At 37.5% G+C, this 144179-nt stretch overlaps 3 protein-coding genes across 3 annotated transcripts; 1 reads left to right on the top strand and 2 right to left on the bottom strand.

Annotated features, from left to right (window-relative positions):
* Nucleotides 1-15267: 15267 nt before the first annotated feature.
* On the bottom strand, nucleotides 15268-22005 carry THAP1 (THAP domain containing 1; the record flags this gene model as incomplete). The annotated part of the gene is made up of 3 exons (XM_084231615.1): nucleotides 15268-15642; nucleotides 16175-16370; nucleotides 21935-22005. 3 exons carry the CDS (start codon nucleotides 22003-22005, stop codon nucleotides 15268-15270), a joined length of 642 nt encoding a protein of 213 aa, XP_084087741.1.
* A 7389-nt stretch (nucleotides 22006-29394) lies between these two features.
* Nucleotides 29395-54791, bottom strand: RNF170 (ring finger protein 170; the record flags this gene model as incomplete). Its single annotated transcript, XM_084232452.1, has 6 exons — nucleotides 54561-54791; nucleotides 44965-45040; nucleotides 42238-42346; nucleotides 37602-37675; nucleotides 34913-35023; nucleotides 29395-29664 (listed from the first exon to the last, which is right to left on the bottom strand). The coding sequence occupies exons 1-6, from the start codon at nucleotides 54695-54697 to the stop codon at nucleotides 29395-29397; spliced, it is 777 nt and encodes a 258-aa protein (XP_084088578.1). The 5' UTR covers nucleotides 54698-54791.
* Nucleotides 54792-61839: 7048 nt separating this feature from the next.
* Nucleotides 61840-142862, top strand: HOOK3 (hook microtubule tethering protein 3; the record flags this gene model as incomplete). The annotated part of the gene is made up of 22 exons (XM_084232451.1): nucleotides 61840-61896; nucleotides 70871-70956; nucleotides 82992-83064; nucleotides 86261-86311; nucleotides 88281-88413; nucleotides 93352-93419; nucleotides 101514-101576; nucleotides 102695-102778; nucleotides 109236-109399; nucleotides 111828-111968; nucleotides 113432-113633; nucleotides 118331-118441; nucleotides 119178-119265; nucleotides 121588-121657; nucleotides 124427-124567; nucleotides 130969-131056; nucleotides 134715-134749; nucleotides 138899-138981; nucleotides 139886-139986; nucleotides 141093-141197; nucleotides 141347-141418; nucleotides 142722-142862. 22 exons carry the CDS (start codon nucleotides 61840-61842, stop codon nucleotides 142860-142862), a joined length of 2157 nt encoding a protein of 718 aa, XP_084088577.1.
* Between the last annotated feature and the right edge of the window lie 1317 nt (nucleotides 142863-144179).

Raw genomic sequence — 144179 nt, 5'->3', positions numbered from 1 at the left:
TATTCTCCAAAAAGGTTAATCAGGAAGCTAACACTGCTGCTCTTCAAGATGTGATCATGCATTAAGAAATCAATAAGAGGAAAATTGCAGGGTATTTATATTTCTAGCAGTACCACACAGTAGGAGTACTGGAAAGCTTTTAGGGATAGAACAGTTAAAGTGGGTAAAACACAAAATAATCTTTTTAATGCATGGATGAATTTGCATGGATGAATTTGCAGGAAAGGAAGAAAGAAAGGAAGAAAGAAAGAAGGAAGGAAGGAAGGAAGGAAGGAAGGAAGGAAGGAAGGAAGGAAGGAAGGAAGGAAGGAAGGAAGGAAAGAAAGAAAGAAAGAGAAAGGAAGAAAAATCAGTTGGTGAGAATGTAAATTTTTCCATCCACTGTGAAAAACAATATGGAGTTTCCTTAAAAAAATAAATATAGATCTACTATATGATCTAAAGTCACCTTCTGGGTATACCCAAAAAATATGAAGATAGGATTTCAAACAAATATATGCACTCCTATGGCTACAAAAGGATTATTCTCAATAGTTAAGTTATGGGAAATGCCTTAATACTCATCAATGATTAAAGGGATTTAAAAAGAGTAGCATATATACACAATGGAATATTATTCAGTCAGGAAAAAGGAGGATAGACCACTATTTGCAACAAAACAGATGGAGCTTGAGCACGTTATATCTGAGATAAGTCAGACAGAAAGACAAGCACTGCATGACATCCACAGACATACATTTATTTACATCAACAACAGAAGTGAGAAGGTGCTGGAATAGTATCTTCACAGTGCTGAGGGAAAACTAGTCAACCTAGAATTGTGAACCCAATGAAACAATTTTTCAAAAACACTGAAATGAAGACATTTATAATAAAGAGAAAACAAAACTTAAAGAGTAATAAAAAGAAGACTAAATAAGGATGTGGTCTCTTCTAAAGGGTGTACTTAAGAAAAAAGGAAAGGGGCCTCCCCAGCGGCGCAGGGGTTGAGCGCTGGGCTGCGAAGCTGCCCGCAGCCTCTGCAGCACTGGTTTGATCCCCGGTCACCAGGCGAGGGTCCCACATGTCGCGCAGACCTCTCCTGCCGCCCGCTGCTCCCCTCAGCAGTGTGCTTCGTCACTCTGCCTGTTCTGCTCCCCGCTCTGGCTCTGGTGAAGTCTCTCACCCTCCCATGCTTCTGACTGTACCCAGTGCTTGTATAAATAAATTTAAAAATTAAAAAAAAAAAAGAAAGAAGGTAAGTGGTTACATAAGAGGAGAGATGAAAGAAAAAATAGTGAGCAGAGAAAATCATTAATATGTGGACTGACGTAAGCAAATGTTATTTACCTTGGTTACTTCTTTATTCCTTTAAATTTTGTGCCTCACTCTCTTTACAACACACATTGTTCACATGAAGAATTTCACTTTCTCTCTCTATTTTCAACAGTCCCCATCCTTAGTCGAGCCAGAGACCTTTTATTCAATATCTCAAGAAGAAAAGTAGACCTGGGATCTAGTGTTTATTCAGAAATCTTCCTTTTCTTTTAAATAATCATACACACCCCTCATTTTATAAGTACCCAATACCTCTAATTCCTGGCTTTTTCAGGCTTCTGCAGTGTATATTAGCTTGGGGTTTTCTCCATTGCCAGCCTAAGCTTCAGCTTTCTGGGGCTCATTATGTCAATAATCACTCACTTATCTCTAATTTCCAAAATTTTGGGTTTTTTCCTATCATCTTAAGAACTTACACTGTCTTAAGAACTTACACTGTTTTAAACTCTCTTTCTAGCAGTTTAATAGAATTACAGTTGGATGAGAGGCATTTTTTTCAATCTAACACAGTTAATTAGAAGACTGTCTCCTATGACTCTTAGGGGAAAAAAAAAAAACTTTCCCAGGGATCCCCAGCAGATTTCCCCCTTCATCTCAACTATCAGAAATGTGTCACACCCAACCCCTGCCCATCGCAAGCAAGCATAATGGGACTGTGGTGCCTAGCCCTGGGGTGAAGTGAATGTTTGAGATCAACAGCAACATTCACCTCAGGAACCTTAGTTAGGATTTTTAAGTGCAAACTAAACCACCTACCCAAATCAGAACACAAGGCAGTGGTCATATTGGCTGACTCTATATACCCTTAACAGTGCACATGGGTGTTCATTTCACTGGGGGAATTATCTACTACATAAATACAATGTACATGTATTATGTATTAAACAGTGAGATAATAAAAGCAAGATGATAATGAAAGTTGAACAGCTCAAAGAGCCCCAGAATCATGGGGAGATGAGGCTTCAGAGCCTTTAGTTACACTGCCTGAATCCTTCTGGGCTAACCAGCAACAGTGACCCTTCCTTTTGCGTAAAGAGGCATTTTAAATGTCAAGGAGCTGATAGACAGGATATGGAAGCTCTCTAGTTAAACACAAAATCAAATTACTTCAAAGCTTCTAGTTCTTAAGGTCATATTTATATAACAATGGCAAATTAAACTGGACCAGAAAGTTTGTCCTCTTTTGTTTACTGTACCATATATACACGTATGTATATATAGACTAGATAGATGATAGCTAGGTAGGTAGGTAGGTAGGTAGATGATCTGATTTAGAAATTCCAGTTCCATTCTGCAAGGAATTAAGAGAGCTTCCAATAATTAATCAAGTGTTCTACGAAGTTAAAATTTGTCATAATTGTAAGGCTGGGGTATAATATGAAATATTAAGAGGAAGTAATTTTATTGAACAATAAAAAGCATTGTCATATTGGAAGCCTAAAAATAAAGAAGAAAACCCCCCCAAAACAAAAATTAGAAGGGCATGTTTTTCATAGTTCTGAGCTATTTGCTATAAAAACATGGTAGCCTTGAGGGTGGGGGGGCCGGGCCTTCCCCCGTGGCACAGCGGTTGAGCGCTAGGTTGCAAGGCTGCCCGCAGCCTCTGCAGCGCCGGTTTGATTCCCGGCCGAGGGGACCACCCTGTTACAGTGAGGGTCCCACATGGCGCGCAGACCTCTCCCGCCGCCCGTGGCTCCCCTCAGCAGTGTACCTGGGTCCCTGTGCCTGCTCTGGCTCTGGTGAGCTCTCTCACCCTCCCGCGCCTCCGGTGCTTATATAAATAAATAAATCTTTTAAAAAAAAAAACAACAAAAAACATTGTAGCCTAGGAAAGAAACTTAAAGGGTTAAAGTGATTCCATTTTTCTCTTTTTCCTAAATGGCTGGGTTTTTGCTTGTTTGTTTGTTTTTAAAGATTTATTTATTTATGCACACAAGAGCTGGGGTACAGGCTAGAGATGCGGAGCGTGGTGGGAGGTGGTGAGAGGATTCACCAGAGATAGAGTGGGGAACAGAACAGGCAGTTTAACTGAAATACACTGCTGAGGGGAGCAGCGGGTGAGACAGGAGAGGTCTGCTGCGCCATGTGGGCAGCTCCCTGGCCAGCTGGGGATCGAACTACTGCTGCAGAGGCTGCAGATTGCATCACAGTGCGGTGCTTAACCCCTTGCACCACCAGGGAGACCCCTAAATGTCTGTTTTAAAAGTGATGATGTTTGCAAATAGATTGAATGCAAAACTGAAAAAGAAACTGTGTACCTTGGAGAACAATATTTATCTAAAACTGTTAGTTGAACATTTTGCTAAAGAAGTAGCCTAAACATCTTTTGGCCACTTCCAACTTTCAAAGCTGCTGAGCCATAATTTTTTGAAAAATGAAGTTACACAAAAACTATAGGCTGCTGTTAAAGAAAAGTGTATACTGGTTTACATTAAAATTACATACACATAAGTGTGCAAAAACTTCAGTACTTCATTCTATAAATGTCCCTTATATTGATGATAAAATTTACTTTCCTAGAATATCCCAATTTTTATGTGCAGTGCATGTATAAAATACATTTTTTAAAAGATTTATTTATACATACAAGAGCTGGGGTACAGGCCAGAGGCGCAGGGTGGGGGTGGTGGTGAGAGGATTCACCAGAGACAGAGTGGGGAACAGAACAGGCAGTTCGACTAAAGTACACTGCTGAGGGGAGCAGTGGGTGAGTCAGGAGAGGTCTGCTGTGCCATGTGGGTTGCTCCCTGGCTAGCCAGGGGAAACAAACTCTTTCTGCAGTGGCTGAGAATAGCTTCATAGTTTGAGTCTTAACCCTTGAGCCACCAGGGAGGCCCCGAAAAATGTAATACATTTCTAAATGTAATGCCCCTTTCCAACAAACTCAAGCTTATCACATCCCACATCCCCATCACAAATTTACTCAATGTGTCAAAGAAGAAAAGAATAGAGAAAATCTTTTAAGCTTTTGAAGTTAATGGGTGCTCTATCTGAGAAAAGAAGAAAATGAAATTATGTTGTCTCTGATGTTTTGTTTTTAGAAAATAATGTGATAAATACAGTTCCTTTTTTTTAAGGCAGCAAAACTGTTAATGGTTGAAAAAATTGATCTCTACTCTGAAAATGTCCCTATGGTTGATAATAGAGATGGGGAGATACATCACAGCCTATATAGAACCCAGCCTCTGTTCCAGAAGGTGCATGGGGAATAAAAATATTTACTATCTTAAAAAGCAAACTGCAATTTAGATCTGTTCCTCAAGCCCTGTTTCTTGAGTTTGCCAGTTCAAACCCTTTACAGCCAAACAAGTAACAGCTGAGAGTGGTCAGGATGTGGGACTGACCTGATTGCACACCTTTCCAGATGCAGCCCTTCTCTGCTCTACCCATAGGGCTGCGTGGAATGGTGGTGTCAGAATTTGAGTTTTCAGAGAAATATAAAAATTTCAGTTGTAAGGGATCTGTCTTGATTTTTCCATTTTAAATAGCTTGTGGTCCCACAAAATATATCTGCCAGCCAATTTCAGGCCTGTGCCCTCAATTTTCTGACCCTGTTTTAGGAGAAAAGCAGTCAGGTAGAGGGTACTGTTTTGCTTAGGAAAGCATGCCACTGGATCCTTTGGCTGAGCTAGCCTACACTACTTAACTGCTCTCTATAACAAAATAAGATAAAAGTTTAATTTTTGTGGTATTTGGGAACCAAAAGCCAGAAAAGAAAGATAAGGAGTGTGTAGGAGTGAGTGTGAAAGCAGACTGGTTGAAGGTCTACCCCTGGGAAGTGGAGGTTGGTAAAAAATGCACAGTTGTGTGTGTGTGTGTGTATGAGAGAGAGAGAGAGAGAGAGAGAGAGAGAGAGAGAGAGAGAGAGATGCTGCAATAACCCATGGTTACCATGTCTCTTCAGTCAAAGCCCATTTCACGAAAGCGTTTCAAGTAAGTGGCAGGAGGGGAATGAATAAAAGCTTGTGATGTTCAATATGTTTTGAAGGAAAGATCACAGTGTTGTTAATAAAAAAAAGAATACCAGAATGCAAAAATGTCTGAAAAAAGAAAATAATGGTCTTCATTAGATTTATTTTAGTTTGGAGAATGACTTGGCCACAGGGACTTTAAAGGAGACATTGTTTTTATGTAATTGAGGGAAAAGCCTGTTTTCTTCTCTCAGACACTGCAAATGCCAAGTGTTCCCTGCCACCTACTGGTTATTGGCTGCAATTTTTTAAAAAAATATCTTCTGATTAAGACAAAAGTATAAACACCAGAAGTATCAATGTGCCAACTTAGGAAATAAAGTCTTATCAATAAAGTTTGAAATCCCCTGTATTCTTCTCCCTGAAATTATCTTTTTCCTCTTCAAAGGTATCTATTGATATCATCTTGAGTTATGTTATCAAGCCAACACATTTCTTTATAATTTTTCTACAGATGTATGTATCTCTAAGCAATGCTATTATTGTTTTCATGTTTTTAAAATTAATGTAAATGATATAATTCTGTATGGAATATTCTGCAGTTTTCTTTTTTTTTAAAGTTTATTTATTTATGCAAGAACTGGGGTACAGGCCAGATGCACGGGAGAGTGAGAGGATTCACCAGAGACAGAGCAGGAAACAGAACAGGCAGACTGACTGAAATACACTCTGCAGTTTACTTTTTAAACCCACACTGTGTTTATGAGATTCATTCATGTCAATCAGGAACGTCATTTTCACTGCTGCAGAGAATTCTATTTAACGGACATGTGGTAATCTATTTGCATACTCTTTTTTTATGGACCTTTAGATAGTTTTCAATTTTTTTAAATATTATAAACATTGCTTTGCAGAACATTCTAGAATATGTCCCCATGTGTCTATATTAACTTTCTTAGCATGATAACAATAATGTAAGTGTTTTGTCAAAATCTTCACACATCTTTAATCTTTCTTTTCATAGCCAAACTATTCCTCAAAATGGATGTATTTATTTTTGCTCTGACCACCAGTGTATTAGGGTTTACATTGCTCCACATCCTCATTGCCAATTAATAGTGTCAGATTTCTGAAATTTTGCAGTTCTGAGGGTTTTGCAATAATATCTTTGTGGTTTCAGTTTCATGTCCCTGATGGACTTTTGAACAGGAGTGATATCAAGTTGTGGAGAACCATTAATACTGAGTCTTTCTGTTCACAGTTGTGTTTTATTTAGGTCATCTTGAATAAAAGTTTGTAATCTTCTCCATAAATATCTTACATTTCTTTTTTTTTTTTAACTTTTTTGCACTTTTTTTTTTTTTAAGATTTATTTATTTATTTATACAAGCACTGGGTACAGTCAGAAGCGCGGGAGGGTGAGAGAATTCACCAGAGCCAGAGCGGGGAGCACAGCAGGCAGAAGGACCGAAGCACACTGCTGAGGGGAGCAGCGGGCGGCAGGAGAGGTCTGCGCCGTGTGGGACCCTCCTCCGGTGGCTGGGGAGCAGCTGGGGATCGAACCGGCGCTGCAGAGGCTGCGGGCAGCTTCGCAACCCAGCGCTCAACTGCTGCACCACCGGGGAGGCCCAATATCTTACATTTCTTTTACTACTTCTTAGATAGTTCATATTTATATATTACTGTAAATGTAATGTTTTAAAATGTCATTTCCTAACTAATTTTTTGGTAATAAGATATATTAATGCAACTGATTTTATGTTGATTTTTGTGTCCAATAACATTTTCTTCATTAACCCCTAAGATTTTATTGATAAAATCTTTAGGATTTTCTATGAAGTTATATTCTTTTTTTTTTTTAAAGATTTATTTTTTATACAAGAACTGGGGCACAGGCCAGAGGCACGGGAGGGTGAGAGGATTCACTAGAGACAGAGGGGGAGCAGACCAGGCAGACGGACCAAAGACACTGCTGAGGGGAGCATCGGGCGAGACAGGAGAGGTCTGCCACACCATGTGGGTATCTCCTTGGCTGGCCAGGAATTAAACTGGCGCTGCAGAGGCTGTGGACATCTTCACAGCATGGTGTTCAACCTGCTGCGCCACTGAGGAGGCCCTGAAGCTATATTCTATGAAATACGCTTTCTATGAAATTTGATGATCTTTTTCTTTTTAAATTCTTATTTCTGTTATCTTATTATACTGTATATCAGAACATACTTATGTATTCTGTTACACTTATTATACTAGGCCCTTTCTATTGCTCCTTATATTACTAGAAACTACTTTTTAGTTCTACTTTCCTAAGAGCCTTTTTATGTATCATAAATGTATGTTAAAATTTATATTGTAGCCCTGTATATACTGACAATTCTATTTGATTTATCACTTTATTCTCTTTATCAAATGAATGAGATTAGTAGGTTTTTGCCAGTCTTGCATTTTGGGAATAAACATAACTTGAGCTTATCTCAGAGTGAGTGAGCTCAGTCTGTAATTTTATTTTTCAACACTGATTTGTCTGGTCATGGTGTATCGAGCCCATGAAATTAATTGGGGGTATATTCTCTCATTATCTGTTCTCTGCAATGAAAATTAAAAGACTTTGCAGAAATATTTGTTTCTGAATTCTGAGGGGTGAGTGGGAACAGTTAAAGACTGTTTGATTTCATTTAACAAATGTAAAGTCTACTAAATCACATGGTAGAAAATCTATATAAAAAGAAAAAGAAAGGAGTTCCTTGTGTGTTGTAGTGCCAGGATGGCACAGAGCAGGATATCTATGATCCGAGCAGACCAGTTGGGTAAAGGAGAGTCTTGGAGCCTTCGGTGGCTTACTCAGGCTTTTATTGAGCTTTCACATGTAGTGCAGCAACCAGGTACAGAGCAGGCAGGGGTTCCAGGGGGCCAGGAGGCCAGTAGGCCTCCAAGGCCCCAGCAAGTCTTCACTCTGGGCTTATTTCTCCCCTTCTCTCTCTCCTGCCTCTTTTGCTTTTGCTTCTCTATCTCTAGTTACGGTGACTATCTCAATCCTGAGCCATGGCCCACAGAGGTAAACAATACAGCTTACAGCAATGTAACAACTTCAGGTGCCCCATCAAGTAGGGCAATCCTCCTAATGGTGGGAGGGCAGAAAAGCCTGAAAACCATTTACCCTACCTACATATGTCCATGAGAAAATAGGGATTTGTTTTTTTTTTTGAAACTAAAGTATTTTTAAACCCGTCTGATTTGTGCAAACATTCACATTAACTAAGTAAACTTGTTTTTTTTTTTTTTAATAGAAAATTGATTCTGAGCTAGCAGTTTCTGTGAAAAGGGTTTTTCTTAAAAGCATATTATATTTATTTGGGGGCCTTTCTGGTGGCACAAGGGATTAAGACGCAACCTATGAAGCTAAACACAGCCACCACAGCACGAGTTCGATCCCTGGCCAGGGAGCTACCCACATGGCACAGCAGACCTCCCCTGTCTCGCCTGCTGCTCCCTCAGCAGTGTGTTTTGGTCAATCAGGCTGTTCTGCTCTTCACTCTGTCTCTGGTGGATCCTCTCAACACCCCACCCCGCACCTCTGGCCTGTACCCTAGTTCTTGAATGCATAAATAAATAAATCTTTTTTTAAAAAAGCATATTATATTTAACATAGTGGAAGTTCTGATTCTTTGCTTTCTGGGGATTCTGGGAGCACTACACTTAGGAACGTCTCTATAAACCAATCAGAACAGAAGTCCTATTTTTAAGAGACTGTCATCTATGAACACTTTCCAAGGGTAAGAAAATACTTCATACACATAAAGAAAAACAAAGACGTTCCTTAATCACAGCCACACAAGCACCCTGTGAACCTAGAGTCTTAATTTTATAGTGTCAGTCATTGGTCAAAATTGAACAAAGAAAACCAAACTCATCAGTCCAGATGACAGTGTTATCTTTCTAATTATTTTTTTCCTAATTAATGAGTATGTGCCAATAGACAAATACAGGCTGTCATTCCCCACCCAACAGAGAATAATTCTCATCCTCTCAACAGAGATCACCATATGGTTAGACCATAAACAGATTCTCAAATAATGCTTACACCAGTGGAGAGTAACTTATTGACCAGGTATAACCCCCTGTCACATATAGAGAGGGTGTGTCCGGTAACTCACAGAGGCTGACTTAGTGGCTCATTACACATCAGTCCCTGAATCCCGCTTTGGAAAGGTCAGAGGCCAAATCATGAAGAGACTTACAGATTTGACCAGGAGGCAGAAACAACATTTAAAAACACAAAATTGAAGAAAAATGGGAGAGAAAGGATCAGTCAATGCAAGTAAAGTCATATTTCCACTTGTGATTCTTTCTGAGAGCCAAGGAAACATGTGCCTCAGGACAAAGAATCCATGGAGGGTGTTTCTTCGGCAGTACAGATGAGTCCACATGGACATCCTGGTTGGGCCTCCAAAACCATCAAAGTACAATTTTCTAAATTTAAAGCATGACTCGACACACAAATATAAAGTGAGCATATGTCACGAGGAAACCAGCAGGTTGATAAGGCTGACTCAGAATATGTGACAGATTGCAAGTCTGGAATACAATGGCTAGGTTAGCTAAAAAACAGATTAATGTCTATACAGGGCAATAAAACTGCAACCTTTGAGGTTCTTTCTTCTACCAAATAGAAATCTCATACATCCCTGCTGGGGAAAAGTCTACAGGTTAGCATGTGATTTCCGAGTCTTGTCCTTATAAACAGAGAATGGTAAGTGAAACAAAGGTACACTTTCCTAGGAATTACATGCAGTCTTGTACGGCTTAACCACAGGGAAACAGTGCAAGAAATGCACCCATAGGCAAATTCTGAACAATTCTGTCAAAGAGTGCACCTACACAACCCCAGGCGGTTCAGCCTAGTAACACCTGGGCTGTATGGGTCAAGCTATAGTACCATGGCCCTATGTGTGGTTCATCCTTGACTGAAATGTCGTTTCGCATTGCAGGACTGCTGTCTTTGGTGGGCCTGATAGATAATGCTGTGTTAAGACTCCAAAGAGATTCCCTTGTCTTATTTTCATATTTTGGATTTTCCTTCTTAACAATTCATCTAAGTATTGAATGTCTGTCATTTTTGAATGCCTTACTAGGCAACCAAAGTAAATAATGATCCTTGCTTTTAAGTACCTTATAATCTAATAGGGAAAGACAGCCAAGTAAACAACCAGGGACGTTACTCTATTATAGATATCATGATAAGTCTCCACCGACCACAGGGAAGACACTAAGGAGGAGGAAGGCAGTTTTATTTTATTTTATTTTTTAAAAGATTTATTTATTTATTTATACAAGCATTGGGTATAGTCAGAAGCGAGGGAGGGTGAGAGAATTCACCAGAGTCAGAGCGGAGAACAGAGCAGGCAGACTAACGGAAGTACACTGCTGAGAGAAGCAGCGGTCACGACAGGAGAGGTCTGCCACGCCATGTGGGTCCCTCGCCGGTGGCCAGGGATTGAACCGGCACTGCAGAGGCTGAGGGCAGCTTCCCCACCCAGCGCTTAACCACTGCACCAGCGGGGAGGCCCCGGAAGGCAGTTTTAATAGGAAACCAAAATGGCCAGAGGCATTTCCCAGGTGCCAAAGAAGGAAAGCTGTTCCAGGTAGGGAGAACAATCAGTCAAAGGCAAGTAGACATCTAAAGCCTATAATTTTACTTGTCACAACCACTGATTATGGCATTTAATTACATACTGTCCTGAACTATCACTTAGCTGCAACATTTCAGCAATATTATATGCTTGGAGTGGGGAAATACTAGGCAGGGATGGTCTTACACTTTTTTTGAAATAAGTGAAATGCAGTGGGCAATTGATGTGATTTCTAAAAATTAGGAAAACTGACATTTGGAAGCAATTCAAATCCCAGCACAACTATTTGCTAGCGGTGAGAGCTTGGGTAAGTCAATAAATCTCTCTCTGTGATTCCTTTATGCGAGAGTCCCAAATCTACCCTAACACCACAAGGTATAAATAAGGAATAAATAAGTTTCTTTGGAAATTCACAGGCAGAAAGGCAGCAGAGTCCAAAGCCCTCTATACTTTTGCCATTCTGGAGGTCAGCACACTGGGTTGGGCAGAGATGGCTGGGCACACCAGGAGAATGGAGGTGCCTGTTGAGAAACTCCCTCCGTAACACTCTAGCTAATATTGTGGAGGAAAAGGCCAGAGGGAATATTTAGGTAAATCCATCCACCCCAGCTTTTGTTGAGACTGCTTGCTTTTTTTATTCAATTATTTGTCTGAACTATTGAGTGAAATTTATTTCCTCTTTAGTGTGAAGTCTGATTTTATTCCTCAGAAGACTCAGCGTTAGGCATGCACATTAGTAACCTGAAGTGATAAGTTTTAACAGACCTTTCTTTGACTCTCTATTTCCTTGTCAAGCCATCTGCTTTTGTTAATATTGCACTCAGATGTTACCCCTCAATTGCCAGTTGATTTCTGTTATTTTTTTTAAGATTTATTTATTTATGCATAAAAGAACTGGGGTACAGTCCAGAGGTGGTGGTGGTGGTGAGAGGACTCAGCAGAGACAGAGTGGGGAACAGAGCAGGCAGACTGACCGAAGTACACTGCTGAGGAGCGCAGCAGGCGAGTCAGGAGAGGTCTGCTGCGCCATGTGGGTTGCTCCCTGCCTGGGGATAGAACTCGTGCTGTAGTGGCTGCAGGTAGCTTCATAGGTTGCGTCTTAGCCCCTTGCACCACCAGGGAGGTTCCTCTCTGTTGTTTTAGATGATGTCCTTGGGACAGACATTTCTCTGCAGTCTCATTCAATTAGAACTGGGTCTTTTTGCAAAGGTAGTTTTTGAGGCTAGAATATGAAGTTTGTAATGACCACGGTAAGGTTCTTCTTACCAATCTCTTTACCTAGTTCTCTCTGGTAAACTAAGTTTACAATTTAGCTTATTGCTTCCATGGGCTAAAACCTTCTCTTAATTATTTGCCACTAAATTCTTTTCTGTTTTTGAAAGTATACTTAGGTTGAACTTCTTACTCTTCCAAACAAAATCAGTTCAATTGGGGAGTTTCAGAGTTCTCTATAATGGCCTGCCTCCCCCAGGAAAAATCCTTTTTTTTAAAAAAAAGATTTATTTATGCATACAAGAGCTGGGGTACAGGCCAGAGGTGCAGGGGTGAGAGGATTCACCAGAGACAGAGTGGGGAGAACAGGCAGATTGACTGAAATACACTGCTGAGGGGAGCAGTGGGAGTCAGGAGAGGTCTGCTGCGCCATGTGGGTTGCTCCTTGGCAGGCCCGGGATCGAATTTGTGCTGCAGAGGCTGCGGACAGCTTCATAGGTTGCGTCTTAACCCCTTGGGCCACCAGGGAGGCCCGCATGTATGATTTTTTAACAACTAAAGATCATCAAAAGAATTATTAATTTAACCTAAAAAATTCCATATCCAGTAACATTTTGATTTGCCTTCACTGTTAATGATATACCTCTAAGAAAGGGACTGCACAATTATAGCTAAAAAGTAAAATAATCTCATGTACTTGGATTTCCAAGTGAAAAATGTAATTTTAACCATTTTTTTTTACTACAATGACAGAATTCTTTTTCATACACTTAACAGATAGACAACTAGTAAACTCTTAAATTGTCTTACAAAATTTTAAAACTTCTTTAATTTGGAGTTTGATAGTTTCAAACTGTGTAGCAGTTCAAAGAGAAGTCCCTATCTGCATTATAAACAAGTATAAAGAGAGCAAAAACCAATTCTATTCCAATCCAGTGCCATTTTAAAGAATCCAAGGAGAATAATTGCTTAAATGTAAACGGCAAACAGAACAGATGACCATTTCATCAGGGATATCTTACATGGGGATTTCTCCAAGGTTCAGAGGTTAGGCTAGTGTTCAAAGATTCTAATACATTCCTCCTAATTCTAAAACTCTGTGGTACTAAAGTTTTCCTAACAGCTCTATAAAATTATTTCTTCTATTATTGTCATATTACAGATAGATGGAAGTTTTAGTTTGTTACTATGTGTTTAAAATAATGTCTTTGCGTATTTCAGACTGAGTTTTAATGTGCTTGAACAGAATCTATTTTAGCCCAAATGTTCTATTATATTTTCTTGGCAACATCATAAAATACAATAGGCACAATGAATTTTTAAAATATCCAACAAATGTTACATTGCAAATTCAAGAAATAAGGATATGATAAACTATGGCAAATTCCCTATCTTAAACTATGATAAATTATTTAAATGCAAACCGCTGGTACACATGCTGCTTGTTTAGTTCCCTCTAAATAGGATTACGTGTGTATTAAGAAAAGAAAGTAGCTTCAAGTTAAATCATAATGCTAATTATGATTACCACTTTTACAGTTCAATGTTGAAATCTTGGTTCTGGGGATACACACACACATTTTATGATTTTATGTAGATGACAACTTAGAAGATAATTTTGAAAATATTTTACTTTGTAAAAGGAAATTTGAGAAATGACGTACAAAAACAAACTACTTGGAGACTTGTGGTTTCCAAAAACATGGTTGACATCTATGAATAACTAGAAAAAGTCTTCTGATTCTTTAGTTTTAAATGCTATTAGACTATGTAATTTCAAGTAATCTTCTAATCATAATTTTCTACTTTTGAAATACTGGTTCATAAAAAATGAAATCTCCATGAATCAAAAACACTATCCACCGACAGCATGGCAGAGAATGACACTGAAAATCAGGGTTACAAAAGACACTTCTGAAAATCATTGTTTCATATCTTTAATACTGCCTTCAAAGGTCTGGCACTATTCAACTATCTCAGTGTACTTAGAAATATAAAATAATTATAGTCGGAACAGTTACTCTAATCTAAGCAGGTAATTCCTATGGCAGTATTTGTTTACTCAGAACATATTTTCATTTCAAATATATGTAAAATTTCTCACAAAGTCAGAACATAACTCACAGTTGAACAGAAACCTCAGTGTTTAAATGTCAACATTCAGTAAAATAGATACTACATATTAGTCGACTTTGAATACAAATAATTCACTCAACTAAACGGGATATAACTTCTAGCTTCTGTTAAAAGTGAAAAAGTCATTTTTCATTTGAAGTCTGACCAAAATAAACTGGTCAAGTGCAAGATTACTATATCATGGTACAAATTACACTAGACTAACATATCTGTTAGAGATTTGGTTGCAGATGTAACTATATTTGGGGAACCAGATGACCCTTAACTAGGGGGTAATGAGAGAGAAACAGCATACCATGGATCAAGCCCCCATTTTTATTACTTCATTGATAACAATGCCTATTTTATTTACTGAAGAATGTTTTATCCATTGGAGATATACTTCTTATTTTATGATGCTAGTCACTGGTGAAAAAAAGAGGGGCAAACTAACACAAATCCATTTTTGTAAGGTTATTTAACCATTGATTGGGAATGGAATGACTTCATTTTCTGCTCTGAAAACAACCTATCTATTTTTAAGTATTGCCTTGCCAATTTATCTTTGACAAGTGATTAAGATAAATGATCTCCTGAATTTATAAATAAAAATATGTAAATAAGAATATATATATACATAAATATATATATTCTGAGAAGTTATGTCCCATGATCTTACCCATATTTTTGATTCAAAACATAACTAAATTCTCAATAAAATGGCATTAATTTTAAATTTTAAACTTAAATTATCCTTACTGTACTCATTCTTCTTATTTTTACATTTATTTCCATAAATACTCAAATTAAAAAACAAAAATTCCCAATCTTGAAACCAACTTACAATGAAGCTCTGAGGTTAATTTATAACTTTTAAAATATTTTGTTAAAATGTAAAAACCCTTAAATTACAAACAAAAAATGTATAATTTTATACTATATATCTAATTTATTTTTTTAAAAAAATATTCTGAATTGTTTTTATACAAGTAATCAAGTGTAATTTTTTCAAATGAAACTTCTTTATAGGCTAGAAGAGAGTATGTGGTATTGCCCTATTAAAAATCAATACAAATTTAATTTTCTTATGCTGGTACTTCAACTATTTCAAAGTAGTCATTTGGTAGGATCACGTAACTTCTCTCTGATACGTCATCTTTCTCTTTCTGGAAGTGTACAACCTCCTTTAACTTTTCAAGTTGCCGTTCTTGTCTTCTGCACCTCTGCTGTGCAGTCTTGAGCTTTTTTCTGAGTTTTTCCACTTGTTGTTCTAGCTGATGAATTCTTTTTCTCTGGTGCATTGTATCTTCCACAGTATAGTTATGATCACAGAAAACTGAAAGATTATCTGGGGTCTGAAGAGGAGGCATCAGTATTCCAATAGCAGCATCAACCTGGGAAATGGGAGGTGTCAAAGGAGTCGGGGGAAGTTGTTCCTGTGGCTCCAGAAGGTCTTCCTTCTAAACAATAATGCAGAGCAGGTTTGAATTTAGTAACTAGAAAGAACAGTTTAAAAGAATGCATCCATGAAATTTAAGAATACTAGATACTTTCTGTGCCTCCTTGGGAGATATACACCAAAATGAGAAAACAGATTAAGTATACTTTTCCATTTGAACTATATGGGAGGCAAGAAAGAGACAGAGTGACTAGTAAGATTTAATTAAATACTAAGAACTTAAAACCAAGAGGGAAAATACTTTGAAACTGAACTGTGACTGATAAAGAAAAATCAAAACTTATCAACATACAGTAAGGGGTACTGTACAGTCTGATCTTAAAGTAAATTACAATGTGATACTGAGTTTCTCAGTGTGAGGCTTAGTTTATGAAACTGCAGTTTATATTTTTCAAAAGTCTATAGTATGATGTGGTTTTTTACTATCATTTACTTTTTTGATACTAGAATTGGATACTGAATTTTCCAAATTTTCTACAGTGAACACATTAATTACATAAATAGAAACAGCCCCATATTTTAAGACACATTACCTTGTCATGTGGTTCAGTACAGAGAAATATTGTGGGCACAGCATTCTCCTTCAGCAACTTGTTGTTGCACTCCCTCTTAAAGCAGTCTGGAGTAAAGTGTTCTGAACAAATACTACTGTACTTGGTGGGCTTAAAGTTTTTTCTTCTGACAGCTGCCTCCCATTTTTTACAAAGACTGGGTCGAGTGAGAGGAAACCTAAGAATAAGACATGCTTCAGTTCTTTAACCTTATTATTATTATCATCATTTTAAAGCATTCAAACTTTCCCTTTTAGGAAAGAACTATCTTACACTAATATTAACACACTAAGTAAGGTGTAGCTGATTAAAACACTACCACTACTCTCTATCTCATTTATTAATGTTTAACTTTTCATAATGAAGACACTAAAAAGTTTCAAGGGAAATCCAACTTAGAGGATGAATCAATATATTTTCTCAGTGATTTTCTGTGTATTGTAAAACAAAACTGCTGAGAAATTTCTACCTGTGTACTGAGAAATAGAAGCTTGTAGATATTTTAGAATAAGTCTGACAATTATGAGTTAATCAAACTATAGTCAAATCATGATAAATAAAATTATTTTATTTACCCCTTAATTATGTCCACAAGGCTCAGAAAATGGGGGTTAGGAAGCATTTAAATTTACTGTGATTTTACATTCCAGGTCAAGGACTGAATAAGCCAGAGGAATGGGAAGAAGTCAAAGAAGGATGTTTCAAATCTATGTTGTAGAGTTTTTCTACCATATAAAGTGTGCTAAAGCTTAACTACTGGAATCATCAGTATCTAACTGATATTTATGACAGTCTCTTTTCTTTGCCCAGCAAAGCTCTTCCCATTGCCACCACAGAGAAAGCAGGGAAAGAGGTACACCTGTAGCATCCCTGCTACATATAGAAGAAATGGCCTCTAGAAAGAAGTACCATCTATGGTAGCAATCACTGGTAAAATTCAATGTCCAGGGCCTGTTGGCTCAAGGATTTCAAATGTCCAGGTTGTTTGTGGGGTTCTATCAAGATCTTTCTCACTGCTCCCAAAAACAGGGTTTTTTAAAAATTAAACTTTTTATTTTTTTACATCGTTGTTCATTTTGTACAATATTTCATTTATTTCCTCAGGTGTCCCCATAAATCTCCCACCACATTACTGGTGAACCATCACCATAGTCCCTCGTGCTCTTCCCTTCCCTGTTATGGCCCCTCTCCCTCTTCCTTCTCTGCTGGATGCTTTAGATCTACCTTAAAAAACAAAGAAACAGGGCCTCCCCGGTGGCGCAGCGGTTGAACGCTGGGTTGTGAAGCTGCCTGCAGCCTCTGCAGCGCTGGCTCGATCCCGGGCTGCTCCCCGGAGGAGGGTCCCACATGGCGCGCAGACCTCTCCCGCCGCCCGCTGCTCCCCTCAGCAGTGTACTTTGGTCCTTCTGCCTGCTCTGCTCCCCGCTCTGGCTCTGGTGAATTCTCTCACCCTCCCGCGCTTCTGACTGTACCCAGTGCATGTATAAACAAAAAACAATCAAATAAACAAACAAATAAATAAAACATGCCTCTATTAAAAACAAACAAACAAACAAACAAAACCCCCCTCGGTTCTTTAATATAAAGGATGAATTGCAGGCTAGCCCTTCTTTCCATTTACTCCACTGTTTAACATCCAGCAGAAACACGGTATTTGTTGTGTGAATGTCATTCTTAACTTGTTTCCAGTGCCAGGGGAGGGTTTTTCATATTTTCAGATTCTCTGCCAAGTCATTAGAAATAGGGGAAGAAGGAAGTAAAGAGATGAGTGTGATTGTGTAACCATTCTGTGCCTATTCCTAGACTTTGAGAGAACTGAATCCTGGAAGTGTTAAGTGTTCTTTCCACTGGGGGGGGGGGGAGAGGAATGGCATCAATTATCTCAAGATCTCTCCACCTGACATTTACTAAGGTTTCTTTAACATATACTGGAAATTTTTTTATGCATTCTGTCCTGGATCCACAAAGTTTTTGTTTTGTTTTGTTTTGTTTTGAGTAACCAGAATCTGCAGAAAGGTTGCAATTTTTTTTCCAGCAAAGCTAACTTGTCACATTTTCTCTCCCCTTGATACCAACACAGCATACAAATAGTGGTAGTAATTTTTGCTACTTATTTCAGAGTCTGTTTTTGCATAACTTCCATAGGGATTTTGTCTGTTTTTTTTTTTTTATTTTTTTTATTTTTTTTTTTTATAAATTTTATTGTTATATTCCCCATACAATTGCAGCCCCCCATTCTGACCCCAATCCCTCCCCTCCCGCCCCCGCCCCCCTAAAAGTGTCTCTGGTTCATAGTTTTTTGTTGATTTTGATTTTCACTTTCTTATAGTTATTCATTTTCCTGGTCCCTTATTTAAGTTTTCTAGATTCCTGCTATGAGTGAGACCATCCGGTATTTTTCTTTTTCTTTTTGGCTTATTTCGCTGAGCATGATCCCTTCCAGCGCCATCCATGTTGCTGCAAATTGCATGTGTTTATCTTTTTTGAATGCTGAGTAATATTCCATGGTATATATGTACCACATCTTCTTGATCCAGTCATCTATTTTTGGGCATTTGGGTTGTTTCCAAAGCTTAGCTATTGTAAACAGTGCTGCTATAAACATAGGGGTGCAGGTGTTCTTTGGAATTGATGTTTCTGTGTCCTTTGGGTAAATACCTAGGAGTGGAATTGCTGGGTCATATGGAAGCTCTATGTTTAGTAGGTCCAGAAATCTCCACACAGCTTTCCACAGTGGTTGGACCAGTTTGCACTCCCACCAACAGTGCAGAAGAGTTCCTTTTTCTCCACACCCTCGCCAACATTTGTTGTTGCTAGTTTTTTTAATATGTGCCATTCTCACAAAAATCTGCAAAGAGCTGATGAGTCTCAACAACAACAAAGAAAATAATCCAGTCAAAAAATGGGCAGAAGAGCTTAAAAGAAACTTCTCTGAAGAGGAAATGCAAATGGCCAACAGGCATATGAAAAAATGTTCAACATCACTTGCCATCAGGGAAATGCAAATCAAAACTACCATGAGATACCATCTTACACCAGTGAGAATGGGATTTTGTCTGTTTTAACAAAAAAATTGGACGTGAGTTTGATTGTGTGGCTTTGTGTGGAGTTCTTCCAGAAAGTTGAAAAAGAGCTGAACCAAGAAGAGGAGAACCTGTATGCCTTGTTTGTAGGGTTCCAGAGACCTCCAAAGAAGGTGAGGAAGCTTGCCTCCATTGGCAGGACTGGACAACCCGGCCAACGAAATGCCCTGGTACCCTCGAGAAGAGGAAAGCCCAGGTGGAGTCTGATGAGACCAACCTTATACCTGAAGCATACATCGACTGGATGCCACCGGTTCGCTCTGATCCTGTATGGAATATTTCAACAAAGCCAGCTAAAAACTGCCGTTAGTTATTTCTGCCCTGTGATTTTATGCAAAAAAAAAAAAAAATAGGAAAAATGGTTTAAAAGTAGATTTAGTTTGCAAACTTTTGCTTTGCTGTTAAAAGTTTGGGATCAAGGTTGAGAAAATTTGTGTTTTTACATCAGTTGAACCATTTTAAGATTTTTTTTTTCCTGTAATTTTTACATATCTGCTGTCTTGTTTTGGCTAATGCCTCCAGATTTTTTTTTGGCTTAAACTGATGAACTATTTTTCCTGGAGTGGAGGACTTTTGCTTTCCACAATGGACAAATACCTGGAGAGACTGGTTTTCTTTCACACTGTAACCTGACAAAATGTTCATCTGAGACTGCATCCCAACCTCCATATATTCGATCTTCATCACCATGGAAATGGTGGCAAAAAGTGAAAGGGGGGAATTGTTAGGGGGGAAAAGGATGTCCCAAAGCTAATTCCATATAGGTTTTGTGGACTCCACCCCCACCCTAGGTCAAAGTCAAAGACACTGGGAACTCCAAATCCCATCACCACCAAAGGAAAGGTGGCTGGGACCTGAGGGTGGGGTTAAGCAGCCAGGTGGATACAAAAGGCAGACACGTGGGCTTTGGAGGATCCCCCATTTTTGGCTCTCCGCCAGCTCGCAGGGCAGACCAGCTCTGAGAGTGACTTTGGGTAGGACGCATTAAAGACTTTATTTCCCTATTTTCTCCCTGAGTTGTACATTTTCCTTATTTCTTTTTCTCTTGTAAATAAACCTTTTATTAACCCTTTTGTGTGTGTCTGTAGTAGAGTATTCATAAGTCCCTTTAAAGCGCGAGGGTGAGGACCCACAGCCAGGAACCCGTTTAATATCGGGGTTGCTCTATAACATAGGCACTCTCATTTCATATTACATCAAGCATATAAAAATGCATCCACTTCCCGTTACTCATAAACAGTGTCCCACAAAAATAAATAAATAAATTGAAGGATTATTTAAAAGTTTACTTTTCTAAGTATTGGACTTTCAGTAATCCATTTATTGTGCCACTTATTGGCTCGAATTTCTTAAGTTATCGGACATTTATAGTCGGGAATTCTTGCAAAAAAAAAAAGCTAATATAAATGCAGTCAAATTTGTAAGTACTGAACGTGGCTGCATGAAAATGCCATCGTGTCCTATTTTGTAGCTAGCTGCTTATCATTAAAGCATTTCCACTTCGCAGGGATCCCCACCCCCCACCCCCGGTTTTCAAGAGAACTTTTTCCAGGACTCTAACTGCAGCACCTTGTGGATAAAACAGCTTTGAAAGCTGTGGGTCAGCTTCTTCTTTAAGGGCGTTCTCTAGGCGCCCCAAATAGCTCACACTGTCCTTTATTATGGCACTTGACAATGGTCCTGATCATTATTCCCCATGTTATTAATACCGTCTACTGAAAAGTAACTACTCATCTTGGCAGTACCAACGCTTTCTCAAAAACTGAGCGGTCCTTAAAACTTGGTTCCTAGAAATTGGGTCAAAAACATGCTTCCCGCAATCCTGGCCCCAAATCAATCCTTGACCGCATTGCCGCTGACTTCTGCACAGCAAGAACGAAAACGGGGCGAACCCCACTTTTCTTTTTTTCTTTCTTTAAAATATTTATTTATTTCTGCATACAAGAACTGTGGTACAGGCCAGAGATGCGGGGGTAGGGGAGTGAGAGGATTCATCAGAGACAGAGTGGGGAGCAGAACAGGCTGACTGACTGAAACACACTGCTGGGGGAGCAGCAGGTGAGACAGGAGAGGTCTGCCGCGCCATGTGGGTTGCTCCCAGGCTGGCTGGGGGATCGAACTCGCGCGGCAGAGGCTGCGGGTTGCTTCATAGAGCGGTGCTTAACCCCTTGTGCCACCAGGGAGGCCCGAACCCCACTTTTCAAAGGTCTTTGTTTCTATTTCAAATCTACTACGGAGTAATCCCCACCTAGAGCCTCCGTGACCCAGGTGGCGAAACCAGGCGCCTCCTGGCCCGGACACCCGACGACCCTCGGGGCCTCCAGCACCGCGCGCGGGCCGGGAACGCGCCGCCCAGGGCAGCCAGGGACTGCCGCGCCGGGGACCGGATTCCCTGCGCGAGAAATGGTCGCCACGGCAACGCGCACGGAGCACTCGCGCCGCCGGCCGCCGAGAGCCCGCTCCCTCCCCCCCCCCAGGCGGGCACGCCCCCCGCGCCGGCCCGCCGAGACCCCGGGGAGCGTCCGGCCGCGCCCCGCCCCCGGCCCCGCCCCCGCTGGGTCTCGCGCGGACACACGCCTGGCTCCGCCCCCGAGCCGAAACGGCCGCGCGCCCCCAGCCCCTGCAGGGGCCGGCCCCGCGAGGCGCGCGGGCCACTTACTTGTGGAACGAGACGGGCTTATCCTTATCGTATCGGTTCTTGCAGCCGTAGGCGGAACAGGACTGCACCATCCTTCCGGTTCTCAGTCACTTCACCCCTGCCGCCCCTGCAGGCAGGGGAAGCTGCTCTCTCTGTCGCTGGGCTCGGCTTGGACACCCTGGCTTCTTCTGTAGCTTTGGTCAACAGTTCCAGGGATGATAGCTTCACTGGGGGGTAGGGGGCGACTAATGTGCCCGTTTTTTTGTTTGCATTAGCAGAAAGACCACAGCCTTCGCCCGTCTCCCATCTCCAAGATGGCGGAGGCAGCTTCAACCTCACCTCTCGCGAGGGGTTCGTCCCACTGTCTCTGATTAGCCCTGAGGTCAGAGGTAACGTTCCTTGGAAAGCAGGCTATTGGCTGGCGCGCCGGCTTGTCGCGCGGAGGACTCGACGTTGCGGAAGTGGGCGGGGCCTCCTAGTTTGCCTCCGGAAGAGAGAGAGAGGAACTGCTTGGGGGAAGTGGCGGAGGGCGATGTGAGTCCCGCGCTAGCCTCGCGCCGCCGGTGGTGTTTCTTTGGATTAATTCATCGGAGGTGGTTTAGGGTGGGGATTAGTACGGTGTGTTGGGTCATCTGTTAGGTCGAGTGGACTAAGGTCTGTTGTAAAGCGGAGGCCATTGAGCGTTAACGCCCATTTCTTTAAAAGGACAGCCACGGATGACGTCTGTTTTGTGAAACTTCGTGGACTTCTTCCCCAGACTTACTCTTCACCCCATTAGCCGTCTCTTCGGGGGTACCGCGTCCCTGTGAGGTCAGGCGCGCGCACACACAGGCACTCACTGGCAGAACCTTTGGCTCCTATTTGGGCTGTTAACTGCCGTGGTGCTCTCCAGGTGCTGGCTTGGCAATCGTGAACTGCCGCAGCGATTTTCACACCAGTTTTGCTCGTCCCGTTTTCCTCTCCGTTAATCAGAACCGGGAATGCTGGATAGAGGACCGCTGAGTAAAGTCATGACTGAAGTTTTCCCTGTCTCTCCTCCCCCCTTCCCACCTTATGTTGGCGTTTCCCCAGAGTTCCATTCTCTGCCCTCCTCGTTGAAGTCAGTCCATGCCACGATTTCCTGAATCTCGTTTCTTGCATAAATCGCTTTTGTTTTCGATATTATCTGTGAGTTATCTATTCAGTTGCTTAAACCAGTAACCTTTGAGTCATCTTAGATTTCACTCTCCGCATCAGCTTAATTTATAGATTAAATAAATTCTCCGAAAATCCCTCCGTTTCCATTTCTCCGGTCGCTGTTTTTATTCAGACCCTCATGGTCTCTTAGCCTTGCCGCAACCCCTGTCTAAATATCCATTTCTACCCTTCTCCATTTTATCCTCGACAGAAACTGATTTCTCTCCCGTGCTTACATGTTTCAGAGGCTACCGCCTCTACCGGGGCAGAAATCCAGACTTCTTTTGGTGAGCCATAAAGTCGTTTGGAACCAGGTACCTGTCATGCACTGTCATCTGCTTCCACTTGTCCTTAACTCTTCTCCAGTATTTTATGCAGAGAGTGGATTCTCTTATGGCTACCTTAAACAGGATTTTCCTCTTGGCCTGAAATGCCCTTCCCTGACCTGGCCACCTGTAAAACGAGGCTTAAATGTTATGTTCTCCAGCATGCTTTTCTTACCCTCTTTCCCTAACCTTCCCAGTTTAGGCACCTCTCTTGTTCCAGTGAAAACGTGCACTTACCTCTATATACAGTTGTGAACCATATTGCAGTGTCTGTATACTGTTTGTCTTCCTCATCAAAACTGAGGTCTTGTTGAGGAAAATGTCTTAGTACTGTAACCCCAGCAGCTTGCAGTGTCTGCCTTAAATTAAGCATCCAGAAATTGTTGTTTGAATCAACCGGCCCCAGAAACCATGTGTCTAAAATATTTTCAGAGTCATATCCCTGTTCCAAAATAATAGTTCATTAGCATTTTCCCAGGTCCTGAAATGTTGTAATTACTGCTTTGTGATTTGCTGTACAATAAATATCAGAATATTGATAAATGCTTTGAACTGAAAAAAGTATATTTATTTATTTTTTAAAGTGAAACTTTTTTTTTAAAGATTTATTTTATTTATTTATTTATACAAGCACTGGGTACAGTCAGAAGTGCGGGAGGGTGAGAGAATTCACCAGAGCCAGAGCGGGGAGCAGAGCAGGCAGAAGGACCGAAGTACACTGCTGAGGGGAGCAGCGGGCGGCAGGGGAGGTCTGCGCGCCATGCAGGACCCTCCTCCGTTGGCTGGGGAGCAGCCGGGGATCGAACCGGTGCTGCAGAGGCCCCGGGCAGCCCCGCAACCCAGCACTCAACCGCTGCGCCACCGGGGAGGCCTGAAAAAAGTATATTTTAACCTGGAGTTTACTCAAATTCTTTACTCATCAATTGAGTCAACAAATACTGAAAATCTTCTGTGTTCTGTGCATGGTTCTAGGGGCGTGGGATACATAGACAAAAATTGCTGCCCTCATGGAGCAAATATTCTGCTGGAGATTGGAGGAAACTCAAACATATGTGACCACAGAGCATGTTATAAGGTGAAAGGTGCTATGTAGGAGTGAGGGGGTTGTTTTTGAAATACAGTGGCCATGATAGGCCTAATAGAGGGAGTGACCACTGGGCAACAATTTGGAGTTGGTGAGAGTTAGCTGTGAGGATATTTGGGGGAAAAAACTTGCAGGGAGAGCAAATGGTTAAGGCAAGGCTCCTGAGGCCCGGTGTCCCTGGCCTGTTCAAAGAACAGCAGCGAGGCCTGTGTGGCTGGAGCAGAGTGAGCTAGCAAGGCCAAATAGGAGATGAGGCCAGAGAAAGAAACGGACAAGGTTGTTTAGGGCTAATGTAAAGGACTTTGACTTTCACTGCAACACAGCGCTGGCTGCTTAACACAGGTGACACAATATTTTTAAATGACTGCTCTGCTGTGTTGTGTATAGAGAACACGTTAACTTAGAGGCAGAGAGACAAGACTGGTCGGACACTTTTGTGAGCATGTGAGAATGATGGTGGCTCATGCCTGCGTAATAACAGTGAAGGAGTATGAAGTGATCTCTTGTTCTCTCTCCTTTTAGCACTTAATAACCTTAGGTCTGGGAATATATTAGCAAGACTAGCATAGTCTTCGTAGAATTTATATTTTAATGAGGGGGATGATGGTGAAGGACTGAGTGCCTTCACTGGTGGGTGAGGTATGGTGACAATACAGCTGAAGAGGTGTGGTCCTATACCTCTGAATCACAGTGTTATAAACCAGTGTTACCTCATTAAAAAAAAAAGCCTCCCTATTTTTATTGCTCTGTAATAAACAAGATTGTTGTCCATACTCAGCTGTTTTTTTTGGGGGGGGGGTTGGAATGCTGTAAAGGGATGAGTGAAAGGAGAGAGGGTCACTATCTACTTTTAGTGAGGGTAGTTAGGTTGCTGTCTGAGGAGGGAACAAATCTACTAATGTGAAGAAAAAGGGTGCAGGGAGGCGGGGGAGAGCATTCCTGGAGTATGTGCTAAGTACCTGAGGCAGTAAAGAGTTTAATATTTCTAGGACTGGATGGCGCCTGTGGCTGTAGAATCCAGTGAACTGTAGGAGGAGGACATGATGTGAGGGTGAAGAAACAAGTTAAGTCCTGGGTTTCAATTTTAAGTGGAGCAGGCAGCCACAGGCTGATTTTAGGTAGGGGAGACATGATCTAATGCCCCTGGTCTGGGGACCTTTCTAAAAGGTTACCCTGGCTATTACGTAAAGTTTATCAGAGGGGGCAACAGTGCAAGTAAGCAGACCAGTTAAGAGCAGGCAAGTAAGAGGTGTTGGTAACTTGAGCTGAGGTGGCGGCAGCAAAGGTAGAACGGTTGAGTCTAGACATATGCCAGCCGTAGACATCCCAGGGCTTGCTGATGAGAAGGGGGAAGAATCCGGATATCAAGGGTGACTTCAGCTTGAGTTTTTATCTTGAGCATTTACATGGATGGATGGATGGTAATGCCTTTTACTGAATTGCAGATGACTTTTAGATCCCCAACAAAATAGGGATTGGAGTGATATGGGTGCTTTAGGAAGTGGGGGGAGGGGGCAACAGGCAGAGGGGTTGTAGGACTGGGGAATGTCAAAAGAAAATATAAGATAGTTCCCACAGGTGGGGAATGCAAACTGCTGAGGACACGTTGGAGGATCACCAGCCAGGGTGGCATACTCTTGAGGTTTATTTCAAGTGAAACCAGCCACCTAGTGATTGTTTAGTTGGATTTCCCCCAGCCAAATTCTTTCCTTTGCTCCCCTTTCTTCTGGTTAGCTTTCCTTACACTGGAAATGAAATACACATTCTTACTCCTTGTGAAATATAATCCTGTTTCCTTCCTTCAAAATTTATGGGTAAATGGGTGAACGCCACATAATTTTTTAAAGATTATTTATGCATAAAAGAACTGGGGTATAAGCCAGAGGTGCAGGGGGTGGGGATGGTGAGAGGATTCACCAGAGGCAGAGTAGGGAGCAGAATAGGCAGACCTACTGAAATACACTGCTGAGGGGAGCAGCTGGCGAGACAGGAGAGGTCTGCTTCGCCACGTGGGTCAGCTCCCTGTCCAGAGATCACACTCATGCCACAGTGGCTGGCGATAGCTTGATAGCACTTAGACTTTTAACACCTCTGCCACCAGGGAGGCCTGACCTGCACATATTTTTTAAAAAATACTTAACTGAATGGTGAATTCTTTGTAAAACATCCCCTCAACCCAAACTAAATGTTCAACCCTAACCTCTAATTTCAATTCCACTCTTACTATTCAGAACATAGATTGTCCAACTTAAAATTTTCTTCAAAAAACAAAAACATTTCCACCTAATTAAAAAATACCTAAGTAAGGTTAATTAGAAATATGATGAGACCCTGGATGTCCATGAGTGAAAAAGCCATTGTAACCATTACATTGAATGCGATTTCAGGAATTCTGAATTTTAAAGAACAATTATCAAAGAAAAAGGAACATAACACCAATTTTAAATTTTAGATATGTTGGCTTTTATTCAAAATAACTGCTTGACAAACTCTTAAATCACAAAGTTTGAACCAAATGGTCAATCCTTTGCAACAACTCTGTGAGGTAGGTATCTGCACAGCCACAGGGACCAATGCAGTTCATTCTTCCTAGAAAAGTTCCTCTTAAACAGAAAATTGCACTCGCTGAAACCACTGCTCCAGTGGACATTTAGAACAGATGTTTCCTCCATCTTGTTCCCCACAGAGCTGCCCAAATCATCATCTGCTCCTGGGGTTGGACCGTCTGTTTATTTGAAATTTACAGTATTGTTGTTTACAAAAATCCATAATGTTGCTTTGACTTACATACTCTTTAACTATGAATCAGAAGTGTTATTATGACGTTTAAAACACTGATTGCTTTATTCTCTCAGATCCCATCTCTATTGTCTATCAGTGATCAGTAAAGATGGCATCATAAGCAGATCTAAAATTCTGAAATGTATACATGTTCCCTTTTCAATTTAAAGAGACTTTATATCATACAGTGTTGTTGTATGTTACAAAATTTGGTACTATACACGTCTACCAGGAAAGTCTTGGAAGGAAAACTAAACATAATGAAGTTATTTTAACTAGAAATGCAACATTTGAAGCGGAACACATGCATGGAAAATTAAATAAATTCTTTCCAAAAATGATACTCCAATAGCCCCACACCAAATTTGTAACTGGTAGGAAATGTGTTTCTTGTCTGGTACATTTCAAGTTGGTGACTGATAAAATATTTTTCTGTGACGGGTACTACCCTATTAGACATTTGATTTGGAAGTGTAGAATTAGGATTCGTTAAGTCTTGGTACATTATCTTTCCAGACCTTTCTTCTTAGGAGTACCCAAGCTATCCTGCTCTTGTGTTGGGAAAGTCTTCCAAAAGATCCCCTTTTCATAATAGCTTTCAGTCTCTCTGAACCCATGTGTGAGTTACTGGTCTAATATTTCAGTTATTTGTATAAGTATCTTCAGACAAAAATTTTTTTTATCTATAACAGATGCCATCTATGAAAAGGAAGGTGATATTCTGTCTCATTGACATAATTATCCTAAGAATAAAATGAAAAGTATGCAAGAATTCGCCTTAATTATAATGTGCTATTTTTAAACATTGTTTTTTTCTAAGACAAGCAACAGTTTTGTTGAGGCCCACATTAAAAAACACTGTTACTGATATTTCATTCATCTCATTAGTTGATGCCTAATCTAACTTGCGAGAATGAGAGATTTTTCTTTTCCTCCCTATCTGTATATGGCGAGTTTCACTAATACATGAATGGACAGTATGAATATCAGTCATTGAGCTAACACTGACCCCAGGCATCAAAGAGTACCTTGCTGTTCACTAGTGAGCAGTGCCAGCTGAGGGAGTTAGCATTTCATAATACTTGTGGTTTTGATTTTTTCCCAGAAAACTGCAGAAGAAAGCCTTAGAGCCTTATGTTGGAGCTATCAGTAAACCAAGGTAAGTTTCCAGTTGCGTTACCTGGGATAACATTTGATCATTTGCATCAGACATGATAAACTGGGGCGCTACACTGCCATCTAGGGACAGTATTACAAAAGTGTCTGACTAGAGAAAACACATTTGCCCATTTATGGCTGCAGTTTGTCAGTAATTTCTCGTCAAATTTAATGTTCTAGTACCCTCCGAATATCTTTCATGCATACAGCCAGCCATGAATTTCTTGCCTCACAAATGCATGTTTGCAGTATAACCCAGGTTCCTAAAAAATAAGTTACTTTCCTATACTATTCCTATAGAAGGATCAAACTTGTTTAAATGTCGTAACTGAGACTATCAAGTGTGCTGACTAGAGATAAATATCGTACATCTATTAAGAACTTTTCTGTAAATCAGAATATGAAATCAGATAATAAAGTTCAAGTTTCTTTCACTTTCAGCTGATAACAAAGAATTATATCAGAATGGAAATAGTGAACTGCTCCAAATACATAAAGCCTAGGTATTACTAAAAGAAATACTGGCTTTTCCTCAATATTGTACAATAGTTTATTTTAACAAAAGTATTTAGATGAGTTTCAGCGATATATAGGGACTCACTGAAGGAACAATTAGATAAAATGTACATTTAACAATATATATCCTTACTATGATACTACTATACATCCAATTAATCTGAGTAATTTGGGGGAGAGAAGATATAAAAGCATCCCTTTTTATATAATTCCACATTTTTCCCAGAAGCTTTATAGACAACACAGAATCAAGATACAGTTGTAAATTACTGTTAGAAACTGTGACATAAAAATTCCAGTCATATATTGTTAGGCATTTGCCGGATGATGAATGTTTGTCATACAGTGGTTTTTAAGCTTGTAATATTCAAATACTTTATACTGTCATGGGTCCTTTTATCTGATTTTACACATTAGCTCATATTTTTGTAAACTTTTTTTCACCTGTTTAATCTCTGTGTTATCACTTCTCGATACATAATAGAGATATAGATAAGCAACAAAAAGATGACAAAGAAATCATCTAGAAATCCTAGAATTCCAAACAAGGCTTCAGGTACAAAATCTAGAGGTGAGATAAGATAGAAAAAAGCTCCCATTAAACAAAGTATTATCCTGATACGGAACATCCAGAAAAGGCCCCCGACTGAAAACATTTCCCTGAATGCATGCCTCAGTAACGTGGGTAGATCCATAATTCTTTCCACAATCTGGTGGGGAAGAAACAAATATTATGATTTGGCACTATGTCAGACTTCAAAATACAATTTTCTTACAACATGCAGACAAATGCAGTTAACATGACAAGAAGTTTCACATATTGAACACCATATTCCTAGATATGCATTTTATTTAAAAATAGTTCTTTGATTATTAGGTTTTATAAAATAGGTCTTACTGCGGATAACTGAAAAGCAATGTCAACAAACTTAAAATATATAGTAATACATATTTAATGAATAATGAGTAATACACAACTCAAGTATCTGTAATTTGAGTTAATAAACCAAACACAGAATCTCATGTATTAGATTAGAATCTCAAGTCTCAGCTCTAAAGTCAGACTGATATGGGTTTGAAGTCTAAGTCAATCACACATTAGACTGGTGACCCTGGGAAAGTTATTTAACCTACTAGAAGAACTACAAGAGATACTGTGTATAAAATACCTTAATACGTTGCCAGATAGCCTATGAAAATATACATTAAAGACATCAACTTTGGTGGTTTTTACCATCTGCTATTAGCAGTGACCCTCCTTCTTGGCTTTAAGCAAATGTCTAATTACCACAAAAGTTTTGGGAATGCCAGGCCCTGACTAAAATGTGCAGAAACACATCAACCATTAGGCTTTCACATAATAAGCATAATTTTTCACAGCTGAAATTTAACAGATTACATTAATTTTTAAAATTGAAGGATGTAGAGAAACTGGAACCCTCAATATACTGTTGGTGGAAATGTACAGCTCCCTTGGAGCCAGTTTGGCAGTCCCTCAAACTGTTAAAAAGATTTATCAGAGCATCTACCAATTCCACAATTAGGCATATACCCAAAAGGAATGAAAATATGTTCACACAAAAACCGGTATACAAATGTCAATGGCAGCATTATTCATAATAGCCAAATAGTGGAGGCAATTCACATGCCCATAATGAATGGATAAACAAAATGTGGTATATTTGGTTATAAAAAGCAATGATGAAAATATCAAAATCAACAAACAACTATGAACCAGAGACACTCTATGGGGGGGGGGGGTGAAGGAGGGAATGGGGTCAAAATAAGGGGGTTGTAATTGTATGAGGAATATAAAAATAAAATTTAAATAAAAAAAAATATAAGTTGGAATAAAGGAAAAATAAATTAATCAGAAAAAAAAAAACAATGATGTACTGAGATACATTACAGCATGGATGGACTCTGAAAATATATAAATTGAAATAAGCCAAACACAAAAGGCCATACATTGTATGATCATACTTATATGAAATGACAAAAAACCTGGAACTGCCAAATTTATAGAGAAAGTGAATTATTGGTTGCCAAGGACTGGGGAAAGGAAAAGAGAACCCGAAGGGACTGCTAAAGCTTTGTGGATGATGAAAATATTCTAAAATTAAATAATGGTGATAATTATTTTTAGTCTATACTAAAAACTATTGAATGGTACACTTTAAACACTGCACTTTGATATGTAAGTTATAGCTAAATAAAGCTGTTTTTAAAAAAGGATTACCAATATCTGTTTGTATGACCTTGAAAGTCATTGTGTTCTTTGCAAATTACACATTTGTCCTGAATAGCTGTCATTTGATTATGTGATCCCTAAGCTCCCATGTAGTAATGAACGATCAAGTCTCCTCAACATCAGCTCTTTTACCACTTTTCTCAGGGGTTGGCACATGCATGAAAAACTTACCAAAGGAAGTAAATCACTTCCTGTAGTCATTTTACTGCCTACAGTTCCGTTATTTTTAACAAAATGTAGAACTACAAAGCCAACTCTAGGTATGTATTTTATTTGTTTAAAAAGTGCCAAATAAGGGCCTCCCCTGGTGGCACAGCGGTTAAGCGCTGGGCTGCAAAGCTGCCCGCAGCCTATACAGCGCCGGTTCGATCCCTGGCCACCAGAGAGGGTCCCACATGGCAGGCAGACCTATCCTGCCGTGCCCGCTGCTCCCATCAGCAGTGTATTTCGTCAGTCTGCCTATTCTGTTCCCTGCTCTGGCTCTGGTGAATTCTCTCACCCTCCCGCACTTCTGACTGTACCCAGTGCTTGTAGAAATAAATAAATCTTTAAAAAAAAAAAGTGCCAAATAAGTTGAGAGAGAGATGGAAACAACAATGGGAAGAATTAAGCCAGCGAGGGGAAAACAGTTTTAAAACAATGAAGGAAATCTTAACTCCCTTTGGAAAATGTGTTGCAAGAAAAATGATCTTTTTAGAATTACTTCCTATGTTATTTTCTACGGAGAAACATATTTAAAACAAAGCAGGTAAACAGGTTTCACAGTGGATGATAGATTAAATATTCTAACCACTAGTCTTTTAAATATTTTTCTATCTTTTATCAGAGATACTTTGTTCACTTCTCATATGGCATCATTTATACAAAACTATGATAATTAGAAAAGAAATATGAAATTGGTTAATAAGATGTTTGCATATTAATCTTACTTGCAATGAGGAGGAATTCATTAACATCACAAACTAAGCTTTCTTACTCATTAAATAACTGACAGTTACAAAAAAAATGAGCAATGGTACATTTCCTCTTAAAAATATGAATTACAGTGATTTTTTTTTAATTGTACTCGTAGTTCTTGAGTTTGAAACATGTAGTCCCTTAGCTACCACTGGGATATGTGGGGGGTGAGGGGGAAGCTGCTGGGTGAAGAACAGCAAGAGAGGCTTCCAAATAACTGGAGGACAAGAGTGATTGGATTAAATTTTTCTTGTTTATAGACATCAAAAATACTTGCCTGCTGTCATCCACAACAGTTAAAACTTATGTCCTTAAATTAGATGAAATCCGAGAACAAGGAATACATGCAAGGTAGCTCAAACGCATAGTTGTATAATACTGAAACATTAATAATTAACATTCTTGGCAGGGGTGGTTATAATCAGTTATTTTAAGGTAAACTCATTAATTTATTCAATAATCATTAGGGCCTTTATCCCAGGTACAGGATTTGGCACGATGAACATAGTAATAAGCTTTGTCCTCATGAAACTTTAGACTACTGAAAAATAGTAACAGGATTGGTGGTTTTGCTATTTGCTGTGAAGGGCATATACACAGGGTAATAGAAAATACCTCTGCTGATCCGGGAAAGGCTATCTGAGGAAGGTCTACTTAAGAACAACCTAGAAGTCAGCCATGGGAAGAGCAGAAGGCAGCATTCCAAAGAGGAAGGGTAAGAGTGGAAAGCATGACTGGAAAGGTAAGGAGTATATTCCCAGAGCTGTAGTAGTTAGGGAGAAGGCCATGGGGGAGAAGGCCAAGGGAGAACGGCACACGACCTTAGGGAGGGACTGACCAGCTCTTGCAGGGCCTTGTAAGCCACACCAAGGAGTTGAAAAATTGTACATTTTAAAACACAAGACCAGTGGCCTTATGTTTTTAAAATACCACTCTGGCTGCTGTGCAGTGGGAAAGAGTCTTAAGAGGCTCTTGTAATAGTTCTAAGTAAGGGATGATGGTGGCTTGGACTAATATGATGGATTCAGACACAGGATATTTTCATGAGGTAAAAATGACAGGATTACCCCCTTTCCCCCCAGCAATGAGCAAGAAATCAAAATGAAGCTGAGTAAGAAAGAAGAGTTAACTCAGGTAAGGAGGGAAGCAGTTCATTATACATGTTTGTTAGGCATGTAAGTTTGAGATGCCTGTGGAACATCTAAGTGGAGCTATAAATGAAGCAGCTGAATATACAAAGTCTAGTTTGCTGTCCGGGCATTGGTACTTAGTATATTTTGGTTTTTGAAGTACATGTTCAACATATACCTGGCTTCTAGAATTGTTAACAGTTTGAGAAAACTGGAACCAGTCAGCAAAATGTGATAGTTTTTAATCTGAGATGCCTTTTTTGGGGAGGAGGGTGATCAACTATAGAGTGCTCTTTAAAAATAGAATGTTTTCAAATATATAGCTGGACTAAAAGTACATGAAAAAGTGTTCAACATCACTAATCAGAGAACTGCAAATCTAAACCACAATGAGATAGCACCTCATACCTGTTAGAATGGCTATTATCAACAAAACAAGGGATAAGTGAGGTCAGGATGTGGAGAAAATGGAACCCTTGTGTACTGTTGGTAGAAATTTAAATTGTAGCCACTCTGGAAAACAGTACAGAGGTTCCTCCAAAAATTTAGAAAATAGAAATACCATATGATCTAGCAATTTCATTTTGGGTATTTATCTTAACAAAAACACTTAAATTAAAAGACAAATGCACCCCCATGTTAACTGCAGCACTATTCACAATAGCCAAGATATGGAAGCAACTCAAGTGTCTGTTGATGGAGAAATAATTATGTACATACATACCCACACACACAAACACACATGAAGGAATATTATTCAGCCATAAAAAGAAATCTTGCCGTTTGCAACCACATGGATGAACCTTGAGGATACTGTGCTAAGTGAAGTAAGAAAGAGAGAGAAAAAGACAAAACCATATCTTATATGTGGCATCTAAAAAGAAAGAAAACTGAACTCAAGACAGATTGGTGGTTGCCAAAGGTGGTGGGGTGTTGGTGAAGTGTGGTCAAAAGTACCACCTAGGGATGCTGTACATCCTAGGGATGTATAGCATGGTGACCATAGTTAGTAATGTTATATATACAAAGGAAAAGACAGTAGACTTAAAAGAAAGTATGCAAGTGTGTGATAATTGATGTTAACATTGTGTTGATCATTTCACAATATATATAAATATTGAATCATATACTACACCTCAAACTATTATAATGTTATATGTTTATTATATTTCAATTTAAAAAACAGAATGCTTTTGAAGAGCTAAGATAATGTACCAAAACCTGGGTTACTAAAAGGACCATTTCAAACCAAGGGCAGGGTAAATAAAACAGAATAAAATACAACTATGGAATACTCTCTAGAAGTTGTAGTTTTAAAATGCTTCATAAGATAACCTTATGTCAGAATTAAGGAATCTGTAATTTTATATTTCTCTTCAATTTTTCCTGTTGCTTTTATGCTGGAATCTCTTTCTGAAAGACTTTTCCCTAAGTATCTTTTTTAAAACAGAAATCTGTAGTCTTTGGGAATGCTATAATTCAGTGTTTGAAACAGTTTCTTCAACACATATATGCAATGAGATTTTTCAGTCAGAGAATATTTTTCATAAATCTTTCTTTACAATCGAGAAGTATCATTACATCATCACATTTGGCACTGCTAGCTGTAACATTACTTACAGATCTGGGTTGCCCTGAGAATCTCCGGTTGTAATCGTTAATATCTTGATGCAATGACACAACATCCTGAGACTGTTCATTTTCACCAAATACTGGTAGCAGTAATGTTACCTGTATGTTACAGAAAAAAACTGTCATACCTTTCTGCAGCATTGTTTTCATTTTGTATTATTCAATAGAATGAGAAAAGCTTCTGGATATGTATTTCACTCCTTTCTTTTAATAAAGGCAATACCGGGAAAAGTTATTATTGCCTTATAATAAAATCCAATGCAAGATATAATCTGAATGCCTATAAAATAAAATGGACACCTTATCCAAACAATGGTTCTATTAATTTCCAGTCCACACCAGGAATAAAGTCACTAGTTTTCTGAACTAACAGTTTTTTTAAGATATAAAAATGATGAGAAAACACTCAGGATCAAAGTGACATAAAAACATACACCCATGTGAGAGAGAAAAACAAGGGATTTCTCTTTTGGCATTAAAATCATGTTTCCTTATCCGCACTGGCATTTTATTTTTTGAATGTTACCAAACATAACTCTGAGGAAGTGTTAAGTTATTGCAAGAGCCAGCATTCTGCAACACAACACGTTTAACTATTTCCTCCACTGTAAAGGTAATGAGGACACAACGTCCAGGACTACTCCGCGGTAATGTGAAGATGTCGGCACCTTGAAAAACAAGTACCTTTTAAAATATAACAACCCTTGTAGAAATGGTCATGATGACTGTAAAATGAGATAAAAATAGGAAAGAATGATGAGAAATTTAGGTTTAAATCATCTAGCTATTCTTTTTATCCTTCCTCAGCTCAACTGTAAAACCAAGGCTTCCTGCTGCTCAGAAGTTTTCTAAACAGCTAAACAAAGGAGTGACTAAGAGCAGCAGGTGGTGAAATGGTAGGTATAGCCTGCCAATATTTATTACTCTTGTAATATTGAGCACCTATTGGAGGTTAGGCATTGAGCTAGGTGCAAGACATACCAAAAAAAATGAAGATATGACCTTGCCCCTGGGTGAACAAAGTACCCCAGAAGAAGGGGAGACCTGTTCAACAGCTTGTCATAAGGCACTGTGGTAGGTGTTACAGTAGGTGCTTGAGAGTATGTACTTCTGTCTGGGGTGTCCAGAAAGCTTGAAACTTAAGCTTGCTCTGGAAATTCAGATAGGACAGCTAATGTGTTTGCATGTGCATTGAGGAAGAGAGTAGTGAGCATGTCCCAGTCAGAGGCAGCAGATAGGGATTATTTCCAGTGAAATAGGAAGTGGAGCAGGTACCTGTCACTTGTTCTGCCTCCAGGATGAATTACTCTAGTTAGAGAAGGAAAAGTTGTTATAATAAAACTTTATCTCCACCTTTCTAACCTCTAGTCAATTTATAGGTAGTTCAAAGATACCACCTGCATAGGACCTCTTCTACAAAAAGCCACAGATAGAGCCAAAAAGAAAGCAAGACCAATGGCCTGGGCTCAGTGTTGCTGGAAAGTACTCAGAGATAATGAAAAGTGGCATTGGCAAATACCTTTCAGTGTTGACTATCTTGTGTCGTACATCAGATCCTCAAAAAAGGAGTACAAAAAAACTTCACTTTCTCCTGACCATGTGATAAAAAATTAAACGTTAAAGAGACCTAGTTTGGGAATGTAGAAGCAAGAAGAAAAGAAATGAACCTCCCTCTCTACACCACAGACAAATGATGAGGGAAGTGGACAGCCAGAACAAGGTACATATATATATGTGTATATACACAGACATGTTTATCATATGTGTATATGTACCTATTTAACAATACATGCTATATAGTTTCATTTATATAAAGTCCCCAAATTGGGCAAAATTAAACAATCTTAGAGAGGCATGCTAAGGTAATAAACTATATAAAAAATCAAGGAAATGCTTATCACAAAAGTCAGACAGCAGTTACCTCTAGGAAAGGAAGGTGGGGCAAAGATTTGGAAGGGGTCCTGAGGAGAATTCTGATGTTGGCCAGTTTCTATTTCTTCATCTAAGTGGTGATTATTTGAGTATTACTTTGTAATAATGAGTTGGAGTTCTTTGTTTTGTGCTTTTGAAAAACTGTCACCTAGCATTTTAGTTTTTGTCTCTGTGTGCTTATGTCTTTAAAATGTCCTTTACTGTTTAGTGGGGTTGCAAGAGGGATCAAATGTAAATACATGCATTCAGTTTGGCATCTTTACTTAGAAACTCTTTATCCTTTTTTTGCATACTGGGAGACTTCCTAAGAAATTTTATCTTTTTATGTATATACTTTTATGTATATCTTTTTAGGTATATACGTTTTTACAATTTACTTTAAAGGAAATTATGAAAAACTGTGTAATTGCTTTACTTACTAATTTAAAAACCAAAAACTTAAATTTCTCAGATTGCTTGGTATTTTGTTTTTCCAGTCTGTCAAAGAAATTGAGAAAATTCGGCACGTCTCATCGGTTCACACTTCTATTAAATGTATGCTGATAAAAACTTACTGCCTCCTCCTGAGGTAACTCCTATACTACCTCTTAATAGAAGATAATTTTTTAAATAATGGAGTAATATAGAAGCTTTAGATAGATGAAATTCTGCTAAAAATTTCAAAATAATTCAAGCAAGATACAGAAACTATAAAAATTTACAAAATGAGCTAGCGTAAATGATCCTTTCCGGATACAAATATTACCGTTTGTCTACAGATTGGACAACTGATTGCCCCAAGCCATGAACCATATCGCCAGTATGCAATAATGCAGGTACCTAATGGGGAAAAAAAAATTAATACTGACTTTTAGGTTTCACACATCCTGCAAAAATATCAACAAATGTTTGAAATATTGTAACAGCACTGCCTATTCTATAATAGTTTAAAATTCATCCAATCAACTCTTCAGACAGTAATTCCCAGACGATGAAGTGTAATTCCCAGATGATGAAAAATATTTTTATTTAAACAACCAGTCAAGATATATTTTTAACAATCAAAAGCAAGCATGCATTAATTGTCTCTATGATATGAGGCTACAAAGAACATACTGACTTCCCCATGTAAAATAAATAAAACAGTCATGAAACCACTAAAATTTGACAACCAATAAAGCATAAAATTTACATTCCAAATTTGATACGTATATTACAAAACAAAATCTATTTTTTATAGATTTAGAAAAGCCAAATCACTGGAGTGTCAATTAATAGTATTTAGGTAGTATGCACAAGGAACCAAAGAATATAGAAAAGACTGTATACTCTGTGCCTGAATAAAGATTATAACCCAGTTCAATAATTGAATCAATTTTTGTACTGGACAGATTTGATTTTTCTACATGAAGGTATTCAAGAGAGGCAAGACAGCTAAAGGCGGGAAGGAAGGGTTTATAGACCTCATAAAGTGGTAGGTGAAATAAGTGTATAAAAACTTAAGGTTCAGGGGCCTCCCCTGGTGGCACAGCGGTTGAGCGCTGGGCTGCTGCCCGCAGCCTCTGCAGCGCCGGTTCGTTCCCTGGCCACCAGCGAGGGTCCCACAAAAAAAAAAAAAAAAAAAAAAAAAAAAAAAAAAACCACTTAAGGCTCAGGCCAGTAATAAAGTAAGAACTATCTTAAAATACTGTGATGTTTAAGGGATCAACTAATTTCCTTCTCTAGGGGCAACTTGTCTCTTGGGCCATCCAGGTGCCATTGTCAATCTGACCTAATTGCTTCCTGTCTGCAGGCTCTAGCACCAGGATCTTCTCTGTACTCTTACTCCATTTAGCTTAGCCCTCCAATATATCCTATTCCGATTCTTCCAGATCAAATCAATTTCTAAAATTCAGAACGACTGATGACAAGTTGAGACCAAGGTGACATAAATTAATCAGGAAGTAGTTAGATTTTGAACTGTATAACATGGGAGAACTCAGTGGGATGCACTAGAGAAAAGCTTGTAGAGGAGAAAGGATTACAACTGAACTTTGCAGGATATAGGAAGGATGATGCTCCAGGTTTTGTGAATAGCAAGAGCTAACACCAGAGGCAGAAATAAATGTTATATGAGGGGTCTAGTGAACAAACCAATGGGCTGAGCAAAGGCTATCAAAGTTAGACATTAATTACAGTGACAGTAGAGGGAAAATCTATTCATTGCTTTAAAGATGAATCTAAAAGCTAAACAACCTTTATCTGATATCTCTTCCTGCTCTCGGAGTACTGTGTTAATTTGATAATATTGACTAAGGGCTTTGAGCAATCTAATTTCACATTGAAAATACATGAAAGCAAAACTTACTATAAACCTGTTAGTATTATTGCCATCTGTAACTGCGCCTTAGATTTATCTACTTTTTCCCAAAAGCTCAATGTGTTTGGCATATATTAGCTTTTAACAGTTCTTTTCCACAAACCGGGATACAGGTGTCCTTGTTTTGCAAATTATGTAACAGCTACTTGCCTGCACTGAAAACAATGGTCCAACAAATCAAACATTTGCATTCATATATATATCAGCTGTGATACCCTTGATAACAACTTATCCTTTTCTTCAACTTTCTTGCTCAATAAAAAAGGATGGTGGGACAGATGATTCAATGACTTTAATCTGGGTCACAATCTTATTTATAAAATGGGAATAAAATCTCAAAAATTAAATAAAATAATGTGAACTACAAATGCAAGTAAGGTAAATTTGTTGCTATTATTACTCTTGTTTAAAGATTTATTTTATTTTATTTTATTTTATTTTATTTTATTTTATTATACAAGCACTGGGTATAGTCAGAAGCCCGGGAGGCTGAGAGAATTCACCAGAGCCAGAGCGGGGAGCAGAGTAGGCAGAAGGACGGAAGGACACTGCAGAGGGGAGCAGGGGGCAGCAGGAGAGGTCTGCGCGCCATGTGGGACCCTCCTCCGGTGGCTGGGGAGCAGCTGGGGAGCAGCTGGGGATTGAACCAGCGCTGCAGTGGCTGCGGGCAGCTTCGCAACCCAGCACTCAACTGCTACACCACGGGGGAGGCCCTATTATTACTCTTAAATCACTGCAAAGGAGGGCCTCCGCGGTGGCGCAGCGGTTGAGCGCTGGGTTGTGAAGCTGCCCGCAGCCTCTGCAGCGCTGGTTTGATCCCCAGCTGCTCCCCAGCCACCGGAGGAGGGTCCCACATGGCGCAGACCTCTCCTGCCGCCCGCTGCTCCCCTCAGCAGTGTACTTCAGTCCTTCTGCCTGCTCTGCTCCCCGCTCTGGCTCTGGCGAATTCTCTCACCCTCCCGCGCTTCTGACTGTACCCAGTACTTGTATGTACAAACAAACAAATAAATAAATCTTAAAAAAATAAATAAATAAATCACTGCAAAGGAACAGAACTAGTTCAAAATATAGGAACTAAGCTAAAGTGCTCTTGATATACATGGTATCAAGTTACTTGAACCACTATTCAAAGAAACACATTTCTGATTATTGAGAAGTTGAATGACTAGGTTTTTTTTTTAAGCCTCTGAACCTAAAGACAGTAAATAAAAGTGACTAACAAGTAGAGCAGGGTATCAGAAACAATCTATCTTATTACCTCAGACCCAGAGGTAAAACCAAGAACACAATACAGCCATCTTTGAAGTGACTGGGTTATCCACTCAGTGAATTATCTAAGCCTGAATTGGCAAACAGTTCATCTTGCCTGCCCAATCTCACTGATTCCTAATACCTGCCTGGAGTACTTTGTTAAAGGACAGTTGAGGCCACAATTAGATTCAGAACGAGAATGTCCAATTAATTAGGAATATGTATCAGATTTGAGAGAGGGAAAGTATCTGCTTTCTCTGATGGCCATTTAATTCTTCCCATATGATCTTTTATTACTATGCTCTTCCTTAGCACTTCCAACAGATAATTAAAAACAGACACTGAAATAGTGTTTTATAATTTGTTAGCTACTTAGGCAAAAACTTTAGGGAAGATGTTGAAATTAATGAGATTGATCAGTATTTAGAGAGTGAGCACATGGTATAGGGAGCCCTAAATTGCATGATATAGATTTTAAATGTTTATGTCATCTCCAACAGTATAAACAATACACTATACACCTAAGAATTCTACATCCTGGATCTTAAGATACAAAGGGGAAAAAATCAATTTATAGGATCACTGTATACTACATTTTAAATTAGTCTTTCTATGGAAATTGAATACATTTTGGGTAACATCTTGATTATAGCTGTTCAAAAGGAAATATATCCTATCAATTAAAAAATAGTCTCAGTGACTGGGTAAATCTTAGAGTAATTGTATAACTAATTGTATAAGCCACCAATTACATAGTAGAACTGAGCACAGGGTGTGAATTGAGACCTAGGTCTAAAACCTGGATCTGTCCTTAGGAGCTAGTTATACTTTGTAAGATTTCTTAACATCTCAGAGCTTCACTTTCTTCATCTATGGAGATGAAATGATGTATATAAATATCTAGCACATAGCAGCATGGAATAACTGACCTTCCCCAATATTGTATGACCATAATAAGCAATGAATATAGGATATCTCATTATTTCCTATTAATCTTTCTATAGAAACTCAGGAAAAATGCCCAGGGATAGAAAGAACCCCTTACTGATAACAAGTAAGTGTGAAATCAGTGTTCCCTTCTCCTACGTGCTCTAGGTTTCTCATTCTCCTTCACCAACACTTTTAAGATGACACAGAAAGAGAAACTAAGAACTTTTCTACTGACTCATAATAAAAGAGAGGTTGCAGAACTAAGGAAAGGTCTTTTAAATCTACCTTGGGCAGGATAAATAATAAATGAAACTATCAAAAAGTGCTGAACAGGGCCTCCCTGGTGGTACAGGGGTTATGATGCAGCCTGTGGAGCTGTCCGCAGCCACTGCAGCACGAGTCCAATCTCCAGCCAGGGAGCTACCCACATGGCACAGCAAACCTCTTCTGACTCACCCACTGCTCCCTTCAGCAGTGTATTTCATTCAATCTGCCTGTTCTATTCCCCACTCTGTCTCTGGTGGATCCTCTCACCCGCACACCTCTTGTATGCATAAATAATAAATCTTTTTTTTTAAAAAAAAGTGCTAAACAATGAGGGATACACTGAATCTTCAATTACTGAATTACTACTCAAAAAACCACATTTTTGTTTATTGAGTAGATGAATAACTAGCTTATAAATCTTTGAACCACAGATACTAAATCAAAGTGGCTGATAAAAACAGCAGGATAGCAGAAGCAATGTACCCTACTCACAAAATATAAAATTGAAAAAGGGAAAGTTAGAAACCAACCCGTATACACATATGGGTCTTGGCCTAAACAGTCACTTACACCAAGAACAGCACTGTTTGCTTACCACAAAACAGATGTCCACAGTTTGTCTCAACAGGAAAGGAGGCTTGATGTAAACAGATTGGACAATACATGTCAGTGTAGAACTGCTGTCGGGCAGCAGCAGGTGCATCCTGGTGAGAAAATGTTAAGTTATTTATACATGACACACTTGGGATTTTCAAACTTATCTCTGTGCTTAGTATACTTAGGAAAACAGTCAAATGTGTTATTCTCAACAAATTTTAGGTGTTTAACAGTTTAAGGTCCTGTAAGTTTAGGAAAGTCATGAGGCTGTATCACTGATTGCATGGTATCTGCCTTCTTTTCTGAACAAAATTTTAGGATTAAAATCAAGATTAACTAGGAGTTGCTCTTTTACTCTGTTAGAATGGGTAAGTTATTTTTAGTAACACAAAGTTGAGCTAATGCAAATGCTGAAGAGTAAGAATTGTCAAACTGTTCCCCAAGTTATTAGCTTTTTTCACACTTTTAATATCTTTTACATTCATAAATTCCACACAATTGTTGCACGCATGCTGTATGTCACAGGAGACCGGAATTAAACTTTCAGAGAATATTTGGTCATTTTGGAAAGAACAGAATTTAAGACTCCTGGAAATTTAACTTAAATCCTTCATAGTCAGATTAGTAAATTTTAATGTTTCTCAGTTACAACTCTGTTGTGACTTTAATGGGAATGTTGAATAGAATCACCAGTATAAGAAGCATCTAGATATTAATCAACTCACTAGACACTAACCCAGATATGAACCCACTAGAATGTAAGTTCTATAAGGACAAGGACTTCATCTATAGGACTCACTGTAGTACTGCAGAAACTAGAAAAGTATCTAGCACTAGTACCTAATATTTACCTTTTAAAATATTATCAAAATATAGCACCCAGCACACATCTTATAAATGAAACTGGCATTAAAACATCACATTTCAAAAAAAGCATCAAATTCATTAAATATGAACTCTTCTACAATATAAACTGTACCAAAGTTTTTGTCAGCAGAAATTAATACGCCAGAGCCCAAATCTCTTCCCTAAAACAGACCTAAAATATCAGCCAAGGTCAAACCTTGATGTCCTGTTCTTCTATGTCATTTTTACTAGTGCAAAAAAGAAAACCCACACAGCAATTAATATCCCCCTATCCTTTTTCTTCAGAAACTGACCAAAAAAAAAAAAAAAAATTACCAATGCTATACAACACAACTGTATGAAATAATTGAAACCTTTATCTGTGCTGTCCAAAGCAACTAGCCACACATGGCTGCCAAGTACTTGAAACGTGGCTTGAGTGACTAAAGTACTGAATTGTTCATTTTAGTTAATTTAAAATTAAATAGCACATGCAGCTAGTGGCTACCGCACAGGACAGCACAGAATAGGTTAAGTCATTTACTTTCTTCTAACTGGAGCTGTATGCCATGCCTCAGGCTGTAAAGCAGATGGGACAGTACTACATAGAAATCTGGAAAAGTCACTTCAATCTGGGACTCCTGTATAGCTGGATCAACTCATGTTATCCTAATGTAAATTTAAACAAATCTTAGGGCTCTAATATGTTAAATAAAAATAAGAATAAAAATAAGAATAATTGCCTTATTTATCATGTTTAAAGATTAAATAAGAAAGCACATTATTATAAAACACTATCCTAGCATGAATTACTGATAATAGCTCTTTTACAGACTACTACTAATATGCTTAAATTATTTTCACATCAATTCATTTGAGTTCTATGAAGGCAGAAACTCTTGTCTTGTTCATACTGAATTCTCAATGCACAGAACTGTCTGGCACATGGTAGATGTTCAATAAATATTTGGTGGGATAAATTATAAAACCCTCTTTAGAATTAAAGTTTGGTTGGTGAGTAGGAAATAAATTTTTAATTTTTGTTTTTTGATGCCAGCTACTTTTTTTCTTATTAATTTTTTTTCTTACATCATTGTAGTCCCTATATTTCTCCCACCAACACCCATGGACTTTCATCACCATATTCCCTGTATTCTTCCCCGTTTTGACCAACTTCCCTTCCTCCCCTTTCATTGCTACATGCCTCAGGTCTATGATCAGCTTGCTAGTTTTGACTTTTTATTGATCTTTTGTTTGGTTTCTCTGTATTCTACAAATAAGTTAGACCATCTGATATTTGTGTTTTTCCTTCTGACTTATTTCGGCTAGATGCTAGCTATCTTGACATGAAGGCATATACTATCCAAATTATTCCAGCCTTCTTAAAAATGTATTACATTATTGGTTCTTAGAGAGTCCATTAATTAAAAGTAAAGTGGCAGAGGAGAAAAGTTTTTCTTTGTCTAGCTAGTTTTGCTAACTTTGACCACTAAAGAAGAAAAAAAAAAAGCCACCCATTATAGCCATTTCTTTGTAGGTCTTATGGGAATATGTTAGAAAATAGTTTTTCCACTCCATCTCACTAAAGTCAACTTAGACAGTGATTATTTTCTCTCAAGTAAATAATAGAAAAACTTCTGTCTTTTAAAGCAAGTTAAATATACATACCTACATACATGAAAACACCTGAATAGATTAAGACTAGTCATTTGCCTAACCTGAAATTATGCAATTAACAGGATAATATAGGGAAACAAAGCAGGAAAGAAGTCCATGTTTCTGAAAAGTAGTTAATGTTTCATTAAAATTTCATATGCATGGAGAATAAAAGGTCTACTCTTTATATAAATGCACATATTTATATAACAAATATAAATACCTGTTCTGTTTGAAGTTGTTCCCGAAGTACCCTTACTAGTTCTTGGTTTTCTGGGTGAATGTTTTGATGTGCATTTCTGTTGAATAAAATATAATAAACTTTGAATATAAAATATTTTCGGATGAATCTTCTCTTTATGGGTCTAATATTCAACCTAGAACTACTGGTAACTTAATAAATGTAAATGATTACAAACAACTGTACTCCAATTCTAGTAAGAACAATCCAGAGTATTCTGGCATGAATTTTTCTAAAATCACCAGTTATTGGTTCATTTCAGGTTTAACTAGCAAATCAGAGGCCCAGTGCCTTGGGAACTTAATGTAATTATAGGCTTATAAATAATAAAATCAATTAATACATTTTCTTTGTGAATTTTTTTTTTTAAGATTTATTTACTTTATTTATACAAGAACCGGGGTATAGGCCAGATGTGCGGGAGTGTGAGAGGATTCATCAGAGACAGAGTGGGGAACAGAACAGGCAGAAGGACCGAAATGCACTGCTGAGGGGAGCAGCGGGCGAGACAGGAGAGGTCTGCAGCGCCATGTGGGACCCTCGCCTGCCGGCCAGGATCAAACTGCTGCTGCAGAGGCTGCGGACAACTTCACAGGGCGTCACTCAATCGCCTGTGCCACCAGGGGAGGCCCACCTTTGTGAAATTCTTTAAAAATAAATAGCTATATAATTCTATACATTGATATGGATTTGAGCACTTTTCCCTATCTAATTATATCTTTCTCCCAATAATTCACCTTTGAGCAACAGGAGATAGAGAAAAACAGAACCTAAAATTTTGCTATATTTAGGAGACAAAACCTAACATATTTTAACATTAACAAAGTGGAGATTAAGGGCAATAAGTTAATAACTGATTTATAAAAGGATGGGATAAGTCATGGAAGTACTGAAAATTAGAAAAGGTGGTTAGGTTAGCAGGGCGGGGGGCTAAAGATGTAAAGCTGAATCACAGCTTAATTTTTTTTGGCTGTAAAAATTTTTCTAAACTTAAATATCTTTATCAATAATATTTAACACACAATCCCAGTGTTATTCTATATAAAAGCCTTTAGTCGTTGGACGAACCAATGTTGATTCAACAGCAATAAGTACTCTAAATCAGTATTGTAATGGGGTGGGGGAAAACTGAAGAAATCCATCCTAAGATTCCTCAATTTTTAGTACAAAATTCAAATTTTAAAAAATACAACCATTAGTTCAGAGCAGACATAAAAAACAATTTAAAGTCAAATCTCTAATCAAAAGCTCCACATAGGGCCTCCCTGGTGGCGCAAGGGGTTAAGCACAGCACTGTGAAGCTATCCGCAGCCATTGCAGCACAAGTTCTATCCCAGGCCAGGGAGATACCCACATGGCGCAGCAGACCTCTCCTGACTCGCCCGCTGTTCCCCTCAACAGCATATTTCAGTCAATCTGCCTGTTTTGTTCCCCACTCTGTCTCTGGGGAATTTTCTCACCCCCCCCCACACCTCTGGCCTGTACCCCAGTTCTTGTATGCATAAATAAATAAATCTTTAAAAAAAAAAAAGCTCAACATAAATGTCATGAAACTACTTGAAGTATTTAAACACATTAAATTTTGGTGGATGATTTATTTTAAAATATTAGATTCTTGTGAGTGAATAAATGATCTATAAAAGAAAGCCACTTTATACTGAAAATTATCAAGTAATAGCACTGGCAGTAAATGCTAGCAAACAGTATTTCTCTATTTTTTGACAGTGAAAAACTATCCCCTTTTCATTGGAAAAAGATAGTTGTGACTTTTTAAGGTATAGATTTAAATCATATGACTGGAAGATTTCTCTTTTGGTTTTTTCCATACAAGAGAAGATACAAATTTGTAAACTTGGTAGATTACCTAAAAAGTCTAGTTATAGCCAAAGAATAAGCTATCTTGAGATGCTGACCTTGCAGTTCAGGTAATTAAAGGTGTTTGCCAACTGAGAGTACTAACAAACTTCTAGAAAACAACGGGATAATTATGATAAGCTGAAAACTAGATTAGAAAATCTGGAACATATAATCACCTTAGCTATGAGAAAATGATAGAGCATTTAACACTCAGTAGGTCTAAAGTAAGACGCCTTGGGAAATGGTGGCTCCAACATGGAATGGAAGTAGTTGTTTTTGCATTTACCAAAAACATTGTCTTTCCTTGTTATTGGAAAAAAGCCAGGAACCTCTGATAAAAGGAAAGAAATAATACCCAAACTTTCTTCAGAAAGTTTGAATAAGTTTACAAATATACAAGTTACGTGGATTATAGGTTAAGCCACGTACCAGATTCTTTTGACTGGTATCTCAAAAAATGGTAGCTATTATTCACAGCTTAAGAAGAACAAGAAAGGGCCTCCCCAGTGGCGCAGTGGTTGAGCACTGGGTTGCGAAACTGCCCGCGGCCTCTGTGGCGCCGGTTCAATCCCCGGCTGCTCCCTCGCCACCGGAGGAGGGTCCCACATGGCTCACAGACCTCTCCTGCCGCCCACTGCTCCCCTTAGCAGTGTACTTCGGTCCTTCTGCCTGCTCTGCTCCCTGCTCTGGCTCTGGTGAATTCTCTCACCCTCCCGCGCTTCTGACTGTGCCCAGTGCTTGTATAAATAAATAAATAAATCTTTAAAAAAAAAAAAGAACAAGAAAGGCTTAAAATGAAAGCAATTATAACTAAAAACATTGCTAAAAGAAATTAAATATAAATATGGAAAAACATCCCATGTTTGCAGGTTGGAAAGCTTAATATTTTTGAAATGTCAAAACCACCCAAAGTGACCGATCCACAGAGTCGATAAAACTCTCTATCAAAATCCCAACAATCTCAGCAGAAATAGAAAAACCCAACTTAAATTTATATGGTGTTTCAGGGGACCTAAAATAGCCAAGACAATCTTGAAGTAAAAGAACAAACTTAACAGGACACACACTTCCTGATTTCAAAACTTACTCTAAAGTCAGAGTGATGAAAAGGACACAGGCATAAGGACAGATGTATAAACTAACAGAACATAGAATCCAGAAATAAATTCTTACTTATATGTGATCAACTGACTAATTTTGACAAGGATACCAAGCTCCTTCAATGTGTATAATTTATTCATAAAATGGTGCCAGGCAATATCCACATGCCAGAGAGTAAAGCTAGACCCTTAACTCACACCATATACAAAAATTAACTCAAATGGAATCAAATGGAATCAAACCTAAGAGATAACACCATAAAAATCTTAGAAGAAAACAGGAGAAAATCTTTTAGACATTGGATTTGGCAATGATTTCTTAAACATGACATCAAAACCATAGGTAACAAAAAATAGAAAAACTGGACTTCAACAAAAATTTTAAAACTTTAGTACATCAAAGGACACTATCAAGAGTAAAAAGACAACCCATAGAATGGAGGAAAATACTTGTAAACCATATATTTGGTAACTGACTAAATCAGAATATATATAGAACCCATACCTATGGCTAGTAAGCATGAAATAATGCTCAACATCATTATCAATAATGCATATCAAAACCACAATGAGATGCCACTTTATACCTTCTAGGATGAAGAGTATAAAAACAAAAACCAGAAAGTAAGGTGTTGGCAAGGATGTACAGGAATTGGAACTCTCATGTATTGTTAGTGGAAATGTAAAAATGGGGTGGCCACTATGAAAAAAGTTTGGAGGTCAAAAAGTTAAAAACTGCTAAGTGATCTAGCAATTCTAGTTGAAAGCAAGAACTCAAACAGTCACTGTCCACCAATGTTTATAGCAGCATCATTCACAACAGCCAATATAAATATCCAATCATAGATGAATAGACAAACAAATGTGGTATATCCATATAATAGAATATTATTTAGCCATAAGAAGGAATGAAATCCTGATACCTGCTAAACACAGGTAGAGTTATTCTAAGTGAAGAAGCTAGACACAAATAGACAAACATTGTGAGACTCCATTGTAGTAGGTACCTAGAACAGGCTAATTATTGCGACAAATGGTAGGATAAAGGTTTCTGGGGTGAGTGGAGGAACAATGGGGAGTTCTTGTTTAATTGGTACATTTTCTGTTTGGGATGATGAGAAAACCCTGGAAACAGAATAACTTAATGCCACAACTTAATGCCACTGAGTTGTATACTTAAAATGATAAATTTGATGTTACATATATTTTTCCATATACAAGGAAAGAGCTATAGTGACTAAAAATATCAAAGAAGTTACAGAAAAGAGACAAAAGTTTCCTTTGTTTGAATTTTAAACTGCAGATGCTACCCCTTCCCCCAAACTCAACACTAATTGATTACTTCTGTTGAAGTAACAGGAATACAATTGTCAATTGATTTTAAATTCAAAGAGCTAAACAGTAACCTAAATGACCTCCCACCCAATCATATGATATATCCAAGACAATGACCAAGTAATGAACCAAAATCTCATTATTTATCTCCACCTAATGGCCCTGGTTCTGCCCATGAAGCTGAAATCTGATCCCCAAAATGCAAGCCTCTGGGCAAAATTGGATCCCCCCCTCCCAACAGCAGAGGAGCCCTCAGGCTTTGGTGGTGTCTGAGGGGGCATTCCACCAACTGCTGTACCCAACGAGCTGCCAGCTGAGGCCCAGGCTGCCTGCGGCTGCGGGTACAGAAAGCAGGCAGCAGTAGTTCCCCAATCACACCGTCCCAGGGCATGCGGTCCCACTGAGGCTGCAGTAGCAAGGCTGCTCTCCACCAGAACAAGCCCTAGCTACAGAAGTAAACCCTAAGCCCCATGGCTCCTGGGCAGGGGCTCCTAGGAGGAGATTTGGGCTGCATTGGGGCAGCTCCAGAGCTCTGGGTCCTTAGAGCCTCAGGCAGTAGAGGCCTGCAGAGTGTTGGGCCAACATGGAGGCTCCTAGTGGAGCCCACCCTGCAGCAGCTGCATGGCCAAGTGCTACACTGCTGGTTCCCCCTCACCCCCTATGCATTGTTACATTTGGCCTCTCTGGAGAGGCATGAGATGCAGTGTGCCTCCAGCCCCACTGAGGGTGGGTCCAGTCATGGCTCTTCAGAGTCCACCAATAAATGAAAGTGCCCTGACCTCAGGGATAGTCCAGTCTGTGCAGGCCCCAGCATTTTCCCTTTTGTATTTGGCCCCTGGATAATAAATGGACCAATCATATTTGAGCTCAATGGACCAATCAGGTTCAAGCTGTTTCATTCATGGTAATAAATTATTGAGATTGAAAAATGGAAGTGAACTGATTGGTGCTAATTTTCACCAATCAGACGCTTAGGATTGAAAACGTTCCAATCAGGCTTGTAGGGTGGGGGACAGTGAAAGAATATAAGGCAGAGTAAGAGCCAGCTTGATTCATTCTGTTCCCAGTCTCCAGAGAAGGACTCAGCAGACAACCTTCGCGGAACATCAGAGACCTCCACAAACTCAGAGACCTTCATAGATTCAGCCAATTGCCATAAAACCCCAGACCTCCATGGACTCTGTAGACCTCCAGAGCCTTTGACTTTTGCAGAGACCTCGCTGCTGCATCTGCCTTTGTCCCTGCCTGACATTTCATGCAAGGAATTATCACTGGCCTTGGCCCATGTCTCAAAGAGCTGTTGTGCTCTTGGTTCATATCAATAGTTCATACAAAGAGCTGTAACACCGGTGTCTCTTGTGGATTCCTCAGCCCCCCCTTGTTCTCAGGATATTATCGTGGCACCCAGAGTTCCTGCTCGTCAAGCTAAAATGTAGAGTCAGGCAGGGGACCTCTCACTAGAATGAAAGTTTTGGTATGAGGAACATATTGGAAAATCAGTTATCTGCTGAAAACAGCAGGCAGACATTATGGCCAGATTAGCATAACTAGCTAGACTGCCTTGACAGAAAGTTAAGTGTAAACAGGAACTAGAGATAGGATGTTTTGATCAGCAGGAACAATGGGGCCCCCCAGGCAACAGCCCTTATTCACCACCCACCAGCTTGTGCCAGACAATACACATCCCCGCCACATACAGACTATTATGCAACCCCAACGCACATCCCCACCACACACATTCCTCCATAAACTTGCCCATTTTTCCTGAACCTCATTTCCAATAAATGTGAGACTGCCCTGGAAAAAGGTACTGCACTCCCTGAGGTGTAGGACCCTCTAGGTCTGTCTGTCTGGCACACACTCTCTCTCTCTCTCTCACTACTTAGACTTTGAGTTGTCTTTCCTCTGTGCCATGCTGCTCCCAACACAGCCACCACTCAAGGTGACAGTCTCTGACACAGCCTCTTGGTGACCAGTGCTAACCAGCACTGCTGAGAGGAGACTGGCTGAGAGCTGTCCAACACTTCTGATCACCTGGTACCACCTCCCGGTCCAGTTGTGTCCATTACTGTCCAATCCAGTATCTCGTGCTGTCCAGCCCAGTCTTCACACTGTTGCTGTGGGTTGCAGTGGTGTCACCTCAGTGGCCCCACCTTTGAGCACCTCCAGTTGCCACCATGAGTTGCGCCCTGGTGCACTGCTGAACAATGTGCCACCAGCTCCAGGCCCTGAATGACAGGATAGCACCATCTTTCACGAACAGCCTTTGTTTGGGACTACTGGACACTGAGACAGCCAGCCTCTTGTGGCCTTAGAAACCCTTTGTTTCCCCAATCTCCTGTTTGTTAAATAAACCCCATTGTTATTATTTCCTGAGCCTGAGTGGTCTTGCAATTGTTAGCACATGGGTGAGAACCCAGACAGCGACCTCTCCTCAATCTTGAAACTTTAGCACTGTTTTGTGCACTATTTTAAGCGAAACAGAATAAATCCGATTCCTCTTCAAGAAAACAAGTCTTCATCATATTGAAAGACAGCTTTTATGTCTAAAAGTCATCTTCTTAAAGCTAGTTATTTTTCAAGCATTTTTCTATTTGTCTCTGTAACTTTATCCATTATGATAACCTCCCCTAAACGTTTTCCAGTTTAAAATTCTTGACCCAAACTGAATATAATCCAAGCATGACCTTTATCTGGTTATTTTGATTAATACCATCCCAAACTGCTAAGTTTTGGGCATCTACAATACACAATTTCCTTACTAAATAATTTTTAGCTTGGGTTTCACATCATTCCAGTCTGTGGGGGAAAACTTTTTATTGTACAAGTAATAGATATCCATAGTAAGGAAATGAGAAAAACAAGCTAAGGGCAAAGAACATTTTTTTAAGTTAAAATTAATCTTATAAAAATTATTTTTAAAGAAAATGGTCTATACCAAATTTGCCTTTCACCCAACATTTCTCAACAATTTATCATAAGTTCTAGAACATGACAATAAATTTCTATCTGCATCTCATTCAAAATAGGTAAAGAGCAGATATTTTCAAATTTGCATAGTGATGATCCATTTTTTAAACAGCTTTATTGAGATATAGTCCACATACCACACTATTTAAAGTATAAAATTCAATAGTTTTTAGCATAGTCAGATCTGTGCAATCATCACCACAGCTGATTTTTACATTTTCATCATTTCAAAAGAAACCGTAAGCTTTAGCTATCACCCTCAGTCCCTCATCTTAGGACTCCAATCCTAAACAACCACTAATATACTTTTCTCTCTCTATAGATTTTCCTATGTGGACATTTGTATGAACAGACTCATACATGTGTCTGGCATATTTCACTTAGCATAATGTTTTCAGGTTTCATTGTGATTGGTAGATATCACTATATAATTTCTTTTCAGAGCTAAATAATATTCTATTGTATGAATATACCACATTTTGTTTATCCATTCATCTGTTCATGGGTATCTGGGGTGTTCTACCTTTTGGCTATTATGAATAATGCTTCTTTGAACATTCCGGTACCTGTTTTGATATAGAAATATGTTTTCATTTCTCATGGGTACATATATCTATGAGTGAATCACTAGGCAATATGGAAACTGTATGTTTAATTATTTGAGAACCTGACAGTTTTCCAAAGTGGCTGCAGCAGTTTTACATTCCCACCAGCAGTGTATGAGGGTTCCGACTTTTCTACTTCCTTATCAATAATTATTATTATCTAACATTTTATTTTAGTCATTCCAATAGGTGGGAGGTTGTAGCTCCATGTAGTTTTGATTTGCATTTCCCTGATGACGAATGATGTCAAGCATCTGTTCATATGCTTACTGGCCATTTGCATATCTTTCTTGGAGAATATCTATTGAGATTCTTTGCCCATGTATTAATTGGGCTACTTTTATAACTGAATTTTGAGTTCTTCATATATTCCAGATATGGTACCTTATTAGGTATAATATTTGAAATATCTTCTCTCATTCTAGGGTTGTCTTCTCATTTTTTAGATGACGTTCTTTGAAACAAAGAAGCTATTAATTTTGATGAAGTCCAATTTATTTTTTCTTTTGTTGCTCATGCTTTTGGTGCCGTATATTAGAATCTTGATTTACTCCTATATTTTCTTATAAGAGATTTATAGTTTTTGTTTATGTATTTAGACCTTTGATCCATTTTGAATTTTTATATTTGATGTAACATGGGTCCAATTTCCTTCTTTTGCATGTGGCTATATAATTGTCCCAATTCATTTGTTGAAATTTTCCCCCATTGAATGGGCTGTTTTCAAAAAACAGTTGACCATAAGTATATGGGATGGCCCACTTTTGAATCTAGATTCTACTGTACCAATACATTAGAATAAGATATTATTCTCATAAGATTTATCAATTGATAGTTTAATGAATATTTGTATATCTTCAAGATGCTAACAGAAACAAGTAGAAAAGGGTCCAAGGGCAGAGTCCTACCACCATTCATTCTCCTCCATTTTTTGGTTTATTTAAAACATTAGTCAGTACTCCTTTGAACAAACTATCAACTAGTTATGAATTCACTTAAATCTACTATCACCTAGTAATCATTTCCCCATTACATCATAAATGTATGACCAGGTACTGTGTAAAATACACTACTGAAATGATGCTATTACTCTAATAAGAAACTAACAATTCAAAAGTAAAAGAGTTAATTGCCATTTTTTCCTTCTTAAGTATTTACATGCTATTTAATAATATTTCCGATAATTTTAAAGATTTGTAATTTTGGAAATTCATCTTTTTTTATTTGATACTTTTTGTACATATCTATTTTCAATGATATATATTAGATTTTAACACTAACATTTCTAGTTTATTACCTAGTCCCTTGTATTGGTATATAGACCCTCTATACTGTACAAGGTTGTTGTTGTTTTGCCTCAGTTTCTCCCCGTAAAGACAGAAAATATTTTGCACTTATTTATGACCTACAAGTTAACAGATATAGTAATGAAAATTACATTTTAAACTATAATACTCCCATAGAAAATATTAATATCGTCTTCAAAATATCTATGCTAAATTTAAATTTTATCTGATAAGACAGCTGATGACAAGAAAAATATATGGTGACATTGAAAGCCTAATAAAAAATAAGGTACATTAGTAAATATATATAATCATTGAGAGCTGTTATTTACTTTTCATATTAAGTACTAAATAATACTAAAAGCAAGGAGATAGTGGCCCTTGGAAATATATACTGTTTCAATTCTTTTATCCTTTAGTCTCACCTGAAAAGTGCATATACCAAGGTAGCAATCAAAGCGAAACTGACCACAACTGCCACAAGTACTTGGTCACTTACTCCTTCTATAACTGAATCATCATCCAGTTTTAAACTTTGAACTTCACCTTGATATTTGGCCATTCCAGGTCTAAAAGATAAAGAAACAAGGCAAAAGTTATAAATGACACAGAGAAAATGAAATACACTAATCAAAGCAATATAAAGTGACAAAAAAAAAACAAAAACAAATGGAGACTAGCCTTCAAAATTCCCTAAGCAGATAAAACCAGTTTAATAAAACTGGTTTCATAAAAGCAAATTTAATTTAGCTTACTTTGCAAGACTAACTTGACCTCGGTCAGTTCTTGTTTACAACTCTAGAAATAAACAAACTGTGCCCCCAGTTGATATGAAGTAACCACTGATCAATTCCCTATCATTTAAGAAAATTCTAATATAATAACTAATTATTGTTAAGAATAAACAGTTGCTGTCACCTCAGTATATCCACTGCTTTATAACAACATACCCCGAGCCTCATTCCAAGTATTGGTTTGAGCATTCTTGGTTTGCAAAGTTTTTTTTTGTGTGTGCACAATAAAATTTTACTTATTACAGCTTAGGATTGGCTTTACTTCAGCTATTTATGGACTTTTGATGTTTCTAGTGTATTAAATTTTTTGTAGTGTCCACTTAAGGTAGGTTGCATCAAGTACAACTCCAATAGAGAGTTCCCCTTTTAATAAGTTCTTTCAAGTTTGCCAGAGGCTATAATTTATCATTCATTTACAACTTAAAGAATTAAAATAACCTTTTCAAGTTTAGCTCCTTTAAAGAAAAAAAATACATCCCTCATGTCCAACTACTCTTCTTATTCCTGAATACCAATTAAGTTCTTCAAGTAGATCAAATCCCTCTTCCCCTCATAGACTACATGTATCATGGAATTTTTCATGAGTAGACAGGAAAAGAAACATTGCTTCTTCTGTATTCTTATATTACCTAACATAGTGCTGTTTACAGCAGCACCTAGTAAGTATATGTTTAAATAAGTGACTTAACTTACTAAAAGTATTACTGATCAGAAAAGTAAAAGACATTTAGGCTATAAGACATTTATATCTATACTGAAACTGCTTGCATTAATGAAAATTCTGATGCTTGAAAAACTATTAGCCTCACCTGGGACTAAGCTCAGCTTATGGTTCAGAATTCTTTGAACTGCCTGGAATATGGAATCACTCTGAGGCTGCATTTCCTTATGAAGAGAAAAAGGGGTACATGAAACTCTCTTTCCCATACACTAAACTAGAGATATAGGATGACATCCAATTTTTATAGGTATGAGGATAGCCCAACCACATTGGAGTCCAAATATTGGTAAGCAATTCCTATTTTTTTTTTAGTTAGCAAAACAATAAAATTTAAAGTTTTATAAGATACCTAAAGGAGAAAAAAAGTTTCAATTAAGTACATGACCTTTCATAATTAAAATAAAATATGTACTCATGTAATTTACTGCACTGAAAGTTTTAGTCAATATCATCATTAACCAGGTTTCTCAGTTAAGAGGAAACTTTGAGAGTAAAAGTCTAACATCATTGAAAATAATCTGAACTGCCTGCTAGTAAAAAAATTACCCCTCATGGAAGAAACTCAAGCAAACAAATAGATCAAAGGTGGCTGTCTTTGGCTTCATATATAGTAATAGACTGGTATATCAGGAGCTTTCTAATGACAGGTTTCAAATGCTCATTGTGAAGGAGCACACCAGGAAGCCCAGAGAAAAGTACTCTAATGTCAGTATTTTCACTCAAAAGAACAGTCAAAAGAACTGCCAGCTGAAACTGAAGAAAGGTTCCTAATCTAAGTTAGGCCATGTAGTCAATTTACATTTTCATTTTATCAGATTTCCCCCTTACTGAGATGTTTATGATATGTCAACAGGCCTAAGAGCTGTGAGAACTATTTGCATATGTGCAAACACAACCAGAAGAGTACCCCTTCTGTCAGTCTCTACCTACTAAGTCTGATTACTTCACAGAGTTGTGAGGATTTTCTCCTATGCAATACATTTAGACAGTTCACTTGGCCCTTTGTAAAAAACAGGTTACATCTGTTTCTATGTCCTTTCAGATAGAGTCAGTTGCCATGTGATTAAATTCTACTAATCTAAAAATATATATGTATGTTATTATTATACTAAATATACTGTACAAACATACACATTCTAATGGGCAACTAAATATATATACACTGAGTCCTCACTTAATGTCTTGGAAACTATCAACATTTGACCACAAGCTAACTGACATAAACAAAAGTTAAGTTCCTATGACATATTTCTGGTCACAAAAACATAACCACACTTAAAGTCCCCAAACTTTTAATACAAATAATAATTTGCATTTACTCATTTATTCATTTTTCCAACCCAATTATTCCAGTTCAGGCTCTCAGATGGTAGGAATCTACCTGGCAGCTCTGGGTTAAGGCAACACCCAACCCTTCCATCACAGGTCACACTCACACACTCACTCTCACCCTGAGTGGGACAATGGAGACACACCAATTGGGAAAAAAAAATTGTGCACATTTGGGATTTGGGAGGAAAAGGGAAAACTAGGAGAAAACTACGCAGTTATGGAAGGGTGAGTCAACTCCACATAGACTGTGGCCTGAGCCAGGAATAAACTTTTTTCTCATCAGTGTTACAACAGGCCATTGAATGAAATGCTGTTATATGGGACCTGCTGTACATACACTGGACTTCTACAAAATTGTACTCTTAATATATTGATTCATACATACTTCCAAGAGCTCAGAGATCCAATATACTTTAATACTGTATAATACTGTTATTTACATCATTTTATAGCACAAGTTCCCAATGTAGTTTAAAAGAAGTTACTTTTTATTTCCACAAATTGTGGTGTCATCAAAAAAGGTACTAGAATTCAAAGAGGTCTGGAGGGGAGGAGACTGGTAAATTTTTCTGAGGAACACAGAGGTCAGTTGCATTTTCCTGGCCTGAAGAAATCCCAACTAAATCCAGGCCTCTCACATAGAGAACTACTATTGGTGTCTGACCTACTTGATGGAAGGCTTAATCGTTCAACTTCCACCAGCAGTTTTTCTTAGAGTAGAGTTTAAAAAGGAACTGTAGGAGCTAGTGGTTCAAATGTGAGGTATTCCAACACCATCTCAGTTTGGAAAGAGACTAAGATCACAGGATATAAAGAATATAAAATAAAATTTTCCACTTAAGTAGATGACATATCTCAATCTTGAACATTAATTCCAAAGTCAATCTAAGCTTCAGTTCTCCATTTTTTCCCTTTTAGTCAGGCTTGTTTAGGATACAGCAGTGCGGCTAATTTTGTCCAACAACACAGGCTTTCAGCTTAAGCCAGAACATTGCTGCTTGGACATTTAGTTTCAATTCTGTCACAATTGTGACCCCAGATAATCTCTAAGAATCTCTTATTTTCAGGAAAATGTAAATGGACTTGAGGACTTCTTTGCTATTTTTCTGATGCTGAGTTTTTTTGGAAGAGAAAGGGAAGTCAGGAAAGATAAACACAGAAGTTAGATGGTTACAAGTTGGGAGCAGAACTAGGAGAGCCAGACCTTTCCCTTTCCCAGGATAGTTTCATAGTCTGAAGTCTTTTCAAGCATGTACTACTTTAAAAATAAAAATAAAAGCTAGAGCTTGTTTCCTCCCTTGAGAGATAAAAATTAATGCTCGGGTTTAACATATCTGTCTCCAGTCCCATTCTTATCTAGCACCCTAGTCTCTGTTTCCTTTCACCCTAGTCTGTTTCTCATTGAAGGGTCTGGGAAGCATCTGCACAGCCTAATTAAAACCAAAGGTAGTCGCTAAACTCCCTCACTACATCTTATTTCCTCGAGCAGTGCGCATTTAATTTGACACTTTTGTAGGGACCACTAGATGCTGCCTACTTGAAACCCAGAAACAAAATTATTAAATTTATAGAACATGGTGTCTAATCTAGATTATAGGCTCTCTGTCAAATAGATATTAGTATTTTTTTAATTGAGATTTATAGAAACCAAACACTCTAGATCTTGGAAAATGTATAGACTAATTGATAGAAGTCTGAAGATAAATTGGCCTCCAGCTCTGGCTTTGTTAGTTTAGCTGGGTAAGTTTGATTGAGAAGCACGGTATAAGCCAAAGAAGTGTTAAATTCTGGAGTCAGACAACTGTGTACTTATGTCATCTAAGACTCTGCTTCCTCAAATTGTAAAAAACATAAAAGTAGCTTGAACCATATCAAAGTATCACTTTTGGGGCAAAAAACACAAACCATTGTTTTGTGGAGTTTATGACAGAAAAGTTCTTAACATTACCTGACATATCACATAGGTGCTCAGTAAATGAAAGTTACAATGTTTTGATTACTATTATTAACAACTGTCAAGCAATGAGCACAAGCATGATAAAAACTTAGCCACACCTTCCCCACAGCTGCAGTATGTGCATCTCAAACTCTATTTAACCAAAGAGCTAACTATGATATTCCCTAGGATAAATCTGGGAACATTGCCATGAAAGACACTGCCTTTACTTGAATCTGATGAAGTTACAGATAAGAACTAGTCTCCAAATAACCAGAGTGAGGTGACAGCTGAAACAAGTTCCACTCACCTCTCCTTAGTTTTTGCCAAAGGAAAAAAAAAGAAGGAAAAGGAAAATAAGAGAAATATAGGAATTTCCAGAACTTCCAAAGGAGAAACTCAATGTCTTTTACCCAAGCTCATGTAGAGACCTGGTCACGTAACTTCTGCAGAAAATTACATTCAAGTTTTCAATTCTCTTCATCAAGGGTTACTAGAAGAAGAAAACAAAACCCCAAGAACATGGAAGTATCAAGCACAAATGAATATGGATGAGCAGTCTAGCTTGAAAAAGCTTAGGTGAGTTGTGTCAAAGCCTTGACAGAAGCCTTTGACTTGTGTCAAAACCTGAGCAGCTGGCTCACTACATACACCAGTCCCTCAAGAAAGGGCCAACATCTTGTTGCCCACATTCAAAGACAAGCTGTACAGGAGTTAAGCTAATGTAAACACATGTACTGACTTTATCTGACTAACAAGGGTAATGGTCATTTAAAGTGCCAGGAATTCTACAGAACCCAGTACGGAATGCAGGAACTCTGGGTTGACAAAGATCCAGAGACACCAGCAGGAAAAACAGAGCAGCATGAGATTAAGTACTTATCATTTCTAAAGGTCTCTCTGCTCTTGGAGTAAGAAAGAACATTTACAAGGCTACAGAGAAGACTTCAGTTAAGTTTTCTTGCATTTCAAAATAATAAATTATCTGGGAAGTGTTAAACAATACTATGAATGTCATCATTAAAAACTCAGGACTGTCTTGATGGTTCTGAATGCTTAATCACAAAACCTGCTCTTAATGAAAAAAAAAAAAAAAGGAGGGGAGGAAGAGAGAGATGGTTCAGGAAAGAAGTAAAGATGTACACTGAAAAAAGTTAACTTTGCTTACCTCATATAAAAGTTTGGCATTATCTGGTAATGTTATGCATACCATATGACTCAACAGTTCTCCTAGGACACCAAGAAATGTATTCCAAACTTGTACACTTTTGCGCTAGCACTCATGAGTATAAGCATATGCAGTAGTATCTTATAAGAATGCATTTAGCAAAAAAAAAAAAAAAATACTTAAAGCACTGTCCCTTAGAAGCCCCACAATAAAATGTCCATCAACAGTATAGAAGATACACTGTTATATTCCTGCAGTGGAATACTAGACAGCAATGAAAATTACCTCTAGACTCAAATTTGCAATTAATTGAAAGCCACAAAATAACACATTATGAGTCCACGCAGGACAGTTCAAGACCATGTAAAACTATATTATTTAGACATGCACAAATAGATAGTAAAACTATAAGGAAAACCACAGAATAAATGTCAGGCTAGGGAGGTAATGGAGTTCTGCAAGGAACACAAAGTGTGGGTAGAACTCCAAAGACACTGGCAACGTTCTTTTTAATTTTCACCTGGATGCTTTATTATAATCTACTATTCTTTACACATGCACGTCGTATGCACGTTAGATGGCATAAAAATGTATCAGTAATCCTGCAAAGCTATTCACTCCTCTAGGAGAGTGCGCTCCAGGACGATCCACCCGGCCACTAAGGAAGCACCGCCTGACAAGAAACAGGCCCTAGAAGCGCTCGGGTCCTCACGGGTTGGCCAAGCGGCGCACACACTCGCCCAGCTCCGTGGAGTTAAGTTTCCCAGGAGTCTTGTCCACGCGCCCCCGGAGAACGGCGGGACTGCTCGCCGCCGGCCGAGCGCACCTGGAATCCCCGCGATCCCCGCCACGTCGGCCCTTCCACCGCCGCCGCCGGGGGATACCGGGCTGGAGCCGAGCGACTCCGGGCGCAGGCCCGGGCGTCCCCGCGAAGGCGGGCCCTGGGGGTCAGAGCCACGACCCCCAGCCCGGAAGCGCCTCGGCCGCCCGCGGCGCCCCCCCCCGTCCCGCCCACGCCGAGCCCAGCCGGCGGCTCCCCGCGCCGGGATCCGGGTGGGCGTGGCCGGCCGACGGCAGAGGCCGCGGCCCGGCGTCCGGGGCCGGGGTGGGGGCGCGTACCTCTCCACCGCCGAGGGAAACTCGCCAAATCCCGGCGGCTGGGAACAGAGATTATTTCCGGGACCGCCCCGCCACCCCTCCCGGGCAGCCGCTCGCAGGCTCTATTTCGGTTTGCAGTGCGGGCGCGGCGCACGCGCACTGCCGCGCTTCCGCGAGGGGGCGAGCGCACCGGCGAGGAGGCCCCGCCGCCGCCGCCGCCGCCGCCGCCGGGGTCGGGCGCGCGCGCGCCGCGACACGCAGCAGGGCGGCGGCGGGGGCGCGCGCGGCGCGGCGGCGGCGCGGCGGGAGGCGGACCGGCCGGAGCGCGGTCGTGCGCAGGGGCTGGTCGGCCGCGGCGCTGGTCGGGGCGGGCGCTGGGGCCGGGCGGGCGTGGGGCTGGGGGCGGAGACGCGGCCTGCGGGCGTGGCCGGGGGCGCGCGCAGCGGGCGCGCGGGCCCGAGTGCGAGGAGAAGGAGGGGCCCAGGGGTGACGGTGCGGGAGCCGCTGCCAGGACCGGGGCGAGAGTCGGCGCCGCGGCCCCGGAGAAGGTGGGCCAGAGGCCAGCGCAGCCGCCCGCGCCCCCGACGCAGCCCCGGACCCCACGGCAGCGGCTTCTGGCGCGGCGGGACGCGCTGCCAGGCCCGGCCGCGGGAAGATGTTCAGCGTGGAGGCGGTGGAGCGGGTGGAGCTGTGCGAGAGCCTGCTCACTTGGGTACGTGCCGGCCGGCGGGCCGGGGAGCCCCCCGCCCGGGCCGCCTTTCCGGGAACCCCACGCGCGCCCCGGGGGGCGAGCGCCGGGGGCGGCGGTGCCGTCACATCCGGGCCCCGGGGCGGGCGGAGCCGGGGGACGCCGGTGCGGGCCGCGTCTGCCCCGCGTCCGGGCCGAGGTCGGCGGGCGGGGTCGGCTCGGCCCGGGGTCCGGGGAAACTTGCAGGGCTGGAGGCGTCGGCCGGGCTCCGGGTGGAAACCGGCCCGGTGGAGGCTAATGATGGGGTGCGGGCGGCTCTGTAATTAGCAGTGGCGGTGCTCGCAGCTGGTGGGGCGGGCGCGGCGCTGCGAGCTCGGGGACACCCCGGCGGCGGCGCCCCGGGCCCCGCGCCGCCGGTAGAGGCACTCGGGACCCCCGGTTGCTACGCCCCTCGCCTTTGTTGTGAGTCGCGTTCACGGAGGATACAGCGCAGTCCCGGGGATGAGTCGGGCCCGCTGGAAAAGAAAGGAGAAGTACTTTGAAGAAAGGGCAGGGGAAATGTAGGCGAGGCACCCAGAGAAGACGGGGTATTTCTTTAACAGGCGAGGTGCGCTCTGGTGGTGAGCGAGGAAGCGGTGCGGTGGAGGTAGTTATTAAAGTACTGAGCATAAGAAGTCTGGAGGGAATTGGGAACCAGTAATGGGCCGTGGCGATTGGGGGGAAATGTTGTCATTCTTAATTTTACGTTATTAAACGCTTGTTTAAGTTCTCACGTTTTAAAGTGTCCAATTCTGATGCCAACCATCGTGCCTTCAGCAGCCTTTTCAAGAGCCTGACATAAAGCGCATGCTTGTGGGTTTCTCCAACTGTGGTGTCAGTACTTTGGGTGTGTGTCTGTGTGTGAAGAGAGAGATCCGCAGAATGAGATAAGCCTGGAGGGTTTTCCCCCCTCCTTCAACGGGAGCATTTGGCTTTACTTTTTATACTGTTTGCTGAAAGTGTTAAATGTAATTTCCAGAATGACACTTACATATTTGTATTAATTTTAAAGGCGAAACAGATGTCATAGAAATTCTATTTATCGGTGCCTTCGGGGCTACAAGTTCAGATGCCTAGAATATAGATGTTAACTCTCCTGTCTAGGGCACTTGGATAGAAAGGTTAGGAAAGCATTGCCTCATATTGCTTGTAAAAAAATGTAATGAAAGTAATCTGAGATTTTCATAATTTAGCTATGCTGCGAATGGAATTATGCCCTCTGAAATAGAATGTGTACTGTGGTAGAGCTTGAAATATACAGCAACTTTTGTATTGGGCCATTTCTGGGATTTCAGATGGTTTTCAATAATATGTAATTAACACATAGCTTACAACTTTAGTGGGTTCCAAGTTCAGGCCAGGAAATAGATTTCACTCTTTTAGAGTAGGGGGAAAAAAAACTGATCGCTGCATAATAGGGAGGGAGAGATAAAGAGTCATCACATTCTTTGATGCTGTGGAAGGAATGGGTTTGGTAGAGGTTGTAAACAGAATATTGAGGATCTTAAGATGTCCTTGTTTTGAGTCTATACTAGCAGTGCCTTCCACAGTGCAGAGAAAGAGACAAAAGGGCAGAGATGAGCAAGCTAATTGAATGTGAAGTAGGCCTACATTGTTTAAAAATCTAGAAAGAAAAGTCATGGAGACAAAAAGGGGTATTTGTGGGGCACCTGCAAAAAAGTGGTAGTCAGTACAATTATTCAAGAAATATGAATAAAAATAAGAAAATCTAGGGGAAATTTTGAAGGGATACTGAAAGAAGCGGACAACATGAAGAACCTGGTAGAATACCAAGAAAACAGATAATCCCAATTATCAGCTATAGGGAGAGGTCAAGGAATATAGCATTGTAGGAAAGACTCTGAAATGTCACTGGGAGGCACATCAAGGCAAAGTTTGGGAGAAGATTAAGATTAGAGATTATCGATGACAAACTGGAGGGCAAAGTGCACACAAAAATGTATGCAACTTGGGCCTCCCCGGTGGTGCAGCGGTTGAGCGCTGGGCTGCGAAGCCGCCCGCGGCCTCTGCGGCGCCGGTTTGATCCCCGGCTGCTCCCCGGCCACCGGAGGAGGGTCCCACATGGCGCGCAGACCTCTCTTGCCGCCGCTGCTCCCCTCAGCAGTGTACTTCGGTCCTTCTGCCTGCTCTGCTCCCCGCTCTGGCTCTGGTGAATTCTCTCACCCTCCCACGCTTCTGACTGTACCCAGTGCATGTATAAACCAAACAAACAAACAAATAAATAAATAAAACATGCCTCTATAAAAATAAATAAATAAATCTTTAAAAAAAAATGTATGCAACTTTATGATCTGGAAATATTTTAAAAGCATTATGCGGGTCTCCCCGGTGGCTCAGAGGTTGAGCCCTGGGCTGCGAAGCTGCCCGCAGCCTTTGCAGCGCTGGTTTGGATCCCCGGCCACCAGCGAGGGTCCCACATGGTGCGCAGACCTCTCCTGCCACCCGCTGCTCCCCTGTGCAGTGTACTTCGTCAGTCTGCCTGTTCTGCTCCCTGCTCTGGCTCTGGTGAATTCTCTCACCCTCCCGCTTCTGACTGTACCTAGTGCTTGTATAAATAAATAAATAAATAAATAAATACATCTTTAAAAAAAAAAGTTAAAAAAATAAAAGCATTATGCATTGAAATGTTTCAAAATTAAGATGAGTTTAAGTGCTGGGTTTGTTTTCTTTTAGTTCATCATAAAAGACACAATAAATGTTAATATGGGAAGTGTTTGAGGTAACTGAAAGTGTACATTTAGTCTCACAGCTTCCTTTTTGTGTGGGGGCCAGATTAGTGCTGAACACAATTCCAAAACCAAATGTAAGGGGAAAATAAACTCGAAAGAAAATAATTTAGTCCATTTTTACATAAATCTATAGCCATCTGTGGTTGTATGGTTTCTTTGCACACAGCATGTTAGAAGGTAATAGCAACACATTGAAAATACAGACAACTATCATTGACAGAGAAGACCCTAGAATGAAAGGTTTAGTCTGAGTAATTCAGTCAGTCTTTGTTTTGTCAGCCTCACATACTTAAAGAGCTCCCATGTTCAATTATTGATCATAATTAGAACTTGAATTCATCAAAGCTTATTTTCATTTCATAGATTTAGTTTGAGATAAGTGGTATGTATTTTAGACATTACTTCACTAGAAATGGTTAAAAGTACAAAAGCTCAGGCACTTACAGAGATGATTTAATGCAGCATTCATTCCTGTCTAATAACTCATTGCCCCCTAAATGCTGGGCACATTGCTATTGTATCAGAGCGTCTACAAGCTCAAGAACCAAATGTTCTAAATTTTTGTTGAAAGAGGGATACTTACAAAAAGACAAAGTATCATCCTACCAATGGAAAACATCTTAAATTCCAAATCCAAGTTTATACATCAAGCAAGTTCAACAGGATGTGCTTGAAAATTTCCACTCTGCCTCCTCTCTCCACCCTCTGAGTCAAATAGTATTCTTACCTATTAGGAAAATCTGCCCTGCCTGTTTCACCTGTCAAGCCTTAATTTCTTGAACTGCATTGAAGATTGAAGATTGTTCTTTCCTAGGGTTTAGAGACTGAAAAACCAGAAAGAACCTGGAATGCTACCAGTTGTTGGCAAGAAGCTTAAATGGACAAAGAATCATCACATAGGCTCAGTACTTTTCTCCTGAGAAACCCAACACCCAACATAGTGCTACAAATTTCACATTACTTATTTGGCAATCTATAAAATGCATATTCATGTATAAAATTAAGGCGGGCATAGTTTTTATGTTGGCATCTTCCCTATCCCATTCTGCTCTGCCTAACTCTTACCAACAATTTTTGCCCTCAAAGGGAGAAATAAAGAGAGCAGATGCGCAAAATTCATATTGGGTGACATTTTATCACCCAAGAGGAAATTTCAGAGAGAGAGAGATTTTCTTTGGGATCTTCTTTGCTTTGATTTCAAAGCAAATCAAGTCAGTATAACATGGTTCAAATCTTGATTTTATTTCATACTGACTGGGTGACTTTGGGCAGGTAACTTTATGGTTCATGATTCTATCACATCCAATTTAACACTAGGAAGTAGGTCTTATGCGTTAGTATTTATTAGTATCTATCACTAATTGCTAAACCTCTTGTCCAGAGTTTATAATTAAGTAGTTGTGGAGCCTGAGATTTTGCATTTCTGACAAATTTCCAGGTGATGCTATTTGTTAGTGGCCCGGGGACCGCACTTTGAGAACCACTGCTTTAGAGCAAAGCAGGGTTTATTAACTGTAGCATAACTTGACATTTGAGGTTGAATATTCTTTGTTATGAGCATTGCCCTGTGCATTGTAGAATGTTAGATATCAGTAGTACCTTCATAGTTGTTACAACCAAAAATGTTTCCTAGGAAACAAAATTGCCCCTGCCTGAGAACCTCTTGCTCTACAGATAGTAAATAATTCCAGGTGATCTCCTGTGTTATTCCTCTCATGCTTTTATGGAGGAAGGGAAGGAAGAGGTTGGGTGATGTTAATAGAAATTCTTGGAATTAGAAGGGGTATGACCCACCTTCAGGTATAATTTCATGCTTTAGTGCAGTTATCTTTAAATCTTACTGTACTGCTGTGCTGTACTACATAGATGTTAACTCTGGCTTAGGAGAACTTGTAGATGATTTTTTTAAATAGTAATTCACATGCTATAAAATTCATTTTTTTAATTTTCAATTGAATGGCTTACAGTATGATCACATGGGTTGTGCAACCATTACCACTATCTAATTCCAAGAACATTTTGTCACCCAAGAGAAAACTCCAGAGAGAGATTTTCTTTGGGATTTTCTTTGCTTTGATTTCAAAGCAGAAGTGCAGATACTCCTGCTCTTACAAGCAACTATTTACCTCAAGAGCCAATGCACAGAAAATAATTTTTGAAAGGCATGTTTTAAAAATAGAAATAATTGGGTTGTTTTTTTTTTAGGTCCCAAGAGAATTAGATAAACTATTTGCAGTTTTTAATAACCTTTTATTGAGTTGTTTCTTAGTATTGGCAGAGGGAGTTTTCTAATCTTTGATCCCTTTCACTTAATAATTCAAATGGAGGGTGCCAAATGCCAAACCAATGCCCCATTGTGTAAGAATTGTTTGATGGGGAAAAAAAAGAATTATTTGATGAGCTTGTTAAAGATTATTAGCCTCCTCCAATTTACCATATGATTCAGATATATTGCCAGGTTTGGGCACCACTGCTTTAGTCTTTCTAAAATACCTAATGTGTGCTTGTTTTCTCACTTATTCTTAAAGCAGCACACACCTCCATAGGGTACTTTTCCCAGTTTCTAGATGGAAAAACAGATTAAATGACATTTTAGGGTCACATGGCAAATAAGGAGCAAAGCTGGATTTAAAATTAGTTCATTCCATTCACAACAACCTTCTCTGAGGGCTTATTCTGTAACAGTCATTGTGCTAAGGTTAGTGATATAGAAATAAACAAGACTTGACTCTCACTGCTACCACTTTTTCTTTTCCAACAAACCTACAAGAGATTGATTTAGCAAATGTAAAATGAATGCAGGTACTTACTTCTTTTTAAATTTATTTATTTATGCATACAAGAGCTGGGTACAGGCCAGAGATGTGGGAGGTGAGAGGATTCACCAGAGGCAGAGTGGGGAGCAGAACAGGCAGACTGACTGAAATACACTGCTGAGGGGAGCAGCAGGCGAGACAGGAGAGGTCTGCTTCACCATATGACTTGCTCCCTGGCTGGCTGGGGATCAGACTCGTGCTGCAGAGACTGTGGACTGCTTCACAGTGCAGAGCTTAACCCTCTTGGCCACCGGGGAGGCCCCACTTACTTCTTTTTAAACTTCATTGTTATTGCCACATGACCATTGAAGAAGCAACTGTAGATAGTAAAGAGTAAAATTCAGGATTAGTCCCTGCAGATGATATTTATTGGCTCCATTTATTTATTACTAATTATTTATTGAACTTCCAACATGTATTGGAATAGTGTCCAAGGGTAGCTTGGAAGGGCCCTCTTCATCACCTCTCTCCAAACAGACCAAAAAACCCACTTGCTGTGGGATCTTTGTGAATTCCCTTAGTTTCTAATAGCCATTATAATCACTATTTACAAGACTCTCCTATATCAAAAACATGAAGATGCTTCTAACGTAGTTGTAGTAGTTCCTTTTTTGAAAGATTTTGTAGATGATACACTACAGAAAAGTGGACACTTATCTACTGTTAGTAAGAGTGACTTGCTACAGCATTTATTAAGGATACTTTAGCAGTATTCAAATAAGAGCATTTAAGTAACACCTTAAAATATATGTACACTTTGACCTCACAATTTTACTTCTAGAAATATAATCCAATAAATTTTTTTAAAGATTTATTTATTTTATTTATACAAGCACCGGGTACAGTCAGAAGTGTGGGAGGGTGAGAGAATTCACCAGAGCCAGAGTGGGGAGCAGAACAGGCAGAAGGACCGACGTACACTGCTGAGGGGAGCAGCGGGCGAGACAGGAGAGGTCTGTTGCGCCATGTGGGACCCTCTCCGGCGGCCAGGGATCGAACAGGCACTTGCAGAGGCTGCAGGCAGCTTTGCAGCCCAGCGATCAACCGCTGCGCCACCAGGGGAGGCCCTATAACCCAATAAATTAAAATGTGTGCGAAGTCAGATAGCTGACTGAATGTTACTTGCAATTTTTTAAATTTTATTTTTATATTCCCCATACAATTGCAACCCCCTTATTTTGACCCCAATACTTCCTTTCCCCACCCCCACCCCCACAATTTTTTTTAAAAAAGATTTATTTATTTATACAAGAACCGGGGTACAGGCCAGATACGCGGGAGAGTGAGAGGATTCACCAGAGACAGAGCTGGGAACATAATAGGCAGACTGATGAAATACACTGCTGAGGGAAGCAGCGGGCAAGACAAGAGAGGTCTGCTGAGCCATGTGGGATTCTCCCTGGCTGGCCAGGATCGAACCTGCGCTGCAGAAGCTGTGGATAGCTTCACAGTGCGGCACTTAACCGCCTGCACCACCAGGGATGGTGGTGCAATTTTTTGAAAAAGATTTATCTATTTATGCATACAAGAACTGGGTACAGGCCAGAGGTGCGGGGAGTAAGAGGATTCACCAGAGACAGTGGGGGCACAGAACAGGTGGATTTACTGAAATATACTGTGAAGGGGAGCAGCTGGCAAGACTGGAGAGATTTGCTGTGCCATGTGAGTTAGCTCCCTGGCCTGGTATTGATCTCTTGCTGCAGTGGCTGCGGATAGCTTCATAGTGCTGAGACTTAACCCCTCGCGCCCCCAGGATAACTCCCTTTATTTGCAATATTTCTGTTGTCACTACCTAGTTTGATCTCATCTGTGTGAATATATTTACCTACTAAAGTAAGTCTCTCTACCTCTTTCCCTCTAATCCTTTCTCTTCCCACCCCCCACTGCAGCCAATGTGATCTTTATACTTTGCAAATCTCATGTCCTCACTGTCCTGTTTAGAATCCTTTGCTTATTCCCCATTACTCTTAAGGTGAAATCCTAACATGATTTAGGATATTTTACACAAACCACTTCCTCCTGTTCCATTTCTTCCTCTCTACCTAGTCCATACCAAACTGCTTTCATTGCTAGATTACATAGCACTCTCACTTTAATCTTTATGCTTGCTATTTACATTTCCTACAATACTCTTTCATTTTACTAACCTATAATTTATGTGAGAGCGTGACCTGCATCTATCCATTCTCAGTGATTTATTTCCTTCTAAGTCCTGTACTACTAGGTATAATCATAGTTGACTTAGCTATATTATCTTACTCATAGAAATAGCTTCTACTGTCAGGAAACCATTTATTGGCCACATCATGTTGGTCATTACAAAGCTCTAATTCAGAGTCCATTTAAAATAAACCAGCACAAGTTGAATATCTGACCTAAGTATAGTAACTATGACTTCTACATCTGTTTAAAGACATTTTGGCCCTGAGTAACATCCCTCAATCTGGCAGAGCTCAATAAGAAATGTATGTTGCTTTTTCTCTTGCCTGCTGAAAGAGTAAGGTGCATGAGGTATCATTGGCCATGTTAGCGAACAGCAGTGCCTGTGGCTCCATCGCCAGGTTCTTGGAGGAGCAACAGAACCTATGAGTTTTGAAGATGTATGAAGATGTATGAAAACATGTTGTACATGTTTTCCAAAAACTCGTCATAGAAGATGACTGAAAAAACTACTAGGAAAAACAACTGCATATAATGAGAACTACCAGTGAAAGTTCAAGTCCTTAGCTATTTAAAAATTCTCCAGTGCCTCAAGTGTTACATGCAACATTTTGGAAGGAAAATGAAAAGTTAGGGCCTCCCTGGTGGCGCAGGGGTTAAAGACAGCACTATCAAGCTGTCTCCAGGCACTGCAGCACGAGTTCGATCTTAAGGTTTATTAATTCAGTGGCTCAATTTTGGCTTCAGGAACCTAGTTCTTTCTGTCTTTCCTCTCTGCCATATATTGCATTGGCTTCATCCTAATATTGATTCCCTTAATAGTCATAGGATGACTGCTAGTGATAATGAAGGAACATACTTGTCCGCATTAGATGGGATGGACTTTTCTTTCCCAGAAGATCAAGTAAGCATGCTTTGGTCCAAATTGTTTTTGCCTGAACAAAGTATTTGGTGCATCCCTGAGACAGTAACTACTATAGGGAAGGAAGGTACCATGACTTTCTTATATTGATCATTACTGAAGAGACTGAATGCTGGGTGTCACCCTATACCCACCACAATTTCTCTTTTACCAAAGGGGAAAAATTGCAGTAATAACCTTCAGGAAATTTTCCAAAAAGGGAAAAGAAAAAGTTTTTCAAAGCTTATAACAATTCCCAAGATGAGATAATCACCAAAAAAAACCTAACAAATCTTTTATTTAGTTAACCATGGAATCTTTTCTCTCCTCAGATCCAGACATTTAATGTGGACGCACCATGCCAGACCGTGGAAGATTTAACGAATGGGGTTGTGATGGCCCAGGTTCTTCAAAAGATGTAAGAACAAATAACTGGCCTTTTTGTATGTTGGTACACGTGGATATTTACTAGATTGAAAGCATGTATTGAAAAGTGCTTACATGAGACATGTGCTGCATGGAGAGTAAGAACTGTAAGCTGCAGTGATTATTTTAACTGGTATCTACTTGTTTAGGTACAGATTGCCTGGTTGCAGGGCTATGATTGCGATAGTAGTTTAGCAGAATTATTTGTTCTTGTGTTTTTCCGGCGTAAAGTTGGCAAAAATTTTCATATTAGCAACCAGATTGTGTCATTGTAAAAGAATCTAAAAGGCTTGCTCTCTCTTTAGAATTTTTGCACAGTTGTCTTATAAGTGGAACCTTTCCTGACCACTTTTATAAAATAAGCAACAACCGTTCTCTCTCTTTTAACCTTTCATGTTCTCCAAAGTATATAAAACTATCTGATCTGCCATATATTGGCTTATGTATTTGTTATCTGCCACTTCTCCTTCACCCTTCTGCAAACACACACACAATGTAAATCCCCATAGAGATAGAGAATTTATTTTATTCACTGTGACAGCTTAGCACCTAGGACAGTGCCTGGTTTTGGTTAAATCATATGAAAATGCTGTTCTTTGTAGGTCAGAAATAGTCAAATATCAGCATTTTCTCATGGTTCAGTCTGCATCATGGGTGCTCATTTTCTTTGAATGATTAAAAGAATAAAATATTGGTTTGGCAAATAGCCAGTCAAAAAATGGGCAGAAGGATTTTCAAAGAACGCAAAAGGCACATGAAAAGTTACTCAGCATCAGTTATCATTAGGGAAATGCAAATCAAAACCAAGTGAGATACCACCTCACACCCCTGAGAATGGCCCATATCAGTAAGGACAGGAACAAATGTTGGCAAGGATGTGGAGAAAAAGGAACTCTTGTATACCGTTGATAGGAGTGTAGACTAGTCCAGTCTCTATGTATAACAGTATGGAGGTTTCTCAAAATGTTGCAAATACATCTACTCTATGATCCAGCAATTCTCCTCTGAGGTATCTACTCCAAGAATATAAAAACACTAGTTTGGTGGCGCAAGGGTTTAAGCACCACATTATGAAGCAATCCACAGCCTCTGCAACATGAGTTCAGTCCCCAGCCAGCCAGCCAGCCAGGGAGCAGCCCACATGGTGCAGCAGACCTCTCCTGTCTCACCTGCTGCTCCCCTCAGCAGTGTATTTCAGTCAGTCTGTCTGTTCTGTTCCCCATTCTGTCTCTGGTGAATCCTTTCACCACCATCCCCCGCATCTCTGGCCTGTACCCCAGTTCTTGTATACATAAATAAATTTTAAAAAATAAAACACTAGTTTCAAGGGATATATGCACTCCTGTGTTCATTGCGGCACTATGAATAGCCAAGCTCTGGAAGCAGCCTAAGTGTCCAGTGATAGTTGAGTGGATTAAAAGATGTGATATATATACACAGTGGAACACTACTAGCTTATATTTAAAAAAGGAGATGAAATCATGCCATTTGCAGCAACATGGATGGAACTGGAAGGGATTATGCTAAGCAAAGTAAGTCAATAAGAAAGATAAATACCAATTATTTTACTCATAGAATATGCAAAGCAAAGGAACACAAAAACAAAGCCTTCAAATCTGACAGAACTGGGGAAGGGAGCAAAGTGGGGATCATATTGGAGGATGTTGGTGTTGGGCTGTGTGAGAACATATATTTGTAGAGGTGTGAACCTATACCCCTTAAGCATGCACTGTTGTAAATCAACATTACCTCAATAAATATAATTTAAAAATGGGGAAAAAATTGGGATATATAAAACATACCTGATTGTTTCCGTCTAAGTATTTTGAAAACATGGTAGCTATAAATTTGGTGTTATATGACTATTTTCAACTTTTACCTAAGAATTTTTCAAATTAAGGATTGCCTATGAATTTAAGAAATCATCAGATTCTATGTGATTTGGGGGATACTTTTGTATTTTGAAGCTTTGAACACTTGTCAGCCTCATGATATTAAAAGATTTGCATGTGACTAGCTAGGATTTTCTGTAGTTCTGTTGAGAATCAGTGACATCATTGAGTGGGTTCTTGCTGTTCACCTTGTAGTGAGCTATGTAGAGTTGCCCAGCTAAGAGGCAGCTCAGATGCCTGCACTTCAGAGAATCAGTCCATGTGCCTTTATTGGGTACTTGGGCTTTAAAATTGTGGTTTGCTATGGCTTCTGTAATTTGCATGGTGTTCATGGACAGACCCCCAGTCTTTTTGATGAAGCTCAAGAAAGCTCATTTGAAATCTAACCAGCCCTGGTTCTAGCATTGTGAGAACGGTGATCTTGCAATTTTCATGGTCAACTCTGAGTGAGGCCCTAATTATTAATAGCCTTTGAATGGTCTGGAGAATTCCCTGAAGTTCTTAATAAAAATTAATTTGTGGATTAATATGCTTTCCAGGTATGTTTATCTAAGCGATTTTTTTTTGCTCAAGTTAGTGTGAGTAGGATTTGTATAACTTCTTGAAACCAGAAGACAGAACTTGCAAGTGTGTGTGTGTATAGTTCACCAAATCAAGAGCATAATATATACATCATGTTTTGCAAAGTGATTATTTTAACCAAAATTTTGCTGTTATATTTCTCATCAGTACTTAGATTTTTACTTTTCTTTCCAAAATGCTTTCCTTTTTCCCCCTTTCATTGACATATAACACACACAGAAAAATATACTAAAAATAGTGATGAATTTGTGTGTTGTATGTATATCTGTATGTACACACATTCATGTGACCACCTCAAAGATTAAGACACAGAACATTTCTAGTACCCAGATGACTCCTCATTTTCCCTCTTCCTAATCAGTAAAACCTCTTGCCCTAAAATTATCCCATGGTTCTGACTTAAATACCATTAATTCATTTTTCCTGTTCTTGAACATCTTATAAATGGAGCCATACAACTTGTACTTACTCTTTGGTGTTTGAGTTCTTTCTCATCATATATTTATTTTGTTGCATATTATCTGTTTTAAATGAATATATGCAACTTTATGGATAGTTCAGTTCCTTGCTTGTCAGTTTGATATGTATTGAATGACTACTTTGTGTCCAGCATTGGTTGATACAAGGGCAGCCACACTGATATGATAATTGCCTTGGGAAGTTTATAATCTGAGATAAAACACATCTTAATTAATCATGGAGACAAAATTGCTACTATAATAACTATTACAGGAGAGTACACAGTGTTGTGAAAGTTTGCAAGAGGCATATTTAACTTATTCATGGAAGTCTTGAACATTTTACCTAAGTAGAGATAAATCTGAAAGATGATAGCTAACAGATTTCTTAGCAGAAGGAGCATATGCTTCTTTCAAGCTGAAGGGACACTGTGAACATTACAGCATAAAGAGAAAAGATTTGGGTGAAGATGATACGGTGGATGGAGTCACACCATGTAGCACTCTGGGAAGCAAATGAGGAGTTTTAAGAGGAAATGGGTTAACACAATTAGATTTACTTTTTGAAAATAATCTGGCTGCAGGTATGAGATGAATTGGAACAGGCTAGAATGAAGGAGGATGATCAATTGGAAAGAAATTTTTAGTAATGGGAGGTGGTGCTACCTTGAACTAAGAGTGGTGAAAGAGATGTGGACAAACGGATGGACTGACAGTGGTGTAGAAAATCAAATTTTGACATAGTGGGCAAAAGGGATGTGTTAAAATTGACATTTAAATTACTAACTTAAGCAAATACAGTAAAAAGCCTACAAACCACTGATGTGGGAATGCTGAAAAGAGATCTGCTGTGGGGCAGTGCTGGATGTATCATGAGTTTAGTTTGGGGGACATCGAACCTGAGTTGGTATTGAGACATCAAGAGAAAATGCCAAGTTAACAGTTGACATTATTGGTTTAGCATTCAGAAGATTGAGTCCAAAGTGGAGATAACATTTGAGCATCTCATAATAGAAACCATAAGTTTGGAATAAATTGCCGAGGGGAAAGTAGAGTGAAAAGAGGAAGTGTGTACCTGAGCCTTGAAGAACTCTGACATTTAAGTGTCATTTAGAGCATCAACCAACAGAGAAACCAGAGAGGTCTTGAGAAAACCTAATAGATTGTGGGTGCTGAGAAGGTTACTGGAGGGCCTCCCCTGGTGGCGCAGGCCATTGAGCACAGTGCTGTGACGCTGTCCGCAGCCTCTGCAGTGAGGGTTCAATTCTGGCCAGCCGGCGAGAATCCCACATGGCGTGGCAGACCTCTCCTGTCTTGCCCACTGCTCCCCTCAGCAATGTATTTCCTCAGTCTGCCTGTTCCATTCCCCGCTCTGTCTCTGGTGAATCCTCTCACCCTCCCGTGCATCTGGCCTGTACCCCAGTTCTTACATGCAAGAATAAATAAATCTTTTTTTTTTTTTTTAAAAAAAAGGTTACTGGAAAGAACACATCTTTTCATTGTGTCTGAGCTGATAATTGAAAAATTTGTATCTTTTTTGACTTTTAGTAGAAAGATTTTCAAATATGAAGGGATCTAAGTGTGCTTATTGTTAATATAATTTTTTTGCTCCAGTTTTTAAGTCATTTTCTGTTCATCTACTCTCTGGCTTTAAAATTTTTGATGCTGTTGACTTCTCAATCTTTATTTTTGTCCCTGTAGGTTCATGTTCCCCTCTCAAAAAAAATTAATAGACTGTTTTGTAGAGTGATTTTAGTTTCACAGCAAAATTTAGTAGACAGGAGATTCATTTTGGGATAATGGAAACATTCTGGAGGTGGATAGTGGTAATGGTTACAAACAATGTGAATGTATTTAATGCCTCTGAACCCCATGCTTTAAAATGGCTTAAGTAGTAAATTTTATTTATATGTATTACACCAAAAAGTGTTTTTAAATTGAGCAAAATTATGGCAAGTTCCCGCATACTTCTGCCCTACTAAGCACATAGCCTCCTCCCTCACTATCAACATTCCCACCATAGTAGTACATTTGTTACAATTGGTGAGCATACACTGACATATCAGTATCTCCCTAAATCCATGTGTTATATTAGGGTTCACTCTATTATAATTCTGGAGACTTTGACAAATAATTAATGACATGTATCCATTATTGTAGTACCATACAGAATAGTTTCATTGCTCTAAAAATCCCTTTTTTTTTTTTGCTTTCTCTAACACCCATCGCTTCTTTTTTAATTTATTTTTTAAATTTTTTTACATCATTGTTCATTTTTAAACAATATTTGCTTCCCCCACCCCCTCACGTGTAGTCCCCATAGTGTTTCCTTCACCAATGCACCCATGCACCATCACCTCAGTCCCCTGTGCTCCTCCCTCCCTCTGATCCCTCTCCTGCCTCCTCCCCTGCAGGATGTCTCTGATTTATGATTGTCCTTTTTTGCTTTGTTGTGTTTTGTACTGTTATTATTTTTTTACACTGGTGTCTTATTTGGTTCCCCTATATTCCTGCTGTAAGTGAAACCATCTCATATTTTTCTTCTTTCCTTCTGGCATATTTCACTGAGCATATTCCTTCTATCTCCATTCACGTTGCTGTGAATGGCATGAGTTTATCTTTTTTGATTGCTGAATAATATTCCATTGTGTATATATACCACATCTTCTTGATCCAGTCACCTATTTTTGGGCATTTGGGTTGTTTCCAGGTTTTACCTATTGTAAATAGTGCTGCAGTAAACATAGGAGTACAGGTGTTCTTTTGAATCAATGTTTTTGTGTCCTTTGGGTAGATCCCTAGGAGTGGAATTCCCGGGTTCTATGGTAGCTCCATCTTTAGTAGACTGAAGAACCTCCAGACAGCTTTCCATAAAGTTGAACCAGTTTGCACTCCCACCAGCAATGTAGGAGAGTTCCTTTTTCACCACATCCTCGCCAACATTTGTTGTTGCTTGTTTTTTTGATATAAGCCATTCTTTCTGGTGTAAGGTGGTATCCTATTGTGGTTTTGATTTGCATTTCCCTGATGATAAGGGATGTTGAACATTTTTTTATATGCCTATTGGACATTTGCATTTCCTCTTTGGAGAAATGTCTTTTAAGTTCTTCTGCCCATTTCTTGACTGGATTGTTTATTTTGTTTTTGTTGAGTTGTGTGAGTTCTTTGTATATCGTTGTGATCAGACCCTTATCCGTTGAATGGAGTGCAAAGATTAAAAATCCCTTTTGCTTCAGTAGCAGTGTATGCAGGATATGTCAGGCATCTGCTGACTTGGCCATTTGCATGATCTTAGAATGTCTGTCAAAGGTGGCACTTAACACCTTCTTACCACCTTCCACCCTTCACTGATGTCTCATTTTTCTCAGCGTTGCCTATGCATCACCCTTACCTTGACTTTGAAATTAAAAGAAAACAGCCTTTCTCTTCTTTTATCCTTTGTGTCCAAAAGGAGTTCACCAACTGGATGTCCTGCGGTTCAGTTTAGTACAATACTGACTTCATGAGTTAGCTCAGACCCCACAAGTTAAATGTCAAAGTCCTTCAAATATGATACTACCCAGAATTAGCACAGATTCCTTAAGTTTAAGGCCTCAGTTCCACAAGATTGACCCCACTTCAGATGCCAGGTGGACATGAGGTCCTCAGTGCACCCACTCTTCTGCCTGCTAACCAGAAATTCTGGAGCTATCTTGAACACCCTCAGGTTTGATAATTTGCAAGAATGACATGAAATTCAGGAAAGTGCTATACTTTTGATTATAGCTTTATAAATGAGACAACTCAGGAATTGCCAGATGAGAGGGATGCGTAATGTAAGGTATGGAGTTGGGGGCTCTGCAGCAATTCCATGCCCTCTCCATGCACACTGCTCTCCTTCATGTTGATGTGTGCACCAACCCTGAAGTTCCTTGAGCCATGTAGTGCAGGGTTTGTATTTACATACAGTGGATGCCTATATAAAGGTATAATGAAAGCATTAACCATGTGATTGAACTCAATCTCCAGTCCTTTCGTGGAGTTCATGGGGTGGAGGTGGTTAGTTCTTCCGGGACCAGCTCCATCCTGAAGCTATGTAGGGTCCCTACATTAAATCACTTCTATCATAAACCCAGGTATGTTTGGACAGGGATAATCATAAATTATAGAAGATACTTACACCACTTAGGAAATTTTAAAGGTTTTAGGAACTCAGTGCCAGGAAGCACAGTATATTTACAACCGCATATTGATCAAAAGAGTAAGATCACAAGTAGTAAGTTTTGCCTCTAAGTGCCTTTGGTGTTGTTTCCAGAGTTCAAGAAAGAGGGGGAAAAGAAAATAAATGAGACCATGGGAGATAAGATGAAGGTCAAGCTGTGGATAATGGTGGAATGCTTCGTAAAAGGATACTCTTTTTATAGTACCCTGAGCTGCTGTCCTTGGTTTGGAGGCTATCCCTTATATGCTGGTATTGACACAGTAGGCATCAAGTATAATTGCTATACTTTGTTGTCATTGTAGATACAAAATTGAAATTATTGTAGCTAATTTTCTAATACATATTTAATGGCAAGGGGATCAAAATGATTATTCCGAGTAACTGAAAGGTCATTTAAAATGGACCTAAGAATCAATGTATTTATAAAGGGGAAAAAACTAAGATTTGCTATTAAAAATATCCTATTAAGAAATGGAATCAATATACATTTTTGGTTTTTGACCCCATTTTTATTTGGGGGAGTTAGATAATATTAAATTGCTGAAATAATTTTAGCAGTAGAAATAAAAAGTTTTTGGTTTCTGTGGGGGCAGTTGACTGCAGGCAGATGAAAATTGGTATTATATTGAATTAAAATGAATGAGCCTTTCCTTTAGCTTAAGCTGTGGCTGATACATAAGTTATAACCAAATGGAAGTCACTGGAAATATATAAGTAAATGGTTTTGTATATTTCATGTTTTGTTTTGTTTTTTCCTTAGCAGGTAACAGAATGCAGTAAGAAGCTAAAGATAGCTTGTTAGGAATACTCCCAGTAAGATAAAATGATTAGTTGTTCTTTATATATCTGTAAGAGATTTTGGAGAAGAGCAATCCTAGCCAGAGAAATATTAAGTGGGTAGTTAGAAAATACCGCTGAAATTGTGAACTCCTTACAGAAACAGAGTCATGGATAGCCGCCTGCATATTGAGACACAATTTATTATAGGAAAAGTCACACTGAATGGAAAACTGTAGACTACTTTTCTTGATGTGTAGATTGGAAGCTTATTAAATAATAGCACAATTGCTTCCCGAATGTGTTATAGTCCACAGGTATTTAATGAAAACCTGCTTTGTGTCAGATTGGAGGTTTGGGGCAGTAAGTGGGAACAAATCCTTGCCCTGATGAACATAGAGTATCATGAATGATGCTGGTCTTTTCTCCTTGTAACCTCGTTTACTGTGCATGAAGGAGATAATCAGTCACAGGACCTTATTGTTTGTTAGAACAGTTTTGTGTTGAACTCTGCTGTTCTGTCTTAACAGAAATGCTTATATTATCACTTCTACCACTTAGCTATATGAGTGAACTTGGGAAAAATCACTTGACTTATGAATCTGTTTTTCCTTAACTGAAATATAGAAATAATCATACATTTCTTGCAAAGTCATTGCAAATATAAGGTCCTGGTTCAGTGCCTGGCATATTATTGATGCTTAGTTCATGATGGTAATGACTGTTTTTGTTGTCTTCCCTTCCTAGCTCAGATATGCTTCTGCGATTTTGATTTTGTAATCTCTTAAAAAAAAAATAAACTATGTTACGGTGCTTAATTTTAAATAGATTTTTCAAAGTTGTTTTATTCATAATATGTATTGTTCTAAATTACAAATGAAGTATCCTATGATCTTGGAGTTCTTGGGATACTATGCAATTTCTTAGACTTTTTATAGCAATCTTTTCTGTAAGTTAGTGATTTTCTGGTGAAATATGATTATCTTCTAGCTGTGTGATCCTGAATTGCCACTCGGTAAGTTCAGTGCCTTTCATTTTGGGTAGTCACCAGCCACATTGTTTTAAACTCCTTGATTGTCCTCTTTGTGAGTTTCTTGGCTAGTAATATTAATACTTGATTGGCAAGGATTGTTCTTTTTGATTACAGCTTTTTAGATTACTTAAATGTCTCCCAAAAATGAATGTTTTCCCTTTTCTACATTTTTATGATTATTCCATAATTTAGTGGAATTTACTTCCGTTGTTTTTATTTGCATTATCTATTCTCACAAGAAGTTTAAAGGGGATACTTGGGGTTTGCCAGTTTATAGCACTCCCTTTCTCTGAAAACTCATCCCTCTTCTGATTGCTTCTCACATGTGTAGACATTCTTCCTCCTAAAGTTGTGTCTTGCTTTCTGTTCTCCGTCTTTTTGGTCCTATGTAATGGGACCAGAGTTGGAAAAAACAGACTCTAGTTGAGTCATTTAGATTTTTGTGGAAATTTCAAATTGGTACTGAGGAATAGCTGGTCTTGATGGTATTTGCTTGAACTGAAGACTGGGAACGTGTCTGCAGCTATCTCCCGTGTGTGTAATGAGAAACAGAAAAAAAGTTGGCCTACAGAGAGAAAAACTGTAGATGGACAGAAAGATAGACTGAGACAGAAAGTGTCCTCTCTGTATTTTAAACAGCTTTCCAGATACTTTTTCCAGTTTTTCATGAGTCCCAGTTATATTTCATTACAATAATATATCTTAGTGATCTTCTAATAAGTTTTCTTTTCCTGCACACATTTGCTCAAATTCATTTCTCTTACCTAATAACGAAAGGTTCTTAACTAAAGAAGCTAGATTAGGTTTAAAACAAAAATCAGTGAGTAATTAATATCCACATGCAAAAGAATGACGTTAGACCACTTCCTTACACAAGATACAAATGGATCATAAACCTAAATATAAGAGCTAACACTATTGAACTCTTAGGAAAAAACATTGAGTAAATCTTCCTGATCTTGAATTGGACAAAAGCTTCTTTGATGCAACACCAAAAGTAAAAGGTAAATTGAGCATCATCAAAATTAAAAATCTTGTGCTGCAAATTATGCCATCCGAAAGTGAAAAGGTGGCTCAGCAAATGAGAAAACTTATTTCATGTCTTGTCTGATAGGGACCTGTATCCTGAATACTACATGATAAAAGCCAAGCACAAAAGTCTGCATAATGTATAGCTACATTTATTTTTTAAATTTTTTTAAGATTTTATTTTTATGCATACAGTACTGGGGTACAGGCCAGAGTTGGGGGAGGGGTGAGAGGATTCACCAGAGACAGAGTGGCAGACCAACTGAAATACACTGCTGAAGGAAGCAGTGGGCGAGATAGGAGAGTTCTGCTTCGCCATGTGGGTTGCTCCCTGGCTGGGGATGGAACTAGTGCTGTAGAGGCTGCGGATAGCTTCATAGGTTGCGTCTTAGCCCCTTGCGCCATCAGGGAGGCCCCTATAAAGCTACATTTAAATGACATGTCCAAAATAGGTAAACCCGTAGAGACAGAAAGTTCATTAGTAATTCCCAAAGACTGGAAAGAGGGAAGTGATGGCAAATGGACACAGTTTCTTTTTGAAAAGTTGGAAATGTTCTGAAATTAGATTGTGGTATTGGAGCTACAGCTCTGTGAATATACTAAAATCCTTTGTATTGTATACTTTAAATGGGCAAGTTGTCTGGTATGTAAATTATATCTCGATTAAGCTGTTTTCAAAAGTAGAGAGACTATGAAATTAATGTTGTCTAGTTATTGACACAGACTTCAAAAATAATCATAACAGATTTCTCAGAGGTAACTTAGTTGTAACTTTTTCATTAATACTTATTACCTAAATAAATGCATTTTTCTTTATTAATAAAATTTTGAAATTTTCGATGGCATGTTGTTTCATATAACTGTAATGTGGACAAAATTTAGTACTAATTGTATTTATCAGTTTGAGTGGCAGTGTAAGTTGAAATGTAAATTTTCCTAATGTAGTTCTTGTTAGTGTTGTGTTTTTAGGTAAATTGAGAGTGCTGGGATGGTATGGAAAGAGCTTTGAACTTTGCTCTATGCTAGAGTAGGGCAAACAGATGTTCAGTCTATAATCTTGAACAAATAATTTCTTAGAGCACAGGTTTCACACCTTCGAACTGAGGATCATGCTGGACCATAAAAAGGTTCTTTTTCTTTTTAAAGAAAAATACCAATGGTCTCACTCATAGCAGGAATCTAGAAAACCTAAATAAGGGACCAGGAAAAAGAATAAATATAAGAAAGAAAAAATCAAAATCGACAAACAACTATGAACCAGAGACACACTATGGGGGCGGGGTAAGGAGGGATTGGGGTCAAAATAAGGGGGTTGCAATTGTATGGGGAATATAAAAATAAAATTAAAAATAAATAAATAAATGTGTATTTTGGTCTGTTGGAATAAAAAAAATGAAATTCAACCAGGTTTTAGCAAAAAAAAAAAAAGTTCTTTTTCTTTTTAGTATTTATAGGCATTTGGGATATTTTCCAAAGAAAGTTAAACATAAGTATATTCAGCTTACATCCTTGTTTCAAATTGTATGTCCATGCCAATATTATCTTAGATTTTGAATCTTTTGTAAACAGAAACAGTGTCCACTTTTGTCTAATGCCTGTTAATACATTTAGGTTCTCAGTTTATTTAAAGAAGTTAACATTTCAGTGACGTTGTTGGTGACCTTCAAAGTGTAAGGTGATGAAAGTCAATGAAATCTTAACCGAAAAAGTGTATCATAACATTTTTTTCTATTTAAAATTCTGTCATTGATTTTTACTATTTTTAGGTATTAGTGTGATACCTACTAATTGTTAATTTCATTAGTGTATTCATTTATAATTTTCTCTTATATTAACTACCTTTTTTTGTCTTTTAGTTTACATTTTGATAAAAAATATTTTAAGAGCTCATAGACTATATTGTATCCACTTATCTGAGTTATTTAGTGGATAATATGTGGCAATTACATTTTTATTTTGTAGTTAAGTGATGACATGGAATGAGTTTCAGTTTTGGTTACTTTATTAGCTTTATAGCTACATGATTTTAATATGCTAGCTTTTTCTTATTTGCAGAGATCCTTCATATTTTGATGAAAATTGGCTTAACAGAATCAAAACCGAAGTAGGAGATAATTGGAGGCTAAAGGTATTTTCTTTTTATTTTTCCATCGGTTAATTTGTCTTTGACTTATATTTGTTGATTTTTTATCTGATGTGTCTAGTGAGCTTTAGAAACTTAGGTAGCCTTTAGTGAAATAATCAAGACTGAATATTGGAGATAACCTGAAGTTGCTTACCAAAATGGAATGTGAGTCAGTAAAGCATAGCGACTGAGAACGTGGACCATAGACCCCGAATACTTATATCCATGGCCCAACTCTCCCTTTCTGAATCTAGGAAACTTTTAACCTTTCTGTGTCTGTTTACAGCAATAAATGAGTTAATACATTAGAATGCTGTGTAGCACATGTTAGTTGGTAGTGTTATTAACAGTGAGAAAAATGTTGCTCATTATCAGGGGTCCAAAACACTCAGTGAATGAATTCTTTACATTTCCTTCCTAATACCCTTAGATTTCAGTATTTCTCAAGCTTCTTTGAGCAAAACCCCTAACAAGAAATACATTTTACATAGCAACCTGCTCTCCATATTTATGTTCATATACAGTTGAACACATTTTTGGCCTTATTCTATACAGTAATATGTTCACTTTATTTTTTAAAGTATTTATTGCAACCCACTAAAGAGAAGTTCTGTATACCTTTCACCCAACTTCTCTAGTGGTTACATCTTGTGTAATTATAATGTAATAGCACAGCTAGGTAACTGACATTTGTACAATCAACAGTGTATTCAGATATCATCAGTTTTACACACTCTTTTGTGTTGGTGTGTACATTTCTGTGTAGCTCTGTCAGATTGGACAGTCATACAGCAGCCACCACAATGAAGTACAGAATCTTTCCTTCTCCACAAGACTCCCTGTACTACTTTCTATGTCCACATCCACACCACCCCACCCTTCCCCTAGTCCCTGAAAACCACTTATGTGTCCTCCATGTCTATTATTTTGTACACTAATTGGTTTTCATGGCCCAGTAATGATCACAACTAGCAGTTTTGATAACTCTGGAACCATTTCTTTATGATTTAGACTGTAGAGACTCAGAAATGCAAATGAGTAAGCATGTAAAACCCCTGGACTTAAGATGTGCAAAGCTCCATTTGTTTGTATTTCCCCATAAAAGTGTGTATATGATGAAAAATATTTACTGATTGCTTATATGTTGGGTTTGCCATAATCTAATTACTTCTTTTTAAATTAGAATGAATATTTTTAATGACTTCTAATTTGTAAATAATCATTGAGGAATGGGCAATTAAACTGAATTTTTAATGTTTAAAAGCAATTCATGAATGTTTAAAATAATGTACTAATCATTTTGTGTTTGCTTTCTGGCTTGACCGAAGGGGGGTTGCCTACCTCACCCCCACACAGACAGTACTCAAACACACACACACACACACACTCTCTCTCTCTCTCTCTCTCTCTCTCTCCCCCTCCCTCCTTCTCTCCCCCTCTCTCTCCTCAGTGTCACAAATGTTGCAAAGGCAATAATAAAAGAAGGGAAAAATGTGTATTATATTCATAATATACAGAATTAAAAATGTCAATTCTGATTTTCATTCTATTCTCCATATTTTATCCTGTTATATTTCTTCAATTTTAGGTATCACTGATTAATGATAAGATATATACCTTTTTTCAATGGGAAATAAATTCCCATTTTTAAATGACCACATTGACTTTGTAAGATATTATTTTAAATGTTAAAATATGAAAAAAATCAACATTCTAGAACAAATAAAATCATGTATAATGCAATTCTCAATTTCTCCAAATTTTTTAGTTCGGTGCTCAACTAAGGAAACAGCAAGCTTACCCCCATGTTCATTACAGCATTATCTGTAATAGCAAAGAGCTGTCAACAACCTAAGTGTACCCATCAACAGATGATTAGCAAACAGGGGATGTAGGTGGAACAATGCAATACTGCTCAGCTATTAAAAAAAAATTCTTGCCATGTGCAACCAGGTGGATGGACCTGGGAGGTATTATGCAAAGTGAAATAAGTCAGATGGGGAAAGAAAAGTCATGTATGGTTTCACAAATCTGTAGCATATAGGTAAATCAAATAGATAGTCTAAATTAAACAGAAACAAACTTTGAAACCTTAGTACCAATTAGTGGTTAACAGAGGGAAAGGGGAAGAAAGGGTATGGGTGAAAGGTGGTCAACTATATGGTGAAGGATAGAACTGGACTTTTAGTGGTGAACCTAGTACAATATATACATTAAGTTGGTTTTTAATGATGCACATCTTGAAACTATAATATTATAATACAATATTATTTCAATTGAAAAATAGTGATGTTATATATAAATGGTATTGTATAACATGCAATATTTTGAGACTTAACTGCTTTTACTCAGTGTAATGGTTGTGAGATTCTTTCAGGTTATTGTATGTATCAGTACTTCCAACCCTTTTATTGTAGAGTAATTTTTCAATTTATGGAAGTGCCACAAATTGTTTATTCATTAACCCATAGGAGGACATTTGGATCGCTTCTGAGTTTCTAGAGATTGTGGGTAGAGCTACTATAAATATTCATGCACAGACGCAGCTGTTTTGTTTTCTGATTATGGTGGTGGTTACACAAATTCATATATATATTAGAATTTGTAAAACTGTAGACCAAAAATGTTAATTTTACTGTGTGTTAATTTAAAAACAATTTTAAACAAATTATTAAGAAAATAAACATAGTGTTTTCTGACAGTGAAGGAATTTGGAGATATTCCTCTATAGGTTATAACCTCCTTCTTAGGTTACTTTGGAGATTTCTAAAGGTAATTTTGACTGTTAATTGTGTTTAATTAGCCTGGTGTAAGATGCAACTCCTTTTTCTGAGGGAAGACAGCACTGAACTAAAGTCTTCATTTAAGATGGCATGTTTATTTTTTTATCTCCAGAAAATCCAGATTATTTAATTTTACTCTTAAGTCTTGTTAAATTCCATTCATTTTTATCAATGTTATCATAACATCGAAATTTTTTGTAGTCAGAAACAATGTGTTTTATATATCTCTTAGATCAAATAAATTAAAACATTGATGTTTTTTGATGATAGTAATTTAAATATGCCATTGGGTTTTTTAATTTACTTTATGATTAAGTAGAATGATTAGTTCAGAAGTTTTTTATGTTAAACTATATTTTGCTTTGTGCTTGGAGCTGCCTTTTAAAAACCCAGTCATTTCCTCTTTCTTTAAACAGATAAGCAATTTAAAGAAAATTTTAAAAGGAATCTTGGATTACAATCATGAGGTAAGAACTTTTTTTCATTCTACTTGGAAGTATTACTATAGGACAGTGCAGTTTTACAGTATTTTTTAATAGTTTCAAGAAAAGGAAAAATTACCTCAAAATTAATTATGTTTTATCCTCCATTGTGTATTTCTAGGGTGTTAGTTCATGTAATTATCTATTAGTTAGTTACTAGATAATCTCTGTCAGTGAAATATGCATAGTTTGTAGACGATTACTCATATATGCTGAACTTTACTTTCTCCTTCCTGTTAACTCTCTTTTTTCTTCCCTTACTTTGTAAATGTAGTTTAGAGTCCATTCATAGCTGTTATAATCAACTCATTATTTACATCTATTTTATTCCTTGGCAAATCCCCATCCCTAGACTAACTCATTTTATCTTGAGCCTGCATAAAACAGTTAAGACATTGCTGCATTAAAAATCTGGCATTAGAACTAACTTGTTTTCCTTTAAATTTCATGAACTTACCTATCATATGGACACAACATAACTGCAAACCTATGTTACTTTCCTGTGTTTTTCCTCCCAAGCTACCTGCAGTTATATCTTCCCTATCTCAGTAATGACCCTGCAGTCTACTACCCTACCACTCAAGCCCCAAACCTATAAATTGTGTATAACCCTTCCTTCTTTTGATATTATCAACAAAAACCTTTACATTAAACCTCGAAAGGTCCTCCCCGGTGGCGCAGCGTTTGAGCGCTGGGCTGTGAGGCTGCCCGCAGCCTCTGCAGCTCCGGTTTGATCCCTGGCTGCCGGTGAGGGTCCCACATGGTGTAACAGACCTCTCCTGCGGCCCACTGCTCCCCTCAGCAGTGTATTTCATTGGTCTGCCTGTTCTGTTCCCTGCTCTGGCTCTGGTGAATTCTCTAACCTTCCTGTGCTTCTGACTGTACCCAGTGCTTGTATAAATAAATAAATAAATCTTAAAAAAAAAAAAAAAAAAAAACCTCGAAAATACAGCTTTCTCCATTTGTGCTGTCACAATCCTTATCCCAAGCCGTCATTAGCTCTTGCTTTAATTACTAGAGTTGTCTACTAGTCACCCTGTTTCCCGCTTGCCTTTCTACAGTCTCTTCTCCACTCCCAAACCAGGATGATTTTTAAAAAATGTAAAGTGATTATATCAGTCTCATTTTCAAAGTTTACTGCAGTTTTCTATTGTGTTAAGCATCAGCTCCCCACTTCTTACCCTGAGGCACCAGGTACTACATGACCTCTTCTACTTTCCCATGCATTGCTCTCACCTCACCCTGGCACTGCAGCAACATTTATCCTGCTTGTGCAGGTTTGTATTAGAATCTTCTTTTTTCTCAGTAGGGTTATCTAACAGAGACCAGTCCATTTGTCTACATATAAGTCATTCATTTGGGACCAGGTTCCCCATAAAAGATTCCTCTCCATTCTCCTTCCTGATATAGGTGTCTTACTGTCAGTGTGTTGTTGTGTTTGTTTTTTTTTTAATCGTTAAAGAACAGGTTTATTAGGGAAAGGGGACAGAAGAATAAAGGACACTTGCATAGGCACAAGTGGGCAGAAAGAGCTGCCACTGTCCATGTTTTGTAGTCAAATGGATTGAAGATGACTAGGGAAAATCTTACTGTTGGGAGCATGAGCCTATTCTTAATTTCTACTCATCTAATACTCCTAATGTGTTTAGAACTTCTCTGAATCTACTCTTTCAGAGAGAACACACCGAATTTTTCTGGGAGCAGCAGAGGAATCAATAGTGCTCATTTTCTTTGCTCACTGTACATACCCCATACTAGATTAGGGTCTATGTGGCTATGTTTCTGCATAGTTATAACTTAGTATGGGAGGTAAAAATAGAAATTAGGAGTTAGATTGACATAACAGCTCTGTCCTGAATGATGAGTTTCTAGAGCTGACAAACTAATCTCTGTCAAATCTTTTATTGGGTCATATAAATGTAAATGTAGTGCCAATCTTTCTATCTTCGTTCAGATTTTAGGACAGCAAATCAATGACTTTACCCTTCCTGATGTGAACCTTATTGGGGAGCATTCGGATGCTGCAGAGCTTGGAAGGATGCTTCAACTCATTTTAGGCTGTGCTGTGAACTGTGAACAGAAGCAAGGTAATTTATTTCAATGTATGCATTTAAAACTAAGGAGAGTAATATATATTGTGTATTTCATATAATTACCAATATGAACAGTCACATCTTTAAGGGTACCCTCAAAGAATGCCATTTTCTATGATTTTGCTGATAATTTGTTTTGAAGCTTAAAAGAGTGTTTTGCAAGTTAGACTAAATTTCATGAAGGTGATATTCTTTCCCTTTCTGCAAAACTGTATAATTTTTTTAAGCATATGTTTTTAACTATCCTGAATGTGATATAGCTTGCTGTTAATTGGACATGGACAAGCTAAATTAAATACTTAATGTTAGCAATAATATGATATAATATACTGGATCAGTTCAGCTCTGGAAACTTAAAATTGGATATTTTAGGTGCAAGTATGAAGGATTTATTTTATGAATATTTACTGAAATCAGGCATTATGCTGGGGCCTAGGAACACTTGTCAGACAAAAAACAGACACAGAACCTTCCCTGATGGAATCTATAGTTGAGTGGAAGAGGAAGGCAATAAGTAATGCCACATATGATTATGTGATCTGAGTAGTGGTAAGTGCTGTGACGGCAGTTGTCATGGTAGACAGGCTTGATCTGGATCAAGGAAATTACTTAAGCAAAGATGTGGAGGGTAATAGATTAAGCATAAACTGAATAGCAGAAACTAAATGTCAGGAAGACTCTAGTTTTCCTTTTTATTTTTTTAAAGATTTATTTATTTATGCATACAAGAGATGGGGTATAGGCCAGAGGTGAAGGGGGATGAGAGGATTCACAAGAGACAGAGTGGGAGCAGAACAGGCAGAACTACTAAAATACACTGCTGAGGGGAGCAGCAGCAGGCAAAACAGGAGAGGTCTGCGCCATGTGGGTCAGCTTCCTGGCTGGGGATCAAACTTGTGCTGCTGTGGCTGCCAATAGCTTTATCATGCTGAAACTTAACCCCTTGCGCCTCCAGGGAGGCCCCTCTAGTTTTCCTTTAAACCCTTTAGGGTTTAAATAAAATCACAACCATAGCCGAGAATAATGAGGAAGGGATAAAGGAGATGAATCAGGAGAAAGGTAGAGAGGGGCTGTTCCAAAGATGACAACACAGTATTATACTGTTCTTTACCTGACCTTTGAAGATATTTTTTTAGCCCAAATGTATTTTTCTTGTTCCACACAGAGAAGTACAGATTTGCCTGTATTTTTTTTGGTGTTCTCGTGATTAGTGTAATAATAGTTAATGTTGTTCTTGAACCTGTGACTACCTTTATTTGTCTCTGTATCAGGAATTTTTTCTAACAATGTATTTCTCTTTAGCCCTATTCCTTTTAGATTTTAGCATGCCATGCTCTTACAATAATTTTAGATTGTTTGTTCAGTTTAAGTCAAGAATTAAAAGAGAGGATTTTCTACATTTGTGATTTTTGTTTATTACTGAAGTGTTTCTATCAAGTTTTTTGTCCAGAATTGAAGATTTGTGTAAATAAGATTCAAAACACATTAAATCTCTAAATAGAAGTTTTATTTTAAAGGATAGGTGAAAAAAATTTAATGCAATTCACTGAATTCAGAAAATGACTTTTTATGTATTTTGTTAGATAATGCATCAAAACTTGGAGTTAATATTTAATGCATAATGCTCCTTAAATGTAGTTGTTAAGAGTTAGCTAATTTTATATACATATATATATTTAAAGATTTATTTATTTATGCATCCAAGAGATGGGGTATATGCCAGAGGCGTGGGAAAGGTGAGAGGATTCACCAGAGACAGAGTGGGGAGCAGAGCAGGCAGATTGAAACACACTGCTAAGGGGAGCAGCATGTGAGACAGGAGAGGTCTGCTGAGCCATGTGGGCCGGTTCCCTTTGCAGGGCTGCAGTGGCCTCTGACCTCTTCATAGTGCTGAGACTTAGCCTCTTGTACCACCAGGGAGGCCCAGCTAATTATTACTTATTACGGAGTAGCAATTAGAAAAGACAAGGACATTACCTGTAGTCATATTCCTTGGGAAACAAGGAATCATAATATTTATTGAGATTTTCATGTAGACATTAACACCTGGATTCAGTTTTTCTCCTGAAATTGCATATAAATGATGTAAACTGAGTAAGATTTTAACATCTCACTTTATCCAGAGGACATTTTCTGCTTTTAGGAACAAATTTGACAGCTACTAATCAAATTAAGTGAATTTCTGGATTAAGTATTACCTGTCACTGCACATGTATTATCTACATAGGCCTTCATTTAACATTGTCATAGATTCTTGGAAACTGCAACTTTTACTTGCAACAAAATCAGTTTTACCACACGCTAATTGATATAAATAAGAGTTAAGTTCCTACAGCTATTTCTGGTCACAAAAACATCACCAAACTTCCGATTATAGACCCCAAACATTTTTTAATATTAAACAGGAACTTGTGTTCGAAACCATGGAAAACCCACAAAGAAAAGGGGAGAGAATGGGCAAACTCCATGTGGACAGTGGCCCCAGCAGGGAATTTTTTTTTTCCTCATCAATGTTATAATGAAACATTATTTGATGACCTGCTGTATAAGGCAAGGCTTATTAAAGTTACTTAATGGTGTATGCTTCCCAGGGTCCCTGTGTACCAAAGTGACTGGCATTGGACAAGATACTCAGCCTTTTTCTTCCCTTGGATGCAAAGCCTAGTAGTCATGAGGAGTAAATGAAATTATGTGTGTGTGTGTGTATGTGTGTGTATTTGCTCTGTAATTCATAAAACACCATACACATAAATGGACCTTTATGTTTGGATTATTTTTTCCTACAGAAGAAGTAGGAACAACTGCTCTGCATGTTGATTCAACATACATTTACCCTAACTGACTTTTCAAATTGGGGCAAAACAAATGGTGGTGAATTTTTGAAGAGCAAGGATTAGTAGTAGAAAGCACATTAACTATTACTAGTGTCACCTTTCTGCTAGAACTCTACCAGGAACTAATAGAACAAAAAGTACTTTTTACAGATTAAGAAGCTGAGATTCTTAAGTATTATGTCACTTACTTAAGATTTCTTGCTTGTGAGAGGCTAGGTGAGGGCAAAAACCTATGTCTTTTCCACACTTAATATTCTTTGTATTAAACTGTGCAGTAAATTTTGGATCTAACAGCTATGTTTTCAGGGTAAATTCCCTGACATAATACACCTTATTCTCCAGCATTCCTTCATTGATCTGCACTCAGTAATCATATATACTTCTATTTTGAACTATAAAGATTTGTAATTTTTTTTCAAATATTGTACATTAATGTATTCCTCATCATCATTTTATCATTTGGCATTTTACGGTGTTCGCGGGGAAGGGCCTTGACGTGGCAACACCGCTTCTTAACTAACGCTTCCCCTCTCACACCTTACTAACTTCTTAACTTCATTATTCCCACTCTTACTTTCTTCACTTCCAGTAGGTTGTCATTAAGTTTTCCTTCCCCATTATCAATGCCACTGTTTCTTCTCTTCCATGTTCACAATCTTTTATTTTGAAAGTTGTTTAGTCATCCTACCTATGCAGGTTCTTCATAGCCTTGGAGTTCACTAAATTTCTGTGGTACCTTTCTAGTTGTTACCTTTGCACAGAAGATCTAGAAACACTCCCTTGCTGTATTCCAAAACTCATAAGGTGCTACTCATTAACAAAACAAAAAATTAAACTCAGATTAAAGGAGTTCTTTTTTCTACCAAATAGTGCTTAAGTATGATATATTGCTGTTGGCTTAAGAACAACACCTGTGATTTAAGTGTGGTGATTATTTGTATATATCACTACATATTTGATTGGGTGCATGTGTCTTTAGGACAACGCTTCATTAAAAACATGTTTTTTAGATTAACTAAAATTTTTGATATTAACAGCCAGAATGTTAGAATGTGATGATTTACCTGTGCTATCAAAATAACTTTTTTTTTTTTTTAAAAAAAAAAACAAGTTACCTGTCAAGCAAAGGATTGTAGTTTGGCATTCCAAATACACTAGTCTCGTGCCAAAAGATCACTAACCATTTTGTAGTAATATAAAAGTATTTTATATAATAGTTGTAGTGTTGAGTCAGTTTTTTGTTGTTTTATTTGGGGGTGGGTGGAGAAGTAAGCTCAGGCTCGAATTTCCTAATTACTCTTTTTAAATGTTTCATTTAAACATTTACCATATTTGTTGGACTCCAACTGGCCTATAGTGGTGGGGTTTTTTAAATGCTTTTTTCATCCATTGTTGGATTTGGAAATAATGAAAACTACTTTCAGGGCTTTTTAAACTACGTTTTTTAAAAATTTTGTCACTAACAATTAAGAGATTCTTTTCTTTTTTGGCAGTGATGAGGGTAAGAATGTTGAAGTTGATACTTTAGCTTATAGATGTGGATCATTATTTTAAAGCCCAGGGTGGTAGGTACAATGTTTATTTAATTATAGTATCCATTTCTATCTTAAATTCTTAAACTCTCTGTCCAGAGCAGCTCTCAGGTTCATTCTTTTTTCTTTACAAAATATTAAGATAGGAATCATGCATAATTCAGTGCTTTGATGTCATATAAGAACAAGCATAGGCTTCAAAAATTTTAGCATGTAACAAAGAACAATGTAAAACACCAATTATATTTAGGTTCTAGAAATAAGTAACGTGCAGTCTGTCCCATCCTGATCAAAGGCTTTACAGTTCATTGTTTTACATTCCTGAGACCCTGAATTCCTGTGATTTTTAAGGAATGGTGGGGGGCAGTGAGATTATCATAAAGAATAATAAATACTGTGATTTCAGTCTTTGTTTTACCGTGGCACATACATTTAACCATATATGAGAAATTCATAGGAGGAATCAATTTGTAGGAAATACTTTAAAAAATGATGCAATATTAGCCTGTATTCCCTTGATAGTCTTTAATTTGGATAGTGACATTTCAGATTGTTCTCGTTTTCAGAATACATCCAAGCCATTATGATGATGGAGGAATCTGTTCAACATGTTGTGATGACAGCCATACAAGAGGTATGTTGGATCTTTGTGCTTAAACTTTGTGAATAATTAATAGAAGTAGAATTTTTTTTTTAAAATTCTCATTTGGGCTTCCCTCGTGGCGCAGGCAGTTGAGCACATCGCTGTGAAGCTGTGCGCAGCTGACCTTTCCTGTCTCGCGCACTGCTCCCCTCAACAGTGTATTTAAGTCAGTCTGCCTGTTCTGTTCCCCGCTCTGTTTTTTGTGAATCCTCTCACCCTCACGCCTGTACCCCTGTACACCTCACCTCTGTCCTGTACCCCGGTTCTTGTATCATGAATAAATAAATAAATCTTAAAAAAAAATTCTCGGGCCTCCCCGGTGGCGCAGCGGTTGAGCGCTGGGCTGTGAAGCTGCCCACAGCCTCTGCAGCACCAGTTCTATCCCCAGCCACCAGGTGAGGGTCCCACATGGCACGCAGACCTCTCCCGCCGCTCCCCTCAGCAGTGTACTTCAGCAGTCTGCCTGGTCTGCTTCCCGCTCTGGCTCTGGTGAGTTCTCTCACCCTCCCGCGCTTCTGACTGTACCCAGTGCTTGTATGTATGTATAAATAAATAAATAAATGAAAAATTTGTCTTTAAAAAAAATTCTTTTTTTTGGAGAATTTTCTCTGTAAACTTATGATGTAACTTATGATGTAGCTTATCTCTTTAAAAATCATACTCATTGGGCCTCCCATGGTGGCGCAGTGGTTGAGTGCTGAGCTGCGAAGCTGTTCGATCCCTGGCCCCTGGGTGAGGGTCCCACATGGCGTGCAGACCTCTCCTGCCGCCCGCTGCTCCCCTCAGCAGTGTACTTCGGTCCTTCTGCCTGTTCTGCTCCCCGCTCTGGCTCTGGTGAATTCTCTTACCCTTCCGCGCTTCTGACTGTACCCAGTGCTTGTATAAATAAATAAATTAAATCTTTTAAAAAAAAATCATACTCAATAAATTTCTCACTTTTATGTGTATCTTAAATATTTATCTTGCGTATTGATATATAGAATAGTAACTATTCCTAATTTTTGAAAATATCTAATGAACTAGGAATAGTTCCTCTAACCATTATAAGTAATATATTTAAATTAGCTGTCTATCTTACACTTAACTATTGGTTTCTCATTTGGTAGGAGAAAGGTCTGTAACTTTAATCACCCCCAGAAAAATTTCTAGTTAAATGTTCATATTGAAACTATAGGGAACAAAAAATATAATTTTCCTTTACCCTTCTAAATTCTTGAATGGGACAGATTAGTAAGAAAAAAGCATACAAGCTTATTTAATATAAGTTTTACTTGACACAGGAGCCTTTGTTTGGAAATGAAAATCCGAGGTCTTTAGGATTGATGAAAGTTGGAGAATCCTAGAAAAATGTGATATGACGAAAGGATAGGAACTAAGTGTAATAAACTGGCGAAAACAGCAAGGCCTGCTCGTTTAGACCCCACTCACCATCCCTGTCTTTGGAGATAAGTTTCTTTCATCTGAGTGTAGGGAGGCCACCTCTCACATGAGGGTCTTAGGATCTGTTTCAGGAAGGTCAGCAAATCCTTCCTGTGCTGGTTATTTCTCAGATTTCCTTCAGATTGAAATATTCATTATTCTAAGGTGTCATACTTTGGGGCATATCAAATTTGCTGTCAAATGTAAAACAGCAATTAAAAATAATAGATTTATAACTGATCGCAGGTTGTAAGAATGTTTTTTAATCATAAAAGCAATGGAAAAAGTGGATATTACATGAGTCAAAGCATATTATATAGGCATTGAAGCATATCTTGAAAAATATAACGAGACTATGAACCAGTATAGTCCATTTCTGTTAAAATAAAAGTCAACATGAATGAAAATAAATAAGCTTGTCAAAATGTTAACTCTCTCCAAATGATTGGATGTTCTGTACTTTTTTTCAGTACTTTCCAGTTTTTCTATAATAAATGGTATTATATCTATAATCATAGATATATTTTACATTAAAATTTGTGATTTTCATTCTATGAATCTGTCCCAAAAATTCTTTAGAAATTCAGACAAAGATTGGGTATATCTGGGTTTATCAAACTATTTTCTATTAACAAAAAAGTGAAAGCAGTGTATTTGTATCAGTAAATGGTATTTAAATCTCTCCATCCCATGGAATATTATGTAGCTGATAAAATCCTGTAAAACAAACAAAAATGAGATACTCAAGACAAAGCATTAAGCTTAAAATGGCAAATAAACAAGATACAAATAAAATGTTATGTACAATTTGCTTTTTAAAATAGATTATATGTCTTTTCTGTGCCAATACATTTTATTTATCGGGTACTTATTAAGCTCCTACTATGTTCCAGGTGGTGCAGTATATAGGCAGCAGGAATACAAGTATGAAAAAGAAGGGAGTGTGGAGCTCTGTTGGGAATATTATGGAAGGTTTCTCAGAGGAAGTGGCATGGCATCTGGACTTAACACTGAAGGAGAATACAATATAAGGAAATGCCAAAAAAAATTGATTCCAAATTCCAGGAGGCAAGAGAAAGCAGTACCTGCACAGCCTGTGTGTGGTAGTGGAAGAAGAAGGCTTTTAGCAAACACCATGAGGCATGAAATGCTTAGAGATGAAACAGGAGACACAAGATTAGGCTATTAAGCTGTTTTGTTAAAAGCATTGGTGTTTTGGAAGCCAATGAATAGATTTAAAGGAGAGAATTCATTGAAATCTGTATTTGAGAAAATCTGTGTAATGTGAAGAATGGGTTGGAGGAAAAGAAGGTTAGGAAACAGGAGAGCAGTTAATAGATCTAGTGATTATCCTGTGAAGAAAGACAGAGCCTAAAGGAGATTGTGGTAGTTAGAACAGAGAAGTGGATAGATGTGAAAATGATCAGAACTTAGGTCAATATATTTAGTTACGAATTGAACCTATGGGTAGGGGCCTCCTTGGTGGCACAAGGGTTAAAGTCTCAGTGCTATCAAGCTATCACTAATTGAGCCTATGGGTAGGGCAAGGGGAGTAGCCGGGTGGAATTGAGGGAGGACTTTTGTAAGAGGATAGTTTTTTTTTTTTTTAAGACTTCCACTTAATGTTTTTTTTTTTTAATTTTATTTTTATATTCCCCATACAATTGCAACCCCCCTATTTTGACCCCAAGCCCTCCTTTCCCCGCCCCTGCCCCCCATAGTGTGTCTCTGGTTCATAGTTGTTAGTTGATTTTGATTTTTTTCTTTCTTATAGTTATTCTTTTTCCTGGTCCTTTATTTAGGTTTTCTAGATTCCTGCTATGAGTGAGACCATCTGGTATTTTTCTTTTTCTTTCTGGCTTATTTTGCTGAGCATGAAGATGTGGTACATATACACAATGGAATATTACTCAGCATTCAAAAAAGATAAACACATGCAATTTGCAGCAACATGGATGGAGGTGGAAGGGATCATGCTCCACTTAATGTTTTTATTAAGGTGTACACCGACTTTGATTTTTTAATTGTGATAAAATGCATATAATATAAAATTGGCCGTTAGTGACATTTAGTAATTCATAATATGCAGATATCACCACTGTTTAGTTCCAGATTTTTTTCATCATCATAAAAGGAAACCCTGTACCCATTAAACAGGGCTTCCTCATATCCTCCTCCTTTTAACCCAAGGTAACCTGCCAGTAATCAGTTTTCGGTGTTTATGTTATATGGTCTTGTGTGTCCAATTTTTCATTTAAGCATAATGTTTTCAAGGTTATATTGTCGCATGTGTCAGTACTTCCTTTGTGGCTAGATAATATTCTAAGAGTTTATCACATTTATCCATTCATCGGTTGATGGACATTTGGGTTGTTTCTACCTTTTGGCTGTTATGAAAATAGTGCTGTGAAAATGAGTGAACAGGGTGTTTTTGAACACCCGTTTTTAATTCTTTGGGGCATATATTCAGAAATTGAATTCCTGGGACATACATTAATTTTATGTTTAAATTTTCTAAAGAAGTACTAACCTAATTTCTACAGGTTCTGTACCATTTTCCATTCCCACCAGCAATTCTTGAAGATGATAATTTCTCCACCTCCTTGTCAACCCCTGTTATTGTATATTCCTTTGATAATAGCCATCCTAGTGGGCTTAAAGTGGTATCTTAACATTGATTATATTCCTTGAATATTCTGTCACAGTCCTTATCACACTGTATTGTATATGTGTTCTTGCTTGAACTGCACTAGACCAATGGTTGGCACAGATCGCTTTTTTTTTTTTTAAAGATTTGTTTATTCATGCATACAAGAACCAGGATACAGGCCAGAGGTGTGGGAGGTTGAGAGGATTCACGAGAGACAGAGCAGGGAGCAGAACAGGCAGACTGACGAAATGCACTGCTGAGGGGAGCAGCAGGCGAAGCAGGAGAGGTCTGCCGTGCCGTGTGGGATTCTCGCCTGCTGGCCGGGATAGAACCTGCACTGAAGAGGCTGCAGACAGCTTCACAGCACTGTGCTCAACCACCTGCGCCACCAGGGAAGGCCCACAGATAGCTTTTTAAATATTCAAAATTATAACAGTGATTACTGGTAGAGTGATGAAAGAGAAGTGATAATAAATGTTACAGGGTTTATGACATGCTAGGAAGAGACTGGGTTGAGAGCACAAGTAGAAGGTTGGCTTTGTATGGGAAGAACAGAAGGGGTGGGCATGAATGTTGCCAAATTTGAGGTTATGATATATGAGGGAAATTCTTATCTGGAGGCAAGGTTTTCAGATGAAGAGTGTAGTTGGTGAGGTTTGAAAAATAGTAAAGGTTTGGGATAATCTCTAAAGGGAATCAAGAGACTGCTGATTGGGGAAACATTGCCTTTTGGCAATTTTGAAGGCTCATTTGAGATTGGAAACTATGTGTTATGACTTAAAATGTGTTTTCACTCTCTCAGTACTTAATAATTGGAGTATATGGCAGAAAAGAGAGAGAGTTGGAGTAATCATGGGTTAAAATCTTGAGATTTTGCCAGGAAGAAGGAATTGAGGGTAAAAGGAGAATTCATTTTATTGATGAAAGTCATCAGAGTAATAGGCCATGAAATTCATAGCAGAAAGAGAAGGTAATTGATTACACATATATATGATAGACCATGGGAGCTAAAATAGGGAGGGGAAGGTGATGATGTTTGTAGAAGACAAAGGAGGTAAGCAAACCAGTGGTGTTCATTATAGAGTGTGAGGAAAGTGAAGAAGAGTGAATACAGAAATGATGGGTGGGAATAAAACACAGGGAGAAAGTGAGCGGTATTAGGCCTTGTAGCCTCAAGGAAGTCAGGGAACTAACTGTACTCATGTAATTGAATGAGTGACTTAGTAGATGGCATTCAGAAAGCAGGAGACCTAGGTTTTTATTCAGTGGTTTTGCTGTGTTATAAGGACTAAAAGAGGTAATAAAAGGAAAAAGAAAAAGACGGAAAGAAAATACTTTCACTCCCTTCTACCACCTACCTCTGCATTAGATGTATTCCTGGAATATTCTATCATAACCCTTCTCACACTGTACACTATTTGTCTTCCTTATTTGAACTGTGCTAGACTGATGGTTGGCACAGGTAGCTTCTTAAATATTCAAAATTATATTATTTAGTAAAGTAATACTTTTGTTCTCTTTATATATTTTTTTTTTGAATTCTACCTTCTCTACAATGTATATTTTTACAATTGGAAGAAAATTAAAAGTCTTTTTGTTGGTAGTTTCAATAAGCAGCTCCTCCTGCCTGCTTATTTGTGCAAGTGTCATCTTCTTTCCTTTTTTCCTAATAAACCTGCCCTTTATGGAGAAAACCAAATATTTTTACTCTTCCTGAGTTTTTGCCCCCCTGATTATGCTAGTTGACTTTCAACTCTTCTCATTACATTAATACAGAGCAGTGGTTCTCAAACTTCTGTATGTATCAGCATCACCTGGAAGACTTATTAAACAGGTGGCTGGACTTAACTAAGTAAATCTGGACTGGTACCCAAGAATTTTCATTTTTGACAAGTTCCCAGGCAATGCTGATACTTATGGTTTGGGGATCTCTCTTTGAGAACCACTGATAAAGAGAAAAGGGTACAGCAGAATATAATATTTTAGTTCTCCAGAGAGGGTGATGAAGGTTGAAGTCACCAGATCTCTCAACAGTATTTGCCCACATTTCTTTTTTTTTTTTTTAATTCTGTCCTCATTTTTATTTATTTATTTTATAATAGATTTTATTTTTATATTCCCCATACAATTGCAACCCCCTTATTTTGACCCCAATCCCTCCCCTCCCGCCCTCTACCCCCCATAGAGTGTCTCTGGTTCACAGTTTTTTGTTGATTTTGATTTTCACTTTCTTATAGTTATTCATTTTCCTGGTCCTTTATTTAAGTTTTCTAGATTCCTGCTATGAGTGAGACCATCCGGTATTTTTCTTTTTCTTTCTGGCTTATTTCGCTGAGCATGATCCCTTCCAGCGTCATCCATGTTGCTGCAAATTGCATGTGTTTATCTTTTCTGAATGCTGAGTAATATTCCATGGTATATACATACCACATCTTCTTGATCCAGTCATCTATTTTTGGGCATTTGGGTTGTTTCCAAAGCTTATCTATTGTAAATAGTGCTGCTATAAACATAGGGGTGCAGGTGCTCTTTGGAATTGATGTTTCTGTGTCCTTTGGGTAAATACCTAGGAGTGGAATTGCTGGATCATATGGAAGCTCTATGTTTAGTAGGTCTAGAAATCTCCATACAGCTCTCCATAGTGGTTGAACCAGTTTGCACTCCCACCAACAGTGCAGAAGAGTTCCTTTTTCTCCACACCCTCGCCAACATTTGTTGTTGCTAGTTTTTTTAATATGTGCCATTCTCACTGGTGTGAGATGGTATCTCATGGTAGTTTTGATTTGCATTTCCCTGATGACAAGTGATGTTGAACATTTTTTCATATGCCTGTTGGCCATTTGCATTTCTTCTTCAGAGAATTTTCTTTTTAGCTCTTCTGACCATATTTTGACTGTATTATTTTCTTTGTTTGTGTTGAGTCTCATCAGGTCTTTGCAGATTTTTGTGATCAGTCGTTTATCATTAGTGTTGTGTGCAAAAATGTTCTCCCAGTTGGTGGGGTTTCTCTTTGTTTTTGTTATTGTCTCTTTTGCTGTGCAGAAGCTCTTTAATTTGATGTAGTCCCAGCTGTTTATCTTTGCCTTCACTATCACTGCTTTGGGTGATGTGTCTGTAAAGATGTCTTTGATGTGCATATCACGTAGTGTTTCGCCTATATTTCCTTCTATGTATTTTATGTTTTCAGGTCTTATGTCTAGTTCTTTAATCCATTTTGAGTTGATTTTTGTGTATGGTGTGAGGTAGTGGTCAAGCTTCATTCTTTTGCATGTAGCGACCCAGTTTTCCCAGCACCATTTATTGAACAAACTTTCTTTGCTCCAATGCATAGTCTTTGCTCCTTTGTCAAAGATTAGTTGACCATAAATCTGTTTGCCCACATTTCTAATTGTCATTCACTCTTTTCTCCTTCACATAGCACTTAAGAAGGGAACCATAGAAAATCAGGACCATTTGAGTCAGCCCCCGATAATTTCTAACAGTGAAAACTTTATCCCCTTCTCTCCAGACCCCTCACACACCCTTTGGATCATCTCTCTTTACCACACAAGAGTGAGAAAGGCTGAGACACAGCCTGTATGTGTTATCATTTGTCAGTTAATTTTGGCTAATAATTAGGCTACCCACTTCTATTCTTTAGAAATAGTTGTTAGTGTTACCTTATTTCACTGAAAAGTCACTGCTTTAAAATATTTAGCCACGTTTTTAACTTAAAGACTTATACTTTTAGTGGTTACAAGTAAGTAATACATGATTCTTATGAGTGAGCCTACACTGAAAATGAACACCAAAATTTAGACCTGTAATTTTAAGTGAAGGCATTATTCTAGAGTGGAAAAAAAAGTTCCAGACTGAAAAACTTCATTGTATAAGAAAATGTTCAGTTAACATTTGTGTTTTCATTTTCATTTTTATAATTCTGTAGTGACTAGGTGATTGTGTTTGTAGTGTTGGTTTATCATTATATATAACAACTGTTTGCCTCATGGTTACAGTCATTTAAATTTTAATTTCAGCTAATGAGTAAAGAATCTCCTGTCTCTGCTGGAAATGATGCCTATGTTGACCTGGATCGGCAGGTATCTAATTTTGCATTATTTTTATCCTTTTGAAGATTGGAAATTATTTATTTAGATATTAGTGAAAAGAATGTTTCAGTTCAGATTGGAGAGTATGGAAAGAATGTTTCAGTTCAAATTGGAGAGTATGGAATATATTGGTATAAGTCCTTGTACCATTTTATAACATGGACATTATACATTTGTAATTAAAGTTATAATTTGTATTTTAAGTATTGCTATATAACCTACTTTAAAATAAACTATATTAAATAAAATGCATTAACTCCTTTAATTTATTAAAACTTAAGTCAGTTTTTAAAAACTTAATGTGGTTCCTATTTTATAGTCATGATTTTTCTTTTTCCATTAGTAACACCTTTGTACATGCCATGTTAACACAATAGATGCATTCCTACAAAATGACATGGATTTAATCTTATTTAGTTATAATGCAGATATGTTACATCTTTGTAAAGAAGTAAACAGTGTGAGAGGATATCTCAATACACCAGGCAACAAAGATCTGCAACATATTCTTATGGTTTTAACAGAAAAGGTGCTTTGTAATTTTAATTACAAATGTTGTTTGTTACATTGTCAGTTTCTGTGTTCCAGCTATTCTGGGACATCTATTTCAAAGCATGAACAGAACTCTTTGTTTTCTTTGTCTCTCTCAGTTCTTCTCCATGGTTTCTTCATGTGTTGCAGGAAATCTTTGGATATGATATAATTTTATTCAAGTTAAAATTTCTCCTACTTTTACTTTGATGTTTGATTTTAAAGTTATTGCCTTGAATACATCTTTTTGTACCTATGTTGGGTTGCCCTGTGACACCTATACTACATGGAGGTTTGGTCACATGAAATGGAAAGCCAATGTAATTTTACTTTAATCAATTTTTTCTTTTTTAAGCTAATACATTAATTAACTTTTAAGAGAAAAGAACCAGATTCAAAATATTCAAAAGAGGAGTTGTAGAACTAAATGTTACAAGTACCTTTAGATTCTTGCAGAAGTGTTTCAGATTTCTCCCTGCCCCTCAGAAAGAGAAAATGTTTTAATTCTCATTGTACATTTGTAAGTACTAATTTTGCTCCTTTATATTGAAATTTCTATTATCTTTGTTTCTAACCAGTTGAAGAAAACTACAGAGGAATTAAACGAAGCTTTGTCAGCAAAGGAAGAAATTGCTCAAAGATGCCATGAATTGGATATGCAGGTAGGAAGTCTGTTCTGTGTACCAACTATTGGAAATTCTGTAAGTACCACCAAATTGTTCTGTGCACTTCCATTCAGTGCAGTTTGACTATAATGCAACCATAATTAAAGAAAATAAAGGCAATCAGATTTCTCTTTAAAAGAGTACAAACTAAGCAAAGATGATTTTATTTTTTCCCGCAACCCCATTCAATTTATCATAAATGAAATAACTGCACTCACCCCACAAGAAGAGAAAAAGGAGGGATAAAAAGAAGAGAATGGATAGCAACATATTTGGTTTTTGTGGCGTGCTCATAAGCTAGCTTATGGAGGGATTGGAGGAGATTTTAAAAAGCCCTGATTTGTAGTATTTTCCAGTTTCTATAAATTTCTCACAGTGGCCAATTTTAAGTTACTGATAGTTTAACAGTTGGCCCACAAGTCTCCTGAACACTTAACATTTGGTTTGGTTGTAGTCAGCAACACCCCACCACCAGCCTTCATCAGCCACTGCAGCCAAAAGGCAGTGGGAGAAGTGCAGAATGGCAGTATCCAAGAATGCCTGGGGCGGGAGGTGGGAGGAAGGGATCTGCTGTGGCAGAACCCCAGAGGGGCCACAGGTGTGAAGGAAGGCTGAAATAAGACTACAACTGGAGGTTTTATAGAAGAGTTATACCCATTATCCTTGTCACCCACTGCACACCCAACCAGAGGGTCTTTTTCAAAGAAGTATAGGGAGATTCGAGTAGTATCAGTATTGCCAGGTAGTTCCTTTTCATTATCACCTTTCTGGGTTCTCAATTACTTAAAGGCAGGTATCTTGTAAATAAGCCATAAAACCCCTGAATGCATAGCTTCCTTTTTACCCATGCTGTGAATGAATTCTTAAAAGTGAGGGTAATCTGCATTATAAAAAAGAAGAGAATTAGAATGACCAGGAAACTAGCCTTAGAGGAACATGAAGAAATTTAGGACAAGAGATTCTTCTTTTTGGGCCTCCCATGTGGTGCATGGGGTTAAGACACAACCTACGAAGCTATCTGCAGCCACTCTAGCACGAGTTGGATCCCCAGCCATGGAGCTACCCACATGGCACAGCAGACCTCTCCTGTCTGGCCCGTTGCTCTGCTCAGCAGTGTATTTCAGTAGATCTGCCTGTTCTGTTCCCCACTCTGTCTCTGGTGGATCCTCTCAACCCCATATCTCTGGTCTGTACCCCAGTTCTTGTATGCATAAATAAATCTTTAAAAAAAGAGATTTTTTCTTTTTAATCCATTTAATATGCTCAATGAAGATGTTGCACCTATAAAATAAGGGACACAAAAGGGGAAAAGATGCTATTTTCAAAAGAAAAAAAATCATTATAAACCAGTTATTTCAATAAATGTTTTTCAAAGAAAAATCAGATCAAGAAACAAAAATAGAATCATCAAATTTAAAAATTCATTGGAAGCTAAAGTTGAAGAAATTTCTCATAAATAAAAAGACATAATAAGAAATAAATTTTTTGTCTGTGATTGACTTCAAAGTCAGGCAGGTGAGGAGAGTGATAGAGGTACAGAGGAAACCTAATTGGCTATATTTTGATGCTTATTAAAGCTGGGTAATATTTTCTACTAGAAAATATTCTGGTTCATATTTTCTACTAGAAGCACAGAAATAATGTGATCTTTGATGCAGTAATGTCAACTTTATTGGTTTTTAATATTTAGATTGTCCTATACAGAAACATTACTGTGAAAGTAAGGGTATAGGTAACAGGTTGAGAAGGAGATTGAGACAGGAGAGAGAAGGAAAAGGCAGGGTCACTCATGTTCTCATCTTACCAAGAAGGGAATCACCACTTCTGTGGTGCAACAGACATTACATGCCTGGCTCCATCTTGTCATCCAATCTTAGCTCAAAATCACCTGATGTATTTGTCATAAAATATGTATTGGGCACTTAGATTTACAACTGCTAAATTTGGCTTCCTGGAAAGGTTCTCCATGGTCAGCCAATCTAAAGTGACCATCTCCCCTGTTGTTCTTATTTTAACCCTCTGCATGGCACTTTTCACTAGTTTCACATATGTAATTAATTTACTTTCTTGTTTATACTTGGTCTTTAATGTATTTACAATGATTTCTTCTGAATACATAATGCAGGGATAGGAGCTTTCTCTCATTTGTTCACCACTGTAACCTAGAAAACTGTAGCAATGCCTATCTTGTCAGAGGCATGCAGCGAATATTTAAATGAGGGAATGGGCAGATGACTAAGTGAAATGAGTCAGCGATTAGATGTTTAAAATTGCACAGTGGCCACTGAAGGAAGCAAGAATGGTGATAGAACTGTATTTGTGGAAAAGAGGGATGACATAAGTTGTTATAATTTAACATGTCAGAGGAAACAGTCACTAGGTAGTTTCTGAAGTTAAATAATCAAGAAATGGTGGTGTATAACATTACAGATGTAAAGTACAGCCAAAAATAAAATTAGGAAGCTAAAGCTAGTTGTCTGTTAAGAATGGAAAAACTCAGCAAAAACTTCTGCTTTTCCTTGTAAGCCTTTTGCCTTGTTTGATTTTTCTTTTCCTTACATATATCTCATTCATGCATTTTTGAAATTAGTCTCCTTTTTCTCTATGAAATGGACATCTGTCCAATATAGTGAATTAAACTTTTAGCAACATTTGCCAGTCTATTAAGTTAGTATTAAAGTTTTTAAAGTATTTAGTATTTAAAGTATAAAGTGATCACAATCCAGGTATAAAACAAATCTTTGTAAAATTCAAAGAATCTGTCTTATAGACTATGCTTTGTGGCCAAAGTACAATTAAACTAGTAGATACAAGTAGCAAAGAAATATTTCAAAATTTAAATTTTAAAGCCTAAATATTTTAAAGAAAAATGGAAGAGCAGAAATTAATGAAATAAACCAGTAGAGCTTTTTTCTGGGGGAAAAAAAATCATGCATTTATGGAAATCTGACAAAATATTGAACTGGCATTTCAGTTTCATTTATTTATTCAGCGTTCACTGAGCACCTACTATGTACCATCCACTATTCTTGCTGTGGTAGAGACAGTGAAAATGGCAGGAAAAAGACAAAAATAGATAAAATATCCCTGCCCTGAAGGTGCTTATATTCTACTATATTCTAGTAAAAGAGACCATAAACAAAATAATGCAGGGATAGGAGCTTTCTCTCATTTGTTCACCACTGTAACCCTGCACCTAGAAAACTATAGCAATGCCTGTTTTGGCAGGTAGACTAGAGATATGGGAATAGAGATATGGGAAGAACTAGTTTTAAATTGAGTAGTCACCAGAGAAGACATTTTGTTAGATCCTAAAGAAGTTAGAGAAGCAAGCCTCCCAGATTTTCAGTGATGAGCATTATAGGCTAATTATAAATGATCTGAGGTGAAAATAGAACTGGTGTATTCAAGGAAAAGCAAGAAGAGAGGGTGTTAGGAATGGAAGGGAGCATGGGAGGATGGGAGGAGGAAATGAGTGTGGAGAAGCCTTATGAGCTTTTGTGAATTCTTTGAGTAAATGAGGAACCCTGGGAGGGTTTTGAGCAAAGTCATATAATCTGAGTTTTGTTTTAATGGATTATTGTGTTTGCTGTGTGGAGAACAGACTAAAGACAGACAAGGACCAAAAATCAGGGAGACTAAGAGATGATTATAATAATCTAGGCAAAAAATTAAGTTCACTTGATTAGACTATAGAATTGTTAGAAGTGGTCAAAATATGTTTGAAGATAGAGCCAGTGATATTTTGCTGACAGACTGGATATGGGTGTGATGGAGAAAATTTAAGGATTATGGTTGAGCAACTGAAAGGATAGAGTTACCTTTTGCTGACATGAGAAGGACTCGTGTCAGGAGGAGGAATGGGGGTGGGGGTTAATTAAGAATTCCACGTGGACAATTTAAATTTGAGATGCCTATTAGACATCCAAATGGAAATACTATCTAGTCCAAGGTGCCAGACTAGAAATAGAAATGTGTGAGTTGCCAGTGATACGTTGTTTACGGCCATGACACTGGAAACTGTCACTGTATTAGAAAAGGAAAGTTGTAGGATACCTCAGTGGCAGGGGAATTAATGAAAAAGAAATAAGACCAGTGAGTTTATACAGAAAGCAGGAGTAAGGTATCCTGGAGGCCAAGTGAAGAAAATTCAAGAAGGAAGATATGATCAGCTGTGCCCAATGTCATTAATAGGTGGTAGTAACCTTGAGGTCAGCAGTAATGCTCATGACCAGTTTAGTGGGATGATAGGGCCAATAGCCTAATTAAAATGAGTTCAGAGAAGAGGAGGTATAGGAGAAAGTATTAGAAATGGCAGCCAACTTTTGTTTTTACAGATTTATTGAGATAGAATCCACTTACAATAGATAACTGCTATTTAAAGTATACAGTTTTGATGTCTGTTGACTTATATATAAACCTGACAAACCATCACCACAATCAGTTTAATGAATTCATCACCCTCAAAAGTTTCTTCATGCCTCTTTGTAATCCCTGAACTCTGCTTTCTGTCACTGTAGCTTGTATCTTCTGGAATTGTATACAAAAGGAGTCATTCAGAGTTGGCTTCTTTTTTTGTATGGCTTCTTTCATTATTTTGAGATTCATTCCTGCTGTCAATATCAGTAGTTAATTCTGTTTTAGAGCCAAATAATATTCTGTTGCATGTATATGCTATAGTGTATTTATCCATTAGCTTGTTGATGAGTGTTTGTGTTATTTCTGGGTTTTCTCTGTTACGAGGCTGCTTTGTAAATCTATGTGGATATATGCTTTCCTCTAATACCTAAGAGTAGGTTTGATGGGTCATGTGGTTGTTGCCTGTTTCATTTAGGAAAATGCTAAACTCTTTTCCTTTTACATTCTTCCCAGAAGTGTATGAAAGTTCATTTGTTCTGCATCTTTTTTTTTTTTTTTTTAAGATTTATTTATTGGGCCTCCCTGGTGGTGCAGGCGGTTGAGCGCAATGCTGTGAAGCTGTCAGTAGCCTCTTCAGTGCCGGTTTGATCCCCGCCGGCCACGGAGCAACCCACATGGCAAGGTAGACCTCTCCTGTGTCGCCCACTGCTCCCCTCAGCAGTGTATTTCCTCACCACCTCACCACCTGTTCTGTTTCCGGTTCTGTCTCTAGTGAATCCTCTCACCCTCCCACACATCTGGTCTGTACTCTGGTTCTTAATACATAAATAAATCTTTAAAAAAAAAAAGATTGATTTATTTATGTATACCAGAACTGGGGTGCAGGCCAGAGCTGTGGAGGGTGAGAGGATTCACCAGAGACAGAGTGGGGAACAGAACAGGCAGATCTACTGAAATACACTGCTGAGGGGAGCAGTGAGCAAGTCAAGAGAGGTCTGCTGTGCCATGTGGGTAGCTTCCTGTCTGGGAATCAAACTTGTGCTGCAGTGGCTGCAGATAGCTTCATAGGTTGTGTCTTAACCCCTTGAGCCACTAGGGAGGCCCTGCTCTGCATCTTTACCCACACTTGATATAGCAAATCTTTTTAATTTTAGCCATTCTAATAAAAGTGTATTGTTATAGCATCATGGTTTTATTTTTTCATAGTCCAAAAGTTTGTTTTTGTTTATTTTTTAAAAAATATTTTATTTTATATAATTCTTACATCTTTTTTCATATTTGCACAATGTATGCATTTTTGTTTTGGTTATATTCCCCATACAATTGCACCTCCCCCCTTATTTTGACTCTAGTCCTTGTTTATTTTTAAGTACATCCAAGTGAGGTCCGTATCAGTCCCGAGGGGTACGGAAGGGGCAGCGTGCAGCCTAGAGAGTCTTCTCTGTTCTCTTTACTGGGACCCTGGGCTCTGTGTTGCTTCCCAGGACCTCCACACGGGCTTCTCCTGATCAGGGTTATGTGCCTCCCCTCCCCCATCATAGGGCCCCAGGCTGGGCTGTCAGCCCCGCCTTTTGTGTTCCCCATCTTAGACCACAGCCTCTAAGCATTTTTCCCTTCACCTTCTATCCACCTTCTATCTTTGTGTTTCCTCTGGCACAGTCTGTACTAGTTTCTGAGGTGTAAGCGGTGCTTCACTCTTACCCCAAGCCATGGGACTCTCAATAAGTATCCCACTGGTTAATTATTAGATGTTCCTATAGAGAGTGAAGCAAGGAACCTCCACTGTCACCATGTTGGTAATATCATTCTCCAATATTGTGCTTTTAACATGAATTTCTTTAATGACTAATTGAGAATGTCTTTTTGTGCTCAGTTGCCATGTATATATCTTCTTTAGTGAAATTTCAGATATTAAATAATGAATTCTTGCTTAGTTTTACATACTGCTCTGTGCAGTATTGAAAAATACTGTAAAATTTTTAGAAGGCATTGTACTTCTTTAAAAACAGGCTTTAATTCATAATAGTAATTTGCAAATGATTATGCTGATGATAGAATTGGAGGAAGTAACTACTGTCTTTATATATTTTCACAGGTTGCAGCATTGCAGGAGGAGAAGAGCAGTCTGTTGGCAGAGAATCAGATATTAATGGAAAGACTTAATCAGTCTGATTCTATAGAAGATCCTAATAGTCCAGCAGGCAGAAGGCATCTGCAGCTCCAGACTCAATTAGAACAGCTCCAAGAAGAAACATTCAGGTAAAAGCTCTCGCTTTTTTAAAACTTTAAATCAAATTTTAAAAATTGATAACTTAAAGTTAAGACTATATTGTTAGGAATTCTGGGTAACTGCAGACCAAGGAGACTGTGCAATAAACAATTTACCCCAAATTTTCCCACATAACATAAAATTAAGTCTATATGCAGGAAAAACTCTATCAAAATTAAACCCTCAGTCTTACATGATACTGAATGCTCCAATTGCAATGTAACTATGAGTGAAGGGAAGAAAACAAGCAATAGCTCTATACCCATTCTACCTGGCAGTTTGAGCCAAGTAAAGGAAGAAGGAGAAATAAATAGAAGAAGATAGAAGAACACTATGCACTGAGGACGAGTGAGTTGGAGCACTTACAAAAAAGGTTAAATTCATTCAAAATCTGAAGTTACTTTTAAGACAAAAGGGAAGATTAGACCACATATTGCATTGGATCTTCTTAAAGGGACAGGCATCATAAAAAGATACAGGGACTGAAGTTAAAGAGACTTATCCCTTTCCTGCAGTCTTTAAAGAGACATGAAACCAAAGCCTGGTGCATGAATTATAAACAGAGGTTTATTTAAAGGGTAAGGTGATTTAAAAGACAGTCTTCTAAATACATATTCTGGGAAAGGAAAAGGCAAAAAGGAAGAAAAGGCCCTTTGGCAATTGGATAGTGGAGTGGAAAAGAAGAAAAAGAAAAATTTGATGTCTTGTAAGTCAAAACAGGACTATGACGCTGATATGAGTAGCAGTATGATAAAAATATTTTATGATTTACTATAAAACCTGTTATGACTTGTTTCCTAGCTAACCTTAAATTTCCTGTGTTAAAACTGTAACTCTGAAACTGTCTATCAGCGTCTTGAAGACTCTTTCTTTTTCCATATGCATATCTGTGCAATGCTGGGTTTTCTTCATACACTTCAGTCATTTTACATGTCACAACAGATGAATGGAGAAAACATGAGAACCCAGCAGTCTTCTATTAAACCAGATATTTAAATCATAAAAGATATAAAATATTGCCACTCTTCAGTTTCTTGTTTTAAAAAATAGTTACTTTTCATATAATGTATAAACATGAGGTTATTACTTTTATTTTCAATTAAGTAAATATATTTAGACTATTTTGTTATAATTTATAATACATAAATATCAATACATAGAAGCTGTAGTAAAAAGAAGTTTTGAATCTCAGTAATTTTAAGAGTTTGCAGTGATCCCAGTAGCAAAGAGTTTGAAAACTCTTTATCTGTGTCTTGACTTTCTGTGGGTGGGTGGTAAGACCAAAGTATTTCTTAACCCTTGTGCTTCTATATTCTAGTAAGTTTTTTAAGTGTAGTTTACAGGAACTGGTATTTAGAATTGTCCTATATTTTCACTATAAAAGAAATACTGTCTAATGTCTTTATTCCAAAATACATATTGCAGTATTTTTAAGTATTTTAACAATCCACATGTTTTATCAATACTATACAGTATTTTATACTCTTCTTTGTAGTTAAATATATTGCTTCTGGCTCATTTTTATTATGACATTGTACCATTGGTTTCTCTTTAAGTATTTATGGCTTTTAGGCTTTTAAGGTTTAAATCGGATAGAATACTTGTTAATTACAAAAGAGACAATATGCTTTCTTAATGGAGAGGTCTCCTTAATCAAATCATCAAACTTAAACTGGAATCTATTTTGAAGATATTAAGACTTGGAAATAACAGCAAATAGTCACAAAAGGGGCCTCCCTGGTGGCATAAGGGGTTAAGTCTCAGTGTTCTCATGCTATCACCACTGCAGTGTCCTGACCTGAGTTTCTATCCCCAGCAAGGGAGCTAACCAGCATGGTGCAGCAGACCTCTCCTGACTCACCCACTGCTTCCCTCAGCAGTGTATTTCAATGGATCCACCTCTTCTGCTCCCCATTCTGTCTCTGGTGAATCTTCTCACCCCGCCACACCTCTGGCCTACATCCTATTTCTTGTATGCATGAATAAAAATGAATCGTTAAAAAAAAGTCATAAAAGTAGGGAACAAATTGAAGAGAGTTCATCATTCTCATGTTTTTTAATTTCCTTGTACTATTCTTTTTTTTTTTAAGATTTATTTATGCATACAAGAGCTGGGGTATAGGCCAGAGATGCGGGAGGTGAGGGGATTTACCAGAGACAGAGTGGGGAGCAGAACAGGCAAACTGACTGAAATGCACTGCTGAGGGGAGCAGCGGGCAAGTCAGGAGAGGTCTGCTTCGCCATGTGGAACCCTGGCTGGCTGGGGATCAAACTCATGCTGCAGAGGCTATGGATTGCTTCATGGTGCGGTGTTTAACCCCTTGTGCCATAAGGGAGGCCCTCCTTGTACTATACTAAAGAAAACTACTGTACAGTAAATCATTTCTCAGCCTCTCGGTCTGTTTTGTTTGGGGACAGACTGGAGGCAGCCAAGGATGACTACCGCATACGATGTGAGGAGCTAGAGAAGGAGCTCTCTGAGCTTCGGCAGCAGAACGAGGAGCTGACCACTCTGGCAAATGAAGCCCAGTCCCTCAAAGATGAAATAGATGTTCTCAGGTAGGTTGTCCTCCCTGCTCTGTAGGATCTCAGCCCTGTCATTCCCACCAAATTAGAGATTCTGGGACCCTGACTATCACAGGGTATCCAGGAGGCAGACTGCCTAGGCTCAGAGTTCAGTGTTATCATTTATTTAATCTTTATTAATTGTTTGTCATCTGTGAACAGTGCACACACCCACCTCTGATTAGGAGGAAGTGAATGTATATTTGTAAACACCTGATGTCGTGTTTGGCAGCTGTTTTGTAGATATCTGTTAAATAGAAATTCATCTGTGATCATTACTTTATACTCAGTTCTGGAACTTTTTTCTTACCACTTCCATTTCAAAATTTTGATTTCTCTTGTCACTTGGTCTTCCTGTGTTTCAGCTGCTGTCACAGCCCCACGTGGCTGCACTGCTGAGTCCTTCTATCTTCATCTCCACTCTTTTCTCCCCAGGCACCTTACTCCTGCCCCCTTGTTCTTCCACCACTGTACTTACATAGTTTCCTGTCTTCAGTTGCATCATTCCAACCTTCTGCATTTTAGATGTTTACTCTTCAATACTGAGAAAATCACATAAGGCTGAAGTTTTGTTCTCTTTGCACATTGATGATCTTTACTTTTCACTGGGTTCTTACTGAAGTCCACCATCCTGCTGCACCTCACTAAGTAGCTGTGTCTGCCTTTCCTTTGAGAGCTGTTACACACTTCCACGACCTTCTCACCTGAATGCACACTGCACCACACCTCTGCCAGCTTAGGCTCAGAGAGTGATCTTGTCTCCTCCTGCATCAAGGAAAGAGGCCATGAACTGTAGAACGCTTCTTGGCCATATCGCCTGTATTTCCTAACTTCCCATCTTTTCTTTTTTGCTGTTCTAGACTTCCTGCTCTTCTGTCCACTGCGGATTCCTTCTTCAGTGTTCTGGGTTTCAAACCTTCTTGCCTACACAGGGACAGTGTTAACATCTCTTATCATTGCTTTTCCCATTTTGAATCTCCCTCCTTAGCTTTTATTTATATTTTTAAGGCTCTGTCATCTTACAAAGAGACTCACAAACTCTCCTTCCCTCCAAAACAAATTTAGATTACACAAGGTAATATTTGCATTCTTTCCTCAACGCCCTAAAATTGCCATCACCTGCCCCCACTGCTTCACTGAAACAGCTGTTCCTAGATAACGTTCTAATTGTCAGATCATTTGGACTCTGCACAATTTTTGCTTTTCTGCTACATGTGGTTCTACTGACTACTTTGTTGTACTTGCTTTCCTTGTATAATGTTCTCCATTGTACTTATTGCTGTAATTTTGGTAATTTTTTTAAGCTGAGCACAAAATTAATCTGGAATCACCTTTGGTCTTATAATTTCATTAAAATGTGTGGTTTCCTGGCAATTCTTCTTCGTTTAGCACTGTCTGAAATAGCTTTCACAACTGTGGATGTGTTTCTAATTTCTGATTTCCTGTCTTATTTCTAGACATTCTTCTGATAAAGTGTCAAAACTAGAAGGTCAAGTGGAATCATATAAAAAGAAGCTAGAAGACCTTGGTGATTTGAGGCGGCAGGTTAAACTCTTAGAAGAGAAGAATACTATGTATATGCAGAACACTGTCAGTCTAGAGGAAGAGTTAAGAAAAGCCAATGCAGCCCGAAGTCAACTTGAGACATATAAGAGACAGGTAAAAGAGTAGTGACAAAGTTTCTTAATGACATTTTCTAGAACTATAATACCATGGCTTACCCAAAATTATGGACTTTTGTTTTATAGTATTCTGGTTTTTTATTTATAAAAAGTAAAGTTCTTATCTTTTTGTTTTGTTTTGTTTTGTTTTTATTTTATATATTTTTACATCATTTTATTTTTACATCATTTTTCATTTTTGTGCGATGTATGCATTTTCATTTTGGTTATAGTCCCATACAGTTCCCACCCCCCTTATTTTGACCGTAATCTCTCCTACTCCCCCTTCCGCCCTCCCCGTAGTGTGTCCCTGGTTTATAGCTGCTGGTTGATTTAGATTTTTACTTTATTGTAATTGGTCTTTTTCCTGGTCCCTTATTTAGGTTTTCTAAATTCCTGCTATGAGTGAGACCATTCTTTTTCTTTCTGGCTTAAAAAGGTTATTAGTTGGTCTCTTAGCAGACCCTTTTATTGTTTTTTATTTATTAACTTGTTATGTAATACTTAAGAAATTCACAAAAGTAAAAGAATAATATAGGGACTTCTCTGGCGGCCAAGGGATTAAGTCTCAGCGCTATCAGCACTACAGCTTGAGTTCAATCCCCACCCAGGGAGCTAACCCACATAAGGCACAGCAGACCTCTCCTGTCTTACACTGCTCTCCTTAGCAGTGTACTTCAGTAAATCCATCTGTTCTGTTCCCCACTCTGTCTCTGGTGAATCCTTTCACCCCTCACACTTCTGGCCTGGACACCAGTTCTTCTTTGCAAAGATGAATAAATAGAACCTTTAAAATATATATATAATAAGTATCCATGCTTAAGAAATAAAATATATTCTTCCCTTCCTCATTACAATAACCATTATGCTGGGTTTTTTTTTTTTTTTCATTACCATGTTCCTCTTTATTCTTTTTATATACATGTGTCTATCCCTAACACTTTATAACATTTTGGACATGTTTCAAAACTTTATATAAAGTGAAAGTTATGAAAGGAGGGATTGGGGTCAAAATAAGGGGGTTGTAATTGTATGGTGAATATAAAAATAAAATTTAAATAAAAAAATAAATAAAATAAAGTGAAAGTTATGGAGTGAAAGTTCCCTTCTATGATTTACTTTGTTTAGTAGTATATTTGTGAGATTTATTAGTTATAACTTTATTCCATTCATTTGTACTACTTACTGAGTTACCATCCCACAGTTTATGCATTTTCCTGTTGAAGGAATTGTATAGAATATTTCAACAATTTTTTTATATTGTAAGAGATGCCACCAAGTTTGACAACACTCTGTGTTGGTGATGATGTAGAAGAACAATAGCAATTCATACAAATTCACTTTGGAAAACAATATAGCAACATCTAATTAAATAAAGATACTCTGAGGAAGAAATTCCATATATTTATGAAATTTTCATGCATTTATTTGAATGGATGTGAAATGGTGTCTTCTAATGATTATACCTTATATTACCCTAATACAAATATATTTTCTTTTGTGAATTGCCTATTTTTATCTTTCATTCATTTTTAAAATTATATTATTTTCCTTAATGATTTTCAAAAATTCTTTATATATTCTTGATACTAATCTTTTGTCTTTTATGTATGTTGCATTTATTTCTTGCCAGTGTATGACCTGTCCTTTTACTTTTTTTGAGATTGAAGAGTATAACATAATGAACTTCAAATATCTTTTTTTTTTCAAAGATTTATTTTATTTATGCATACAAGAGCTGAGGTACAGGCCAGAGGTGTGGGGGGCTAGAGATGCGGAGCGTGGGGAGAGGTGGTGAGAGGATTCACCAGAGACAGAGTGGGGAACAGAACAGATAGATTGACTGAAATACACTGCTGAGAGGAGCAGCGGGCGAGTCAGGAGAGGTCTGCTGCACCATATGGGTTGCTCCCTGGCCAACCAGGGGATCGAACTCATGCTGTAGAGGCTGCAGACAGCCTCATAGGTTGCATCTTAACCCTTGCGCCACCAAGGAGGCCTTTAAATATCTTCTTGACATGTGCTTTTTATGCCTAATTTAAGAAATATTTTCCTACATAAGAATGTTATCTTTACAAAGAATTAAAGCTTGTTTTACACATCTCCATCTTGAATCCACAGGGAACTGATTTTGTATAGGTGTGAGATGAGGATCTACTTGATACTTTGTCTGTGTGGACATCTAGTTGTCCTAGTACCTTTTAATAGTCTCTCTTTTAATGATCTGCAATTCTCCCTTATCATATATCTAAAGTTTCTGTGTTATACGTGGGTTTGTTTCTGGGAACACTTTTCTGTTTCATTGATTTGTCTATTCTTACAGTAATACCACACTTACTATCTATGGATTTTTTTTAGTAATGTTGTTTGGTGCTAGTGATACTTATACCTTGTTCTTTTTCAAAAGCATCTACCCCTTAGATCTTTTATTTCTCTTTAAACTCTGAACCTTTGAGAATTGAAATATCATTGACTCTGTTCATCAATCTGAAGAGAGTTGACGTCTTTCTGTCAGTGAATGTTTCTATCAATGAATATAATAGCTTTCCATTTATTTAGGTCTTTAATGTATTTCAATTAAGTTTTATAAAATTTTCTTCTAAAATCCATGCACACATTTTGTTACATTTACTCAGTTTCTTTGTGTTTTTGTAAATATAATATAAAAAGAAAATATACCATTTTCTCTTTGTTGCTCATTTATATCAATTAAGATGGGTTTTATATATTGGTATTACAACTTTTTCCAAATTCTCATTTTGCCTTAATTATGTTTCTAAGTTCTGTTGTCATACAGTATACAGATGAAAGCAGCTTCTTTGTCTCTTCTCCATATCTTTTTTCCTTCTTAATTAGCATGTGTGTTCTTTACTACAACTAAATACAGCTTTGAATAGATTTCATTGATTCATTTTCTTATTAATTTCATGCAGAATACTTGAAATATTTTATCAGTGTTCTATAAGGACTTCTTTAGGTTTTGTAGCCATTTTCTTCCTTAACATGTTATTATAGAAAAATTAGGAAATACACGTAAGTGAAAAAAGAAAAATATCAGCCACCCCAGTTTACTATAGAATAAGTGTAGTTGGATGGCTGGATTTTGGGTATTTTCAAAGTGTATCTGCTCTTTTTTGTTTTTTATTATAGAAAAATTATTATAGAAAAATTAGGAAATACACATAAGTGAAAAAAGAAAAATATCAGCCACCCCAGTTTACTATAGAATAAGTCTAGTTGGATGGCTGGATTTTGGGTATTTTCAAGGTGTATCTGAAGGGAGAGGTCTGCGAGCCATGTGGGACCCTCCCCCGGTGGCAGGGGAGCAGCCAGGGATCGAACCGGCACCGCAGAGGCTGCAGGCAGCTTCGCAACCCAGCGCTCAACCGCTGCGCCACCAGGGAGGCCCCTCTACCCCTTTGGCTTTATATTACTCCTCTCCCCCTCTTAGCCTCAGAAACCTTACTTTGTATATTAGTGTCCACAAGTTTTTTTAAAGTACATTGCTTTATGGAATCATCTGCCATGTGAATGTCCAACATTTGTCTTCATAATTCTGACTTGCTTTGCTTCACATAAATCTGTATATTACTATCTGGAGTTTGATACACTTCTTTTTCAATGATGAGTTTCTGCAAGTTCTTCCCTTTCAAACCTCTCTGATTATTTTTAATAGTCTCTCATTCATTTCATAATTTAGATTTTTTATTTTCTTAAAGTATTAAACCTGGTATTTTATATCTGAGGACTCCAATCTGAAATCCTTGGCTGTCTTATCCTACTGTTTTGTTGCTTCTGTTAATGTTTTTCTGCTAATCATTGTTCATGATGGCTTATTTCTTCATGGCCTTTGTAACTTTGGATTTTGCTTCTTTATTTGGTTCATCTTTATCTTTGGGGCACTGGAGAGCCTGGGCTGTTTCTGTGAGTGTTTTGTTTATGCCATATTTCCCACAGCATCACCAACCAGGACTACTTTAAATCACTTACTAGCTTCATATTTGTCAGGCAAGGCATGTGGTAAAAATTCAAACTCACATCCATATATTTGCAGGTCATGGTTAAAGATTTTTAAGTTACACATTTTGAAACCCAGAGCACTCACTTTAAGACAGACAAGTTGCCTTACTGATTTTTTCCAGCTGATGGATATTTTTCTTAACCCTGTTTACTCACCACATTTTAGAGCCCAAGATGGTTTAACAATTACCTGTCTCCTATTATATTCAGAGCTCTAGATTGCTGGAATTGGCAATTAACACTTCACTCTACTTCCACAGATACTTCATGATCTTGTTTCAGCCTCTGAGGATTTCCCTTAACTCTTGTAAACTTAGCTATGCAATTGTACTTTATTTCCCTTAGCATTTCTTCTGTTTTATATTAAAAGGATCTCAAACTACCTGATCTTCAGTATTACAAGATTTCCTGTAATCTTTCACTATTACAGGAAATAGAAGTTATGTAGGATCTTTCATAATTTTGAGCAGTGTTACTCTGGATGAGCTGGTTAAAGAACCTTACTGTCTAGGTAGATTTTTGTTCCTAGTACTCTCCATTGGGTTTTACTGTTAGATTATATACATTTTCTTGAGTATTTGGGTAGAGGATAGTTTTTGTAGACTTTTAGAAGGAAATGATGTTCTTTTTCTAATGTTTCAAATTTTAAAAATTAATGATACCTTTCTGTATTAGGTAGTAGAACTACAAAATAGATTATCTGAAGAATCAAAGAAAGCAGATAAATTAGATTTTGAATATAAGCGGCTAAAAGAAAAAGTTGACAGTCTTCAAAAAGAAAAGGATGTGAGTATACATATATTAGGCATTTTGGTTTTTTGAGCACTGCTAAAATTAAGATAATGATATTTAGTTGATGTTTTAATTCATGATATATAATTCATGTTGCATTAAGCCCTTCTATTTATAAATTAAAAATTTAGAGATACTGTTTATATTATAAATTTACATTTGTGTTTCAGAAATAGACCTAAAATAAAAGATTAAAAAAAAGTTTTCACTTCTACACTAATTTCTTTTACATTAACATATCTTTTCTACAACTTTGCTTCTTTTACATTGCTGGTTGTAGCTTTCTATAAATTTGTCACTTTTCTGTTTTCTGTATGATTAATATAGAAAACAGTTTCTTTTTGTTTAGTATACTTTGAATCTTTCAAAATATTTTTACTTTGTCAAGATTTATGAATATTTAACATCTTTATTGTTTTATCTCTTATGTTTAATGAAAAGAATGTTATTTAAGTGAGAAAGTACTTATTGTTAAAGGTAGAGTAGATAGTTTGTTTTGTGTTAACAATAGACATCATATTGCCTTGCTCATAGTAGATACTCTGTATTGTTAAATGGGAACAAAAATAATACAGTCTCTTCCCTCTGTGATCTTTCTATAGAATAGCAAAAGTTAAAATATGTCCATGTTCTGTGCTGTTTATTGTTCTATTAGGAAAGACAAACTTCACTGGTGAGTAAGCTATTAAAACTTGAAGCTAAATGTTCTTTGTTTTTAATGTGCCTCCAGAGGTTAAGAACAGAAAGGGATTCTCTGAAGGAAACCATTGAAGAACTTCGTTGTGTACAGGCTCAAGAAGGGCAGCTCACAACTCAAGGTAAAAACATTTCCAAAGCCCAAGCAAGATTATTTATTTCATGGGCCTCCCTGGTGGCCTATGGGTTAAGTCCTAGTGCTATACAGCTAAGGCCTGAGTTCCATCCTGGCTAGGGAGGTTACACACGTGGCATAGCAGACCTATCCTGTCTTGCCTGCTGCTCTCCTCAGCAGTGTATTTCAGTAAATCCACCTGTTTTGCTCCCCACTCTGTCTCTAGTGAATCCTTTCACCCCACACACCTGGCCTATACCCCAATTCTTCTACACAAAAATAAAATAAAAAAAAGATTATTTCTAACATATCTGTAAAAATACAAGATTCATGTTAAGATGATTGCACCAATAGCTCAATATTTAAAAGTTGGTGAAATGGCTCTGAGACTGGTATAAATTTGGAAATCTTACCTAGGTTTTATGGCAACTAGGCTATAGTTATGGCACAGGATTTACTTGCCTACTTTTATTTTAACTATCTTTAAATAGTTGAGTTATATTAAGTCAAAATCATAAAATATTTGCTAAATCATCTGTTAATAATTAACCTGAAAAGGTATATTCTGCAGTTTCTCATGACCTCTTTAAAAGTATATCCACCTTTCTAATTCAGTGATTTTTTTTTTTTTTTCCCACCTAAAATGGGAGGTATGGATATCAATCCATTAAGGGATTTGTCCAAAGAGGAAAACTGCTCTTACAGGAAAGGAGCAGCACTTAGCTCAAGGTGTACCCTTGAGCAATTTTTCCTTCCATGATAGAGATGGGAGCCTGACTGAGGGCCAGTATAGCCCCACAGTTACTCATTCCCACTCTAATAACCAGTCCTCAGCTCTTCACTTACTTGAACCTGCAATTTTTCTTTCCCTCTGACTATAACCTCCTCTCTCCTCCTCATTCCTGCTGCCAGATCTGCGTATTCACTTCCACTTTGACCTTTATCCTGCACTTCATTGTCTATTGAGCAAAACTCCTCCGGCCTCATTTCCCAGCCTACCCACCCTGCATGTCAACCATCTTAACAATTTTCTCATCACCATTAACATTCCTATCCTACTGACCTATTTCTAGACCAGTCTGGCAAACCCTAATTCAGGTAGCCTAAAGTTATTATCTCTATTCCAAATAACCAAGGTCAGCTAAAGAAAATTATGTCTTTTAATTATCTTCACCAAAAAAAAATTACTATCACTTTGGATCGTAAGTGAATCCTTATGGCTTCTTGGCAATCTTTATATATCTAGTCAGTTCTACATACGTTTTTCAAAATATTAAGAATCTAGCCTGAACTTTAATGCTTTTATTCTCAGCTCTTATGTCATCAAGAAATGAGAAGCCATCTCTTGTTTTGTTTCTTTGCTATCTATAAATACATATATATATATATTTTTATGTCTTAACCATATATATATATATATATATATATATATATATATATATATATATTCTTGACCTAGCAATTTTGCTTTAAAGATTTAGACTGTTTGTCATCAAATGAGTAATAATAGATAAGCAAAATGTGGTGTATACATATTAATAGAATATTATTCATTCATAAAAAGTAACAAAGTTCTGTTAAGTGCTGCAACATGGTTGGATCTTCAAAACATTGTTAAATGAAATAAGCCGAACACAAAAAGACAAATATTTATGATTCCGTGTATGTATATGCAGCATCTAAAATGGGCAAATTCATTGAAGACAGACAGAAAGTAGGAGGACGGTTACCAGAGGCTAAGGAAAAAGGAATGGGGAGATACTGATTAATAGTTAGAGAATTTATATTTCGGGTAAGGAAAGGATTTTATAAATAGATAGTAGGGATGGTTCTGCAACATAGTGAACATGTTTGCTGCCACTCAGTTTTACACTTAAAAAATGTTTAAAAAGTAATAGTAATAATATAAGGCAACTGTGACATTTTTTCATTTGCCAAAAAGACTTTAGCTGTTAGAATTAATACTAAAGGGCCTCTGTGGTGGCACAAGGGGTTAAGCATAGCACTATGAAGCTATCAGCAACCTCTGCAGCACAAGCTTGATCCCCTGGCTGGTCAGGGAGCCACCCACATGGTGCAGCATACCTCTCCTGACTCACCCACTGCTCCCTTCAGCAGTGTATTTCAGTCATTGTGCCTGTTCTGCTCCCCACTCTGTCTCTGGTGAATCCTCTCACACATACCCCAACCCGCAACTCTAGCTTGTACCCCGGTTCTTGTATGCATAAATAAATAAATCTTAAAAAAAATACTAAAGTAGGGTTTCATATAGAAACTAAGGAAGATAATGTTGTCTTTTAACCTCACATTCATATTTGTATATTTATAGGGTTAATGCCTCTGGAAAGTCAGGAATCTTCAGATAGCCTGGCAGCAGAAATTGTTACGCCTGAAATCAAGTAAGGAGAAAATGGCATTTATAGTCACACTGCACAATATTCTGGGAGAACTCTCACTCCTTTTACAATGTAAAGGGGATCCATTTCTTATTCTTTATTACTAACACTTTCAATATGAACTCCATTTTAGATTTCCATATTTTTAGCATACCAAAACTTTATTCATTTGGCTCAACAGAGACTTGATTTTTCTCACGTTGGTTGCACAATGTTTTTTCACACATACCTAGCAAATTAGTATATCAGTGTTTGTATCTTCAGCAGACTTTTAGCAATAAAACCACTCCTCCCTAGGACAAAGAAAGTTTATGCTTAGCTACAGGCCTGCAAAATAAGTAGTCACTAAGGTTTGTCTGTTAACTCATGGAATGCCTTGAAAAAGATATAAAACAATAGAGAGGAAAGTAATCTCCCCTCCTTTCTACTCTTCCTTTAACAGTACCTTATGTTTTTACTTAGTCATAGATAGCATTTTGAAAATTACATTTATTTCAGTATGTACCTGGTTTTGTATATGAGTTAAAAATTTGAAAAAGAATGTAAAAATTGGAGAAGAGGCACTAAATATCCAGCAGAAGAAGAATGATTAATCCTCAAGGTTGATTTATTTGCCCCTTTATAAACTGACATAGGCCTTGATTCTTCATAGCATTCTTGGGGTTATTAAGTAAAATAATGCTGTGTAAGAGTTTTATAAATTTTAAAAGCTGATGTAGGCATTCAAATACTTGTTGAATAAATGAAGACTGTTAACTTGTTGTTGGCAGTTATTTAAGAAAAGCAAAAGGAGTTAGATACCACTTCTGAAAGTATCTTGTGTACCTTTTACTTTTCTGCCATCTAATATAGTACTTTGTTTCTGAACCAGTAAAATTTGTTGAATAAATGAGTACTTACTGTTTATGAATATTTATAAGAAAGTGATTGTCCAAAAACAACTTTTAAGACGCTTATGGATAATAGAGTTGCCTTTTTTAAACTAAGGAAAAAAGAATAATGATAAAGACACAACAAATAAAATGACTCTTTTGAGTATGACTCAACAACTTATGCTGTCTGTCAGAAGAGATATCAAGATAATGAAATGATAAATTAAATGGTAAATTTAGTGGTCAATATTAAATATAAGAAATTAAAATTTTGCAACAGATGTAATAGACAGTGGTTAATATTTTTAATCCATAATGAAATTTGCCTCTTAGGCTTACAAAAAATCTATTTTAAGTGATCATTTTCACTGATGTAAGCATGTAGAAAAAAACCTCATAAACTAGAAGTAATAAACTTTACTGGTACAATTTTTCTTCTGAGCAGTTTATCAGACTGTGTCTATTGTCTAAAAATATGCCTAAGTTATTACCCCAAAATTAACTTTTTGCAAGTTAATGTTAAGGAAATAACCAAGAATATACATAAAGGTATATTTCTGAAGCTGATTATTATTAACATGTTACAGCTGAAAATTGGTAACAATGCAAATGTCTAATGATTGGGCATTTGCTAAATAACAATTCATCTGTGTATTTTAACATTTAATTTAAAATATTAAAGCATGGGGGCCTCCCCTGGTGGCGCAGCAGTTGACCTCTGGGCTGCAACGCCGGTTCGTTCCCTGGTGGCTGGCGAGGGTCCCACAAAAAAAATAAATAAATAAAATAAAATATTAAAGCATGATATTTAGTGATATGAAAAGTTGGGAAATTTTAAGCATAAATAGTGGATACCAATGTAGGATATACTGTGATCCATTTACTTAAATGTTTTCATGTATATATGCATAGAATTAGATGGCTATATTTCAGCAGTAATTATTTTGCACCTTAAGGTTATAGAGAGTTTGTGTTTTCTTTTTATTTAATCTTTTTTTCCTGCAATGATTGTGTTCTATTGCGTAATTGAAAAATATGATGAAGTCATTGTCCATATACAAAATATATCAAGTTCTATGTAATTGCTTTAATTGAGCCACAGACTTTCATCTTTTTAATAGCAAAAATAAAAGCACTTTATAAGATTTGTGGTGTTGACAAAATAAAAGGCCATTTTGGTGTTTGTTCTTTTTTCTTTTTCCATGAGAAACACAACTTTTTACAGTGTCTGGTCTGCTAGTAATCTCTTCATGGGAGCCTCTAAATCATGTTAACAATGAACTATAACTTTAACAAGTATATCTCCTACTATATCTTCTTACAAGCTAATACTCAATTATGTCATCCCTGCAGTAAATTTTTGTCACTGCTGCTTTTAACATCCTTTAATGTAAGCTTTAACATATCACAAGGAGCCCAAAACAAATGCAGTCCAATAAGTAGATTCTGAATATTTGACTTTTTATAAGCATATAATTTTACTTATCTATAACAATGGGCAGATTGCATATCTTGAAGGCATTCATTGAATATTTTGCCACCAACTGATTGGTAATTTTAGAGCATAGCATTAAAATGTTTTTTGATGAATCAAAAAACAAATATATAAATGCATTCATCATTTAAATATTTAAAATCAGAAAAGGAATGGAATTTGGAAACCTCTTTCATTACAAATCATAACATTTGGACTTTCTTTTATCTTTATTCATCCTTAAGAACACATACTTAAGACCTGAAATGTAATGTCTTACCCAGTTGCATTAGGAACTAACTTCTTTTCAAGTACCTTTTCATTTCTATTCTGTATATTAAATCTGTAACTGTGCATAGCTGATTTTTGTTAGCTATAATGTATTAATAATATACCAGATGATAAGTTTTTGTTTTGCTCATTCAGGGAGAAACTTATTCGTCTTCAGCATGAGAATAAGATGTTAAAAATTAACCAAGAGGGTTCAGACAATGAAAAAATTGCCTTGTTGCAGAACCTTCTAGATGATGCAAAGCTACGCACGAGTGAACTGGAGACAGAGAATAGGTAGGAATGGATACTAACTGAAGCAGTTAGCTGCTGTCTTTCTCTATTTGCCTTGGTTTCTGATTCCTTTAAATAGCAACTGAAGTTGTATTTTGAAATGTGACAATGTGTTATTCGATTTCACTTTAAGAAATAGAATACTTAAGGACAGACTTGCTTGTCCTTGCTATTAAGTGCTGTTTTATAATAGCATTCCTCTCTTTCTCCTTCCTCTTTCTTTCTCTCCTCCCTCCTCCTTTTCTTTCTTTCTTTTTTTTTTTTAATGCTATAACTGTGGTTTACAATACTGTATATGTTTTAGGGGTGAAAGTTCACACTTCTCCAGAACATCGACCACCCACATCCACCACCAAGGCATCCATAATCCTCTACCATATTCCATTTGACCCCTCTCCTCCCTTGTTGCCTTCTCCCCACTCTGCCCATATTCAGATTTCTAGAGTTTTGTTTTGTGTTAGCTTTTTTCCCCCTTTGCTTTGTTTCTCTATATTCCAAACATGAGTGAAATTGTCCAGTATTTGTCTTTCTCCTGACTTATTTTGCTTAGCATAACCAACTCCAGTACTATCCGTGTTGTTGGAAATGGCAGGATTTCATCTTTTTTAGGAGCTGAGTAATAATTGTTTTGGTTAAGATGGACATCTTGACAATGTTAATTCTTTTAACCCATGAGCAAGAATATCTTTCTATTTCTTTGTGTCGCCTTCGATTTCTTCTAATGTCTTACAGTTTTCATTGTACAGGTCTTTAACCTCCTTTGTTAAGTTTATTTCAGATATTTAATTCTTTTTGATGCAGTTGTATTTGTGATTATTTCCTTGATTTCTTTCTTTTCTAGTTTGTTATTTGCATATAGGAATGCAATGAGTTTCTGCATGTTGATTTGATAGCTTGCTATTGACTGTACTAATTTGTTTCAAATCATTTTTTAGGGATTTCTGTGTCTATCATGTCCTCTGCAGATAATGATAGTTTTACTTCTTTATCATCTTGTAGTCCTTTTATTTTTTTCTCTTGCCTAGTTGCTCTAGCTATCATTTCCAATACTTTGTTGAATAATGGTATGGATAGTGGACATCGTGGTCTTATATCTGATCTTAGCAGAAGAGCATTCAGTTTTTCACCATTATGATGTTGGGTATGTGTTTCTAATATAAAGCCTTTATGTTGAGATATTTCCCATCTGTCTCCATTATTTGAGACTTTATCATAAATAGATGTTGAATCATGTCAAATGCTTTCTCTGTATCTGTTGATCATAGGATTTTTGTCTTTCCTTTTGTTGATGTGGTGAATAACATTGATCCATTTGAGGGTGTTAAGCTATTCCTGTGTCCCTGGAATAATAATATAATAATAATATAATATAATAATAATATAATAATTATTATATTAATATAATTAATATAATATAATATTAATAATATAATTAATAATATAATTAATATAATAATAATATAATAATAATATAATAATCACTTGATCATGATATATGATACTTTCTATGTGTTGTTGAATTCAGTTTGCCAAGATTTAGTTAAAGATATTTGTATATGTGTTCATCAGGGATATTGGTCTGTGATTTCTTTTTAGTGATATCCTTATTTGCTTTTGGTATTGAAGTGATATGGGCCTCCTAAAATGTGTTTGGAAACCTTTCCCTCTTTATTTCTTCAAGGAATATAATAGCAAAGCCCTGCATTTTCCCTTGATCTAGTTAAAAATACAGAATTAACAATATTTAATCATTAATTTAGGCTTTTGTAACAATTTCAATTTATGTTCATTATTAGACATAATGAATACCTCTTAACATAAAAGGTACCCTGTTTTACAGGCTACTCTTTCAAAGGATCTGTTGGTTGGTATGAGGAAAAGGAAAACAGTAGGATCCATCATAATAAAATTGATTGAACTTTTTTTCCAAATTTGTTGTTTCTTGTGATTCCCCAAAAGGAAATTACTCATCCTATGAATGATTAAATTATGCTGAGACTTTAGAACCTACAAATTTAACCCAGAAATCACATTTTTGCTTGTAAGTCTTTTTTATCATATTGCATTATGCAGTCATTCTAAGCTACTTTAGAAGCAATAGCTTATTCTAGTAACAATGGTAAGGGCTGCTTTTATATTTGTTGTGACTATTGTTTGGTTCTTTGTCTTTCTGGAAATGTTTCATAGAAGTGAAATATAAGGTATCATTCCTTTTTCTTAGTGTTGTGATGTTCTTTCATATTTGAGAGATAGACATTTTAAATATTAAGTCTTATAGTTTACCATATATTATAAATTCTTTGTTTATTAAGTCTGATTGACTTGGCATTTCCCAGATCTGAGTCAGTCTATGAGTCAAAATTGTTAGGACAATTTTATGTATCCTGTCCTTCTTCCTGAAGCTTTAATTTTTAAAGTTGCTGAAGTAGAATCAGCAAACAGTCTAAATACCAGAGTAATAATTAGAGCATGGTCAAACATAAATAGAAGAAAAACTTTTTATCAATTCTTAGGAGCATAAACAATTTTTTAAATACCTAGCAAAAGTAAGAAATGGGGGGGCCTCCCTGGTGGCACAAGGGGCTAAGCACTGCACTATGAAGCAATTCGCAGCCTCTACAGCAGGAGTTTGGGTCTGCCAGGGAACAACCCACATGGGCTAACAGACCTCTCCTGTTTCACCCTCTGCTCCCCTCAGCAGTGTATTTCGGTCAGTCTACCTGTTCTGTTCCCCACTCTGTCTCTGGTGAATCCTCTCACCCCACATATCTCTGGCCTGTACCATGGGCTCTAGTTGCATAAATAAATCTTTAAAAAAAGGGCCTCCCCTGTGGCGCAGCAGTCGAGTGCTGGGTTGCGAAGCTGCCCCGGGGCCTCTGCTGCGCCGGTTCGATCCCCGGCTGCTCCCCGGCCACCAGAGGAGGGTCCCACATGGCGCGCAGACCTCTCCTGCCGCCCGCTGCTCCCCTCAGCAGTGTACTTCGGTCCTTCTGCCTGCTCTGCTCCCCGCTCTGGCTCTGGTGAATTCTCTCACCCTCCCGCTCTTCTGACTGTACCCAGTGCTTGTATAAATAAATAAATAAATCTTTAAAAAAAATTTAAAAAAAAATCTTTAAAAAAAAAAAAAGTGAAAAATGGGAAGGAATAGGAAGAAGAGTTATAGTCAACAGCTGGTAGTGCAGTCTCCAAAGGGAGAGCTTCTAGTGTTTCCATCTCCTTTGCCTCTGGGCTTTATTTTGGCCCTCTAAAGTCTGCTCCCCTCCCCCCCCTTTTTTTTTTGCAGTGAATCAGCACCTACAACTCCTTTTGTAATACTTTGCATTGTTTTGCACAGTCATTGTAACCATTGCTCTTTCTCATCAGAAATAGAATAACTAGTTGACATTTATTCAATACTCATATGTATATAGATGAGTAATTACCCCTCAAAGCCCTCTATTATTTATAGCTGTTTACAATTTACTATTGTGTTTGATAAGTTTTATAAGTATATTATTTTGTCCCTACCTTGTTATCATACTAGTTTACAGCATTATACTAACACCAGGAAACCTGTATTTTAATTCCATTGAGTCTTTTTAACTATATGACTTTAAACATAGTTTGCTTGCTACCTATATATCATGTTAGAAGGAAAGATTTGTAATAAACCTCCATAGTCCTTTCCAATTAGTTTTCCCCAATATATTAGTCTCTTTTTAAATAATAATACCTATTGACCCTCAAACAATAAAGGGTTAAAAGAAGAGGCATAACAGAATCACTCAGGGGGTTTTTACAAAGTATTTGTGGTCTTGTTCGCTTACCTCTCAGAGTATATCATGATTTCAAGCTCACTTTCTCGCTTATACCTCTCAAAACTATACATTATTAGACTTTGATTAAAATGTCAACTAAATACACTCCTGGAGGAGGAGAAGGAAGGAAGGAAGCAGTGATTTGCCTTTATAGAGCTCCTATTTTGGAGCAGGTCCTATGCTGGATACACTTTATATTTTATCTTAGGTAATTCTCTAAACAACCCAGTGACGGAGCATTATAACCCTCTTATTTTGTTAGGTGAACTTTTTTCATATCTATACACATATATTTGTATAGCTTCATACTTTTCTGTGTTTGTGTGTGTTTGCATTCACACTGCACACATTTGCAAGGAGTTCACATTTTTAACTGTTACATTACTATGTTTGCTTCTCTGTTGCTTCTCTGTTGCCCATTACTGGACATTTGAATTGTTTTCAGTTCCTTCCAAGGAACATCTTGTTATAGACTGATTATATTTTATGACATTTAACCACCTAGTAGACTTACAATATCTGTTGACTAGTTAATTTCAAAAGTCACTGAGATGTATAGTTGAAAGTTTTGTGTCTATTTCCATATTGCTTTCTGAAATGTTGAATAAAATTACAGTGTCAGTAGTAATGTATATACCTCTGTCTTCATATTGAATACGGTGTTTATATAATTCTTCATGGTTGAAAAAGCATTTATCTTTTCTGTTCCTTGATATGAATCACATCAGTTGTTATCGATTAGGTTGTGATTCTAACTAAATTACAGAATATTGATAAGAATTTCTTATAACTCGTTGAGTAAAATATTTCACATTGAATTATCTGATTATTTGGATTCTAAGTATTCATTGCCCTGTTTTGTCCTTTTTTGGGGGCAGTTTGGCTTTTACTGCTACCATTTCACTAAAGTATTTCTTACTTGAACAACTGGTCATCTCTTAACTGGCCTTTCCAGTGAGAGCATTGGAGACTTTTTACATCTTTCTGTTCCATTTATTGTTGATCATTTTACCCTCCCTAAAACTTTTTATTTCATTTCAGCAAAACCCCTCTCTTATATTTCTCCTACTTCTCTGATTGTTCTCCAGGGTGAGATTCCTCTGTCTACCCTTAGGTTGGTGATCTGCCGTGGACCATCTTTGTTCCTCTTCCACCCTTCACATTCTTTCTAGTCAATATTATTTATGCTCATGACTTCAGTTAACTCCTGATGGTTCCCAAATCTGTTCGTTCAACTCAGACCTCTCTGTGCTTCAGATGTAGCTAGTTGGCTTTTTGACAGATTTCTCCAAGTACTTAGTTTTCAACAAATACAAAATCAGATCCTTTATATTCCTTTCTTCTTCCTCTTATATCCCCTTCCTCAGTGAATGGTTCTTGGTAGCTCAAACTGAAATCCTGTGGGTTTTTTTATTCTTTTGCCTTTTCAATATATTTTATTTCTTTTTAATAACATCTTCTATTCTCAACCCAGATCATGTTTCTCTCTTTTTGCAAATGTTCATCATCACCCAAGACCTATGAAACCAAACTGGTTTGCTGCATTTTAACGACCTAGAGAATTAAGAAAATCAAGCTTCAGAATCAGCATTATTCAAGACTGGCTAGTTTATTCCATTTCAGCTAATTTTAGGCCAGATTATAATAGGATAAATAACAGATACCTTTGCATTTACACAGGCCATTCTTTCTCTCCTCACTTATTCTTTTTTTTTTTTTTAAGATTTATTTATTCATTTACACAAGAACCAGGGTACAGACCAGATGTGTGGGAGGGTGAGAGGATTCACCAGAGACAGAGCAGGGAGCACAACAGGCAGACTGACAAAATACACTGCTGAGGGGAGCAGTGGGCGGGACAGGAGAGGTCTGCCATGCGGGACCCTTGCTGGCTGGCCAGGATCGAACCCACGCTGCCTAGGCTGCGGGCAGCTTCACAGCGTGGCGCTCAACCGCCTGCGCCACTGGTGGAGGCCTTCTCACTTATTCTTACCTATGATTCCCAAACTCACTATACCCTCTCATTTTTCTGTGCTCATGACTTTGGGCATAATTAATTCTCTGTGTCAAATCTCTTTACTGACCTTAACCACATAAGTGTTTTCTTTATTGTTCTAGTCTCAAATGAAATCCTATCCTAACTCCTCCACACAATTAGGTACAGTTCTGCTTTCTCTGAGTAGTCTACATTTCTCTTGTATGCTCTATGCACTGTGTTGAAGTATTTACCTCATATTTTATTTGCTTACATTTTCCCTCCCCACTAAATTCCTTGATTGCAGGCATCTTTTAACACTGGTATTGATCTTATTAGTGCCTGACACACATTTTGAATTAAATATATATATTTACATTCATAGTTTACATTTCAGATAGACATGCATAAATATTCCAATTAAAGAAAATATGTCCACCAAAACACTGCATTGCAAATCATCATAGAAATTTCAAACAGCACAAAAAATAACCAGTAAAATATGCTACTGCTACTAAAACATGAGGTTTTGTTTAGCTATTTATACTGTCTCTCTAATCAATAGGACAACCTAAGGAAAAAGACAGAAGTTAAGTCAGAACTTGGAAAATAAATATACATTTGATTTCTAGGTTGGTGAATCAGAGACTTTTAGAAGTACAATCACAAGTTGAAGAACTGCAAAAGTCTTTACAGGATCAAGGCTCAAAAGCAGAAGATGTAAGTTTTAATACGTCCCAACCACCATCCAACAGTTTTACAATGTCAAGAAAACCTTTAACTTTTGTTTTTTACATGATGATCTCTATGAAAATAGTATATAATTATATTGGTTATAGAAAAGAAACTGTTTTCCTTTTACTAACATTCCTTATTAAAAGTGCCAATCTTTTTAAGATTCACTCTGCCAAGAATTAAAAGTTCATATGTAGCTATCAGGTAATGAATTAATTGAGGCTTTATATTTTAAAATCTTCAATTTAATAGTATTCAAAGTATAGGGTTTTCCCCTCTGATCAAAAAAAAATTGGATTTACATTTGTAGGACCGCCTGCTCTCTGTGTAAATAGAGCATATTCTGTACATGCACTTGATAGTATACGGTAGAGCTATGACTATACAGTGCTCAAAAATAGTGTAAAGAGGGGGGAAAGCCTAAATTTTAGTAACTACACATTGCTTCATCCACTTGAGTTATTTCTGTTTTTCCTATTGCCATTTGATACAAATCCTTTGAGTGTAAACCTGTTTGGTTTGGTTGTTCCCATTGAGGGAGTTGTTTGTTCCCATTGATAGAGTTGTTTGTTTCCATTGATAGAATAATTTTGGAAATCAACTTTAAAACATCACAATACATGCAATGTCATCCAGCCTTATTAACATAAATGGGAATAAAAGCAAAAGCAATCAATAAAGGGTATTCAAACCAGAATATTACTTAAAATCTGAGCATATTACATAAAACAACACATCAATGACCTAATTTTATGAGTTTCTTAAATGTATATTGAGCTTATATTGATCAGGAGCATGTTCTTTGTAAGACTGGTGGTTTTACAGTCCTTTAAATTAATGTTTTGGTAGTCCATCTTAGATTCCCAATTCCTAAATCGGTCACCAACATTTAAACTACTTTATTCCCTTATGACAATGCAACTAGTTTGAAATGTCATAGTTATTGTTTTAAACATGCTTTTATCTTGAATTCAAAAATACAAAAAGAAAAAAGAAAACCCTCATTAGTTTGTTAAGGTATTAGTAAGCTTGACTGAAGTTGTCTAAGACCAAAAGGGGTAATAGTCCTTAGTTTAGTGAAATCACTACATCCCTTACTCTGCAGCTCATGTAAGCTTCATTTTGGTTTATAAAAGTTGGAAGGAAATCTTTTTTGCTTTGTTATGGTAGAGAGGAGGGGAGGGTGAGTGGTACATAGAAAATAAAACTGATACAATACAGTACCAGCTCACACTTAGTGTTATGGCAATAACCACTGTACTTAATTCTCATACTAGTATTTAAAAATATGTAAAGGGATTTATCCTATGAAAAATAAAATTTATTCTGTAAAAAATAATCTGATTTAAATATTATTGTTAATTCTAATTAAATATGCCGTGTGCCATTACATGCTTTAGAAATGAGGTGCCAAATTTATACAGGACTATTTGCATAATTTAGTCAATTTATTTGACTGTGCAAATAGTAATGATATGTCTTACACTAAAATCTTGGAAATTATCTCAGAGTTCCTTTCTACATATAGAAATATTCAGATAGATACTTCCCTATTCTAAAGATATGCCTCAGACATAGCTAGTGTGGTAACAAAGATGGAGTTCTTTCTCCAAGCACATTTTTGATGTTCTTGTCTTTTCTCTTTCACTAACCTACAGTGTTGCACCTCAGGAATATGTAATATGTAGAACAACCTGCCAAATGGAACTGGTCCCCTCTGCAGAACAACATAATTTCTGCCTATTTCTGTTAACAATCCACAGTCCTTTCATGTGATCTTAGTCAGAGTAGGATGGTTTGCACATTTTTTTTTATTATTTTTATGTCATTTATTTTTAGCATGGAAGCAGAAAAGCATTGTTATATCCAGTGATATGGATAATTTGGGCTAGCCACAGTATATTAAACTCCAGAGAACGAGACAGAATGAGGAGACCATACATAGAAGAAAGAAAAATGTACATTTTTGAAAAAAAAAATTGCATATCTTTTACTTCTATTCATGAATTACTAAATCGTTCCTTCTATTGGCTGCTGTGTTTGCTTCATACTAATATGTCCTCTCTGTCTCTTGGCATGGGTTCTGCTCAAGGCTATTGTAAGTATGGCTTCCTATTCATTTCTTTATAGTGAGCAGTTTTTTTTTAATTTGCACATTGCTGCCATCATCTTTTTTAATTATAAGAATTTTATGCAACATGAACATACCAATCTACTTGGATTATAGGTTTATGTCCATTATAACTAATATACTTAAAGGATATAAAAAAACAAATACAGCTAAAAAGAATTATGCTCTTTTTTTTCCTCCATCTCATTCCTGCTCTGTCCCATTATTACAATTAGTTCATTTTTGACAAAATAATTTAAAACTTGCTTCCTGTCACACTTGAGCCTCCTCCTGCCACAAACTTTGCTGGTGACAGTCTTCAGTGGGAGAGCATTGTAGCACAGGAAGCGTGGAAGTGGAGATCATGCACAGAATTTGAACGCTGGCAGACCTATGGTTTAATTTTGGATCTGCTGCTGAATGTCCCCTCAACCCCACCTCCTTCAGCCATCAGATGGGCTAATGCTACTCAGTATTGAGCAGTTGGCATGAGACAATGTCTATGACGTTCTGTAGTGTGGTGGCTGGTATATTAAGTAATTATTGTATTTTGAATTATTTCGAAGTTAAAATTAATTTTGCTAGTGCCTAACATAAGTATAAAGTCAAAGTTCAGATATTTAAAAAGTATTCATATTATCCTTTTACTAGAAAATTAAAGGGATCGTTTTTTGTTTTTTGAGGAAAGCACTGATAGAGGACATTGTGGTCCACTGATATGTAGTTGTCATGCTGAACAAAGAAATATTGAAATACTGCTGAGCTATGTTAGAATGAACTTGAATAAACAATAATGTGATCATCAATAAGATGACTGAAAATCAAAGAATTAGTATGAGGACATTTTTCACATCAATGATATTGAGCTGTAAGACTTTTAATTCAGTGTCATTCAATTAATTAATCATTTACTTCAAAATGAAATGTTTCATAAAATTCATTAATGATATGTACCCTATAAGTTTTATGAAACCTAGTTGTCTTGTATAGAATATCATTATTATTTATGTTTATTTTAGAGCAAATCTGATCTTTTCAGGAGACTTTTTTTTCAATACTCAGAGCTGCATTCTTCAGCATATTAAATTCTTTATACATAACATTTGTCATATTCTCATATCATCAAATAAATTATTTACAAGCTGTGCATACTCAAAAATCTCTAAGTTAAGCATATATTGAAAATGAGTCCCGATTTCATTATGATACAAGGAAAACAATATAGTAGATAAAAATTGTCTTAGGAAAGTCTGTTTTTATTAGCATTCTACCTACCTCTTGAGTCCAGGTCTATACATAAATGACTTTAATTCATTTCCTTGACTATATATAGAAAATTCAAATATGCAGCTTTTGGGTATTTTTTACTGATTAGATACTCTTCCTTATGAAAGAAATGAACTCAGATACATTGTGTGTTTGAGCTTTTGTACTAGAGAACTTATTGAGGATGCTCTCCCCATTAGTTATTACTATTAATTTTTAATAACTAAAATATTATGTAATAATCTATTTTTTATTTTCCATTTTCAGTCTGTTCTTCTAAAAAAGAAGCTGGAAGAACATCTGTAAGTATAAAAATTAATTTCATTCTTATATTACCTGGTGAAACAAGTGTTTTATGTTAAGTGGCTACAGAGTTTCTAGGCAATGGCATGGGTAATCCTAAAGAAATCAAACTTAAGATATTTTAGGGGGCCTCCCCGGTGGCGCAGCGGTTGAGCACTGGGTTGCGAGGCTGCCGGCGACAGCTGCGGCGCCGGTTCGATCCCCGGCTGCTCCCTGGCCACCAGAGGAGGGTCCCGCATGGCGCGCAGACCTCTCCTGCCGCCCGCTGCTCCCCTCAGCAGTGTACTTCGGTCCTTCTGCCTGTTCTGCTCCCTGCTCTGGCTCTGGTGAATTCTCTCACCCTCCCGCGCTTCTGACTGTACCCAGTGCATGTATAAACAAAAAACAAAATAAATAAATAAACATGCCTCTATTAAAAAAAAAAAAAAAACTTTAAAAAAAAAAAAAAGATATTTTAGGGTCTCCCCTGGTGGCACAGGCCGTTGAGCGCCGCACTGTGAAGCTGTCTGCAGCCTCTGCAGCACCTGTTCCATCCTGGCCGGCCAGTGAGGGTCCCACATGGCGAAGCAGACCTCGCCTGTCTCGCCCACTGCTCCCCTCAGCAGTGTATTTCATCAGTCTGCCTGTTCTGTTCCCTGCTCTGACTCTGGTGAATCCTCTCACCCTCCCACGCATCTGGCTGGTACCCCAGTTCTTGTATAAATAAATAAATAAATCTTTTTTTTTTTTTAAATCAAACAAGATATTTTAATAGTGTCTAAAAAGTCATCTCCACTCAAGGCCCTCAAAGCAAAACAATTACTTATTTAGAACTATTTTCACAAATGGGATTCCAGGGTTTTGTATCTTCACGATGGGAGTTTGAGACACAAGATCAGGCATCAGGGACTTTTTTCTGTAAAATGCCCGACAGAATTAGGCTTTTAAGCCAGGGTCTGTGTCACACCAGTCAGCTCTGTGATTGTCACTTGGAAGCAGTTATCAGTTATACATAGACTGATGTGACTGTGTTCTAATAAAACTAAATACAAAAACAAGCATCATGGTGAATTTGACCCATAGATTGTAGTTTGCCAGCTCTTAAGCATGACCAGCTGAATCTTCCTTTTTAAATAAAATTTTTAAAAAGTGTTACACAGCTTGTCAGTAGCAGATTTTTGAACACTTCTTTGAATTGCAAACATCTGAACATGACTTTAATCTAGAAGATGAAACTTCTAAATATTACATATTTTCTCATGAAAAAAAAAATCTTCATTCATCTTTATGTTTAGCTGAGTTGACTATATGAGGAATGTTTTGGATTTTTTTTTTTGCAACCAGTAACAACTTTAATCTCTCCTAACACTTTCTAGCAAACTGTTGGACATATTCAATGCATATGAAATATAGGGTGACCATGAATTGCTAGCCTGTTAAAATATTATAGTGTTACACTGTAGTGAACCAGACATCCTTAGTATTACAGAGATCATTTTGTCTTGTTTTTCTGTGATTGGAAAGAAATTCTGTTGTCTGACAGTTTGCCCCACTCTATCCATTTTTTTAATGTGGAAAAAGTGAGATAACACCTACTAACTGACCCTTGCTGACAAGTCTAACAGTGAGCAGAGTTTTAATGTATTAGAAGAACAGAAAATGTTTCCTACAGCCATTGTGCATTTACCTCAAACTGGAATTCAGTCCTGAATTTGGTCTCTGTAGGATACTGTATTTCACAAAACTGACTATTACTATGTGTTCAATCTTTTACATGGTAAAAAAAAAAAAATCTTAACTAAAATTAATTTATTCATGAAAATGAAGCCTGTATTCACTTGCTGTCATTGCCACAACATATTACAACAGCAGGGTAGCTAAAGACAGAAATTTATTCTCCAATAGTTCTTAAGACTGTAAAACTGGTTCTTCCCAAAGATTCTCAGGGATAATCTATTCCCTATATCTCTTCTAACTTGGGCTGCGAGCAACCCTTAATGCTCCTTGGCTCGTAGCTACTTTGTTCCACACTATTCAAATGACCTTCTTCTTTCATTATGGCTTCCTTACAAAGATACCAGTTACTGGATTTAAGGCCCACTCTAATTAGATCTACAAACACTATATTTCTAAATAATGTCTCATTCACAGTTACTGGGACTTAGTACTGCAACATATCTTTTTTGGGAGTCACAATTCTCAACCCACAATTGGGCCCATAGACATCTCAAAAGATGATTATTCACATCTAAGTTTACAACTAAAGTGAACACCATCTTACATCAAATAGGTAAAATTTCAGAAACTGTCATACTAAGTATTGCCAAACATGTTGAATAGTGATGTTTTTAATCCATTGCAGTTGTAAGAGCTTACTTAGTAAATTTGAGTGTGTCCATACTCTGTGACCCACTGGTACCACTCTCCTATAATTACGCTAGGTTCCTAGAGGTGCTGTTGTCCACATAATATGAGAAGACTTACGTGTTTGTAATCACAGAAAGATAGAAATAGTACAAATACCACCAGCTATAAAATGATAATGTGTGGTATAGTCTAACAATAGAACACTATATAGTGGTAAAAATGTATAAACGAGGGCTAACCTATCAACATATGTGATGCTAACGAACATAATGTTAAGTAAAAAATTGAAGTCATGGAACAATGTGTTTAATATAATTAATGTATTGAATAAAAATTGAGCACAATTAAGCAATATTATTCTTTAGGATGCATACAAAGACCCATTACAAAAATCACAAGAATGAGTAAGATTCTGGGTCTTCATTACCTCCGGGAAAGGGGATAGAAACACATAGCACTTTCTAGGATAGTTAATTTCATGACATATTTTCTCAATGGGCTTAGATTTTCTTATTCTTTAAACTGTGTAAATTTATTTTGTGTGTATGCATACCTTCAGAAATGAATTTGTTGAAAAGGAAAAAGATACATTAAAATATTATGCATAAAAAGACCAGAAATAAGACATTAAAAGGATCTACTTTCTCTTTAGTCATTTTTTTGTCTTTTCCAATTTTTTCCAGCCTTATTTCCCCCGCATATTACAGAATGCCATACTAAATAAATATATTAGGAGAAATACACGAATTATGTAAATAGCGAGGAAAAATTATGTTCAGTTAATGCATTTTTATACATTGTATTGGAATGTAATTTATATACAGTGAAGTGCCCAAAATCTAAGTTCCTAAGCCTACAACTTGATGAATGTTTTCCTGCATACATAAGTAACTCAGAATAGTTCTAGCAATCCACCAAAATTCCTCAGTCCTCCTTCTGTTGATTGATTGCATCCCCAAAGCTGACCTCTGTCACCTTTCATTAGGTTTGATACTTCTCGACTTCAAATAGAATCAGGCAGTATTATCCTTCATCCTTCAGTGTCTGAATTCCCTTTATTGAACATATTTCTGTAAAATCTAGCCATGTGGTTGTATGTATCGATTTAATCTTTATTTTCGGTGTCTAGTGTTCTTTCTTATTTTTGGAATTTTTTTTTGTTAAAGATTTATTTTTTATTTATTCATGAATGTAAGAGCTGGGGTGTAGGCCAGAGGTACAGGGGTGGGGAGGGATGAGAGGATTTACCAGAGACAGAGTGGGAACCGAGTAGATCTACTGAAATACACTGCTGAGGGGAGAAGCTGGTGAGACAGGAGAGATCTGCTGCTCCATGTGGGTTAGCTCCATGGCTGGGGACGAAACTCTTGGATGCAGTGGCTGCTGATAGCTTCATAGTACTGAGGCTTAACAACCCTTGCGCCACCAGGGAGGCCCTTTTTAGAACTTTTACTTTCTTTGCAATAAGATTTTGCATTATGCATTATAAACCCTCTGCACAGTTTTTAATTTTTATAATATCCCATTCCTAGACAGAAAATAAAAATCATTAAGCTTGTTTATCCTCTTGTGCATGTTTATGTAAAAGAAATGACTGCTGATATTTCAGGCTGAGGTTTTATCTCTGATTTTTAATTATTTTAGAAAAATATTAAATTTATGTTGGGATTAGTCTTTTTATCTTTGTTTCATAGCATTTGTATTTTATGCAATTCTAAGAATAAACAACTTAGCTCTTTCATTTGAAGTGGAAAAAATGCAAAACTGTAGTCAGTGACACAGTGTTACATATTTTCTCACAGGGAGAAGCTGCATGAAGCCAATAATGAATTGCAGAAGAAGAGAGCTATTATCGAAGACCTCGAACCAAGATTTAACAACAGCTGTGAGTTATCCTAATTAGCATAGTTCTAAATTGGTTATCACAGTGATAATGAATTTAAATAAAATTGGTTTTTTTAGAAGTAGGCCCTGTTACATATTCTAGCAATGAAAGAATTTGCCTTATTTACAGGAAATGTATATAATCATTTTTACAGTATTTGTAAAATTTCTGGTTATAGTTGTTTTTCTCTCAACTGTGAATGTGAATGAATACTTTATGAAATTGTTTTCATAAAGTAGTTCCATATAAAGTTAGCTAAATTCTTCTAATAATATTTATACATATAAGTAACTTGAATTCATTTTTTTTGGTGTTGAGTTGGGAGCAAGACATAGACTTATACCTTTTTTGTAGTGTTTTATAGTAAAATATACTTAACATAAAAATGACCACTTTCATTTCTAAGTACACAGTGCAGCGGCATTAAGTACATCCACATTGTTGTGCAACCACCGTCCATCTCCAGAACTTTTTCATCATCCCAAACTGAAACTCAGCACCAATAAACAGTAACTCCTCACTCTCGCTTCCCTCCCCATCGTATCACAGCCACTGCCTTACTTTCTCTGTGACTTTGACTATTCTCAGTAATTCATATAAGTGGAATCATATGATATTCATCCTTTTATGTCTGTCTTCTTTCATTCAGCGTGATGTTTTTCATTTTCATTTAGTGTAATACCTCTACCTTGTATCATGTATCAGAAAAAGCTGAACATTGGCTTATATGCATATCCCATGGCTTCTTCATCCATGGATACTTTTTATTTTGTACATTTCCATACTCAAGTTTTTGTTTATAAGGAAAACTTTATTTACGTATTTATTATTTTGTCAGTTAAAAGGTTTTTAAAGTTGCTATAATCTTTAAAAATATATTTTTTTTTTACTGTCTCATCTGTAGCCTTAAAAATCGAAGAATTGCAAGAAGCTTTACGGAAGAAAGAAGAGGAAATGAAACAAATGGAAGAGCGATATAAAAAATACTTAGAGAAAGCCAAAAGCGTAAGTATGAATTTGTGGGCAACTCACTCCACTTTCTGATCATGTTTTACTGATGTCCCAAGATATGGTGTGTATCTAGTGACTTTTGATGCAGAGTTATCAGGAGAACAACTAGCAAGAGGAAAATTAGACCTCCCTGTTGGTTCCCAGGAAAATGAGATTATTGGAACAAGTTAAAGAATACCTTTAGGAAGTCATCAGATAAAGCCAGAATTTGGGATAAAAGTCACTGTTAATGAAAAACAAAAATTGTCAATGAAGTGTGGGGGAGCACAAGAATCTGTTCAAATTTAAGGAACCTGAAGAGACCTAAGTGCCAAATTCAGTGTATTAATCTTTGAGTTCTGGATTGGGGGCAAAAGAGGAGATTATAGAAGACATTTTGGAGATACCTCTAGAAAGGTGGATTTGGACTGAATAGTGGTAATTTATAGCATTGTCTGTTTTCTTGTAGATAATGATATTGTCACTATATGTGATTGTCCTTAGTATCAGGAGATGCATGTTGAAATACTTAAGGGTTGATATTATAAGGACTGCTGAATATTAAAATAGTCTATTGTGTGTGTACATGGGGATATCTGTGTGTAGAACTCCAATGTAGCAGTGGAGCATTTGGTGAATCGGGATTAAAGGATTCTATTATTCTTTTCTTTCAAGTTTCCTATAGATTTCATCCTTTTTTGATAGTAAAAGTACTGGTACTAAAAACCAAAATGACCCTTCCCAGAAGACCTTTAGTTGACCAGAGAGAATTGCATCACATGCCCATGCCTCCACCAAGCCATGGGGAGAGGGAGTGGCGTCACAATGAAAGACTTGTAAGCCATCTGGACCTCCAAGTACAAGTCTGATCAGAGGCACAGTGCTCACTGAACTGAATACGAGAAAAGGAAAAGGAAAGACAGTGATAGATTTATTAATATTAAGCCAGAATTACTTCTATAATTGATTCTTTCACATTTTATATAATTAAAATTTGCAACAATTGAATGTTATTTCATATATTCAAATTTTAAATTATCCTTTTTAAGAACTGTTTCCATAAATTGTATGTTCTTTTAAGTTTGAGGCTTTTAATTTTTTTCTATTATTACTTTTCACAGGTTATCCGTACTTTAGACCCTAAACAGAATCAAGGAGCAGCACCAGAAATACAGGCTCTTAAAAATCAACTCCAGGAACGAGATCGACTGTTCCATTCATTAGAGGTGGCTGTCTTTACTATATGATGTTTGATTTTTGATTCTTTCCTAGGAAACTTGCTATAAAAAATTGTACCTATGAATTTAGATAGTTAATTATGGTTATTTTATAGATATTGAATTGTTTTTCACCCTTATATGTGCTTGTTTTTTAGAAAGAATATGAGAAAACGAAGAGTCAACGAGAAATGGAAGAGAAATACATTGTTAGTGCCTGGTACAATATGGTAAGAAAATAACACTTCAAAAGCTATTTCAAAGTGCAATGAATATGTATTATCATACTCCTTTTACTATAAAAGTAATTCCACCAAATGAATCTGAAAGTAATTGCTATTTTAACTCACACTAACAAAACCTTAATGCTAACTTTACAACTAAAAGCAGACCTAAGAACCACCATAAATAGGATTGTTGCATTTTGAACTCATTATTATTCCTAGAGGTTAGAAAGATAAGTGGCATTTTAATTTTTCACTGGAACCACTTTATTATAGGGAAAAGAGACTTCAATAACACCTAAACACAAACGCAGTAGCTTTTATTTTGTGGGACTATTCCAGTGCCTTTTGGGAGTAGGTAGTTATAATGAGGATGATTTAATTCTCTCTTGGGATTTGAAAAATGCTCATGGTATTAGATCCTGAACCACTAAAGATTTTGAAATGGAATTTTCCAACAACAACAAAGCCTTAAAAATATTGCAGGGAAAATGAATTAGCAACTTTCTGGGTTTCAGTAAGGTTTTCTACCTATGAAAAGCAGTGGATTTTGAAGAATGTTGTGCTTTCTTTGCTATTTTTTTTTCCCCTAGATTTTTTTTGTGTCAGAACGACACACTTTACTGTACCTAATCATTCTCAGTGTTTCTCTGGCTGGGTTCTTCGGCTGAATTATTAAATCATTACCAGAACCACTTTTTCCTGATCTACTTGTAGACTTGTCCTTGTTTTAGTGCCTCCCCCAGCCGAGGTGTCTTCCCTCCAGTTAAGGTGCTCTGGGCCCTGCAACTGAGGTTCCTCTCACCTCTAAGCTAGTAGGCCATCCTTCTCCAGTCTTCAAGAAAGACCCCTTGCCCTCAGGAAGTGTTCTTAATTTGTTTGAGAATGCAAGTCTGCCTGAGGTGAAGAAAAACATCGTAGTGGTATGTATTTCATGTAGAGTGGTGTTCCACATTAAGAAACAAGTGCTTTTTTTGTTTTCCCTTTGCAAATAAATGTCTTGAATCAACTGCTACCAATCAATTGCACTTTTTTCTTGGAAAATCACTACACTTGATTGAATGGGAAGTGTGTAATATATGCCAAAATATATTTCCAGTTACTGTAAATTCAGAAAATTTAACTAATTTTTCCAAAGGAAGATTTGGAATGGTTGGATCTAAATGTCAAGATTTTAATCTGTAATGAGCAGTATTAACATTCTAAATTGTGCCTTATGATGCGGTATAATAAATTCTGCATGATGAAACTCTCTTTTATGAGAATGTTCCACTGGTTTTTTGTTGATTACTTTTTTTTTCTGTTATAGGGAATGACTCTGCACAAAAGGGCAGCTGAAGATAGGCTTGCTAGTACAGGTTCAGGGCAGTCATTTCTGGCTAGGCAAAGACAGGCAACCAGCGCAAGAAGATCATACCCGGGCCATGTCCAACCAGCCACAGCAAGGTAGACAAGTCTTGCCATTAGAACAAATCACCCTGCATTCAAAGCATACTTCTGTTACATATAACATTTCAGGAAATTCAGCCAGCTTTTATTTTGTCTCTACTTTATGTTAATATTTAGTTGTTTCTCCTTGAGGACTTTTTCTCTCCCTTATCTATAATGTTTTCATTCTTGATCATTTATTTTGTAGTCTTTTCAGTTCCTTTTAATGTGCCAAAAATTTTTAAATGCCCAATTAAAAGTGTTGTATGATAGTGTAGTACTTTTCTTTGTATGAAAATGTCCTTTCCCCATTGGTGTAGGCTTTGTAATGAATTAGATTTTCTGCCAATAATTGGTATACAATTTATATTCTTTATTGTGCCTCTGTGTTATCATGCTTTATAAGAATGTCTTTGTTTAAAGGAAATTAATCTTTTTATGATGTATTAATCTGTGTTTTCAATTGTTTTCCAAATGCACTTCAAATAACTTGCATATTTACTATATAAAATGGTTGGCAAGTATACTTTTTGCAAAGACAAATACATTGGCTGAGGTGCTAATCAAATCTTACCTGAGGCACCTGATAGACTTACTTAGAGGGGAAAAATGAGTTTTCACATTGTTTTATAGGAAATTAAATTTGTCTGAAAATTTGGACTTTTTTAACATCATCAATACATAGAATTTCATTATTTCCTGCTAGTTTGCTGGTAGAAGTGAATGCATTGTTTATTTTGAGGGGAAATTAACAGAAGAAAAAATAAGGCAGTGCATTAATTTTTTATTGTTTTGCAGTATCACTGTAATTGATCAAATTCTAGCAATGTGGCTGACATTAATAACTTCAGTTGCCTGTCACATAAAAGATTTACTTTCCCATACTTAAAAGTAACAGTCTTCTTACCTTTTGGGCAACTACCTTGTTGACTTGCATCTCACTTATTTTACTTTTTCTTTAATATAATCCCTTCTATTTCCCAATAATTCCTAACAGTTAACATCCTAATATTAGTCTTTAAGATCGTTAAGTAACTTCTTGTATGTGATGTTCTGACATATCTCTTTTACATTTTTTTCCTAATTCTATGTGTTAGACCAAGAATTTGTTACAGAATAGAATCTCTTGGGTATTTGGTTGCCTCAAAGTGCTTAGATTTGTTGACAGATTGTAAACCATGTTTATGTATATTAATGAATGACTGTCAAGTAAAGTAACGATCATAAAGCACTTTGACTATATTAGGTGCTATATAAATGCAAAATATTATTCATTGGAAAATGAAATGCCTCTGCCTAACTTTCCATATTGTCTAAGCATATGGTTTCATATTATTTA

The sequence above is a fragment of the Talpa europaea genome, assembly GCF_964194135.1.
Source record: "Talpa europaea genome assembly, chromosome: 4".
Taxonomy (NCBI): Eukaryota; Metazoa; Chordata; class Mammalia; order Eulipotyphla; family Talpidae; genus Talpa; species Talpa europaea.
Note: the sequence above shows the minus strand (reverse complement) of the source record. Positions and strands in the feature narration are given on the sequence as shown.